Here is a 144,179-nt window from a genome sequence, read left to right as displayed (position 1 = left end):
TAGTAGGTGAAACTACTAATCCATTATTCTTTATGATTTGGACAAAAGTATGTAAATGTTTCCAATGTTGTTCTATTAATTTGGAGAAGATTAAAACATCATTTATGGAAAGGTTAGTAAAAGGTGTGAAAATATTATTCATAACATTTCGAAATTTTCTGAAAACATTTTTTAATTCAAATGACATATCTTTCTGTTCATAATATTTGAAGGATATTGTAAAAGCAAATTTATATCTATCATTTTTACTTATTCTGATTTGCCAAAATTCACTTTTCATATTAAATTTTGAAAATATAAATCTTGAAAGTAAATCTCTTTTATTAAGAATTGGATACCTTATCCATTTTAAAGTTTCTAATTCAACATTTTTCTGAATATAAAAAGCTGAATAATTCCAAGGTAATTTACTTTTCTGGTTTAGACATTTTTGTAATAAATCTTTGATTTCTTTATTACAATAATCTAATAATTTCTGACTTATTTGAATAGGCCTAATTTTTGTTAGTATTATTATCTTATCAAAATTTAATTCATAAGGTAATTGAATAACATTTTTCTTATTATACTCAAAAGCTTTTGAAATATTAGCACAAATTTCTGATTCTATTTTTCTTTGAAAACTTTTAATTCTTTGTTGTAATAAAGAATTATTTAATTGTTCTTTTATTATTTTTTGTTTTAATAACATTATTTGTTTGGAAATATCATTAATATCTTCTTTTATTATTAGTAAAATAAATCTGAACAATAAAATAAATCTGAATAAGATTTTCTTTCTCATAATTTCAGTACTAATTCCTTTTTCTGTTTTTATAAAAGAATCAAATAATGCTAAAAATAGATTCCTTGTTATTTTTCTAGAAGTAATATCTTTCACTAAAATAATGGTAATCCTAAAATATATTTTAACAAATATTTTATTATTACATATATGAGCATTAGGTATTTTATATTCTATATTTAATCTTGTTCCACTAGCTTGATGTAATAATTTATTTGTTTCTCTATAATATTTTGTAGGTATAATTCCTTTTTGAATATAATTCATATCTGCACTTGAATCTAATAATGCTATGGTTGTAATTTGAAATAAAGCATTAATTATTAAAGTAACTTTAACATAACATTTTTGAAAGATTATTCTGTCTATAAGATTAATAAATAATTCTTTAATAAATAATTCTTTATCTACTGAATTTTGTTTGATATTATCATGATCTTTGATTTTATTATCTTGTATATGATTTTTGATTTTATCATCTTGTATTATATTATTTATTTCAAATTTTAAATCTTGACTTGTAGTAGGATATTTTTCTTGTTTAGAATTATTAGAAACATCAATAAGATTATAATTTATATTATTAGCAATAATTTTCTTTCTTTGAATAATTTGATATAAGTATTTTAATTTTGTTACTGGATCTTCAATTTGGTTTATTAATTCCAATATTATTCTTTCTTCTTTTGTTAAAATATTTATATCTTTTTTATACGTATAGAAACATAATCTTATTTCAATATCAGAATATTTAATATTTTGAGATATAGTATTGTTATTATTAATTTGTAATAATTCTTCAGATTCAAATAATATATCTAGGAGTTGGGATTTAGCTTTAAAGTTTTTATTTTTATTTTTTATTTTGCAATTATGACTATTTTGATTATATTTATAATGTATAGGTTGTCTCTTATTATGCTGAAAACTTTTAAAGCTTTTTATCTTATAAGGTTTGTATGATCTTATCTTCTTTTTATGAAACTTATACTTGCTGGATGATACTATTAAAGAAATAAAACAATTTAGAGAACCATTTTGATAAAAAGATCCTAATTCTTTTTTATCATGTTTCTTATCTTTAAAATGATTTGTTAATCTTAAATCATAAATCATACATAAATTTAATTCTATATGTTTTAATGCATTAATAATTCTTCTGCATGTAAGACTCATACAATCATTGTAACAATTATTAAGTTTTTCTTTAACCTTATGGGCAAAATAATTTATAAATCTTTCTTTCCAAAAAGGGATTCTTTTATTCATTCTGATTAATAATTCTAGAAGAAATACATCTTTATACCACTTAAAATCTGTTGAAGAAAGATATTTTGAATGTTTTAAATTTTTATAAATATTTTTCTTATATCTTAAAACATCTTTTATAGATTGATTTGAAATAATATTTGATATTTGATGATTTGATTTATTAGGATATTTATAAATATTTACTATTATATCATGCAAGATATCTAAAATTTCATAATCTGATAAATCATCTATATTCCAATTATGCAAAGCATTAGCTATGTAAACATTTCTTATTTTAGCTTTTATTCCTAATTCTTCAGATTGTATATCAGGAGGTTTAGGATACCAATTATGAATTTTAGAATAATAATCATGAATTATAGAAGTATGTGTTACATATTTTTCCTTATAATTTTTCTTAAGTATTATTCCACTATCATTTCTATCTTCCAAAATCATTCTGTTTAGATCTAGATCTTTAGATCGTAACTTATCAATGACTAATTCTGTTTCAGAATCTTCTTGTGAATTTTCCAAAATTTTACTATGATTAGAAGTATACACATGATTTTTATTCTCTTGATTTGGAATTTTAGGAATTTCTTCTAATAATTCTGTATCATTTATTTTAAAAGAAAATTGTAAATTCGGAGGAGTTTCATATAATAAAAGTCTTTCAGTTTCTTTTTCTTGATTTTTAATTTTTAATGGATTTATATGATTTTCAATTCTGCTTGATTTGTTATTAAAATCTTTTATACAAGTATTTGGAAAATCATTTTGTAATACAATATTATTATCATTACTAGGACTATCTTTAAAAGAAGAAATAATTAATTTAAGAGGAGAAGTAACTAATTGTGAATCTTTATGAGTAAGGCTTAATGATTCATTAGGAGTATATTTTTCATGAATAATTTTATTAGGTAAAGGATTTAGACTAATTTCGTTAGGTGAAGGATTATTATTCATATTTTTATCATCATTAAGACTTATTACTTTAAGAGGAGAAACAATTATTTGTGATTCTAGATGTACAGGAGTTATAGATTCAGAAAGAGGGCATTCATTAATGATTTGACTATTTTTAATAGTACTGTCTTCTTCAATGTTAATATTTTCATAATTATGCTCAAACCAGGGGAAGAAATATATATCTGTTTTTAATTCATTCATATGATTATACCATCTAGTTCTTATATTATTCTGTTCTATTTGTGAAAATTTATTAAAAAACCATTTTCGCTTATCATCATATTCAGGAGACATGAAATCTTTTCTTAATTTATCTTTGTTTATTTCATAATTTCTATTTAACTCATCTCTAATTTTCATCATAATTTCAAAATCTTTCATAACCCTATTCTCTCCATTATTTCTGACGTTCCTTTTATTACTATCAACTAAAGAAGGCCTATGAGACTTAGAGGAAGAGTTCCTAAAGAACGAATCCATCATTTGTTTTAATACTCTAAGTTTTCAATAATCAATACGAACTCTATCGGGACCACTGCCGGGACCACCCTAAACGCTCTCCTGGCTAACCGGGCTGACCAACGGACTCACGCTAAACCAACGGTAGCAGTTCGGACCGACCACCTACGACTCGGAATATTATCGCAAACTCTGAACCCTCTCTCTACTCACCCTTGGCTCTGATACCATAAACTCACCCAGGTGATAGTAATTAGAGAAAGACAGTATAATAATGAAGATAATGAGTATTATGAAGATAATGAAAGTAGATGATGATTAATGAAAATAATTTAACATTGAAGAAGACAGTATATATGATTGATACAATTCGTCCAATGGTATTAGAATTGAGCAGAGTCCGTACATGTTAACTCACTTGTCAAGGACGTCCGTGCAATCAGTTCTTGCATATGGATTGATGATGGGAAATCAAATTGATGCCGGAGTCACTGCAAGATGTTAAAAGTTGTTAGATATTGAATTAATGCCATGGAATATTTTGACAGAGAGGATCATTGCAATAATGATAAAGATAGGTAGAAGCAGTAGGTGTACGTAACTGAAACGTGCTTTAAAAAGATCCAGTATAACTTTTAAGGGAAGTGAATATCGAAATCATGCATAAAATTTCAATTTGAAAAGTTCTTTTCGACGCGCACGATGCGACCACTCAATTACGTACACTTGCTGGATATTATTTTCGGCCTCCAAAATTCGTTGTTTTCTCTTATGAATCAACGTTTTAAGTTTTTTTTTTTTTTCCATTTTAGGAAATATTTTCTGTGAAGGTTTTAGAAGAGTTTTTAGTGTCAATTTTTCTCCAAATTTTTCAAGGATACCTAGTTTGATTAGTAGTTTTTATTTTATGTAAGACTTGTAGTTTTTGATAAAATTATATTTTTTTTTAGCTATTTAAGCTCGTCTTTTGAGCTCAGTTCAACAATTTAAATATGAATAAGATCGATTTCAGTCAAATATATTCTCAGTTTCGATCGTTGGGCTACTATGGTTTGTTCTCAACCCTATTTGATAGTTTTTTCTCTTTTTGAATTACCTTACAACCTTAATTCAATACACATTTCTGTTTACTATCAGAATGATCGTAGTTTTGTTTAGTGTCACAAACCATGTTGACTAAATGTGGAAAATGTATTGCATGCGAAGTTGATGAAGGTCAAATTTAATTACTAGCAGTCCGGTCATAATAAAACGATCATATCTAGTGATTTCAATATCGTATAAATAAAATATTTGTGGTGTTGGAAAGATTATTCAAAGGGCAACATATTTATATTTTATGAAAAAAAAAATCTCAATTTTAATGTTTATTAAGTCAAAACAGGCCATCAATAAAAGTGCAACAATCTAGTTAATTCGAGAAGTTCAGTCAAATCTCGATCGATCGAGATGATCACGTCCTCCCAATACTAATTCCCGAGAGCTCCAATCGATGTTCGATTGACCAATGATGTTTTTCTAAAGTTTTTGTCGTGCGATATCAAAGCTAGATCTACCGAGATGTGAATGGGTACTTTTGTATTTTTTTTTTTTCAAGGTTGCAACCCTAATTCTATTTAAGGGTCATAAGGATGGCTTGGCCACCAATTTATGTTGTTTATATTGAGATAAGAGTTACAAGAACTCAAAAGATAAGGTCACAAGAGTTACAAGCAGCTAAGAGACAACGGTTTCAAGCATTCAAAAGGCAAGAGTTACAAGATGATAAATTAGATTTATTGTATTGTATACGATCAAATTTATAAAAATGAAAGATGTAACAAAAAAAAATGCTTTAACGTGTGGATGTAGGCCACAAGCCGAATCACCTAAACTATTATTAGTTCTTATATGGTATCAGAGCTATAAGTTAACGCCAGTATTCGATCATGTGCCCATTCTTATTTTTTTTTCTTTTTTTTTTTTTTTAAATAAATGCCCTACATGCTGAGGCATTTGTTTACAATAAAGGTATTACACCAAGGGGATATGAAATAAACTTTTACAAGCTAATATTTAAGTCGAAATATAGGATGAATACTTTTTTTATTTTTTAGATAACTACAAGGGGAGGGAGAAAGATAATTCGAACTAGTGACCTCTGCGCGTCAACTCTTAAATGCTTGTAACTATACGTCTCAATAGTTTATATCAATTTTTCAATAAGAAACTCGATCACTAAAGGTGACTTTTCTTCTATTTTCTTGTAATTCTGCGAACCAGTACTACTACACCACAATATCACAAGCACCACAAAGACGAGAAATTAATAGTGTGAACCTCGGGGTTGAATGAATTAAGTAATCACTACAAAAAAAAAGATCATTAGCAGCGACTTTTTGTCGCCGCTAAAAGTCTTTTTGTGGCCGCTATTGATCAATAGCGGCGACATGTGGCCGCTAATGCAGTCGCCGCATATACTCCGCCTCTAAAGATCAATAGCGGCGACATATAGAGTCGCCGCTAATGTTCGCTCAATTGTCGCCGCTAATAATATTTTTTGGCGCCGCAAAAAAATTATAGAATGGAGGTCATTGTCGTCGCTAATGATCTATCATTAGCGGCGACACCAAATGTGGCCGCTAATGTGCTATCATTAGCGGCGACATACGGGTCGCCGCTAATGATATGAAAAAAATTAAAAAAACATTATTAGCGGCGACAAATGGGTCGCCGCTAATGATATGAAAAAAATTAAAAAAAATAAAAAACTTATTAGCGGCGACATACGGGTCGCCGCTAATGATAATAAAAAAAATTAAAAAAAAAAGAAAAAAAAAGAGAGACCCATCAAAAAGACCCAGGACTGCGAATGACTTCATAATAAGCAAAGAAACATGAAAAATTACCAAACAATGTCCTAATTTTTACTTGTTACTATTCTTGTAATCAACATTAACATTCAAATTAACACAGAATCCAACAAAAAAAGCCAAAAAAAAAAAAATGCATTAAGCATGCGAATACAAAAGAAAGGGCCAAAAAAAAAAATGCATTAAGCATGCAAATACAAAAGAAAGACCCAGGACGTTGGTCTCTTGAGAGGACTGCAAATGACTTCATAATAAGTAAAGAAACATGAAAAATTACCAAACAAAGTCCTAATTTTTACTATTATTGTAATCAACATTCACATTCAAATTAACACAGAATCCAACAAAAAAAGCCAAAAAAAAATGCATTAAGCATGCAAATACAAAAAAAAAGGGCAAAAAAAAATGCATTAAGCATTCAAAATACAAAAAAAAAAAGACCCAGAACGTGGGTCTCTTGAGAGACCCACGGCTGGATCTCTCAAGAGACCCACGGCAAGGTCTCTCAAGAGACCCACGGCTGGATCTCTCAAGAGACCCAGGACGTGGGTCTCTTGAGAGACCCAGGACGTGGGTCTCTTGAGACCCACGGCTGGGTCTCTTGAGATGCACAGTGGTGGTTGTCGGGAGAGAGAGAAGAAGAAGGGAGAAGAAGAACAAGAAAGAAGAAAGAAAGAGAGAAAAGAAAATCATGGAGAGCTACGAAGAGATGAGAGACGGATCAGATAGATACTTATGAGTAAAGAAAGAGATATTCTGTCTCTAGAGATTAAGAGAGATGAGAGTTAAGGAGATACTTATGAGTGTGTGAAAAGGAGGAAAAAACAAAAAATTCAAAACTTTGCATTTTGTTTTGGCTGTGCGCGCGGGACGCGAAAATTTCGTGTCCCGCGCACTGTACTCCAAAATTTAGAACCAATTTTTAAGAAAAATAAATTTAAAAATAATCTAAGAATAAAATAAAAAATATATATTTTAAAAAACAAATTAAAGAAAAAAAAATAAAATGAAAAAAACATTTTTGTTTAAAAAAAATTAAAATTCAAAAAATTTGAAATTTTTTTGCTGCAGGACCCCAAAATTTAGAGTTGTTTTCTTCCAAAATGGCTCCAATCACTTATAAATTCGAAAATAATCTATATATATATTAAAAAATAATTAAACAAATTTTTGTTTAAAAAAAACAGAAAATTAAAAAAAAATTAAAACCAGTTTTTATTTATTTATTTATTTATAATTTTTTGTTATTTTCTATTTTTCTTAATTTTAATAATTTTATCAATGGTGTCCTTTTTCATTATGAGAGAACATTGACATTTTTTTATAATTTTAGGAGGAACATTGACATAATTGATAGTTTGTGATCAATCATGGTACTGTACATGTGATCGATCGTGGTACGATTTATGTGGTCGATCGTTGTACGATCTATGTGATGCAACGTGGTACGATCTATGTGATCGATCATGGTACGATACATGTGATCGATAGATTATCCGATCAATCATGATAGATCAATATGATCGATAGATCATCTGATCAATCATAGTAGATCATCTGATTGATCATGATAGATCAATAGGATCGATAGATCATCCAATCGATCATGATAGATCATCCAATCGATCATGATAGATCAATAGGATCAATACGTCATCCGATCAATCAAGGTAGATCATCTGATCGATCATGATAGATCAATGTGATCAATAGATCATCCGATCAATCATGGTAGATCAATGTGATCAATAAATCATCCGATCAATCATGGTAGATCAATGTGATCAATAAATCATCCGATCAATCATGGTAGATCATCTGATCGATCATGATAGATCAATAGGATCGATTGATCATGATAGATCAATAGAATTGATAAATCATCCGATCGATCATGATAGATCAATAGGATCGATAGATCATCTGATCAATCATGGTAGATCAATAGGATTGATAAATCATCTGATCAATCATGATAGAATATCCGATCGATCATGATAGATTAATAGGATCGATAGATCATCCGATCGATCATGATAGATCTACAGGATCGATAAATCATCCAATCGATCATGATAGATCTATAGGATCGATAGATCATCTGATCAGACTAATGCACAAGGTCGAATGGTCTATCGATCCTATTATTAAGGACACATTGACCAGACTATCACTACAAAAGGATCTTATTATTCTATCATTATTATTATTTTTTTGAAAAAAGTACACATAACCCCCTCAAACTACCACTCAATTGTCAATGTACCCCACAAACTACCAATTGTGTTAATGTCCCCCCTTAAACTACTAAAAAATGTCAATGTAACTCCTAAGACCAACAAAAAGACAAAAATGACCTTAATTTTTTTTGAATAAGACAAAAATGTCATCATAAATTCAAAAAATTAAAACTAAAAGACTAAAAAATAAAACAAATGAAGAAAAAGAAAAAGAAAAACAAATTTTTATTAAATTAAAAAACGAAAAAGTACAATTTTTTTCTAAAGAAAAAAACGAAAAAATAACAGAACTTTATTTATTTATTTAAATAATAAAACAAATTAAAAAAAATTTATTAAAATAAAAAGACAAAAAAGTACATTTTTTTTTAAAAGAAAAAAGAACTGAAAATTATTTTTTTTTTAAAAATAAAAAATAAAAAATAGTTTTTAATTTTTTTTTTGAAGAAATTTTTGTTATTTTATATATTTTTTTAATAATTTTATTTTATTTTAATAATTTTATGAATGACACTTTTGTCATTAGGGGGACATTGACATTTTTTGGTAGTTTAGGGGGGGACATTGACACAATTGGTAGTTTGGAAGGTACATTGACAATGAGGTGGTTGTTTGAAGGGGTTATGTGTACTTTTTCCTATTTTTTTTTTTTTTATTGTGTAAGATCAATAGCGGCGACCCAAATTGTCGCCGCTATTGACCAATTATTAGCGGCGACATTTAGATATCGCCGCTATTGATCTAGCATTAGCGGCGACTATAGAAGTCGCCGCTAATGAATATGATTTATTATTTTTTTTCTATTTTTTTTATTGTGTAGGATCAATAGCGGCGACCCCAATTGTCGCCGCTATTGACCAATTATTAGCGGCGACATTTAGATGTCGCCGCTATTGATCTAGCATTAGCGGCGACTATAGAAGTCGCCGCTAATGAATATGATTTATTATTTTTTTTCTATTTTTTTTATTGTGTAGGATCAATAGCGGCGACCCCAATTGTCGCCGCTATTGACCAATTATTAGCGGCGACATCTAAATGTCGCCGCTATTGATCTAGCATCTAATGAATATGATTCATTATTTTTTTTCTATTTTTTTTATTGTGTAGGATCAATAGCGGCGACCCCAATTGTCGCCGCTAATAATTGGTCATTAGCGGCGACTTTAGGAGTCGCCGCTAATGAATATGATTTATTATTATTATTATTTTTTATTTTGTAGGGTCAATAGCGGCGACTCCAATTGTCGCCGCTATTGACCCATTATTAGCAGCGACCAACAAGGGTCGCCGCTAATGATGGGTCAATAGCGGCGACAAATGGTCGCCGCTAAAGATCTAATGTATATTTGCGGCAACTTTTTAGCGGCGACCTCTAAATGTCGCCGCTAATGAGGTGTCTTTAGCGGCGACTATGGTGTCGCTGCTAAAAAGTTGGCCGCTAATGTGCAAATTTCTTGTAGTGAATAAACTATGACCTCATGTATATATGTACAAAAGATACCTGCACCCGCTTGCGGAATTTTTGACACAGAAATTCCTTTTCTTGCTATTAATATATGATCAAACCTGATTAGATAGAGATGTGGCGAATAATTAGATTTGATAAGAATAATATATATTAAGCAAAGGTCATCAGCTATATATATATATATATATATATATATGTCGCCACCTGCTGCGAGTTGCATGCATATGTCAGCTGGTTCGATCTATACTAGTAAAGATCGATTCTGTTTTGGAGAATATTTTTTGCCAGTTGCATATAATAATATTAATTGTCATCCGTGTTTAATTAATTTATAAATCATATTTCATCCTTTTTCGCATCTAGGAAAAGCATAAAAGGCGATGGAAGCATGCAATATAAATTGAAGTGGTCAACCTTCTTCTTTCTTTGTCACCATGGAGAAAAAGGCGAATAATTTTGTACAAACAGTAGTGACTTTAAAACCTTAATTGGGATGCTACGAACCGTGCTTGCATTCTTTATATATATTCTTGTTCCAAACATTTATGCATCCACCAAAATTCACGCACACAAGCATTTGCGTGCGCGTGCACACGCGTGTACGCGCGTATACACACGTGTTAAGCGCACGCATACACACACATATGTATATATATATTTAACGGTCTAAAAATTAATGAAAAAATCACAAAAAGCATACTTATACACTAGTTGTATATATACTAGGGTAGAAATTAGTGGCATCTAAAGTAAGAGTTGATAGGAAAGGGTCTGGACCTTAATTTCTTGCATAATATATAGTATGCTTATAATCTAATTAATTACCGTCCATAGATATTAGATACAGTTTTCGTTGAGAATCACATGCAAGAGGATAAATTAAAGGTAATCATGATATGATATAGTATTATCCAATTGATTAAGACTCGATCATGTAATCAGTCATGTGTTTCTCACGGGGAATATATAATATTTTGGAATCGATAAAGTTGTGGGTCCTTAAGGAATATATCATCGTTCCTTCTTGTACGGTCTCTACGTACATGGATTTTTATGCTATTTGTGGGGGGTATTACCTTTTTAAGCATATTATCTTTCCAAAAAAAAAAATTCCTTTCTTGGCTTTAAATTGGCTTTCGGTTTTCTTGCATGAAACTGACGAATTAAATGGGAATTGAATCTTGTCATCGAGGAAAAGAAAAGTGCTTCCCGTTTGGATAAACCCAACTTCCTTTTGTCACCTCGATGGGCAGATGCTTAAAAAAAGACAGCCAAAGCATGATGTGGAGGGAAAATGATAGAGAAAATCACTGAGGGAAACGACAAAAGCAAAATCTTATGTTGTTGGATCAAACTTCATTTTAGGACCTTCATCCCTAAAAAAATAAATCCGGGGAGGGTGGTGAGGTAGAGTGAGAGAAAGAAGTGGGAAAAATAATAAAACAAGATTGAAAAACATATTTAAATAAGGGTTAAATACAATTTACCCCTAAAGTTGTCACTCCTTTTCAATTTGGCTACCAAAGTTTAAAAACTTGCAATGTGCCCCCACAAACTTTCGCCATTTTTCAATTTAGCTATTCTGTCTGAACACGTGCGTGTCACATGGCTTTTTTTTTTTTTTTTATGCAAATTTGTCTGTTTTACCTTGACTCCAAAACGATGTTGTTTTTCCCTTTATGGGTGAATTTAACTTTCTAAAAACTTTGTTGGGAAAAATTACAAATTTTAAAAATATTTGTTTTTTTTTTATATATAAAATAATAATAAAATAAAATAAAATACTGAAGGGGTGGCTGCCCCAAGCCAATGGGGTGGCTGATGGTGGCGCGCGGGCTAGGGGTGGCCTTCGCTTTGGGGGCTGCCCAACCGGCAACCACACCTTCAGTATTTTCTTTTTCTTTTTTTTAAATAAAAAAAAAATCAAATATTTTTGTTTTAATTATTTATATTTTTAATATATTTTATAATTTTTTATTTTAATGGACATGTGTCGGCTTCTTATTGGGTGTGACGTGGTTGATTAAAGAACAAAACGACGTCATTTTAAAGTGAAGGTAAAACAAATAAATTTTCATAAAAAGATAAGTCATGTGACACGCACGTGTTCAAAATTCCATCTGGTTTGACAGATAAGCCAGACGGAATGGCAAAATTGACAATTTTGAAAACTTGGGGGCACATTGCAAATTTTTAAACTTTGGTAACTGAATTGAAAATGGGTGACAACTTTAGGAGGGTGAATTGTATTTAACTCTTTAAATAAAATACAGAGTGAAATAGATAGTCATACTAAAATTTGTAGTGAAAAATTAGTAACTAAATTAATAAAAAAAAGTTGTATTTTGAGTAGCTAAACTAGCCCCGACTGCGGGAGACGCTCATGCAATTTTTTTTTTCCTTCTATTTTAACTATTAACTTTTCAATCTATTAACTTTTCAATCCAAACTCTGACAGATTATGTACATTCCTTAACTATTGTTTTTCAACATTTTTTTTTTATTATTTCTTTAACACCGCACAATCTTCCTCTTGTCTGTCTCCGGCCGCACCATGTACAGCAGCAAATATATATCCATCTTCCATGTCAAAACAAAACACATCACCCCAATCGGCCATAACTCACAACAACAGGAATCCAATCACAATCTTCTTGAACATTTTATTCCTTCTCAGATCTTATTCTAGTTTTAAAAACAATACACCCGGCCCCCACAGACTAGTACTGCATGCACTGAACTTGCCACTATAAAAAGACCTCCAAGGGAGCTCAAGCTCCTCACAGCAAGCAAGCACCAAACTCATCATCACTCTTACAAAAGATCCTTGACACTAAAACCTCTCGATAGTCGATCTTTCAACTGTTTTGGCAATGGAAACAGTGACAAGCTTGGTGGCTGGAAAGCCTGTGGTGATTTTCAGCAAGAGCGGCTGTGGCATGAGCCACAGCATTAAGACACTCATCCGCGGCTTTGGGGCAAACCCTACTGTGTACGAGCTTGATCAGATCGCAAATGGGCAGCAAATTGAGAGGGAACTGCTTCAGCTAGGATGTCAGCCGACCGTACCAACTGTTTTCATAGGACAGGAGTTCATTGGTGGCGCTAGAAACGTCATGAGCCTCCAAGTCAGGAATGAGCTTGGCCTATTGCTCAAAAACGCTGGAGCTATATGGGTATGAACAAACAACTAGTTTCTGCAGGTAACAGGCTGCGATATAAGCAGGCTCCAATAAAAGGGTTTTACTTTATTTCCCCATATATATATATATGAACGGATGTGGGTAACGTATATGGACTACTATAGAGCTACTTTATAACTTCTTGCACTCTCTATATTTATATCAAGGTCACTTATATATTAGCGTTACTACCATGGCATTGACATGGGTGTACTGTGCTTCTTCTTCTTCTGCTCCTTAATTTTCTCCTGCATACACACACGTCGCACGCAAATTAATTAGGGTATGCATGCGCACACCAACAAAGAAAAATGCAAATTTGGTAATGATAAATCACTATTTACCTTAAAAGTTTAAACTTTGATCACGAGTATAAGCCGGTTCAAACTCCAACATAATAAATAAAGCACCAATGCATTGAATTTTTAATTAAAATGAGAATGAATTATGGAGCAGGCAGGTGTGGAATCAAAAAGGCTGGGGGGCCTCAAAATGTTCCCCATAAATTTATCAAAATAGCCCTATAATTTTTTAAAAATACAATTTTTTACCTCTCTATTTTTTATTATTATTATTTTTTATTTTGTTCCCCTACATCTAAAATCCTAGTTCCGATGCCTTTGAAGTCAGGGTTCGAATTCATGATTTTTGAGTTTTGATACTATGTTAAATCATAATTTATTTTAAAATTTTAAATTGATAAGAATATTGCAGGATAAATTTAATCATTTATTTATATTCTAACCAGCAAAATAAATTGCTTATAATGACAAAGTAATAAACATACATCATGAGAACATAGCAGAGTAAATCAATCATTATTATGCAAGAGAACAGCTAGCTCTCCAGGCCCTGAGAGACCAGGAGATAAAGATTTTGTCATAAAAAATTAATTTAAAAATTTAAAAAAAAAAAATTTTTTTTAAAAAAAAAAAGGCTGTGATTCAAATCATCAGCCATATCTCTCCAATTTTATTTTAACGACCGACGAATTAAGATGCTCATTGGAAGAGGATTTCTATACAAGTCGACAAATTCTTTTGTTTAAAGGAAAAATCAGGGACGCCATTTTCATAAACCAAACCAAAAAATGAAAAAAAGGCTTTTGCCTTGAAGGTCATTGAAGCTTAAAGTCAATACCAATTATTCTCTTGAAATAGATATTCACTCAAAGACTAAGAATATAATGACGATTTCAAGGTTAAGTTATTTCGTTCCATATTCTTCAATTTTCAATAAAAATTATATATTCTTTTCATAATGTAATAGTCGTTTTGCGTAACAAACACAGCCTTAGTGCTTAAAAATGATTTTTTTTTTTTTGATTTTTTTTTTTAAGTAAGAATTATTGGAAAGAAACCATTACAAAAACAAACAAAACCAAGAAAAAGGTCTAATTTTAGGTCGATCGAGAAAGAAGCCAACACAAGCAACAAGTACGCATTCAAGAATGCTATAATTAAGGGCTAACTAGACTAGAATTTTACATAAAAAAAGTCGCAAGACCCAACCAGAACACTATTAGCGTACAGAAGAACTCCGACAATTGGTTAGGCTTTATGTTATTCCAGTACTGGAGTTTAAAAACAGCCATGTTTAAGACTTTATGTTACATCAATCGCTAGTGCTATAGATATATATATTGAGGTTGATGTGTCTAAAGGAATTTATCGAAGATTTTGACCTTCAATCCGAAAATGATTCTTGGACCACTGTCTTTGCATGTGGAAATGACTGGAAGTCATCGGTTTGGTCCTTTTTGTAAGGTTTTCGGACACTCCACAGCTGCTTGTGCTCGAAATTAGCCCGGCCTCAACTTAATTTCGTCCAATATTCCAAGCTTGGTTGCCTTGACATGACAGCAAAAGTTCAGAGCCATGTGACTGTCAACAACATATATATACTTATACGCAATCTAAGCCACAATCATCAAAGCATTAATTGGGTTATGTTTGTGTGCAAATTGAACATAAACCCATTTTTCAATATCGGCTCAAAACTGGGATTGGAGCTGGCAAAGCGATGTGTTGGGGTTGTTGTGGAACGAAACAAAAGAAAACAATCAAGAACTAAGAACAAACAAACATATATATACTCGACCATAAGAATGTACTATACGAAACGTGCTTCACCCAAATTTTGGGTTACGTCCATGGAGTTGTTATAGTTTTCACTATGAAGAGAAAAGAAATTGAGTTTACAATGGTGCTCTTCTTAAGTAGTTTAGTTTGTGATGAATATATAGTGTGTCAGCCGCCTTATTCACCTATTAATTAGTACCCTCTACAAACTTTTATAAACTTGCTCAAGCCATTGTCGCGCGAGAATATTGCACAGAGTTTTTGTTGGCTACTCAGCCGCACTTGCTCAAGCAACGATCAAGCAAGACTCGAGTGAGGTTTCTGTGATCTGCCTCTCGCTTGAGCAACTATCAAGTGATCAGACTTGAGCAAGCACTGCAAAAAAAGGACCAATTCTTGACAGTTTTTTTTTAGACAGTTTCAGAAATCTAGAATTAAATTTTTAATGATGCACTACAAAAATACATGAGAATACTAACCTAAGGTCAATAACGTGCAAATGTGTTTTTTAGGTTACAAGAACCCAATAATGTCCAGTAACATGGTCCCACTAACGCAAAGCTGAGGTTAGTATCCCTTAAGTTGCTAAAATGTGTATTGTAACCTGTAACCCAAAAAATATTTCATGTTACTAGAATCGAGTTACGTGAAACTACACGTTATTGAGTTTCTGTAACGTGCAAAGAATAGGTTACTAAAGTGTTGTAACGCATAATTAATTATCACGTTACTGAACTATTGCAATGGGAATACTTTTATGTTAGTGAATGTTGTTACGCAGAATTTATTATAACATTACTGTAATTTGTAACGTGAATATTGTTAGGTTAGTGTATCTTGTAACCCAAAATTAATCTTCACATTACTGTATGTTCTAACGTGAATATTATTAGGTTAGTGTATGTTGTAACACAAAACTAATCCTCAAGTTACTGTATGTTCTAACGTGTATTTTGTTAGGTTAGTGTATGTTGTAACACATAACTCATCTTCACGTTACAGCAATTTGTAACATGAATATTGTTAGTTTAGTGAATGTTGTAACGCAAAACTCAACCTCAAGTTACTGTGTTTTGTAACGTGAGTATCGTTATGTTAGTTAATGTTGTAATGCACAACTAAATTTTTCGTTACTGTATTTTCTAACGTGATATTTATTACGTTACTTTATATATAGTAACATATATATATATATATATATATATATATATATATATATTCACACGTTACTGTATTTTAAATAGCAAAAAAAAAAAATTACAGATTTTTCTCTCCCAAATATTTTTTTTAGCAGTTGACCACTTACATCTATCCTCCTATAATCACAACAAATTGTACGTTTTCATCAATTCATTCGTTAACAATAACATTTTACATTTAATTTTAAAAAACAAGCACAACAATATACATTGAGAATGAATCGTCAAAAATTACAATCGTTGAAAATAATATAACCAATATTTGTGTTTTCATATATATATGAACAATTATACATAATGAACAATTAATATATAACCCATGTTTGTGTTTTCATATATATATGGACAATTATACATAAAGAATACACGCAAAACACAATGATAAAACAGCTACTAATGGATGCGCATGAGTTGAATTTCTCGCCGTCTATACATGAACAGCTACTAACGGATGCACAACAATATGCTCCATATTACCTATAAATGATAAAACAAACAAACTCAGAAAACAAAAATACGATAATATCATATCAAAACTAATACTTAAGGAGCAACATGTGGAATATAAAGAAATGTCATCAATATTAAAAAAATGGGATAATTACACTTAACCCCCTTGATTTATCCACGGTGTGGCGATTTACCCCCCAATGTACCAAAATTGATACATGACCCCCCCGAACTTGCCAACGTGTGGCAAAATCAACCTTCCGTCCAATCGACGGTTTGTTTGGACGGAAAGTCGGTCACGTGCAAGTCACATGACTTGGGGAGGGTCTCTGTCTCAAACGGTCACGTGACTTGCACGTGACTGATTTTTCGTCCAAACGAACGGTCGATTGGACGGAAGGTTGATTTTGCCACACGTTGGCAAGTTCGGGGGGGTCATGTACCAATTTTGGTACATTGGGGGGTAAATCGTCACACCGTGGATAAATCATGGGGGTTAAGTGTAATTATCCCTAAAAAAAAATAAGGATATAAATACGAAGTAATTAATTATTACTTGAACCGCTGCAAGTAGACGATCTAACATTTAAACAAGGTGTGGAATATCTGTCAAGTGTAGGGTAACCTACGAAATACACAACGCACCCAAATTAATATTATATATTTATACATAATGCACACGAACATGAATTGATTTTAATTGATTGACAACGCAATAACTTTATTGCTTACCTAATGCACATATTAATTATTACCACATGTATAAATGATTCACCAATTCGTTAACAATTGCCAATCAATGTAGAAATAAATAAGAGAAAACCAGTCAAGTTTTATCGAATCACTTACGCTAAGAGTGGATCTAAGTCTGGTCGAGCGTGGTCAAAATCATCACTCGGATCATTGTCATTAATTCTGGTTAATAGGAACGGCTCACAATCGTGGTAGGTATCAGATGCATCCACTACAAGAATTTGCTTCATTAGCGTCCAACTTTTTAGCGGCGACTCAAATGTCGCCGCTAATAGTTGATTATTAGCGGCGACATGTATAAGTCGCCGCTAATAATCTAATATTAGCGGCGACATTTGTGTCGTCACTAATAGTAAACAATAATAATAATAAAAATTAATATTAGCGTCGACTTTTGAGTTGACGCTAATATGTCGCTGCTAATAACTTGGCGGGATTTTTTTAGTCTTCGCAGGCTAGTACTGGAAAATATTAGCGGCGACCTAAAGTCGCCGCTAATAATGTCTCATTAGCGGCGACAACACAAAGTCGCCGCTAATAATATACTATTAGCAGCGACCCAAATGTCGACGCTAATAAAGTCGCTGCTAATAATGTCTCATTAGCGGCGACAACACAAAGTCGCCGCTAATAATATACTATTAGCAGCGACCCAAATGTCGACGCTAATAATTCCACATTAGCAGCCACTATTGATAGTCGCCGCTAATAATCTATTATTAGCGGCGACAAATAATAATCCACTATTAGCGGCGACTTTTTGTCGCCGCTAATAAGTAACGAAAAAACAAATATTAACAATTAAAGTTTTAATTTGAATTTGTGGAAATATATTAACGGCGACCCAAATGTCGCCGCTAATAATGCCACATTAGCGGCCACTTTTGAAAGTCGCCGCTAATAATCTACTATTAGCGGCGACATTTTTGTCGCCGCTAATAATCCACTATTAGCGGCGACTTTTTGTCGCCGCTAATAAGTAACGAAAAAACAAATATTAACAATTAAAGTTTTAATTTGAATTTGTGGAAATATATTACCGGCAACCCAAATGTCGCCGCTAATAATGCCACATTAGCGGCCACTTTTGAAAGTCGCCGCTAATAGTTAACGAAAAAACAAATATCAACAATTAAAGTTTTAATTGGCATTTGTGGAAATATATGCACGTTACTAATTTAGTAACATTCAAAATTGTCCACGTTACTAATTATTAAAAATTATATTATGTTTTTAATAAAAAACTGGTTTTTTTTTTCTTTTTTTTTTTTCGTTTTTCTTTAATTTTTTAATTTGTTTTTAAAAAATAAATTTTTAGTTTCTTTTTTTCGAAAAATTGGTTTTTTCGACCGAAGTAATACACTAGGATCGATTAGATAATTCTATTGATCCTATGATCATGTCATGATCGATCACACGTTTGATCGAACCTATAACTGTGTCAAGTTTGATTGATCGGATGTTCCTGTCACAATAGATCGGACCGATGCACTATGATGAATTAGATATTTGATCAAACATTCACTTGTGTCAAGTTTCATCGATCATTTGATCCTGTCATGATCGATTGGACTAGTACTTATTAGGATCAATCGCACGTTTGATCAAACTTTCACTATGTCAAGTACGATTGATCGAACTCTATCACAATTGATCAGACTAATTAATGCACTATGATCGATCGGATGGTCTATCGATTATGTTGATCGATCACGATCGATCGGATGATCTATCGATCCTATTGATCGATCACGATCGATTGGATGATCTATCGATCATATTGATCGATCACGACCGATCGGATGATCTATCACGATTGATAGGATATGATCGATACTATCACGATCGATTGGATGATCTATCGATCCTATGGATCGATCACGATCGATTGGATGATCTATCGATCCTATTGATCGATCACGATCGATTGGATGATCTATCGATCCTATTGATCGATCAGATGATCTAACGATCCTATTGATCGATCAAATTATCTATCGATCATATTGATCTATCACGGTCGATCGAATAGGATCAATATTATCACGATCGATCGAATGATCTATCGATCCTATTGATCGATCACGATCAATCGGATGATCTAACGATCCTATTGATCGATCCCGATCGATCGGATGATCTAACGATCCTATTGATCGATCACGATCGATCGGATTATCTATCGATCCTATTGATCTATCATGATCGATCGGATGATCTACCATGATTGATTGGAATATCTATCGATCCTATTGATCTATCATGATTGATCGGATAATTTATCATGATCGATCGGATGATCTACCATGATTGATCGGATGATCTACCATGATTGGTCGGATGATCTGTCATGATTGGTCGGATGATCTACCATGATTGGTCGGATGATCTATCATGATTGATCGGATGATTTATCATGAACGGTCGGATGATCTATCATGATTGATCAGATGATTTATCGTGATCGATCGGATGATTTATCATGATCGATCGGATGATCTACCACGATTGATCTGATGATCTATCGATCCTATTGATCTATCATGATCGATCGGATGATCTACCATGATTGATCGGATGATCTATCGATCCTATTGATCTATCACGATCGATTGGATGATCTAACGATCATGTTGATCTATCATTATCGATTGGATGATTTACCATGATTGATTGGATGATCTATCGATCTTATTGATCTATCATGATTGATCGGATGTTTTTTTTTATCTATTATGATCGATCAGATGATGTATTATGATCGATCAGATGATCTACCACTCAATTGTCAATGTACCCTACCCAAACTACTAATTGTGTCAATTGCCCACCTCAAACTACCAAAAAATGTCACTGTCCCCCTAATACCAACAAAAAGACAAAAATAACCTTAAATTTTTTTGAATAAGACAAAAATGTCCTTATAAATTCGAAAAAAGAAAAAACTAAAAAATTATTTTTTAAAAAACAAATTAAATAAAAAACGAAAAAGAAAGTTTTTTTAAAAAAAAATAATAAAAAATAGCTGAAAAATATAAAAAACATTTTTTTTTAAAAAAAAAAAAAAAAACTAAAAAGAAAAAGGAAAAACTAGTTTTTTATTAAATTAAAAAAAAAAAAAACAAAAAAAGAAAGCTTTTTTTTAAAAAAAAAAAAAACGAAAAAAGAAAAAAGAAAAGAAAAACCAGTTTTTAATTTTTAATTTTTTTTTGGTACAAATTTTTGTTATTTTATATTTTTTTTAAATATTTTTTTAGTTTTTTATTTTATTTTAATAATTTTATAAAAGGTATTTTTATCATTAGGGGGACATTGACAGTTTTTTGTAGTTTAGGGGGGGGACATTGATACAATTAGCAGTTTGGGGGGACATTGACAATGAGGTGGTAGTTTGAGAGAGTTATGTATACTTTTCACAAAAAAAAAAAAAAAAAAAAAAAAAACTTAAATTTGATTTTTTTATTTGAGAATTATCTCAGTTGATTAAAATTTTATTCAACTTTTTTTTTTAATCTTTTTTCAAAATAAAAATATGAACTCATTTTAAAAAAAAAAAATTAAATTTAATCATTTTAGAAAATCACTCTTTTTGTAATTTTTTTTAAGAAAATTATTAACAGAATTTTTGTCATATAGGAAAAAAAAATTAGTTTTAATTAGTTTTTATTTAATTTTTATACTCAATTAGAGTCTTTTGACTCTTTTTGGCAAAGAGGCGCGGGACACGAAAATTTTCATGTCCTGCGCGCCACACCCCCCCTCCCCCGTTTTTTTTTTTTTTTGTCAAAATTTTCAAAGTCTTCTCCTTTTTGTTTATCTCTTTCTTTTGCTTTTTTTCCTCATTTTCTTTTTCTTTTTTCTTTGTTCGTTACTTTTTCTTCTTTTTTCTGAGAGGCCTAGACAGGGAGATTGAGTGATGGGGAGAGGAAGAGGGGGATGGGAGGAGGAGAGGGAGATCAGAGAGGGAGAGGGAGAAGTTTATGGTGGGTCGGCCGCCGCTGGGGAGGACGCCGACACCGGCGGGTCACGGCCGACGCCGGCGACGCCAAAGAGGGGTTTTTTCGGCGTTTTCCCGGAGCCCAAACAAGGGGGATCCGATTTTTGGGTAAGGAGCTTCTCAAATTTAAATTTCGGGTTGATGGGTACCAAATTTTTTGGTAGAAAATCTCTGAGAAAAACGTATTGGTATGGGAAAATAATTTGGGTTCTTGAGGGTTTTCGGGTTAAAAAATTTAATGGGGTTGGGTTGGTAGATATTATGAAATTCTCAGATTTTGATTTTTCACTTGATGGATTTGGTTTTCGGTGGAGAAACCGAGTGGGTCTTTGAAAAAATTTGGAGGATTTTTTTCGGTAAACCGAATGGGTTTTGTAAAATATTTTTTGTTTGCTTGTTTTTTCATATTTTTTTTAATGGTGTGTGGTAGGAGCATCTGATATGCCGGTTAAAAGCCCAGCTGCCAAGCCAGCTTAGTTGTCGGCTCCTCAGAGAAGCAACAGAACTATTCCGAAGGTTCCAACTTCTCAACCTGCCTCCATGAGCTCTGACTCGGCAGCTCCCAGAACACCTATAAAGGGTATGACTAGAAGCTTTGGATATAGTTCCACAATGCATGAATTATAAGAATTTTGTTATAATATGCATGGGAGACTATTGATCTTGACATTGACTTGCTGTAGTAGAATAATATAACTAATGATATGCTTTTAATGGTTTCTATGGATCAGCACCTGGAGATGCGTCTACGGCATCCTCCTTCCAATTTGGGTACATAAGTCCTGGTTTCATGAATGGGATGCAAGTATGCTTATGCTCTCACATCCACTAAAAGCAATTTGTTTAGTTTTTTTCTCTACAGAATGGCACTGGACATTTTTCTTAACCTTATTTGATAATTCAAATGATTGCAAGAAGAGCTTCACTTCACTAGTTCTTGGAGAAGAGAAAGGAGGAAAACATGGCTGATGCAGATTGCTGTTATTTTGTTTGAGGGATTAATGTGTGAGGGCTTGTGTTTTTCCTGTTTTGTTTTTTTTTCTAATGCTGTAAGCCCTTTGGGTGGATGGTTTTCTAACTTGCTAGATTATTGTTTGGTTTGTATAATTTTTTTTTCTTCTCATTTTTATTGCTTATATTAGTTCTTGTTTATGGAATCTAATTGCCAAAAATAATGAATTCAAATGTTCAATCATATGAATTCATTTTTTGTGGAATATATTCTTTAAAATTATCTTCTTTTTTGCTGAATATATTTTTTAAAAAATAATATTAAAAAAAAAATCCCAAAAAACTATAATTAGTTTTTTCGGATTTGTTTTTTATTTTATATATATATATATATATATATATATATGTATTTTTTTTTAATTTTTTTAATGTCATTAGCGGCGACCCTTATGTCGCCGCTAATGATAAAGGATTAGCGGCCACTTTGATGTCGCCGCTAATAATAGAGCATTAGCGGCGACTTGTATGTCGCCGCTAATAATGTTTTATTTTATTTACTAATTTTTTTAATATCATTAGCGGCGACCCATATGTCGCCGCTAATAATGGAGCATTAGCGGTGACATACGGGCCAAGTTTTAAAGTTTTTAGCAACCACATAAATATTATTAGCGGCGATAAATGTCACCGCTATTTATATATTATTACCGGCGACTCTTTGATGTCGCCGCTATTGATTATTAGCGTCCGACTTTTAGTAACCACCTCATTAGCGGCCACATGTCGCCGGTATTGATCAATAGCGGCGACAAAGTACTCATTAGCGGCGACAAAATGTCGCCGCTAATGAGCTTATTTTTTGTAGTGATCATGTGACCCGTCACCCTGACCATCGTCGTAGACGTTCCTGGGTTTAGTCTGCACGACACAAGCCTAACCTGGGTTCCTTTCATCTTCGATGTAAAATACTTAGTCAACTTGTGAAGTTAGCACGTACGAGTCATCAGTCTCCTGGTCTCCCCTGTGGACAAAGCGATTGAAGTTGACAAGTACCATGCCATACTTGTCCACCTTGTACCCTCTGTCCCTCGTGGTGTCCATCTAATCATACTTGAACATGACGTACTTAGTCCGGTCGTAGTACTTGACTTTAATTATACCCGTTAACTTTCCGTAGTACGTTAAGCCATCAACGGTCGACACATACACGCCACTGTTCTGACTCCTCTTACTCGCATCATGTGCAACAGTCCGAAAAAATTTGTCGTTAACCACGTACCTGTTGTACCTAACTGATGTCTCCTTTGAGCCCCTACAATGCATAACCAGCTTCTCAGTCATCTCTGTTCTACATTGATCGTCCAATTTATCAGCCTACAAGCAATATTACGTAAAATGGTAAGCCAAAAGTTAAACATGTAATAGCTGAACATGTAATAGCTAAACATCAAATTATTCTTACGTATTCACGGTACCAACTGAAGAACTGCCGATGATGTTGGGCTTCCAACTGATCGTCCGTAGTTCGCCCTCTATCACATGATCGCTTAAGCGTATCCATGTGCATCCTACAATTTATAATTTAAATTCATTATCTATTATTCGTCATTCCAGGCTACAACATTATAAAATATAACACATGCTATAACTTTTTTTAGCTTACGTTCGTAGTTGATTAAACTCGTCAGAGTTGAACGTAACATATCGGTGAATTTGGCTCAACTGAATACGGTTGAGGCTGACTCGTGTTCCCACCCCCTTCGGACCATCAGGTTTTCGTTGGGGTTTGTTGTGGAAGGTTGGTGCGTTCTCCAGATACCTCGAGCAAAATGTCACCAACTCAGTTACTATGTAGCCTTCCGCAATGCAACCCTCAGGAGCCGCTTTATTGCGCACACTAGACTTGAAAACCCCAAAGCTCCTACATTTTAAAATCAGTCAATCACAGCCAATTAGTCATTGTGATATATAATAAACACAAACTAATTAAAATAATGAATATACAAAATCAATATTTTACCACTCCGCATAATACATCCACCTATACTGTACGGGGCCACTAGTCTGCACTCACGAACAAGGTGGATGACCAAATGAACCATGTTGGTAAAAAAACCGGGGGAGAATACTTGTTCTATTTTGCCCAAAGTGACACAAATGTCACCCTCTAATCGGTCCAAGTCCTCTTGTGTTAAATTTATTGAGTCAAAAGTAATAACACTCAAGAAATAAATCTCAACAGAGTGTACCAAGCTCTGATACCAATTGAAAAATGAAATTTGACTTCTAAAAATAAATAGCAAGTGTGTGCACAAAGTGTCAACAAAAATAACTATGCGGAAAATAAATGACACAATGATTTTTGTTAACAAAGTGGAAACTCAATTAAGAAAAAAACCACTCCGGGGCAGCCAAACCCAGGATATCCACTATTCAGAAAACAAAGCTAGATACAAGATAGTAACACTCACATATACTTGATGCAGTGGTCGTACCTTGCTCTTTAACGTGTAACCCAACACGAATGCTTCCCAACCAGGTCTACTACCTGAAGGGGTCTTCAATGAAATCTTTTACCTTAGGGCCAACCCCTAAGATAGACTTCAATTGTAGCGCAGCAACAACACACTTGAAATGGCTTCAGAGGAAACTTAATCAGCTCAACAATCTCTCAAAATAACTTCTCTGAGCACTTGTGGAATTCAATACCGAATTCTTACAGTTCTCAATGCCTAGGGGCCTCTATTTATAGGCTGAGATACAGAATGGGCGGCTGCAGTGATATATGCGGGTGCCGTCCGGACGGACAACTGTGAGACAGATTTTTTCGAAAATTTCGCTGAGAAATCTTTCCTATTTAAGAGCCGCGTCCGGACGGTGAGATACTGTCATCTGGACGGTCGCACGTCCGCTGCAAGTAATTTCCTTATAAGGCTTCGCGAGTCCGGACCATAGGGGATGAGCGTCCAGACGGCTGAACTTCAACACGCAATTTTCATATCTGCTATGCGCGCATCTGGACCATGATAGACAGTCGTCCGGACGGTTGAAGTCGAATCAGCAATTTTCTTAATTGTTGAACACGCGTCCGGACCAAGGCTGACTGTCGTCTGGACGATGATATTTGAATTGCGATTCTTGCCTTATGTAAGAGCGCGTCCAAACAGGAATCCACGTCGTCCGGACGGTTGAAGCAATCTTCCCTTAAATTGAACTTGGAAAGAATCTGAAGCTGATCAATCACTGAGAGGCGTCTGGACGGGCTGCTGAGACGTCCGGACGGATGCAAGATGAAACAGTAGCTTCTCGAAATAGTGAAGGTCCGGACGGAAATATACGTCGTTCGGACGGATGATGCTTGGTCTGTCGGGCGTCCGAACGGTATGGTACGTCGTCCGGATGGATGGAACAGTGGACAGATGGGCGTCCGGGAGGGATGGAACGATCGTCCGGACGGCTGACAAGGAACCGGAGATTTTCTTCTGAAACTCTTCTGAATAGCAGAATCCTTTGTAAAATAGCATCTTTTACATACAAGTGTTTTTTTCCAAATAGAATGAGGCCAATAATACTAACAGCAGCTATTCCTGTTACTCTACCTTTTGATAGTTTTATATTCCAATACTTTATGGTAATATTTTTTTTACTGAAAAAATATTAATATACTTTTTCATTTGAGTATTTCTAATCTCATTATAGGAGTAAAGGATATTATAGTTTAGCTTAAGTCCCTAAAGGTTGAGATTTTTTGAGTAAAGGATATTATAGTTTATCATGTAACACACATAAGGATAAATGGTTAGTAAATGAACTTCTAACCATGTGTGTTCAAGAAGATGAGAGAATCCATAAAGTGTTCACATTATTATTCAGGAAAAGACCAATAAATGCAATCATGTCCATTAGTTAAAGCATGAGAATAAGGTGCCAATAAAGTATTATGGCGATCAAGATACTTATTTTTCCTGCAATAAGGAAAATTAAGGACATATAAAGAAAGATTGCATGAAGTATGAGAAATGACTTAAAATAAAGATAATCTTATATGTCTAGTATGTCGTGAATCTCTTTTAGTGATTCATACAAATATGTTGTGGATTGATTATGGTTTAACAATCCACGTTGTCAACACAAATGCAAAGTCTTCTTAAAATGAATAATATGTGGTTTTTATAGTTGGAGGTTGTTGGGATCTATAGGTTAATTTTAAAATTCAGTTCTATTTTGACCTCAAAATATTTAATATTTCATAATCTTTTAGAAATTTATTTTCTAGTTTAGTTTATTAAAAATTTCAATTTTATTTTAAACTTGAAATTTTTCTTATTTTGGGAGGAATATTGGTTGGGGGTTTATTTAAAGTCTATTTAAAATTGACCTAGGTCCCAACTTTTGAAACAAAATTATTTGTTTATTTCTGCATACTGATGTTGACGTAAAGTAGAGCCTTTGTGAATTTAAAAATGCTCTTGTTATGGCTTTGGAAATTGAAATATATCTCCATACATAAAATAAAAGTCGGTAATTTATTGACTTTGGTACTTGTGTGGACTGCATAAGGAAAAGCATACCAACAAGACCACTAAAGGTGCCAAAGAGAGCCTTTTGAGATTATTGAGATCATGTACATTGAAAGCGTTGACCTTTTCATACTCATTGCCTAAATGGTCAGAGATATTTTTATCTCGTTTAATAATGACCATATAAAGTTTATGTATCTCTATCTTCTAAATAATAAAACTGAGGTATTGAATGCTTCCAATACCTATAAGGAAGAAGATGAGAAACAACATAAAGATTATAAGATCTGATATAGGCAAAGAGTATTATGGTAGGTACACACAAAAGGGAAATGATTAGTAATACTAATCTGCTATTACCCTTATAGAGTAAAGCTTTGGAGACCGTTGTGTATATGTTAAACATGATTCCATTTAAGGTTGTCCTTAAGACACCTTTTTATGAAATGAATGGAAGCCGAGTTTAAATTATTTACACATATGGGGTTGCCTTGCTAAATAGGGGATTTATAATCCTCGCCTAAGGAAATTAGATTCAAGGACAACCAGCGGATCTTTTATAGGCTATCTAGTAAACTTGAAGGGTTTTTGGTTTTATTATCCTTCATATAATCCTAAAGTTGTTGATTGTAAAATTTCTAGAGGATGTTGAACCTAGTGGGAGTGTTTATCCTCAAAGGTTTTACTTAGAAGAAACACGGGAGTTGACTGAAGCTCCTTCATATGAAGGATGTTTGATTGTACTTATGGAAAATCAAATTGATTACCCTGAGCTACAATCAATTTTAGAATTGTCAACTCATGAAGAATAGGTTCAATTTGAATCTGCTTAGACTTTGCAAAATGCAGAGGAAGTAGAATTAAAAAAATCCTATAGAATAAAGAGATCAACAATTCTTAGTGATCATGCATGTTATATACCTCCCAAAGTTTGATGTTGACATTGGACATAAAGATAATCCAAAATTGTTTTCACATGCTATGAGTAGAGAAAACTTCACATTGTGGTTCAATGCCATGAAGTAAGAGATAAATCCATGGCTCAAAAGTCAAGCCAGACTCGTAGCCAATGGTTTTACTCATAAGGAAGGCATTGATTATCATGAAACATTCTCTCCAGTGTCTAAGAATGGTTCATCAAGATAATCATAGCATTAGTAGCTCACTTTTTACCTAGAGCTACATCAAATGTATGTGAGAACAACTTTCCTAAATGGGGATCTCAAGTAAGAGGTTTACATGAAACAATCAAAAGGTTTTATAAATAACAGTCAAAAAGCTTGCAAATTAAAGAATTCTATTTATGGGCTGTGACAGATCTCTCATCGGTGATATGCTTTTTACAAGGTTATTGCTTCATTGTTTATTGAAAACCTTATTAATTAATATATATACCTTAAGGTCAGTGGGAATACAGTAATCTTTCTAGTCCATAAAGTTCATTTCACAAAACTTTGAAATGAAGGATTTGGGTGAAACCTCTTATGTCTTTTGACATAGAGATTCACAGAGACAAAGAATATTAACATTGTCTCGGAAGGCCCACATTGAAAAAGTCTTGGGAAGATTTGCACCTTCAGTAGCAACTAAGATGGACAAATTCAATACAGATTATTGTCCCAAAATGTATTGGAACAAGGGCAGATAAAAGGTTTTTTGTAAGCATCTGCATTATGCAACCTAATGCAAGCATATGCTTGTACTAGACTTAACCATTGGACTGACAGTTAGAGTACTGGGTCAATAAAGTGCTGCAAATAAAGTCTTCCGGTATACGCAAGGAACCAAGAAGTACAACTTAACCTAAAGATACATTTACCACTTGGAGGTGGTTGATTATTCGGTTCTGAATTTGCTGATTCTGTAGATAGTAGAAAGTCTACTTTAGGGTATATATTTTCTTATTGAGGGATATATCCTAGAGATGCAGTAAGCAGACTATAATTGCTACGTCTACCAAGAAAGCTAAAATTCTTACATGCTATGAATTTGGTACACATGCATGATGGATGAGACATTTTGTTGAAAGTCTCAATATTGTCGATTTTATAGTTAGACCATAAAGATACTCTGTTGTAATTCTAGTATAGTTTTCTTTTATAAGAATAAAGAGTAGAAGAAGAAGTAAATCGACATCAAGTATCTCAGTACGAGAGATAACATTAAGAGACATAAAGGGTCTATTGAGCATATAAGTATTGAATTAATGATTGCGGATCCTGGTAGCTATTCCAACCGATGTTTAAAAATAAGAATTTGGTTTTACACTTTATCGGTTTTCACAACTACGTGGATTTTAATATATTTAACCACTCGCAATAGTACGGGACTTTGTAGTATAGTACTAAGGAGGGTATCGTACCACAAGGATTGGGAGGGTTGTTTTAAGTTATGAAATACTTAAGACGTTACCTAATTTAATTAGAAAAAAAGATGAATTGTTTTGTTTTATCACTAAGCTAAACAAGCAAAAATGGAGAGTTTTAAGAACAAGAAAAATATAGGGCATTGATTTCACTCAATCCTCATACACATGGCATACTCTATCCTATCGGATTTCCTTCACAAGTGTAATACGAGCGCTTAATGATTGTCAATTACACGACGACCTCAACATGAATTTACTTTAGTTAAAGATAATGATAATCCATCTATTTATACAAAAGTCATTCAACTAATAACTAGGGTGGAATGATTCATGCTCCCTAGTATGGACTATAAGGCCTATTAATAAGCATACACATCTTATGGAAAAAGCATAAACCATCTTAGTTTAACACATAATCTCCACATAAACTTATACTAGAATGGAAAAAACATTTAAGCAATAATTAAACTAAAAAGAGTGTGGAGTAATATGTGTTTCCTAGCATAAGTTATCAAATTCACATAAATTGTGTCATAAATACCATTACACACCCATCTTAGGCTATGTAATCATTACACTTATATGGAAATCCAAGAACAACATAATCAACCCATGGCACTTAGAAAGAGTTCATCAACACCCTACAATTAAATTAGCTACTCATGGAGTTATGGGATTCTCTTATAGAAGAAGAAGAACCCATTCCTCTAAGAGATATAAAAACTATAACCACTACTAACAAGAGGTACAACAACTAACTTTAATAAAGGAATCTAACTTAACACATAATAATACTCAAAAACAAACTTTAAAGGAAAGAAAATCTAAGAAGAACAATAAAGAACAAGCTATGAGCTTTGGAATCTAAGGATTCCAGAGTTATATTCAACATAAAATAACACAAACAAGAGAAAGAAGAAAGAAAGAAATGCTGGAAAATGTAAAGAATATTTGCATTAACTAACTTTCAAGTTTGCTTTACTAAAAACGAATTTAGAATAGGTTACAACATTAACATACCTTGAAGCTAAGCTCTCTGGAAAATGTGAAGGAAAGGGTGCATCACATGAAGCACAAAAAGGACTAAAAGGAAAGAAAATAACTAAAACTCTCTACACTTTCACTCTCACGTCCATCCTCTATTTATGGAGGATTTGGTACGAAAAACCAAGCTCAAACAATCACTCTCAGCCGCACAAAATGATGGTGACAACTTCTGATTAGAACCGCACAACTTGAGGATGAATTTGAGCCACACAAAAAGCTGCCGACATCTGAAGATCTTTCTGAAATATCCGAAGTCGATCGATCGATTTATTTTGCCTTGGAGATTTCGATCGATCGAATGTAGATCAATCGATTTATTTTCTCAAGGAAATTTCGATCGATCGAATATACTTGATCGATTTTTCTCTTCTAGGCAGGAGCACTTGAACTTCACATGTCTTCATTAGGCTTAACTTGTTGATTTTTTTCTTGTTTTTAATTAAAACCTAAAAAAGAGATGAAACACTAAAATATAATAACACATTATTTAACAACACAGACTAGGGTTTAACATATGTAAATTAAGGGGCTTTGAATGTAAACATTCAACGCTTATCACACCCCCAAACTTACATAATGCTAGTCCCTAGCATTACAATTTAAAGATTAAATTTAAACAACTACTATAAAGCCTCTTTCGTGGGAATCACGATTGCACTTAGCACATGCAATAAGCCTTTTAAACCCCTAGGCTACCCTAGTGGACGAGTGAAGTCTCGTGAAGGTTTAGCAGAAAATGCTATCTACAAACATTTATGTTAACTCCAAGAATAAAGTATCTTCAAAATAATGGACTCCTATTCATGAATAATTTTAAACTAACAAACTCATCTTACACAATTTAGAGAATTCCTTTCTATTTACTCACAAATGGCTGGACAAAATATCATATGTTCAAATCGATGCACTCAGATATTAACATATAGCTATGGGGTTTCAAAGTATTTCCTACATATATGTGCTTCTAATGTCTCAAATTTCTTCAAATTTCTCACAAGATGGAATAACCAAGGCATAGGCAATGTTTTAATTTTATTTACAATATTAATATGGTTGTGCAATGCTTAACTCCATTAAGCGTCTAATTGACCTATGTACAAGTGTTAGGCCAGTGACTCCCAAACCAAACGGCTTTAGGGCACTAGATGTAGAACATCCTAAAGGGCTTAATAACTTAAGTCAAAAGAACTACGAAGTCAAACTAACCATTATATTTATTTACTTACATCTTTTGACGCGAACACTCAATGCTTAATGAGGCAAGAGGTCCGGTTACTCAATGAAGCTCTTTTCTTTTTTTCTTTCTTTCTTTCTTTTTTTTTTTTTTTTTTTTTTTTTTTTTTTTTTTTAACTATGCCATTATAATGCCCAAGTCATCCATCCCACAAGGCATTCAAATTCAATCTAAGACACTCAAAACAACTATGTATGGTTACAACTTAAAATCATACCCCACAAGCAAAATGCCAATGTATTTCGTGATTTTCAAATTTTTCAACACATGCATTCTCATAGCCCAAGGTGAGTGAACAAAATTAGAGTCTCTACTTGTGTTTATGTGTTCGAAAGTTTAAATTTGCCAATGAAACGCAATTCACAATTATAAATCAACAGTATTCTAAGGAGTAATATGTACATGTTAAAACAAAAATTATGGAAAAAATCTGAAAAGTGTCTCCATACCCCAAAACTTAAAGGACACATGGTCCTCAATGTGTATATCAAAGGTAAGCACAAGATCAGGTATAAAAGAAAACCTGATTGGGGAAGGTATGGCTCAAAGCATACCCCCAAACTTAGATGGTGGAAATAGTTTAACCTGAAAAGCAAAACTAGAAACTAGAGTAATATACAAAAGAAAAAGAAACAAGAAAGAAATATTTCACATTTCGAACGGCAATATTAAAACAAAAACGTTATCCGTTACATCAAAATGACATATCAAAAGTACATTGTGCAAAAAATAAAATATCCCAAAAGAAAACACAATGTTTATAAAAAAAAATACATGTCATGATCAAAACAAAACAAAGAAAAATAGGTGCCCAACAGCACTCATGGCGCGGCATCCGAGGGTGGTGGAAGACGTCCTAGAATCTGACGTAACATGTCCTCCATAGCACTCTGTCGAGCCAGGATCTCCGTGCGAGTCTTTCGCATCTCAGTACGCGTGTCACGCATCTCTCCAACTAAAGTGTCCAACTGACTCTGCAGTAATGAAAAATCGGTGACAGAGGACGGAACTGAAGTCTGCCCGGGAGATGACTACTCACCCTCGTGCGTCTCCTCCGTACGTGCATCATCTCCATGTCGGCCTGTGGTTTGCCCAACTGTGGCATGTGGGAAATACTCTGCGTCCACTGAGCTAGACCAAACACTGGAATACTCCTATCTAAGTTGGCTCGCTCCGGAAGACGAATTCCACTAGAAATTATAAGCTTGGTAATGAGGCATGGAAATGGAAGTGGTCTCTGTGCAGCGTTCCGCAGCCGCTTCTCGATCATATCTTCCCAAGACTTATACATTTGCCTCCAAATTATCTCTGGGATGTTCACCCAATATCTCTTCTCAAAAGCATAAAGAGCATATAAAATGTCACCTATCCTCTGTGTCTTATGCCCCAATGGACACACATTCTTCTTTAAGACCGAGTCAACTAGTAATAGGTGAGGTGGCAATTGTGCTCTCTTCGCACAAGTGCGTTTAATATCGCCGTAAGCCCAAACATGTCATGAATAATGAAATGCAAATCACAGTGTGGAGGGTACTCACCAAAGCGGCCTCTCGGGTCGGTAGTGGGGCAATCAAGTGCTCTAACAATATTGTCAACGCTCACGTACACTCGTTGGTCCAAGACGATGGAAGACAAGTAAGCCGGATTGTCCGTGTCATATGTGAGATTCTGGTAGAACACACGGACAAATGGCGGGTAGAAGAAATCACCGACGGGCTTCAAAAGTGGCAACAAGTTGGGCTTCCGAAATTGGCGATACGCCCACTTCACTTCTTCTTTCTCTCGGAAGGCACCGACAATGTCGAAACGAGTTTCGACATTGAACGGTCTACGCTTCCATTTTGGTGTAACGAACTCACCGAGGTGGCCGGGACTGTCGGGGGAGAGAGTAGAGGCTTGTTCCATTAGAAAGGCTCTTTGAGGACTTTTTACGAACACTTGGTGGGCCAAAATAAATTTGCCAAGGAAGGCAAATTTTTGAATTGTTAATTGGTGAGAAATGGAAGAAAAGGGAAGAGGAAGAGATTAAATGGAAAAGAAATGAAGGAAAAAGATGGGAAATTGAGAAAATGAGAGGGTTGGGAAGAGAGTACCGAGAGTAGTGGGGGAGGGCTCTCGGTGGGTTTGAAAAAGAAAGGAAGAAAATGAGGGAATGAGGAGGGCACGGGGGTTTTAAAACCCTGTCACGTGGCTACTGGGCGATGTCGATCGATCGACATCTCGATCGATCTACTTATAAAGAGATCGATCGAAAGTCGATCGATCAACTTGGAATGTGATCGATCGAGTCCCCCTCCCCAATTTTTTTTTTTTTTTTTTTTAAACAGAGAAATAAAAACAAAAAAAAAAAAAAAAAAAAAAAAAAAAAAAAGAAGAAGAAAAGAAAAAGAAAAAAAAAAGAAAAAAAAAAAAGAAGAAGAAGAAGAAGAAAGAAATTATACAAAACAAAATAAATGGCAATGAAATGTATGCACAATAAAACAAAAGTACAACTGAGTATACTTAGGTAAATAATGTACAAGATGAAGCTCTAAGTATCAAAAGTAGATGGGATCCGTTAGATCAACGGTTTCCACATCTTCGTCATGCGCAATGCCCTGAATGTAGGGTTTTAATCTCTGATAGTTAACCTTAAAGAATTGACCAGTTTTGGGATCTTTTAACTCAATCGCTCCGTGAGGGGATACAAATGTGACTATAAAGGCCCATCCCATCTCGAACGGAGTTTACCAGGAAACAGGCTAAGTCTAGAATTGTAAAGCCATACCTTCTGATCTGGAACGAAAGTTTTCGGCCGGATGTGTTTATCATGGAATGCTTTTGTTCTTTCCTTGTACATCCGGGCACTTTCGTAAGCATCATTGCGGAGCTCTTCAAGCTCGCTCAATTGTAACCTTCTTTAGGACCCTGCAGATTTCATATCAAAATTATAGGTCTTGATTGCCCACCAAGCCTTGTGCTCTAACTCTACAGGGAGATGGCATGCCTTGCCATAAACAAGCCGATATGGCGACATGCCAATCGGTGTCTTGAAAGCTGTACGGTAGGCCCATAATGCATCATTGAGGCGCAATGACCAATCCTTGCGATCCGGCCGAACCGTTTTCTCTAAAATTCTCTTTTATCTCCCTATTAGATAATTCCACCTGGCCACTTGTCTGAGAATGGTAGGGTGTGGCAACTTTATGAGTGACAGAGTATTTGACAAGTAATGTTTTTATGAATCGATTACAAAAATGTGTTCCTCCGTCACTGATAATTGCACGAGGCATACCAAATCTACTAAAAATATTTGTCTGAATGAACTTTACAACAACTTTATGATCATTGGTTTTGGTTGCCACAGCCTCTATCCATTTTGATACATAGTCTACCGACACTAAAATATACTCAAATCCAAAAGATGGCGGGAAGGGTCCCATGAAGCCTATCCCCCATACATCAAAAATTTCCACAATTAGGATGAGGTTTAGAGGCATCATGTCCCTCCGAGATATTGTTCCAAGGCGTTGACATCGATCACACGCCTTACAAAACTTGAAAGAATCCTTAAACAAGGATGGCCAGAAGAATCCACTCTGTAAAACCTTCGCCGCAGTCTTTTGCGCACTAAAATGTCCTCCACATGCTAGAGTATGGCAAAACATAAGGATACTATGAATTTCACCTTGCGGTACACAACGGCGAATAATCTGATCAGCACAGTACTTGAAAAGTTCAGGATCCTCCCAAAAATAGGATCGGATCTGCTTGAAGAAATGATCCTTAGCTTGCTTAGACCAATAAGAAGGGACCTTACCTGTAGCAAGATAATTAACTATGTCAGCATACCAAGGTATTCCTTGAGACGTGATCTCTAGCAGTTGCTCATCCGGAAAGGAATCATGTACTGGGATGAGAGAGGACTCAAAAAATATACGAGAAAGATGGTCAGCTAAGACATTTTCAGATCCTTTCTTGTCCCGTATCTCTAGATCAAACTCTTGTAGTAAGAGTATCCATCGAATCAAACGGGGCTTTGTTTCCTTTTTGGCCATTAAATGCCTCAATGCGGCATGATCAGAGTATACAATCACCTTGGACCCTAAAAGATAAGAGTGGAATTTGTCCAAGGCGAAAACAACTGCTAGTAACTCCTTCTCTATGGTGGTATAATTTGCTTGTGCTTCTAACAGAGTCTTACTAGCATAATAAATCGTGTGAGGGAGCTTGTCCTCACGTTGACCTAAAACAGCACCCACTGCATAGTCGGATGCATCACACATGATCTCAAAAGGGAGAGACCAATTGGGAGTCTTCATAATCGGAGCTGAGGATAGAAGAGAGCGAAATGTCTCGAATGCATCTAAACATGCTTCATCAAAGTTGAACGAAGTTTCCTTGGCAAGAAGGTTGCACAAGGGTCGTGAAATTTTGCTAAAATCCTTGATGAAGCGACGATAAAAGCCGACATGTCCGAGAAATGAACGTATTTGCCTAACCGTGGTAGGTGGTGGAAGTTTAGAAATCAACTCCACTTTTGCTTTGTCTACTTCTATACCTCTTTTGGACACTATATGTCCCAGAACAATCCCTTCTAGAACTATAAAATGGCTCTTCTCCCAACTTAATATCAAGTTTGTCTCCTTGCATCATTGAAGAACGAGTGAAAGGTTATGGAGACATTCATCAAATGTAGGTCCAAAGACGAAAAAATCGTCCATGAACACTTCAAGGAATTTTTCTACCATATCCGAAAAGATAGACATCATACACCTTTGGAATGTTGCAGGTGCATTACATAATCCAAAGGGCATGCGTCTAAAAGCAAAGGTATCAAAGGGACAGGTAAAAGTTGTTTTCTCTTAATCCTTAGGATCAATGGCCACTTGGTTATATCCCGAATAACCATCCAGGAAACAATAATAACTTTGGCCCGCAAGACGTTCTAGGATCTGATCAATAAATGGCAATGGAAAATGATCCTTCCTAGTTGTAGAGTTGAGTCTCCTATAATCTATACACACACGCCATCCAGTGGTCATGCGTTGAGGAATTAGGTCACCAAAAGAACTCTCAACCACAGTGATACCAGAATTTTTAGGTACCACTTGTATGGGACTCACCCATGTACTATCCGAGATGGGATAGATGATACCCGCATCTAATAATTTTACCACCTCTTTCATGACTACTTCCTTCATGTTAGGATTCAATCTCCTCTGTGCCTCCCTGGAGGGCTTAACATTATCCTTAAGATGAATACGATGCATGCATATAGAGGGATCAATCCCTTTCAAGTCTCCCACACTCCAACCAATTGCTTCCTTGTGTTCCTTTAGAACATCGAGTAGATTACTCTCTTGGTCATCCTGTAGATTAGATGCAATAATAACTGGGAGAGTATCATTTGTACCTAAGAAAACATACTTAAGGGTCGCAGGAAGCTGCTTAAGCTCAAGCTTTGGTAGGGAGATCAGAGAAGGAATAGGAGGGATGCCTGACGTACTAGGTAACGGCTCCTTTGGTACTCTCCAAGGAGGAAAGTCTATTGCAGCCGCAGTATCAAGTAATGAATTGACTTTGCCAACATAATGCTCAATATCAAAGTCCTCAAAGTCAAAGTGAGATAGACAAGCCTCCAATGGATCTTTAATCAAAAGGTGGGGGAGTGTGTCTTTAACAGTTTCTTCAATCATGTCCAATAAGAAACACTCATTAATATCTGATGGATGCTGAAAAGCCTTGAAAATGTTCAGCTTTACCTTCATGTTCCCAAAGGTTATCTCTATTTCTCCTGTCCTGCAATTTATGCAAGCGTTAGCCGTAGCTAAGAAAGGGCGTCCAAGGATGACTGGGATAAACCTTGCGGGGTCTGGGACAGGTTCTGTATCAAGAACAATGAAATCTACTGGGAAGTAGAACCTGTCCACTCTAATGATTACATCTTCAATTATACCACGAGGTTTCTTTACGGATCTGTCTGCAAGTTGCAAGATAACCGTCATGGGCTTCAACTCTCCGAGTCCTAATTGCTCATAGACCGAGTAAGGTAACAAATTAACACCTGCACCTAAATCAATGAGTGCCTTGTCAATGGTATGGTCTCCAATAATACAAGAAATAGTGGGAGCACCCGGATCCTTAACCTTGGGGGCTACAACATGTTGTATCAAAGAACTTACTTGCTCGGTCAAAATATTTTTTTCTGGACTACGCTTCCTCATCTTACGCTTTTGAGTACACAAATCTTTTAGAAACTTAGCATAAGGTGGGATCTGTCAGATAGCATCAAGAAATGGTATATTAACTTGTACCTTTTTTAAAAACATCCATCATTTCTTGATATCTTTCTCCTTACTTCACAGCACTAGGAGGCTCCTTGAGACATTCAGGGAATGGAGCTCTAGGCTCATAAGGTATCTCAGGAGTGGTTTTCAACTTATCTTTTGGATTCTCAAGGGGTATCTTTGGATTTGATCGGGATTCACCTTCTTCAGTGTCTTTCTGCCTGACCTGATTATCGACTGTCCTTCCACTCCTTAAGGTTGTAACCGCTTGGACTTGCTCATGGGTGGTGCTGCCGGAAGCACTCCTATCGACCATGTATTGTCCCTTAGGGTTGGCTATTAGTTGGGAGGGAAGTTTCCCTTCTTTTCTCTAATTAAACGCATTTGCCAAATGTCCAACTTGACCTTCTAACTTGGCAATCGATTGGGAATGAGAATTCAGCAATTGAGTATTTGCTTCCAAGTTACCAAGTGCAGTTAAAACCTTATCCTCAAAAGTAGAATTTCTTGGAGGAACAGCTGACTGGTACTGATACTGATGGGGCCGATAATTAGGATTATAGGATTGATTAGGAGGCAAAGGGTGTGCCTGATTATGCACTCCTATAGTTGGTCCCTGATTCCTTGGAGCTCGCCAAGAGAAATTAGGATGATTTCTCCATCCTGGGTTATACGAATAAGAATATGGATCATTAACCGGTCTGGAGATGGCTGCATTTACTTGCTCATGAGGAACTTCAGAGAATTGTCCTATGACGGAGCAATCTTTCGCCTGATGCGATGGATTAGAGCAAAATGAGCAAACATCCTGTGGAGGTGGAATGTGAGAAACAGTTGTAGGTGCTAAACCAGCAGCCATAATCTGATCTAATTTTCTTGATAAGGATAAGGCATCTACCTTAGTAGTCACATCTAAGGAATGGCTTACTCCGAAAATTGTCTCACTTCTTTGGTTTTTAGATGCAGGTGCCCTACGACCAGATGATGAATGGTGTAAAGAATTTTTAGCTAAGTTTTCAAACAGGATCCACGCATCATCTTCACTTTTAAGCATAAACGTACCCCCACAGGAGGCATCTATCATTTGTCTATGAGGCTCTGTTAAGCCATCATAGAAACACTGAATAAGTTGCCACTTGGGAACAGCATGATGTGGACACCTCCGTAGAAGGTCCTTCATCCTATCCCAAGTTTCATGAAAAGGTTCCCCCTTATTTGTGAAAAACCGGTTATGGCTTTCCATATTTGGTTTGTTTTCCCTATGGTAAAATACTTCTTAAGGAACTCGTGTTGCATCTAAGCCCAAGAAGTGATGGAGTTAGTCTCTAGGGAATTCAACCAATATTTTGCTTTATCTTTTAAAGAAAATGGAAACAAAAGCATACGCAAAGCATCTTCAGAGATGTTCTGTAATCTCATAGTTAAACAGATTTCAAGGAATTCATCAAGATGCTTATAGGGGTCCTCGTTATCAAGCCCATAAAAAGATGGGAGCATTTGAATAATGCTGGGCTTAATTTCATAATGAGCTGCCGTAATGTCCGGCAGCTAAAGGCTTGAAGAAGGGGTGTATGTAGTGGAAACATAATGATCCCTCAACAACACGGGCTTTTGTTTTTCAGCCATAGGTGTTTTCGAGCGGGCTTTTCGACGTGAGTTCCGTTCGGATCTACGACGTCTAGGAATCCGCTCTAGGTCTAGGTCGTATGGAATAATAGGCAATAATAGCGACCGTCGACCGAACATAAACTAACAAAAATGAAACAATATATACAAAACAAGGATTTAGAAAAAATACTGGTTTCAGCAGAGTTCCAGCTGCTGCAGTAGTTTCTGTTACTCCACTAAAGTCGCTCGATCGATTTAAAAATGGATCAATTGATTTTTCGATCGATCGAATAAAGTATCGCACGATCGAATCTTTTCTGCAAAAGAACAAATTCTACCGAATCCTAAAAGAGTGATATTTGAACAAAAACATGAAATATTGACAAAAATAAAAAAAATAAAAAATAAAAAAAATAAAAAAAAAATTAGTTTCTGCCTTGAAACAGCTGCTGAGATGTCACTGAGATAGGTCGATCGATCTAATAACAATGAGATCGATCGATAAATCGATCGATCGATTTGTGTTCTGCAGAAAACAAAATTTTACAGAAACAGAATCAAAACAGTTTATACACCCAAAAACAGTTTTTAGACAGAACCGAAACCGCTTATGCACAGAATTTACAATATGCACAGAATCAAACTAGAGAAAATCCTAAATACTTCATAAACAACCGTTTACAATCCCCGGCAACGGCGCCAAAAATTGGTAGCTATTCCAACCGATGTTTAAAAATAAGAATTTGGTTTTACACTTTATCGGTTTTCACAACTACGTGGATTTTAATATATTTAACCACTCGCAATAGTATGGGACTTTGTAGTATAGTACTAAGGAGGGTATCGTACCACAAGGATTGGGAGGGTTGTTTTAAGTTATGAAATACTTAAGACGTTGCCTAATTTAATTAGAAAAAAAAAGATGAATTGTTTTGTTTTACCACTAAGCTAAACAAGCAAAAATGGAGAGTTTTAAGAACAAGGAAAATATAGGGCATTGATTTCACTCAATCCTCATACACATGGCATACTCTATCCTCCCGGATTTCCTTCACAAGTGTAATACGAGCGCGTAATGATTGTCAATCACACAACGACCTCAACATGAATTTACTTTAGTTAAAGACAATGATAATCCATCTATTTATACAAAAATCATTCAACTAATAACTAGGGTTGAATGATTCATGCTCCCTAGTATGGACTATAAGGCCTATTAATAAGTATACACATCTTATGGAAAAAGCATAAACTATCTTAGTTTAACACATAATCTCCACATAAACTTATACTAGAATGGAAAAAACATTTAAGCAATAATTAAACTAAAAAGAGTGTGGAGTAATATGTGTTTCCTAGCATGAGTTATCAAATTCACATAAATTGTGTCATAAATACCATTACACACCCATCTTAGGCTATGTAATCATTACACTTGTATGGAAATCCAAGAACAACATAATCAACCCATGGCACTTAGAAAGAGTTCATCAACACCCTACAATTAAATTAGCTACTCATGGAGTTATGGGATTCTCTTATAGAAGAAGAAGAACCCATTCCTCTAAGAGATATAAAAACTATAACCACCACTAACAAGAGGTACAACAACTAACTTTAATAAAGGAATCTAACTTAACACATAACAATACTCAAAAACAAACTTTAAAGGAAAGAAAATCTAAAAAGAACACTAAAGAACAAGCTATGAGCTTTCGAATCTAAGGATTCCAGAGTTATATTCAACATAAAATAACACAAACAAGAGAAAGAAGAAAGAAAGAAATGCTGGAAAATGTAAAGACTATTTGCATTAACTAACTTTCAAGTTTGCTTTACTAAAAACGAATTTAGAATAGGTTACAACATTAACATACCTTGAAGCTAAGCTCTCTGGAAAATGTGAAGGAAAGGGTGCATCACATGAAGCACAAAAAGGACTAAAAGGAAAGAAAATAACTAAAACTCTCTACACTTTCACTCTCACGTCCATCCTCTATTTATGGAGGATTTGGTACGAAAAACCAAGCTCAAACAATCACTCTCAGCCGCACAAAATGATGGTGACAACTTCTGATTAGAACCGCACAACTTGAGGATGAATTTGAGCCACACAAAAAGTTGCCGACATCTGAAGATCTTTCTGAAATATCCGAAGTCGATCGATCGATTTATTTTGCCTTGGAGATTTCGATCGATCGAATGTAGATCAATTGATTTATTTTCTCAAGGAAATTTCGATCGATCGAATATACTTGATCGATTTTTCTCTTCTAGGCAGGAGCACTTGAACTTCACATGTCTTCATTAGGCTTAACTTGTTGATTTTTTTTCTTGTTTTCAATTAAGACCTAAAAAAGAGATGAAACACTAAAACATAATAACACATTATTTAACAACACAAACTAGGGTTTAACATATGTAAATTAAGGGGCTTTGAATGTAAACATTCAATGCTTATCAGATCCCATGACTTAAAGTTTACCGATAAAGAAAGTATAAAGTCATGCGGAGTATATGAGACTCATTAATTTATTTTTTGCTTGGTTTGTCTCTTTTTGGTCTATAGACATAAAGTTATTATAATAAAGATTTTGTGCACATTTGTTATTTTATCCATGAGGATAAATAAAGTTGGACCCGAATGACTTATAGGAAGTTCATTCATAAAGCTTGATTATCCATAAGGTACTCATGTAAGGACTGTTTTACATTGTAATACATGGAATGGACGACTTAATTTTATAATGGTTTTACCGCCATGATTCATGTGAAACATTTCTATCTGAGTGGGAGGATTTCATAAGTGATTGGCCAAATTAAAGAACCTAATACCATAAGGTCATGTGTCATAAAGGTCAAGTGGGAGAATGTAAGATATTGTTTCCATAAATGGCCTATATGCCACATATATGACATTTATTATATTTATTATAAATATAATATACGGTATTATTATTATGGTAATTTCTATTAATTTAGATTACCGTGATGGAATCGTTTAATTGATTTAAAATCAATTAATAATATTGTTTCCTTGATGGGAGAAACAATACGGTATTTACCATATTTGAGGGTCCATGACCTAGCCTATAAATTAATAGTCTGTGTACACCATTAGTACGGCAATACAACCATAGGCATAGGTTAGAAGATCTCTCAAATAGTATTTTTGTTTTCTTCAGATCTTTGTGGAAGCGCTTGAGCAAAGATAACTAGAGGTAAGCCTCGATCCAGGTTTATTTATTTCCATTGCGCATGTTAGTTGAGCATAATATGTTTATATGTTCTAACAAGCACTTCATGGGCTTAAAAAATCTTCCAATGTAAGTATTATAATTTGTAGATGTATATGTTGTTTTAGCTTCTCCCATAAATAAATATTAACTAATGTTCTTTGTGTTTTTGTAGTCGGATGAACCATTTTTTGTGGAGATTGAGTTGCCTTAGTTGCTGGATTGTGAAGTATTTTATTGTTATAGTTAATGAGATAAAATTCTAATTTTTGATTAATTTATTTTTCTATTTTGTATTCTGCCTTGAATAAAACTAACTCATCATTTGCTTTGTTTGGTTATTTTTTAAGCAAATACTTGGTAATTTGGTATGTTTGAAGACTGGAAGTGTTGTATTTGATGTTCAGTTTTTGTTAGCATTTGGCATGCTCATGGTAAGTTGATTGTTAATTATTTCATGGTTATGTATACACTGATTATATACCGTTTGCATGCTTACTTTTTTCTGATTATGATTCTTACTAATTTTTTCATCTTCTCTTGTAAATGTGTAATAAATAGGTGAAAAAGTTAATCTCTACCTCCTTAGGGATTTGCTGTATAGGCTGCAATGTAATTAAACTTAGTTCTTGTTAATTTTGTAAGCTTGGCACTTGGACTTATTTTTTTGAATGCTTGTGTAGTGTAGTTTACTAGTTTAGCTTCTTTTGTATATGTTAATATGTTATATTGTTAGCTTGAAGCTTGGCAAGCTGGTAGCCTTGGCAGTTGGCACTGGCAGGTTATCTTTTGACTAGTTTTTGTTGAAATTCTTGAGATGTGAACTATCCATCCATGGGGATATGCAGCTGGACTTATTTTTTTAGATTGTAGTTCATGTTATTCTATGTGTTATATTGTATAATTTGTATTATTGTTAGCTTGAAGCTTGGATAGTTGGATGTGTTGGAATTCTTGAGAATGTGTTGGAAGTTGGAAGTTGTAATTTGTGATGTGTAATTTGTAAGTTCTAAGTTGTAATCTGTAGTTTGTAGTTGTAATTTGTAATTTGTAGTTTATAGTTTGTAGTTTAATTTGTAATTTGTAAGTTGTAATTTGTAAGTTTTAATTTTACTGTTTTAAGTTGTAAGTTATAAGTTGAATGTAATTTGTAATGTGTAAGTTGTAATTTCTAATTAGTAATTTATAGTTCGTAAGTTTAAAGTTGTAAATCTATTAGTTTTAAGTTTTGTATTTTCAGTTGTAAGTTTTAATTTGTAAGATTTAAGTTAAAAATCCTGGGATTAATCTGAAATTTGAATGCATTTAGAATTTTAAATTGTGTTTCTGTTTCAGTTTCAGTGTTTCTGGATTTGATTATTGAATAGTTGAATTGCTTGTAAAATGCCCCTAAAAAAATACGAGCTCGAGCTCGTTCATTTCAAAAATGTGTAACGAGTTCGAGCCGAGTTCGAACCACTTAAATAGTTAGCGAGCCGAGCTCGAACTAAAATCCTGTAAATTTTAACGAGCTCGAGCTGAGCTCGAACACACTAAAATTTCAACGAGCCGAGTTCGAACATCCTAAGCTCGGCTCGGCTCGGCTCGGCTCGGTTCATATAATCCCTAACCAACACACATGAAAAAAAAAATAATAAATAAATAAATAAAGAAAGAAAAGAAAAAGAAAAAGAAAAGAAAAGAAAAGGAATACTCATAAGTATAGAAGAACCATCAAGTAAACTTGCTGTTAAGAACCATCACGAACCTGCTGTGAAGAAACAATTTGGGGGAAAAAAAAAAAAAAAATCTCTCACAACCAAACTCTTGCTCATCACGTGAAAGCAAATTAATTGAAAAGAGAACATGGAAAAAAAACAAAAACGAATAAGGGTTAGAAAAAAAAATAAAAAATAAAATAAAATTGGAAAGTTAACACCGTTAAAATCTATTAAAACTCACATGTGCCACAAACCAGTTTATAGCTAATTTTTGTCCATGAGAATTCATTCAATAAGGATGGGTTGTAAATCCTTCATTTTACAGCAACCAATTATAAGTGGACAAATCATCAAAAACCCAAAAATGCAATAAAAATAGAATAAACATGAAAACACCCAATCTTTTCCCCACTCATCTCTGTTCTTCTCTTAATCTCCCATGAAGGTCAATATTTTCCCATCGACAACAAATCGCCGGAAGCTGGCCTCCGTCGGACCCTTGCCCAAACAACCAGGAAGGCTGGCCGATCTGGCTTGTAGAGCTTTACCCGTAAGCCACCCCTTTACGTGAAATTTGTTGGGTTTTTTGCAATTGGTAGTAGCTCTTCTATCGCTTTCTTTAGATCCATTCCACCTGTAAATTATGTGGCTTTGGTTTGTAACTATTTATGGGTTTTTGTTGCTGGCATCAGTGAAAAATGGCTTCAGATCCGAAGGTTCACGTTTTTGAAGAAGTGTCAAAGCACAACAAGACCAAAGATTGTTGGCTTGTTATTTCTGGAGGTTGAACTCAACCAAAGATTGCTGGCTTGTTGCGGTGGCTAAGAACATTTCATGTTTGCCAGTCACCCACCATGAATTACGGCTAGACCATAACAAAAAAAGACAAAAGTACCCCAATTTGATGATGGATTTGCTGCTTTCATCCCCATTCTATTTGGTGTGTTTTGCTGATGTGTCAAAGTTTTATTGGAGGCTGTAAAAAGAGTGTTTTACAGATGGTCCGTATAGAAGGGGCTCTTTTTGTCCATATATATATATATATATATGATAATCATGTCGTTGCAGCGGCAATACACAAACTGCTAGGAGATCTACCTAGTGTGCTCAACCTTTTTTCAGCATAGCTCGAACTTAATTCATGAGAGTCAACCTGCTGGTCAGGCATCTATCCTTCAAAAGAAGCATTTTTCGTCAAATAGATAATAGAAATACCGGAGGGGGATGAGATTGAGGAGGCAAACTTGTGGATTGGATCCTTCAAGCATTGAAGTTTTTTAGGGATAGCCTTTTGATTTGACCAGTTTGGTTTTCTCCAATATCTCACCATATTTTTTCTTTTCTGGTTTTGTAAACATCGTACCGTCACATATTGAAATAGATATATTGAAAGATGGGAATCACTTGGAGTCCTTTTGATATCAATTGAGTCACACTATTACAATGAAATTAATACCAAATGAGCATGTTAATATGCTTTTTGATCATAGTTTGTGTGCCTCTCACACAACGAGTATGACCTAGCTTACGAATCGAAGAAACTATTAACGAGTATGCCTGAGTGCCTCTATTTCCCAAATTTCTGGCCAAATGAGAAGTGCTAGCTACGTACACCTACCAAATTTTTGCTCCTAAAAGTTTATTCACAAATTATGTGTCCCATGGGGGCGGTTCGGCCACCCCCAAACCGACCAAGAAGGTGGCTCCTTTTGTTTTTTTGCAATTTCTTTTTAAAGCTTTTTTTTTAAAAAAAATGGCAATGACATGGCGCTGATGTGGCATTTATATGTGGCATCTTGGACAGGTGTCGACTTTTAAAGGGTATTTAGTGGCACTGATGAGGACTACCATTAGTTTTTGGATGGAGATACCATCTCCGTCTTTTGCTAAAACCAAAGTACTATTTGCGATATAAAATGAACCACAAAGGATAAAAAATAAAAGAGTTAAACCATAGGTGACAAAAAGGTGTTTAACCATTTTTTTTAAGCATAAATATGGCAATGTCAATGGAGAACCAGTGCGCAACGCTTCCAACCGGACATAAATTTCTTACAAACTGAATTGTGGAAGTTCCTATAACCTAGCCTCTAGAAAAGTGATATATGTCTCTTACTTTATGAGAAGAATATATCTTTTATTATTATTATTATTATTATTATTAATACAAAGCATGTGAGAAGCATGTGCTTCAAGAAAGAAAATATGTAATTTTTTAGAAGTTGGTTTGTAGGACCCAGTGACTCAATAAGTTAAAGCCAAAGTGAGAAGTCCAAATAAGTTTCTTTTTTTTTTCTTCTTTTTTTTTTAAAAAAAAAAAAAGTGTCGGTTTAAATCCATAATTGATACTCAGGGTTTCACTCTTTATCACCAAGGTACATGAGTTTTAAAAAGTGACAAAATTGATACATTTACATTTTAAGTTTATCAATTTAAAAGTTCCATCCATCTACTATTTAAAAACTTACTGGAATTTTTGCCACGTATACAATGTCACCTTAGCTTGACATCTAATAATTTTGGTTTTTTTTTTTTTTAAAAAAATAATAATAAGAAAAAAACTTAAACTTAAGAAAAAAATGATGGAAGAGAACCCCTTCTTAGTCACCATAAGGTGGAGGTTCCGACCGCCCCTTAAGAAGTTTTCGAGGTGGCATGGGCCACCCCCTAACTTGTGCAACCCAATGGGGGATTTCGTAGAGTGGTTGGGGTCACTCTCGAAAACTTCTTCAGTTGTTAGACCCCCAACCTTAGGTGAGGTGGCGGTCCAACCACCCCCAGGTGGTGGAGATGAGACTTTTCGTCACCTTTGTTTTTTTCTTAATTTTTTTTATATTTTTTTAAAATTTTTTTTATTAGGTGTTTGGTTGAAGAGGCATTTTGTACACCCGTCAACATTTCATTGATCTTAGAGAGGTTTTTGTACACACGACAAAAATTTCATTAAGTTTTTAAACAATAGATGGACGAAGGTATTAGATTCATAAACTTCAAAAGTACGTATTAATTTTGTCACTTTTTAAAATTCATATACCTTTTTTGTAAAGGGAAAAAACCCAAGTATCAATTATGCATTTAACCCTTTCAATTTTAATATAACAATATAATAAAGTGACTATATTAAACTTCAAATCATTTTTCTCATTTTCTAAGATGCAAATTTATTATATAAAATTTTTGCATTCAAGTTGTGTTAGTATATCATTTCATTAGATAATATAGTTAATATATTGAATATCTCTTGAGATATAGTCAACTATAAATATGATTTTATTAATTTTTAATTAAAAATAATAATTCTTTCTACGTAAGTTCACGGATGTTATCAATAATATTCTAAAAGCAATACATATGTTTATAAGAGTACTTTCGGTGACTAACTTCATTTAATAATACAGTGAAAATGACTTTATTTTCTTTGGTAGACGTAGTCACAACATCAAATCATCATCTATGAGAGTAAATTGAACAATGCTATAAGTTTCTCTTGTGTCTTTGTGTCACTTCATAAATAATATTACTTTTAAAATTATTATTTGATTTATGATCAATCAAATAATAATTTTAAACGGCAAATAATTTTTTTGAGAAACACAAAAAAGACGGTTGGAGAACTCGTAGAATATTACTCTTGTGGTACATGCAGTTTTTCCCTTTCCCCTTCCATGTATTAATTGTAAAAAATAAATCGAAAAAATTAAAAATTAAAAATTAAAAAATTGTATAATTTTTCTTTCTCTATCTGTTGATTATTCCGTCATATATTTGCATAGAATCAACAGTTTTTTGTCAAGCTACCGACCAACAAATGTTCGTTATCAGTTATCAGTTATCGCCCAGCAGTACTCCAAGTCATGTAGCGTGGTTCACCACAAATGAACCACAAATAGCACAAGTTTGGAGTGGTCCATTAATGGAACAACTTCATTTGGTGGGTTTTATGGTTTTATCATTCATGGAACCACAAATTTTAAAAGTTATGTTTGTTAAACGTTTTGAAAAGAAGTCGTGCCACTTTTCACATCTATTTATCAAATTTATGTTATACTGACTGACATGATGTGTTTTAAGTGATTTATATTTTTTTTTTTCAAAATGGGTTAACATGCATAGAAAGCCACTTAAAACATGTCAATGATGTCACGTTAGCTAGTGTAATAAATAGGTGTGAAGAGTAACGTTACTCTTTCAAATTTTTTTTCTTTTTTCTTTTTTCTTTTTATCTTCGTGTTTTTATTTAAAATTATTTTTAATGTGATATAAAGTTGAGTATTTGTATTGGTGGGATCCACATTTGACAAAATGTCTGCTGTCCACCGTCCACCTAAGAAATTCTTTTGGTAAACTAGGTTTATGTTTTTTCTTCGAGGAAACAAATACTAAATATGCTGATTTTGAAAAAATCACAAACAATTATAGAGCTAATTTCTTACATATAAAAAAATTAAAAATTCATATATTTCAATAAAGGACATTAATTAATTTCCTATGGGATTTAACTTAAGTGATGTAAAAAATAAATAAAAAAATAAAATCTAAAACAACTACGTTGTAGTTTTTTAAAGGTCTAGATTTAATCACAATTTCTCTATGTTTCTCAAAGAAAATTTTGAAATTCAATTTACACCTACAAAACCTAAGCCTAATCCATTCCTATTAACATTGGACAATCACCTTTGATATAGGGATTTGAAACCTCCACATATCATGAATAGGAGTGTAAACGAGCTGAATTACTCGTGAGCTTACTTGAGATCGGCTCGAATAAACTCGACTTGTGTTCGAATCGATTATTAAAGGAGCTACTCGTAAACACAGAATTAAGCTCGATTATTAAACGATGCAAACTCGTACAAACTCGGCTCAACTCAATTAAAGCTCGTGAACCCGCTCATATAAGGATCGACTCGTGTATATATATATATATATATTAATTTGTTTATATATAACTTATTTTTATAATATAGTATATTAGCAAACAATGTACTATATATAAGCATAAATTAAGTAACAAATAACAATGATCATTGGTCAGTATATATTAATTGGTTATATATAATTTATTGGTTATATGTATATAAAATAGTAAAATGGAATAATATCAATATTTAAGTGTTGGTCATATGATACAATGACAATTCATATACTTAATCATATTATTCATGTAATATAATAAGATTATAGGACTATATGATCATATAATAATATAACATTGTGGCATATGACATGTAATCACTTTATTATATGTTATAAGTATTATCATTAGATATTTAATAATCATTGCATCATTTATTTTTATTTTTTTTGTAAGTTATATAGTTTATTTAACATACAACAAAAATATATATTGTTTATATGTTATATAATGTAATATTAATTTTTAAATGACCTCACCCCTTTTTTTTGTATGTTAAATAAACTATATAACTTATAACAAAATCAGCCGAGAGGAGCTTAATTTTTAACACTCGTCATGAGCTCGAGCTCATTTAGTCAATTTGAGCTTAATTTTTAAAAACTTGTCAGGAGCTCGAACTCGGCTCGGGCTCATGATAAATAAGATCGAGCTCATGATAGATGAGCTCGGCTCGAGATCGGGATATGATAAATTTAAATGAGCTGAGCTTGCACAAACACTACTCGCTCAAGCTCGACTCGTTTACAGTCCTATTCATAAAACAAGAAGAAAATTCTGATATAAATACTGAATTAAAGGAGATGTACTATACATTCTTTTTTTCGTCATTTTCTCATCCTCAAATTTTTCAAATTTATAAGTAATCTGGGGATCCATGTAGTTCTAGCTGTTCATGGGAAGGACTGAAATGGCTCTTGGCTGGGTAGCTTCAACCTAATTATTTGATGTTTGGACCATATTTCTCACATGGTCATTGTTTCCATTACTTGAGCCCGCGTTTCTTATTTCGCAGAGCACAACATTATTAAACTGCAGAAAAAGAACAAAAAGAAACATTAATATATGTTGATATTGGTCTCACATCAGTTTAAGAACAGCAGGATTGAAAGTTTTTAAAGTTATCAATAGGCATATAACTGTTATAATTAATGACAAAGCATTTGAAATATATTAATACAAAATAAAACATGTAAGTTAAGTACAAAAGAAGCTATTCTGCTCTCCTAGTTCAACATAAAGTATTGCTTCATCTCTGCAAGCTAAGTAGATAACTTCAAGCCACATTTTCATAAATTTGACCATCCATCTCAATAGGTTTGCACACAGAATGAAGCAATGGTTGCATTGGTACCAAAACTGCAAAGAACTCCCACCAAAATAGGCAGACAGAACAACAGAAATTTGAAGTAAACTTATCCCATGTCATGATTACATGCAACTCTGGTTCTTTCTAGCAGATATGCCTCGAGTCACAACCTAACTCGCTCACAAAAAGACTCAAAACACACGCAGACAGATACCCAACTTCATTTTTAATAAACAGTAAATGAAGGCAGATAGAATTTGTTAGTAATAGAGGTATATGTATATCCAACATGTTTTTGTTTTCTGTTTTCAAGACAAATACATTAACAAATAACTTAAAACAAAAACATTTTTAAAGATGGACAAATAGATGGACTTGCACTCTGAGTTACAAAACAAGTCAAATGTTTTAAGAAAAACTTAACTTATAACCCTTGATATTTCTTCACTTTCGCAGTCAAATACTCAAACTTTAAAAAATATCAATTTCGGGTATCTATTTTTCAATTTTTTTTCAATTTCAATCATCCGCTAGAATTTTCCGTTAAATCCTATCAAAATTCCCTTATGTGATTTTTTTTAAAAAAATATATATAAATTTTCAAAGATTTTGTCATGATATTTTTGCAAATTCCGTTAAATTCTGACTAACATCTAAATCCTTGCAATTTTTTTTCCCTTTTCTTTTTCTTTTTTTCCTATAAAAAAATATGAGTATTTTTAAAATTTTAATAGAATTTAAAGAAAAATTCTAATGGAGGATTGAAAAAAAATAAAAAAATAAAATTAAAGATAAATACCTGGAATTGACATTTTTTAAAGCTCACTACAAAAATTAAGCTTATTAGTGACGACATTTTGTCACTGCTAATGGAGTCGTTGCTAATAATCCAACGCAAATAATTAATAGCAGCGACATGTTGGGTCCACGCTAATGTTCACTCAATTTGTCGCCGTAAAAATTTTTGTCGACGCTAAAAAACTGTAAAACTGAAATCACTATGTCGCCGCTAATGAACTATCATTAGCGGCAACATAGTGGTCACCTGTAATGATCTATTATTTTCGCAGCGACATAAGGTCGCTGCTAATGATGTGAAAAAAATAAATAAAGCATTATTAGCGTCAACTTTATCGCCACCGCTAATAATGTTTTATTTTTTCTTTAAAAAATAAAAAATAAAATCGCAAAATTAGAAACAAAACCAAATCCAAATTAAAAATTCGGCAACAAATCCATCATAAACTAGGGTCATTACCAAATTTATTTTTTTAAAAAATAAATAAATATATAAACACATGAATATTTTGGAAATTTTGGTAGGATTTAACGAAAAAATCTAACAGAGAGTTAAAATTTTAAAAAAAAAAATTTGAAAAATAGATACTTTAAATTGACACTTTTCAAAGTTTGGGTATTTTTTTTCAAAAATGGTAAAAGATCGAAGGTTATAAATGAAATTTTTCTAAACCATAACGATTATCTGATACATGAAACTTAACAAAAATACCGGAGGGGGACGAGGTTGAGGAGGCAAATTTGTGGACTTGATCCTCCAAGCGTTGAAATGTTCCAGGGATAGCCTTTTGATTTGACCAGCTTGGTTTTCTCCAATATCTCACCATTTTTATCTTTTCTGGTTTTGTAAGCATTATACTATCACATATTGAAATAGACAAAGATGAGAATCACTTAGAGTCCTTTTAATATCAATTGAGTCACACTAGTACAATGAAATACCAAATGAGCATGTTAATATGATTTCTGATCATATTTTGCGTGCCTATCACACAACTATTATGACCTAGCTTATGAATGGAAGAAACTATTAACGTTACAATTACTAAATTTTTTTTTCTAAAAGTTTATTCACAAATTATGTGTCAATCATGGCATGAAATTATGACATATCACGTTGGAGCCAAAAATTTGGGAAGTAGAGGCAATGCAAAAATATGGGTTTTTTTGCCTCCTCCCACGACCTTTTTTCCTTTTTGCTTCTTTTTTTGAATTTTGAATTTTGAATTTTTTATTTGATGCAAGGATATATTGGATATTTTGAGTCAAAAGTGTACCTTACATTACTCATTTTCTGGGGGATTTAATTGAAATTCCTAATGAAGGGAGCCAAGTGAAAGGGCTAAACAGTTTTTTGAGATTAATTACAGCTTTTTAATGTTTCGAAAAACATTGTAAATTATGTGGTAATTTGAGCGGACAACTGTAATTATTATTATTATTATTATTATTATCTATGTTTAAGAGGAATTTGTGCTTCGAGTTCTCCATGTCCTCCCCTCTTTAAGAACACAAGGGAACCCAAAGCACAGTAGTCCTCCACTTCTTTTTATCTCCTACGCGCTTAGACGGGAACACTTGCACATAAAACGTAAAACTTAAAAAAATAAAAATAAAATAAAAAATAAGAAGGAAAATGGTGAGATGGAACAGCACCTTTACTTCCTCAAGTGTAGACGATTCTTTCACCCTTTTGTTCTATAATTTTTTCAAAGGTATAGATTTAGTTTCAAGTTTTTAATGAGAAAGATATAATGAAATTAAATCTTTGCCAATAAGAAAACTATAGCACATATACCGTAGTTTTTTTACAACACGTAAGCCAAATCCAGTATAGCGCATGCCTCTTGCTTTTTACCATGCCTTGAAAAATAAATGTTACATACACTTTCACTTTCATACTTCACAAGTGTACACCCCTTGACGTGGTAGTGAAAATCACCATTTGATCTAAAATCTAATAGTGATCCATCCAAAATCTAATGATGATTTTTATTGTCACGTTTAAGAGTGTGAGAGTTAAAATGTGTGTAGCATTTCTCTATGTTGAAATACTTGGATATAAGCCATTAATTACTGCATGTCTTATAAAGAGAATTGTGCATCTATATAATTGGGGGCTTTCAGAACAAACTTCGAACAAGAGAATGATTAGAATATCTGAAAGGTAGAGATGACTGAAATGTTATTGACACATATAAAAGTTTAAAAAAAAACAGCCCATCCTCAGAGTTTGAATACCATAATCATAATAAATGGGGGGAAAAAAAGGCCTAAATTTTTCTTCTTTTTTTTTTTTTTTTTGGATGAATAACAAACCGTATTCATATTATAACATCTTTCAGTCATCATGGAGGATACAAGAGGTTTTCCTTATTATTCAAAGTAACTAAGCCAAATAAGCATTTCTTCCTTCCTATCTTACGATAAGAAAGGAAAACAAAGAAGAAAATTATTGCACCAGGCATTCATATGAGATGCCAGAGAGAGAGAGAGAGAGAGATAGTATTCCATACTCGAATGAAGCATAGAGAAGAGCTCACATATTCAACTGAATATTAGTTACCCAAGCATCCATGACATAACAAGACGACAAGTATTCCTACACACAGCTTCACTAATGAACATAATCTTTTAAGACTTGGTTTCTCTGCTCTAGCTTTGCATTCCTTTGCCAATTCTCTATTGCTTTACCAACTGTAGCATTCGCCTCACTTATCTCCTCAGCAGAGAACTTGTGCTCTATGATTCCCAAAGGTCCAGGCTGCAGTACCTTTACAACAGTTTCCATCTCTTGCTCCAGCTGCCTGTGCAATATGAAACATCCCATAAAATGAGTCAAAACATGAGATCCCCTTTAACAGTACAGTTTGTACAAATACACAACCAGAAAAACATCTGCCATTAAAAGAGTTGATAGGAATAGTTTCAAACAAGGGCATCCGGTAGAACCTTAAAACCGAACCCTAGCAAGTAAACCCGGGATGGCATCATATTTCTAATTGATCCCACAACAGATTATGGATCCAAAACTTTCAAATGCCAGGGGAGAAACATTGGAACCCTATAAATTCTACCAAACATTTACCCTCTTCAGTTTACAAATGGAGGTCACACTTTTTCTTCAAAGATAGTAAGGGGAAAACATTTCGCTACTTCAAGCCAAAATGTCAAGAGGGCAGCATCATAATGATGAGAGCAGGCTAATTAAGATTGCACTGTAATGAGACGATAAGGTAGTCCTAAATGTTAGAGAAAGGAACTTTTCTGAATATTTTTCACCCACTGAAAGATGACTAACAATACAGCAGTTTTCCTAATATGCACAAAGTTCCCATTCTACATTGGGAGACCAAATTTCAAATATTTATAGCAAGTTAAATAGAGCTCAAACCTTTGAAATTTGAATGCACTCTTCACTCTTTCTTAGCAGAAACATTGGGCTTCTGATGAGGATTAGGACTAAAAATCTCTGGCCAACCCATTAATGGCAATTAGCAAAATCATTCATTTGCGTTCTAATTGTTTTCCCAATCATATACAACATTCCAAATTATATAATATTAATCTATAAACTAAATAAAAATTAGTGAATGAAACAGCTTCAATTACTCATAAAGAAAATCTCAAAATATTTGGCCAAAAAGAGTTGTATTGGGCATAATGGGATTGGAGGGTTCTATCTTATCAGGTACAAAACAATGACAAAGAAATAGAATGAAAAAACAACTTTATATACTAGAAATTTACTTTTTCCCTCATTTTCTCGGCAACCAAACAAAGTTCGTCACAGTACCTGAAGAGCTTAGAAAAGGGCAAGGAGTTTCCGAGCCGAGCAAAGGACAGCGGCATGTCTACCGCAAAACGCACCGGTTCGATTCCTACGAACACACGGCAGACGATAGACAGATCAGGATCGACTAGGGTGCGGTTATCCTGTTATTGAAAACCCGTTATTAACCGGATAGCCGGTTTTCTGGGAAAATTATGAATGGGTGTCGTTTTTTTTTCTTTTTGAGGAATTAATTCCAACTAATATTGGTGCGGATTCAACCTTTCTTATACCATGTAAGTTTCAAACAGTATCGCAGAAAAACAAATGATCTAAAGAAAAACATAAGAGACAATGTTAAAGTAAAATCACATAAAGCCCACTCACAAAATTTTCAAAATACTAATCGAAATCTGCAAATATTTCCTCTCCAAAAATTGCCAACAAATCTACAAACAGACCGAGAGAACCTTTGACGTGGGCACTGGGCGTCTTCGGCGTGGGCGTGGGCGTGGGCGTGGGCGTGGGCACTGGGCGTCGTCGGCGTGGGCACTAGGCGACGGGCGAAAGAGAACGATGATGGGCAATTTTTGGCGAACACAAGAGTTCGAAAACCTTGTATAATGTGAGTGAACAGTGGAGAAGAGTGACCAGTTTCTACCGAGGAAAATAAAAGAAAAAAAACTAAAAAAATTAAAAAACTGAAATTTTATTTTTTAAATTGAGAATAATCTCAGTTGATTAAAATTTTTTTATTTTTTATTTTTTCTCGAAGTAAAAATATGAACTTATTTTAAAAAAAAAAAATAGATTCAATCATTTTAAAAAATCACTCTCTTTTTGTAAGTTGTTTTTCTTTTTTAAGAAAAAAAAAAAAAGAATTATTAACACAACTTTTGTCATATCAGCAAATCAACAAATCATCCTCTAAAACAAATTTTATTTAATAAATATTACATACAGAATTTATTGAGTAATTTTAATAAAATCTTTATCCAAATTTTGCTACTTAAATTATGCTTTCATTTGATTTAATCAATGTTTTTTTATAAAACAGACTACAAGAGTTATTCTTTTATATATGTAAAATGATAGAAAACAAAGACTACATATTATATTTGATATATACATCATATTATGAAAAAAATTATATCAAAAACATGGGGCATTATGTCTTTTGGATTTATTAACCGATAAATTCATACTAATTTATAACCATATTAATCCAACAACCTACAACAAAGAACTGTAAAAAGGTAGACGGCCAAGATCTGTCCAAAATATTAAAAATTAAAAAAATTAAAAAAATAAATAAATAAATAAAATAGGTGTTTGACCACCTCTGCCAGCCATGGACGTCGCAAGCACTAAATTTTTTTAAAAAAATAAAAAATAAAATTTTAGTTTTTTAATTTTTTATTTTCAAATTTATTTTTTATTTTTTAATTAAAAAATCACACGTGATGGGTATTATAGGTATTTTTTTTGTCAAATTGGGCATTTTTAAAACTTTTTGATAGTTTGGGAAGCCAAAGTCCAACTGTTGATAGTTCAGGGAACTATCCGTAAAATGACCAGTAGTTTAGGGAGGCTAAATTATAATTTTTCTTTCTAATAATTAAAAAAAAAAAAAAAAAAATTGGTTACCGATTACTCGGTTATTAATCAATTTTTTAAAATAATATAACCAATAATTGCAATCGAGTATTTGGTTGCAATTATTTTTTAGGGTTAAATACATATTTGCCCCCTGTGCTTTACGACCTTTATTTTTTGCCCCCTCAGTTTCACTTTTTATCAAATTTGGTACCTGTGGTATGTGAAAAGACGGAAATGGTACATCCGTCTGATTTTCCGTCCAAAACTAACGTCCACCTACGACATTTTCTGTCATGTTGTTGTCTGGATGTTGTTGGAAACGATGTGTAAAGAATTAGGTTCTGGGCTTCAAATTTTTAGGTACCCAATGACGTGGGTGGACGTTAGTTTTGGACGAGAAATCAGACGGATGTACCATTTCCGTCTTTTCATATACCACAAGTACCAAATTTAATAAAAAGTGAAACTGAGGGGACAAAAAATAAAGATCATAAAGCATAAGGGACAAATATGTATTTAACCCTATTTTTTATTCCACCAATTAAAGGTTGTTATTTGTTAATAGTTACCGGTTATTTTCGGTTTTGTTTTTCTGGCAATCGCTGTATGATACAGCCAGCGTTTCTTTGTACAATCAAAACGTTCCGTTTTACAGTTTTGGAGGCCCAAAAAGAAACAGTGCGCGACTCCATTGAGTATCGAACCCAGATTCTCTGAATCCGTAGAGAAACACCTAACCTTATCCATTGGGCCATAGAGTTATTAGCCCATTAACTGCTCATAATGTTATTATTAGCCCACTGTAAATGATTTTATTATTATTATTATTTTTATCAGGGTATTCCAGTTTTACCATCTAGTCAAACAGTACCTTAGGCTATCTTACAAGAAGTGGTAATTTACCACCATACTAATCTTATTGTGATAGTGATTTGTTCTTAGTTGAAGATTTTCACTTGCCTAGTTAATCTTACTCGGTACCCTTACAAATAAAAAAAAAAATTGTCCTTCATATTCACATTTCACGGGCATTGGTTTTTAGCTCTCTCGTTTACACATGGTTCAAACCGTTCAACAATATCTTTTGTAATTGAAATGGCGTTGCAGAGAAAACTAATTATTAGATTTTACCAATCTACTAAATAGCATTTACTCGTATATATAAAATGAGCAATGCTACATACTAGGTGCTCTTTTTCTACCCTCATCTCAACCCTTTGAGTTAGTCCAGTCCAGTCCAGTCCAATCAAATAAGGGTGCAAAGGGTATAGTATTTATCATTCCTAAGATTTAGATGACATGAATTAGTGGCCAGCAATTCAAAATCAAATCATGACAGTCACGGTTTTGTCTGCAAGGTCTATAAAGAAATGTGTACTATGATATGCCAAACTTCTTCCTGTTCATGGTTAATTTGGTTGCTCTCTGCTTTCTTTCTTTTTCCCCTTTTTCCATTTTGTCTCATCTTGGGATCGTTCTGTAATTGATCATAATAAGCACTGTTGGCAGTTTGCTCGATCTCACCATCTAGATGTGCTAAAAATGACAACGTTCGGTCTTTATCTGGGCTGTCATATCCAAATTATATGGTCCACACTCCACAGACACAAAAGCCTTATTGGTGGGTGGGATGGAGATTCTTTGTTTGGTACGTAGAATTCGAATAATAAATATGAATTATAAGATTTACTTGTTCGAATGTACTTGGAGCCGTTCGTCTATTTATTTTGACAAACAAATTTCATATGAATTTTTTTATATTTATTTTTTTGGATTAGTAGCTATCTAATAAGAGAGCCCCTTCTGTCTTGTCCGGTCAGGGCAAAAAACATGAGATTTTTGCCCACCAATAATCAGTCAACACGTCAACTAAACACAAAAAAATGAAATGCTACTGATGCACCGAATTCCTCCCACAACTTCCCATTTTTCCCTTCTACAAAAAAGAAAACCCCCAAATCACTATACTGGACATTGAAGAAATCACAATATCTGCACCATCGCCGCCCCCGCAGCCCCACCGTGGCACTTGCCAGGCCAGACGCTACTGCCACTGACTGGACTGGACCACGCCACCTACGCTCAGGCCGAACCCCAACTGTCCGTCTTTCTTCATTTATCGCCCCAGCTTCGTCTCCTTTTCTTAAAACACTCCAACACTCTCCTCCTCCTTCGAACCTTATCTGTTGTGAAAACCGTGTTTACCACAACGTCTTCTCTCGTTCTTCCTTCATTCACCCCCAAAGCCACTTTTCTCTGCAATCCCAAACCCACTTCGGTTTCTCTGTTCTCCCTTTCCCTGTCTTCTCTCAGGCTTCATTGCAAGCCCATTTCAGTTTCTACTTCGTGGGTAATCTTCCTTTCAGTGTGGACAGTCATCAGCTTGCCGGTTTGTTCGAAAGCACTAGAAATGTCGAAAACGGTCGAGATATTGATTCTCGAATTTGGTTTTTTTCCCCACTGTTTGTTTTTTGGGTGCAGGATTTAGTGGTTTGCCCCTTTTTTTTTGGATTAAATTTTTTCTTGAAAAAATTTTTTTTTGGCAGGTGATTTATGACAAGACAATTGGAAGAAGCAGAGGATTTGGATTTGTTACCGTGGAAGAAGCTGGAATAAGCAGAGAATATGAGGAGGTGACCAAGGATTTTTTTTTTTTTTTTTTTTGTAGCAGACGTTGAAGAAATAAGATAATCGGGTGTTTTGATTTTATTTCATTTTTTTGTTCTAAACTAACGTGCCAAACTTTCGATAGAAGGCAAAAAATTGCATAGTTTCTGCCACAACCTTATTGAAGTATACTCTTTGAATAAAATAATTGTTGAAGATTCAAATTCGAAAAGGCTAATTTCCTTGCAAAATTATTTTATATGGAAATTCAAATATTCCTATATATAGTAATGTGAGTGAAAGATAATTATAACGACAGGTTCTTTTACTTGTCACATCATTTGACGTATATGGTTTAATGGCTTTCTAATCATCGTACATGGTTTATTAAGTTATTCAAAAAACAAATTAAGTAATGCAAAAAAGGCTCTATTTTTTCCATCTGTTATTTACACTTTTTCTAAAAAAAAATTAATTACAAAATATTCTAATTTTTTTTCACTTTTTATATCATATAAATTCTTTTTTATTACTGTTCAATTTTTTTTTTTTAAAAAAAGAAATCATATTTATCCCTTAGGTATTTTTTTTCTTATTTTAATTTAGTGTTTGAGTTTCTAATTTTAAGAATATGGTTCTTAAATTTTGCCTAAATTTTAAATAGATTCATTTGTCTCTCAATTGTCACGTCAACGTCAATATCAACACCTAATATCATTTTCTTTGTCATTCTAATCTTTCAAATTTGTAACATTAGAGAGAAAACCGTTAACTTTGATGCTGAAATAGACTTCAACATTGATATTAGGTGTTGACATTGACCCTATTATGTCAAATGAGACACATGTAACAAATGAAAAACCATTAACTATGATGGTAAAGTAATAGGGAACCAATTTGAAGTTTGGGCAAAACCTAAGAACCTTATTTTGAAAATAGAAATTCTAATAACTAAATCCAAATCAGATGATAACTTAAAGGATAAATATGATTTTTCCCAAAAATAATTCACTACAAAAAAAAAAAAAAAAAAATATTCACTTTTTCATACAAATTATTTATACTTTATATCACATCAATCACTTTTTATTATTATTTAAAGACGAAAGTCACCTAAAAAACCTTCACCAAACACACTGGGTGGGTCATGGGTGTACCTTAGGGGGATTAAATTGCACTTACAATTTAATTCATCAACTATCAGTCTTTTTCTTTTAAACCATATGGACCACCATAGTCACCATACTTGATAATAACAGTTAGAACACATTTGGAACTGGATTAAGGAAATCTTAATATGTGAAATCCAAATTAAGTTGGTCTTTAATTAAATCAGGGCTGGTTACCGATCCCTTTGGGTTGGAATTTGATGGTTTCCAAATTTTGACCTCGGGGTGGAGCAAAATTGAAATTTGAATTCCGAGTCGAGCAGAATTGTATGAAATTCCGAGCATAGTCGGATATCTTGGGTCGACTTGGAATTTGGGTTTACCGTCGAATTGGGCGTAGGTGTAGCGTAGGCTTCTTCTCCAAACTTTTAAGATAAGTGGTGATTGGTCTCTATACAAGAGCAACATATATATTCTGCTTGAAAATTCCAATCTCTTCTTCACACATGTAGAACACTCTTTTGTTTGTCATTGCAATAGAATCATTCCAATATTGAACATTAGGAAACTTTCATCCATCTAGCTGAATATTGTGCATATATTTTCAAATATGATGTCAACACTCCATAACAAAAGCTCAACATTTTCGATAAGCATATATGACGTCAAGAGTTCCTATAATGAAACTAAAACCATGAAAATTTTCATATTACAAAAGATTTTTTTTGAATTCTATTTCAATATTCTAAAAATCCTCACACCTCTGGACATACCTCTTGCATACAAATTTTGATTGAGTTCCTGCCTTCAGAGTCCATGGAGAGAAGTCAAGGAATTGATCTCACTGAACACATTAAACCCAGGATCAATACACAAATCACACTAAATATACATATATATAGATATATATTATACTATACACTCATGCATATATATATTCTACACATTTACACAGTTTATGAAACTGAGTGACGCCTTCGCTTCTGAAATGGAAATCGACTCTCTGAGTGAGCCTTACCTCCTATAGGCTTAATGCCATTAATCCGAAACAGGGAATTCAGCTTGCTTAATTTTTTGGTGAATGATTTAAATAGCCTATTGGCAGGGTGTGTCTTTACAAGCTCCTGTTTCATAGAAACATGGTCCTTCTCTAAGTCTGTTAGCCTCATTCTCATTCTTGCAACCTCAAGCTTCAGTTCTCTGTTCTCTCTTCTCACTGATGCATAGTTATCTCTTGGTGAGATTGCTCCACTTCCAGCACCACTGCCTGAACGTTGAGGGAACTGACCGTTGATTGCGCCGAAGAAGAACTGATTGTGATTCCCATTCATGGCATTCCGAAGCCTGATTTGCTCGAAGTATAAGACTTGGACAGCCATCTGAACAGGTAACCTCTCATTTTGTGCTGCATGGCTGCAGGCTTCTTGGGATAGTTTCTGACAGTCAATTGTTTTACATAGCCGGTAGCGTTCAGAGTCCTTAATATTTGGATGAACCTGTAATAAGAACTGTTAGAATATTAATCAAATGATGAAGTCTACTATTTTTAAGATGGTATTAGAATAAAGGTCTTGAGTTCGAACTCTGTCTCCGTAACGGTGATTTAACAAAAACTTTGAAAATGAAAGATCTAAATATAAGTGTGGTATTTTGTTTAATTAGAAGCACAAGTTGGTGCTCTAAACTGTTAGAATATTAATTAAATGGTTAAGTCTAACATTTCTTATTAGCTTAAGCTTTTAAGATAAGTAGTGATTTAACATGGTATCAGAACATACATCTTGAGTTCGAAGGCTTCTAATGGTGATTTAACAAAAAAAAAAAAAAGTGAAAAAGAAAGATCTAAATAAAAATGTAGTATGCTGTTTAATTGCTTAGGGGAGAGAGAGAGAGAGAGTAGCTTACTTTGAGGAAGATATCCACAGCTCTGTACAATCCATCACTTACTATACGAGCATGGTCTGGAAGCAGTTCTGCTAGTGCTATGAACTTTGATGGCAGCAAGTTTGAGTCTAGTGCAACTTCTGCAAGATAATTGTCCAGTAACTTTGATACCTTGAGAATTGAACTTTGTTTAGGAGATCCAGGGCTGTCAAAGTCGTATGCCATGTCACTTTCATCTCTCAAGTGACTATCATCATCATCATCCTCATCCAGGTTCAGAAAAATGGAGAATATCCTCAGGATTGAATCTGTATCATAAAGTGTGCTGTGATTGTTTCCATGTGAATTTGTGGGAATTAGGATGTCTTCAAGAATTGCCTGGTCCAGTTGCAGACCGATTCGCCTCTCCAAATCCGATCTGCAAGAAGTAGATGCTGATGCAGCTATTGCTGTTTTCAACAAACTCGAAAGAAATGCCATTGGAACAGGACTCTTCCTTGATTGTGTTGGTAGTAAGCTAACCATTGCTTCAACAATGACTCTTTGCTTCTTCTGCAATTCCAAATCCAAGAGATTTCCTTTCACCAGGTGGGGGTCCTTGGCAACAAGTCCTTGAAGAGAATTATGAGCATAGTTTACCAAAATTTTGCTTATCAAATCCTGTTTTAGACCCTTGGATTTTACTGCGGACAGAACCCGTTGGAAGAAATCAAGATTAAGCACTGTGAGTGATTTTCCCCACCAATCTGCTGGTGTTTCAGGCTCCATGTTTGGGAGAGATTTTGTAGGGAAGTTATGGTCAAGTTTTAATAAGCCTGAGGTGAGCTGCTCTTTGCATGCATTACTTGCAACTGCATTGATAAGCCTGCTAACCAGGTTGATCTCCTCTGATATGGGCAATAGGCTTTCACAACGGTGAAGAACAGATATTGAGGTGGATATATTGGGGAGCACCATCTCCTTTAGATATGTTTCAGTTCTACTTTCCAGATTTTTCTCTGCAAACTCCTCTGTCATTTCCAGAAAATGAGCTATGCATCGTAGCATAGCTACATTTGAGAGTGTAATCTCAACATTTACTCCATAACAGAACTTTGCAGCTAGTTCAAATGCCTCTGGTCCACCGGGAACAGCGGGGAGATTTATGCGTGAGACTTTTGAATCTTTTGCTTCCAACAACAGTTTCCGAATTCTTCCACTCCTAGAAACTAGAGGGAACTGCAAATGAACCATGACCATATGACTAAAGCTTCCAGTGAAGTTCTCTTACAAGTTTATAATTAATTTTACAAAAGATCTTCTGATTATCTAGAATTTTTTTTGTAGTTTCAATATTACTACTAGTTAAGGATGTCCCTATGGAGATTGTTGTAATGAATCTGCAGCTTGAAGTTATCATCTCAAAAAGGATTCATAAAATGAAGTTTGAGTTTTAATGAAAATGTGCAAACAGGTTAATTTATGACAAGAATTCTCCTTGAACAATTGGCAGCTCAAAGTGTGTAACATCCTTACCTTGTGAAGGGCGAGGCTTGAGGCTCCAACTTCGACAGTAAGATCACTAGAAACATCAGAGATTGGCCTGAAATAGATCAGAGAACTGGATGATTTAGCAGTCCAGAAAGACGAAAGAATTTCAAAGAAAGAAATGCTTGAAAGCATACATGTTTGTTAGAGCCAATACTTTAGATTAGAAAACCGTGCTGGAGCTTCTTCTACCATAAGCATAATGTGCATTATTCCTTGTACTCATGACTGTACACACCTTAAATCTAGGGACAGTGTGATCCTTCTTGATTACATGATTCGACTTGGATGGCCCAGATGGGAAAAATGATGACTCAATCATATTCAGTGAGTGGGACTGGACAAGCAGTGTTGTTCTAGGCAATATGGTTAGATTCGTGAATGGTTAAAAGTTGAACTAAAAAAAAAATCTATCTTTTGGGTAATTTGATAGCTATCTATGGTTGTTGTGTGTTGAAAATTAAGGCAGAAGGTTTGTCATACTCAATGAACTCTTGTACGGCCTGCCAGCCGTACTTGTCTATGGAGTTAAGGATGGTAAAAATGCAGAAATTATTTGGCCGGCAAACATTAATTGCAGTCCAAGATGTTGACAGTGCTTGTTATAGAATATGGACATTTATCAGCAGACCCTCGTGCAGCTGTCATATATATAAGGTTTTAAGGGTCAAGGTCACAGGTTAATCTGTCATATTCATGCTCACCTTTTCTGTGGTGTAGGTAGCAACAAGTGTTGTTTTCTTCCATAAAGTCGGAAGGGCTCTGGCTTTGGCTGATGAGAAATTCAATCCTATCTCATTGTTTTACATGTATATTTACCAAAGGGCTCTGGGGTTTTTTTTTTTTTTTTGCTTATTTGTTCATCCAAATTGGGCTGGCCATTGTTTACACGCCGTCAAACTCGACACGAAGGCAACACGAAATTAACAGGTTAGGATTAAAGAGTTTGACCCGTTTAATGTTAAGATTGACCTATGTAGTTTTATACTCGTGTTTCGACATGACTCAAACTCGACACGTAACGCTAAAACTAACAATTTTTTACACAAACTCCATTCGAAATAGCAGACTAGGGTAATAAAATGCAAACAACCCAATTGCTGCAATGTTTTTAGAAAGTCAGAATGTGGTTGAATGTGATCAGATCTACTATTATTGGTAAGGCAGTAAAAATGATGATTCAACTTATATTTCAACATTAATTGATAAATTTCAAAACATGTCTGGTTTGCTTTCCTTCTAGTCTACAAATCCTTGCACTTTGCATTACTAGTTTGAAACTGTATCATAATATTTACTGCTTTCAAACTTACTGTGGGTTTGCTTGAATTTCCAATCGCCAACTTGCCATGGTATGAGTGGTAGGAAAAGGTTGTATAAAATGAAACCAAACATAGATGAAACTTAAGAACTATATAACTCGTTGAGAGCCTAGAAGGAGAAGATTAACCCCAATGGGTTGGCTCGAATGGAAAGTCAATAGACTCGGATGCCTCATGAACCATCACGTCTATGGTTCGACCCCCTTTTAAGTGTAAACAATTTTTAGGGACATGCTCGCTGGCGAAACCTTGAGCTTTACCCGACCCGTATGAAGGGAACGCTTTACACGGTGTCTCGAGATCTAGTCGGAATACCCGGTCATTAAAAAAAAAAAAAAAAAAAAACAAAACAACAAGGAAGAGAAAATTACCATTCGGTGGCATGCCTTATGCTGGAACTTGGACGAAACGACCTCTTCCCTGATATGCTTGGCTTCAAATCACCAACAGTAACAACACCCATCTCTTCAAAAACCTGGCAGTTTCTTCCCTAAAATTCCTACTAAGAGCTCTGCAACTGCAACCCCACTAACAAAAATGTCGTCACTCTTTGAAGAAAATAACTGTCTTAACAACCTCTCTCATTTCAGTTATTTCATAAGGACACCCCTCCCACCTTCTCTGTGTGGAAAGAAAGCTGCAGTACTGAGATGAAAGTCACAAGAAGCCATGCTGGACTGAGGGGGTGGTGATGACTTTAAAACACACCTTAATGAGTGTTTATAATGTGCTTAATCAAAAGTCAAGACTTTTCGGTGAAAGGTAGGGGGAGTGACCTCCTTTTACATGGCTTTGGCTTAGAGAAATTGCAGGATTCCTGAAGGGTTGCAGTGCTTTTGGGGGCTATAATCATGGCTAGTGAAAGCTACCCACAAAAAAGATTAGCTTAAATTAATTAAGTCTAAATTATGTGTAAAGCTAACTAAAGTGGGAAACTAAGAGGATGAGTTGTATTACATGTTATAATGAGAGCCACTGCACACATGACATGAGTGGAAATATTGTTGCCTGTGTTGCCCTCAGAGCCAAACTTTGTCTCCTTGCTTTGTGAAAGCCATGTTGATTTCACCAGCAGGCAGGCGGCAGCAGCAGCAGACTCCTTGAAATTTGGCTGTTTTAGACATTTCTGTGCCATGGAGGACACCAATCCCAGTGATGCATTTCTGCCATCATAACAGACAACCAAGGAAACATTTCTGGTCAAAAAAAGGTGACTGACAATTAATAAAGACGTGTGACCCACGTAGCCAAGTTGAATTACTCATTACCTTACTTCAATATATATGAACAAATTAATTAGTTCATATATATATATATCAGAGTTAATTAATTAAGTGAATGTAAGCATGTAACTAGGTAGTATGTACGCCTACATGTGACAACTGTTGGATTAATCATGGCCTAAGATTGCATCGATCGGGTGTAATGATGATCCCATCAATCTTCCAACCCTTTTGTATTGCTGAATGACTGTTAGGTTATCAGCAAAAGTTGAGGTTGATCATGTGGCTAAGATCATTCCATTAGATGCCCTTTCTTAATTAACTTTAATTTCCCTCTATTAAAATATTTGCCTTAATTAGTAGTTAGCACCCACACAGCCAAAAAAATATATGGCATGGTTTTATTATATTGGTTTTTTCCTTTCTTTATTAAAAAGTAGGCAAGCGGTTGATTTAATATGAGAATCATTTTCGCAAATATATATATATATATATTAGAGAATCATTTTTGTTACTTTGAATAAAGTTTTTCTCTAAATTTGATTAGAAAAAAATTATCATATGCCAATTTAATAGAATAACTCAATTTAAAGGAAAACTTCATCATTTACAATGGAGTTTTAAGTCGGATGGCGAAAAAATTTGCAAAGAAATTACAACAATAAAGGAAATACAATTAAAGGGTGGGCAACCGAAACAAAAGTCCCTAAATAACCAGAAAATCAATGCGATAAAACCTAAAACTATTGGGAATTGGTCAAATAAATAACCCGGCCCATTGAGAGAACAAATGACCGCTAGGAGAGGCAATGTTTTCGAAACGGAAAATTTGCAATTAAATGCACTTTCTGCTCCACTTTTCTGTTTTTCTTTTTTTTTTTCTACCAATTTTGATTTCTCTTTTTCTTTTTCTTTTTCTTTTTCTTTTTCTTTTTTTCTTTTTTGGGGTGTTCAATTATTCATGCAAACTTTAAAGTGGATAAGTTGCATCAAAATGAGGAGTCATATCCTAAGAATATTTACATGTAATCATGTGCATTATTTTCGAGCAAAGACAAAAGCCTTTTCTTTGCTGGGGTAAAAAAGGGAAAGAAAAAAAAAACACAAGTAAATGAAATGATACTACCTAGAAACAACTTTTTTTTGGTGATAAACTAGGATCGGAATCACCCTTTTTTTTCTTTCAACCTGCCGAAGCAAAACAAGGCAAAAATATCTTGGACTGAATAATCATGTCTAGCTGTCTATTGAAAGCTCTCAAAGATATTTTCAATTTTTTTAAAAAAAAGAAAAATTCATTTTTACGACATATTATTTACAAACTAATACGATAGTAAAAAGAGTGTATAGTTGACAAATCAACTACTAATTAATTAAATTAATTAGCTAAATTGTTTATTTAAGCATTTTTCTAATTATGGACCGTTCCGGCAATTTGTAAAAAAAAACAAAACAAAACAAAATAAATCGCAAAAATGTTGTAAGACCCATTACCACCCCCTCACACCACTCTAAACAAAATTCATGTTCACTATTCACTAAGATAGTTCATATATCCTACATTAATTACCCAGATGACTATATATATAACTTAAGTAAACACACTTTTTATTATTTTATTTAAGGTAAATTAATGTTGTTCTTTGATCTTTCCCCTTTAAACTTGGAGAAGCATGTAAGTATCAGAAGTATCATAATTTTTCGAGACAATGACTGTCGGTTGAAGAATTATTTATGGGATCTGATAGGAATGAAAAGTAAATTATGGAGATAATGTTGAACTTGTGATTTTTGCTTTAATATCATATTAAACTACAAATTATCTCAAAAGCTTAAACTAAAAACAATTTGAATTTATTTATTTAAATTAATATTCCAACTTTATAAATGGAAATTATCTTTTTGTACTTTCAAGTTTCAACTTTTATTTACAAGTATGCACCATATCCAACGGTTCAACTTTTTTTGTGACATCAATTTTTTTTTTTTTTTTTTGAGCCATAATATTGGATCAGAACCAAAAAAAAAAAAATGAGCTGGTTTTTTTTTTTTTTTTCCAATACGGGGAAAGGAAAAATTTACAGAAATATAAAACAAATATAGGATGGGCAACCCTTACAAGAGCCATGAAACAATCAGAAAACAGTGCAATTAAAACTTAGAATTATTGAGAATGGATCAAATAAATTACTCGGCCCATAAAGAGAACAGGAGTAGGAAGAGTTGGCAAAACGGGATACTATGTCGGGTTTTGGTCAACTCAATTGACCCTCCAACCCGAACCCGACACGTTAATAAGGGTCATAAACGGGTTGGATGGTCATAAACGAGTTGACGAGTCATAAATGGATTGACGAGTCATAAACGGGTTGACAGGTCAACCCGTTTAGCCTGAACCCAAACTCTATAATTTTGTGTCGTGTTCATATCGAATTTGCAGATCGTATCAAAAATTGCCAACCCTAAGACTAGCCACACATAGCTGCTTGCAAAGACAATATTCTTGAAAATGAACTACCAACAAAGTAACAACTATGAAAAGCGAAAAAACAGTCCACATTAAGAAAATACTCACCGAAAGAGATTGAATCGGAGCCTTGGGTTGACAGGTCAACCCGTTTATGAACTGAACTCATTTAGCATAAACTCAAATCATATAACTTCGTGTTGTGTTCATATCAGATTCGTGAATTATGTCAAAAATTGACAACCCTAAGAGTAGCCACACAGAGCTAATTGCAAAGACAATATTCTTGAAAATGAACTGCCGACAAAGTAACAACTATGAAAAGCGTTAAAAAAAAAAAGAAAAAAAAAAAAAAGAAAAAAAAAGGTCTACATTAAGAAAAAAAAAAAACACCGATAAAGATTGAATCGGAGCCATCGGATTAAGGCCAAAGGATTTTTTTTTTCTCTCATTTTACAGTAAGCTAGTTAGGTGAAAGGGATGTGAATGATTAGTGCAGCTGAGGAAAGCAGCTGGTGGCCACAAATTACAATTATGGAGTACGGAAAACATATGCGCCGACCCTTTTGAATCTTCTGGAACATGATCGATCATAATATATATATATATATATATATATATATATATATATATGCTACCCTCCACATCGCATGCACAAGGATGATTGCATGGATCATTATGATCCTACGATGATCATTCCCCACACCTCACCAACCTATTTTTTTTTTTTTAATCTAAATTGGATATTATTTATGTTTTGTGACTTTCATCGTGTGACATTATTATATCATAGGTCATATATGATCAATAAAATCAACTTGATTTGCCGGAATATGTTACATCAAACAACAAACATGCTCTTCAAAAAAATTTATAAATAATTTTTTTTTTTTTTTTAAAAAAAACAACAACAACAACAACAAACACGCTCATAAGTTTCTCTTTTAGAATAATCAATAATTTAACATGGTAATAGAGACCTTGTTTATCTTAATTATAATTAAATATTTCGTATATTGAATCTCACAAAGAATTTGAGCCTGCACATAAAGATAAATATTAAAATTAAAATTAAATAATTAAATTCATCAATTTTTATGAACTTTAATTTTTAAAATAATTTAGTTTAACAATTGTTATAAACTTAAGTAATCTTGATAGAGATCGAATGAACCAAGTCTTATCTTTCACTAATTTTTTTTTCCTCAAGAAGTTGTCGTTCTCTATATTCTGACTCACATATTTGGACTTAGGAAATTGGCCTCATCCAGAGAAAAGGTATGGATGGTTGGAAATTGGCAACTTCGAATTGGAATACTAAAATAAATATAGTACCACTATTTAGTAGACTGATATATGACTATCATACAATTAATAAGATGATGAATAGTAATAATTTACAAGTGTTGATCTAATTAATTATGACTGATTTTCACTGTCACATCATTAAATATATATCGGTCATATAATAATCTACTATATAGTCCAAAGATATACATGGGCCTCCACATGATCCACCTTTGTTGAAAGTCTTGGAATGCCCGAACACAATCCCCAACCTTTATAGTTCACATATGGGCCTGTGGCATATTACGGGCCGTAAATGGGTACGGACTTCTTGGGATCCACGTAATCGATCATCAATTTTTTCAGGCATCTTTTTGTACTATTTTTGACGAGGATTATCAATGAAGCCTCTAACTCTTAAGCTGTAAAATGTGACCCGGATAGGTTGGGATGAATGAATGTTTGCTATTTTGTTCAAAGTGTTTACTTTGAACCAAAGCTTTTCCAATGTCAATGATGGCAGTTTTAGAGCTCCATCATTTGTTACAAGCAGAATTCCTTTGAAGTAAGCTTTTCACAAAGATTAAAGTGAAAAACCCATCTACTTTTACCTGCCTTTACGCCAAAATTAAAGCTCTAGTGGAAGCAAGCTTTTGGTTTTGTTTGTCCCCCGCTAAGACCATGTGGTCATGCTCACGTGTGCTCCAACGTACCCACCTGTTTCTATAAATTGTTAGTTTGCACTTTTTAGTAGGGATCGAACCAGGTCAGGTATAAATGAGAGATGTTTATCAGCAATGAACAGCTCATATGAGAGGACACTCAGGTCGTATCTTGTTTTGACAGCAGTTCGAGCACTTATCCGAGCCCAACCTTACTCGGACAGGAGCTTGGGCACTTGCGATTGACAGTTCACGTGAGAGGGGACACTCCGGCCTTATCCTATTTCGGCAAGAGCTCGAGAACCAATCCAGGCCCCACCATGCTCGGGCAGGAGCTCGGACACCTACTTGAACTACCTAGACACCTGCCCGAGTAAGATGAGACTCAGATATCCTCTCACATGAAGTGTCTATTGCACATGCAATGAGCCGCTATTATTGCCCTTAATTGATCCCCATAATCGCAATGGATCTTAGATAATATTCTCCTTATAAGGTTATTGAAATTGAATAATGAGTATGGAGGAACTTGAAGCCGATTTGGAATTCTTTTCCATTGATAATTTAGTGCCTAAGTATTTCTTATAATTAAGATAACGATCAATCAAGTAAAAAATTGTTTTCACATACATATACAAAGAATATTAGTTTTTAATAAAATAATAAAAAAAAAAAACATATTAATCTATCACTTGTATGTTTTTTTTCAAACTTTAGAATGATTCTTTCTAATTTCATATTAATTTTCATGAATTAGGAGTAATAAAAATAAAAAAATAATGATCCTTAGAAAACAAATGTTACACAAAATAAAATAATTCAATTGACTAATATGTTCTAACTAATATATAATCTAATGTATGTATGTATGTATACTTTTCTATCATCCAATTCACTTTGACTTGAAAAGTGTCTAAGGCTCTCTGTTCGTAACATTTTTTTGGGTGTGTTTTTTGTAGGGGCAAAATGGTAGGCGGTTGATAACCTTTTACTAACTGCTAATCACTTTTATAGGCGGTTGACAAATAAAATTACTAATCACCTAGGGCGAGGCAGTTAATGGTTTTAAAAGTAGACGAATACGGTTATTAACCGCTAACTGTTTACCTATATATATACATACAGAACAAAGTCGTTTCATATGGGATTTTAAATGACACCATATATTCGACCAAAAAACAAAAACAAAAACCAAAAACCAAAAAAAATGTCTAATGTAGGCCCAACACCCAAAAATAGGCCCAAAATATCTACATTTTAAAGCGATTATACGGTACAATTATAGCTTTAACTAACAACTAACCATTAACCGCCTGAGGTGGGGCGGTTGCGGTTATTAAAATAAAAAAACCGCATAAAGCGGTTACGGTTAGTGATTAGAGGCAATAATCGCCAACTTATAATTTTCTGTTTGAAAGTTTGGATTGTGTGTGTGTGTGTGTGTGTGTGTGTGTGAGTGTGTGTGTGTGTGTTTTTTTTTTCAACTTTCAACATAGCTCTGCTGACCTATTAACCTAACCTATTAGAACTTTTAATACAGGTGGTTAACTGACCCGCACCGCTAACCTGCCAACTGCCCTTATTAGGTGTGGAATGCCCAAACCGTAACAAAGGCAGGCGATTGGCCTTCCCAACTAACCACCCATTAGGGATGGTTAGAAGTAGTAGAGTAGGTAAAGGCAGTGATTAACCCTTCAGTATATCATATATCAAAACAATGTTGTTTCGGCTAGGGTCCAAACCTTCAGTATAGGGTTTCATAATTTTCTAAGTTTACCTTCATTTCTCATTTTATTCAACAAAGGCAAAGCCCCTCCCTCTCGACGCCGCATCTCTCCTCTGACTCCCTTCCCCATAATACCCATAATACCCTTGTCACGTGTCATTTATTCAATTAAAAAATTTAAATTAAATTTAAAAAAAAAACTATATATATATATATATATATATATATATATATTTGTTCATCTATGCTAACCATCACTCTGTCCACACCACTGTCACCACTTCTTACTACTAAGCCTCCACTCCCTGCTTCCGCCCCCCTTTTGGTATCAAAGCCATAAGTGTTGATGAGTTGAGTCCTGTTATAATCTGAGCATCCGCCCAAGTGGCTGGTTATTGAGCTTGTTCTTATATTGTTTCAAGTTTGTCTGTTACACCACTCTCTGTTAAGATTCTAGGGTGAATAGGAAAAGGACACTGCCGTCAACGTGCCGTCAGCGCAGTCGAGAGCCGAGGGAAGGGCCAGGTAAGTCGGGAGGACACACGGATAGGACACAAGCGTATGACCTAGGACACCTAGTTGGAGAACAGAGATGAAGTGTGGTAGAGAGATGTCTCGCGGTAGAGAGACCGGAACAGTAGAAGTCTAAGCCAGGTAACCCTAAACTTGCAAAGATGAATAGATTGTTCAGATCTAACTCATCAGTAAGCTCTAGATCCACTAGGATCCCTGAGATTCCAGATGTAGTCAACGAAGAACACGTTGAGTACCACGATGAGGATTCCTTCATTGATGTCAATGATTAGAACATACCTAAGGTTCCCAGTAGAGAAATCTACAGGAAGAAGTGGTCCATGGCATCGTTCAAAACTGAACAACATGTCAAGACCGTAGAGCAAGTCTATGCTCTAAATAAGGAACATGAGTTATGCCAGTTTTTTAGCCCAGAAGCCATTAAGCGACATAGAAGAGAAGGCCACAACTTTATCCACATAGGATTAGTTCAGGTCGCCATTAAGACCCTAACACGAAGAGGTCTTAAAGCCTCTGTTATGTTAAGATTGAGAGATGCCCGTTTCACTGACTGGTAGGATAGTCTCCTCGGAGTCATTGAAGCAACCATGCATGATGGACCAGTCTATTTTGACTGTTTCCCTGATTTCACCATAAGTCTAAGTGATCCTCACATCCTTAAGGTTTTAACCCTGAGTATTAGAACCCAAGGATATAAGATTCTAGAAGGTGTCCAGCATCTAGTTTTGATTTGCAGGATCTACTATAAGTGCACTGGAACTAACATGAACTTCCAGGCAATTAAGAGAAGCCCAAGTGGTCAAACCATGTTGATCCAAAGTAGCCAGAGTAACGCGAATATTCACGTTCCTCGAACTATCCATTGGACTGACATTGAGTTACCCAAAGAATAGAGTTTGACCAATGAGAGTTTTAAGCCCGATCTCGTAAGACATAATCTAGGAGATCTAGATTATATCCAGCAGTACTTGGATGGTACTGTTAAGATAAGTTTCGACCGAGGTTCTCAGTCGACCCCTAAGTCAAATCTTCTCATAGAAGAAGTTGCAAGATCTAGTGCAACTAGATCTGAAGTGCCAAGGTCTAGATCATCTAGACAACCTAAGGATAAGACTCCAGCTAGGCATTCGTTTGCTGATTCTACCTCCACGGAAGAACTAAAGCGACGAGATCTAGAATTGGAAAAAGAACTAAGGAAACTTAAGTTAAAGGGAGTTCAGACGACCTCCCAAGTGAGTCATCCATGTTATATAGCTGACACACATCTAGAAGATGAAGAATCCCAGGAAGGAAATGCCTCTCCTACGGAATCTGATTTTATAGTTGAAATAGCTGTAGACCCCCAGTTATGTACCATGAGGAAACCTTTTGAGATAGATCTTGACTGGTTAGGCAAAGATTTCCACTCTATTGCCAATCTTGAGAGGAGAAAAGTTTATAAGGAAAGATTCAATCTTGAGCAAAAGAAAGGAATCTTAAGTCACTTTAAGAAACATATAAGTGAAATAGAGATGCATATCTCTTATTTCGATTTTGATGATGAGTTTTACCCTGTAGAAAACCAGGTCCAAACCATCTCTAAGGAAAAGTGGGTAAAAGAAGATAACACAGTTGTTTCTTCAAGTCACCCTCCAAAAGAAACCATAGTGTTCCAACATAGAACCACTACGGTTAAGGCCTCACCCTTTAAGGTTGCATCTGAGAATTCAGATGTTAAGAAAGTCATTGAGCAAGCCAATTATACCAACCAGTACCTAAACTCCATAGGAAACCAGTTGGATAAGATTGAAGAAAAGCTCGATAATAAGCCTCTCCCAAAAGAGAAACCTAAGCCTTTTAAGCAAGAGAAACCAATAGTCAAGTTTCCAGATCTTAGATCAGGAACTAGTCTAAAGGTCAATAAGGAAAAGCCCTTTATCGATAAGATAGAGGATATGCTTAAGGATTTGGTTAAACCCAAACAAGAACAGCCCAGTAGTTCCAAAACTCTGTCTGTTACTAAGATCCCTGAGTCTTCTGAGAATTCATCTGAAACAGAATCCTCTTCGGAGTCTGGATCTGATGAAAACATCAGAAAAGTTGAAAAAGCCCTTTCAGCCTTAGAACTGAATAGGATCCATAAGCCTAAGTTTTCACCAACAAGTTTCACTAAGAATTGGTATCCCAAGCCTACCCCTCCGGATATCCAGTTTGAGGAAAGAAACTTCCAAAGTCAATTTGCAGTTTCTGCTGATAAACTATACGAGTGGAACATCGATGGTTTAGCAGAGCAGCAAATTCTTGATAAGTTGACCCATATGACCATGGTCTCTAGCAGTTATGTTATGAACCATGATTTAAGCCAACCAGAGGTTGTTGACCTCCTGGTTAAGGGTTTCACAAGAACCCTTCAATCCTGGTGGGAAAAGCATCTCACCGATGAGTCAAGAGCCAGCATTAGAAGTGCTGTCAAAACCAATGAGGAAGGAATCCCCATATTCAATGAGAAAATTGGATTAGGAGATCCTGATGCTGTCAACACTTTGTTCTATACGATTGTAGAGCATTTTATTGGCATGCCAAGTCACCTTGCGTCTAGGGTCCATGACCAGCTGAGTAACCTGAGATGTCCAACCCTAAGCGACTTTAGATGGTATAAGGATGTTTTCCTCTCTAGATTCATGCTAAGAGATGATAGCAACCAACCGTTTTGGAAAGAAAAGTTCATAAACGGTCTGCCTCACCTCTTTGCCCATAAGATCAAAGAAGTCTTAGTCAATGAGAACAACGTGATAGAGTATGATAATCTCACGTACGGGAATATCATAAGTGCTATCCAGAAAGAAGGTCTTAAGATGTGTATCGATATGAAAATATCGAACCAAGCCAATAAGGATAAGAAGAAGGCTAAGTATGAAATGGGTAATTTCTGTGAGCAATATGGTCTGCCTTCGGTAGCACCATCTAAGAAACATAAGAAGTCTCGTAAGCATGAGGAACATAGAAAGCATAAGAAACGGTTTAAAAGATTCAAGAAAAGAAGCTTTGAGCCGGATGATTTCTATAAGAAGGGCAAGAGAAAACCTAAGAAAAGATTTAAGAAATCTAAGAACAACAAAGATGGTTGTTATAAGTGTGGTAAGTCCGATCACTTTGCAAAGGATTGCAAAGCTAAGGAAACCATTAAGTCTCTAAAAGTCTCTAACGAAGATAAGGAAAACTTAATAAGAATGTTAGAGATAAAAGACACTGAACCCAGTGACTATGAGTCTGAACTAAGTACTAGTTCAAGTGATAACAGCTACCGCTCATGCTGTAGCAATGAGTCTGAGTCTGGTCCAAACATAAGTTTCGGTTGTAACGACACTTGTTGCAAGACAATTGGTGTTATGACCAAAGAAGAAGAGCAAGAAGAATTGCTTCTTGATCTTATAAGTAAAATTGAGAATCCTGAGTTAAAAAGACAATATTTAGAAAAGTTAAGAAAACTTCTAACAAAAAGAGAAGTTAATAAGTCTAAAAGTCTTGATATAAGTTTAAGCAATACGCTTAAAAGATTTGATAAACCAAAGGAACAAATCACAATAAAAGATTTGCAACTTGAAGTTAATCAAATTAAGTCTGAGATTAAAATACTTAAGGAAGAAAATCAAGAGTTAAAACAGGATGTTAATCTCTTGAAAATTGAGCACAAGCTTAAGTCAGCCGCTAATAGTTCTTCTAATAGCGAAGCCGAACCTGAGCCTAAGCCTGAAGACACTCCTCCATTTGAAGAGAGTTGTATAAGTCTAATCAACCGAATCCATATTAAAAAGTGGTATTCCAAGGTTAGAATTAAGATTCATGATTTTGAGTTATCTGTAGTTGTATTAATTGATACAGGTGCAGATCTGAACTGTATACAAGAAGAACTTGTTCCTACGAAGTATTACATTAAGTCAAAAGAGAACTTGCGTTCTGCTAATGGCAGCTAGATGCAAATCACTTTTGAGATAAGTAAAGCCCATGTGTGTCAAGACAATGTTTGCTTCAAAACATCATTCATCTTGGTTAAGAATATGACTGACAAAGTCATACTAGGTTTACCTTTCATTACTCTGTTGTATCCTTTTATGACAGACCAGGATGGTTTAATTACCTATCCCATGGATGAAAAGGTTAAGTTTAAGTTTCTGGCCAAACCAGAATTAAGTCAATTGAATGCTTTCAAAAGCAATTCAATTTCTAAGTCTATTAACCTAATCAAATCAAAGACCCAGCAGATAGGGTTCTTGCAAGAGGAGATTAAGGTTAAAAGAATTGAGGAACAATTGAGTCAAAAGACCCTTCAACAAAGAATCCAACTCTTTGAAGATAGGATCAAAAGTGAAGTCTGTTCTGATGTCCCTACTGCCTTTTGGCATAGAAAGAAGCACACTGTAAGCCTTCCTTATATCAAAGATTTTGATGAAGGAAGAATCACCACTAAGGCTAGACCCATCCAAATGAGTCAAGAAGTTACTGAATTCTGCCGAAGAGAAATAGAAGACCTACTTCACAAAGGCATAATTCGTAAGAGTAAGTTACCTTGGTCTTGTTCAGCCTTTTATGTCCAAAAGAACGTTGAACTTGAGAGAGGAGCCCCCAGGTTGGTCATCAACTACAAGCCCCTCAACAAAGTCCTGGAATGGATCAGGTATCCAATTCCAAATAAGAGAGACCTAATCAATAGGTTAAGTGGTTCTGTAATCTTCTCTAAATTTGATATGAAAAGTGGATTTTGGCAGATCCAAATTCATGAGAAGGATAAGTATAAAACAGCTTTTGTCACACCTTTTGGACAATACGAATGGAACGTAATGCCCTTCAGTCTTAAGAATGCCCCTAGTGAGTTCCAGAATATCATGAATGATATTCTTGGTCCCCTGAGTAAGTATTCCATAGTTTATATTGATGATGTCCTCATCTTCTCTAAGTCTATTGAAGAACACTGGAAACATTTGAATTCATTTCTAGAAGTTATCAAATCTAATGGATTGGTTGTTTCTGCTACTAAAATCAGGTTGTTTCAAACCAACATTCGATTTCTTGGATACAATATCCATCAATCGAAAATAAGCCCAATTAGCAGAGTAATCCAATTTGCTGATAAGTTTCCTGATGAAATCCTTGAGAAAACCCAACTCCAGAGGTTCCTAGGATCTCTCAACTATGTTGCTGATTTCTATCAAAACCTCCGCAAGAAATGTAAGCCATTGTTTGATAGACTTCAAAAGAATCCTCCTCCATGGACTACTGAACATACTTCAGTTGTCAAAGATATTAAGTCTTATGTCCAGACATTGCCTTGTCTTGGCATTCCTACAAATGAGTCTTTCAAAATCGTTGAGACTGATGCCTCCGACATCGGGTACGGTGGTATTCTTAAGCAACAAGTTCATTCCAATCAACCTGAACAAATTGTTCGTTTCCATTCAGGTGTTTGGAATTCAGCCCAAAAGAATTATAGTACTATTAAGAAAGAGATTTTATCTATAGTACTATGCATTTCTAAGTTTCAAGATGATCTCTTGAATCAAAAGTTTTTGATAAGAGTTGATTGCATGAGTGCAAAACATGTTTTAGAAAAAGATGTTCAAAACATTGCATCTAAACAGATTTTTGCTAGATGGCAAGCAATTTTAAGCATATTTGATTTTGACATTGAGTACATTAAGGGAAGTCAGAACTCTATCCCTGATTTCTTAACCCGTGAATTTTTGCAGGGAAAAAATGGCTGATAAGAAGAAAGAAAAGGCTTCGGCCTCTAAGCCCATTTTAAGTTCCAATGCTAAGCCTTTCAACCTTGTCACCCCAAGCCAACTAAGTTCCCAAGATCTCATCCTAAGAAATTCACCTACCCAAATGGTGAATCGTTATACTACTTTAGGTAGTACCATAAGTCCAAGGCCGTCTTTTCAGTCTGCCTTAATAAGCCCTCCTCTAAGCCCTTTTGATGGTCTTCCCCCTCAAAAGCCCTTCATAAGATACCATAAGTCTTCTCCCTACCATATCAAAGAACCTCCTCACAACCTGTTCTTGGTTGAGCCTGATTTTAGTCACATAAAATCTCCTAATGAAATTGCCAAAGTCTATTACCCTCCCCGTTGGCATTTCCCGGCCATCCACCCAGATAAGTCCATTGAATTTTACAGGGATATACTCCTTGTCACTAAGTCCATCCAAGTAAGACTTATTCCATGCCAGAGGATCCCTGGGCAAATTGCCTTTCATTCTCTGTTCATAATGAGGTTTGTTGCACAAAAGGATTGGGGAGCACCTCCTTTTGTCTCCAGAAGTCTTTCCAACAGAAAAGTTGGATACAGTTACCATGATTACATTGAGGCTTGGTACAAAGTTCTTTTGTATCAAAATGAAGATTTTTCCCATTCCTGGTTTATAAACTTTGACAGGAATTTTAAGGGTCCTATCCCTGTCTGGTTCCACAGATGGTGGCAAGTTCATGGACCAGTTCACCAGATCCTCCCTGAAGAGGTCAAAGATGCTGTACGGTATTTCTCTACCGTCAAGAAGTTGTCTCCTCAGGAAGAAGAATTGCCTATGACAATCCACTTCTTTGCTCATTTCAGAGTTTCGTGGATTCTTAAGTGGCAATATGTGTTCATCACCCAGAACTGCGTTGCTCGCCAGTTCTCAGTTAAGTGGTGGGATAAGTTCAATTTCTCTCTGGTTCAATCCCGCCTTATGAAGGAGTTCCCTGAAAGACCTCCAACTATTCAAGACTCTGTAACTCATGTTTCAGAGACTCAAATTGAGCCAACTTCTCCTAAGCCAGATTCCTCTACCTCTACAAAGGGTAAGAAATCTTCTAAGATTAAACACGCTTTTAAGCTCATGCAACAGCTTATAGAAGCTGAAGAAGATGATGAAGACGAAGAAGCCTCTACTGCAGAATCTTCTGTCCAGCATCATTACAACTTTGATCCTTTCCAAGATGCCCAAGATCCCTATGATTTTACTGATTTGGACTTGGACTCTTAAGAAGTGTCGTCGACACAAGAAGACAAAAGTGAACAGTACTCGGTCGGCCACCCGACATGATACTATTCATGAATAGTGACTTTTTCACTATTCATCAAAAGTTTTACCCTGCTTTCGGTGCGAGTTACCTAAGGTAAAAGCAGAAAGAATCTGCTTTCGGAGCACGCCTAACAGCACTAAGCACGCTGGCATCCCGTGATTCCAGCCCTAAGCCCTTCTAAAGCCTTTATAAGCAGCAGAAGACTGAAGTTCAAGGCAGAGCTTATTTTGAGAAAGAGAGCTAATCTACCCTGAACCTCTCATAAGCCAAACACTTGTTAATATATATTTCTAGTGTTTCTGAGTATAAGCTTGTAATCGCCAGTTGCATTATGGCCTGAGTTTATTTGTAAGTTTTTACATTCAAGTTATTTTGAATCTAAGCATTACTTTGAGTTTAATTTCATGATCATTGTTGAATACTCTCTTATTTTGTATTCAGATTTTGATATTGAAATTACTATGTATATTACTATGTTTTCTTATGCTAACCATCACTCTGTCCACACCACTGTCACCACTTCTTACTACTAAGCCCCCACTCCCTGCTTCCGCCCCCCTTTTGGTATCAGAGCCATAAGTGTTGTTGAGTTGAGTCCTGTTATAATCTGAGCATCTGCCCAAGTGGCTGGTTATTGAGCTTGTTCTTATATTGTTTCAAGTTTGTCTGTTACACCACTCTCTGTTAAGATTCTAGGGTGAATAGGAAAAGGACACTGCCGTCAACGTGCCGTCAGCGCAGTCGAGAGCCGAGGGAAGGGCCAGGTAAGTCGGGAGGACACACGAATAGGACACAGGCGTATGACCTAGGACACCTAGTTGGAGAACAGAGATGAAGTGTGGTAGAGAGATGTCTCGCGGTAGAGAGACCGGAACAGTAGAACTCTAAGCCAGGTAACCCTAAACTTGCAAAGATGAATAGATTGTTCAGATCTAACTCATCAGTAAGCTCTAGATCCACTAAGATCCCTGAGATTCCAGATGTAGTCAACGAAGAACACGTTGAGTACCACGATGAGGATTCCTTCATTGATGTCAATGATTGGAATATACCTAAGGTTCCCAGTAGAGAAATCTACAGGAAGAAGTGGTCCGTGGCATCATTCAAAACTGAACAGCATGTCAAGACCGTAGAGCAAGTCTATGCTCTAAATAAGGAACATGAGTTATGCCAGCTTTTTAACCCAGAAGCCATTAATCGACATAGAAGAGAAGGCCACAACTTTATCCACCTAGGATTAGTTCAGGTCGCCATTAAGCCCCTAACACGAAGAGGTCTTAAAGCCTCTGTTATGTTAGGATTGAGAGATGCCCGTTTCACTGACTGGCAGGATAGTCTCCTCGGAGTCATTGAAGCAACCATGCATGATGGACCAGTCTATTTTGACTGTTTCCCTGATTTCACCGTAAGTCTAAGTGATCCTCACATCCTTAAGGTTTTAACCCTGAGTATTAGAACCCAAGGATATAAGATTCTAGAAGGTGTTCAGCCTCTAGCTTTGATTTACAGTATCTACTATAAGTGCACTGGAACTAACATGAACTTCCAGGCAATTAAGAGAAGCCCAAGTGGTCAAACCATGTTGATCCAAAGTAGCCAGAGTAACGCGAATATTCACGTTCCTCGAACTATCCATTGGACTGACATTGAGTTACCCAAAGAATGGAGTTTGACCAATGAGAGTTTTAAGCCCGATCTCGTAAGACATAATCTAGGAGATCTAGATTATATCCAGCAGTACTTGGATGGTACTATTAAGATAAGTTTCGACCGAGGTTCTCAGACGACCCCTAAGTCAAATCTTCTCATAGAAGAAGTTGCAAGATCTAGTGCAACTAGATCTGAAGTGCCAAGGTCTAGATCATCTAGACAACCTAAGGATAAGACTCCAGCTAGGCATTCGTTTGTTGATTCTACCTCCACGGAAGAACTAAAGCGACGAGATCTAGAATTGGAAAAAGAACTAAGGAAACTTAAGTTAAAGGGAGTTCAGACGACCTCCTAAGTGAGTCATCCATGTTATATAGCTGACACACATCTAGAAGATGAAGAATCCCAGGAAGGAAATGCCTCTCCTACGGAATCTGATTTTATAGTTGAAACAGCTGTAGACCCCCAGTTATGTACCATGAGGAAACCTTTTGAGATAGATCTTGACTGGTTAGGCAAAGATTTCCACTCTATTGCCAATCTTGAGAGGAGAAAAGTTTATAAGGAAAGATTCAATCTTGAGCAAAAGAAAGGAATCTTAAGTCACTTTAAGAAACACATAAGTGAAATAGAGATGCATATCTCTTATTTCGATTTTGTTGATGAGTTTTACCCTGTAGAAAACCAGGTCCAAACTATCTCTAAGGAAAAGTGGGTAAAAGAAGATAACACAGTTGTTTCTTCAAGTCACCTTCCACAAGAAACCATAGTGTTCCAACATAGAACCACTACGGTTAAGGCCTCACCCTTTAAGGTTGCATCTGAGAATTCAGATGTTAAGAAAGTCATTGAGCAAGCCAATTATACCAACCAGTACCTAAACTCCATAGGAAACCAGTTGGATAAGATTGAAGAAAAGCTCGATAATAAGCCTCTCTCAAAAGAGAAACCTAAGCCTTTTAAGCAAGAGAAACCAATAGTCAAGTTTCCAGATCTTAGATCAGGAACTAGTCTAAAGGAAAGCCCTTTATCAATAAGATAGAGGATATGCTTAAGGATTTGGTTAAACCTAAACAAGAACAGCCCAGTAGTTCCAAAACTCTGTCCGTTACTAAGATCCCTGAGTCTTCTGAGAATTCATCTGAAATAGAATCCTCTTCGGAGTCTGGATCTGATGAAAACATCAGAAAAGTTGAAAAAGCCCTTTCAGCCTTAGAACTGAATAGGATCCATAAGCCTAAGTTTTCACCAACAAGTTTCACTAAGAATTTGTATCCCAAGCCTACCCCTCTGGATATCCAATTTGAGGAAAGAAACTTCCAAAGTCAATTTGCAGTTTCTGCTGATAAACTATACGAGTGGAACATCGATGGTTTAGCAGAGCAGCAAATTCTTGATAAGTTGACCCATATGACCATGGTCTCTAGCAGTTATGTTATGAACCATGATTTAAGCCAACCAGAGGTTGTTGACCTCTTGGTTAAGGGTTTCACAGGAACCCTTCAATCCTGGTGGGAAAAGCATCTCACCGATGAGTCAAGAGCCAGCATTAGAAGTGCTGTCAAAACCAATGAGGAAGGAATCCCCATATTCAATGAGAAAATTGGATTAGGAGATTCTGATGCTGTCAACACTTTGTTCTATACGATTGTAGAGCATTTGATTGGCACGCCAAGTCACCTTGCGTCTAGGGTCCATGACCAGCTGAGTAACCTAAGATGTCCAACCCTAAGCGACTTTAGATGGTATAAGGATGTTTTCCTTTCTAGAGTCATGCTAAGAGATGATAGCAACCAACCGTTTTGGAAAGAAAAGTTCATAAACGGTCTGCCTCACCTCTTTGCCCATAAGATCAAAGAAGTCTTAGTCAATGAGAACAACGTGATAGAGTATGATAATCTCACATACGGGAATATCATAAGTGCTATCCAGAAAGAAGGTCTTAAGATGTGTATCGATATGAAAATATCGAACCAAGCCAATAAGGATAAAAAGAAGGCTAAGTATGAAATGGGTAATTTCTGTGAGCAATATGGTCTGCCTTCGGTAGCACCATCTAAGAAACATAAGAAGTCTCGTAAGCATGAGGAACATAGAAAGCATAAGAAACGGTTTAAAAGATTCAAGAAAAGAAGCTTTGAGCCAGATGATTTCTATAAGAGGGACAAAAGAAAACCTAAGAAAAGATTTAAGAAATCTAAGAACAACAAAGATGGTTGTTATAAGTGTGGTAAGTCCGGTCACTTTGCAAAGGATTGCAAAGCTAAGGAAACCATTAAGTCTCTAAAAGTCTCTAACGAAGATAAGGAAAACTTAATAAGAATGTTAGAGATAAAAGACACTGAACCCAGTGACTATGAGTCTGAACTAAGTACTAGTTCAAGTGATAACAGCTACCGCTCATGCAGTAGAAATGAGTCCGGTCCAAACATAAGTTTCGGTTGTAACGACACTTGTTGCAGGACAATTGGTGTTATGACCAAAGAAGAAGAGCAAGAAGAATTGCTTCTTGATATTATAAGTAAAATTGAGAATCCTGAGTTAAAAAGACAATATTTAGAAAAGTTAAGAAAACTTCTAACAAAAAGAGAAGTTAATAAGTCTAAAAGTCTTGATATAAGTTTAAGCAACACGCTTAAAAGATTTGATAAACCAAAGGAACAAATCACAATAAAAGATTTGCAACTTGAAGTTAATCAAATTAAGTCTGAGATTAAAATACTTAAGGAAGAAAATCAAGAGTTAAAACAGGATGTTAATCTCTTGAAAATTGAGCACAAGCTTCAGTCAGCCGCTAATAGTTCTTCTAATAGCGAAGCCGAACCTGAGCCTAAGCCTGAAGACACTCCTCCATTTGAAGAGAGTTGTATAAGTCTAATCAACCGAATCCATATTAAAAAATGGTATTCCAAGGTTAGAATTAAGATTCATAATTTTGAGTTATCTGTAGTTGTATTAATTGATACAGGTGCAGATCTGAACTGTATACAAGAAGGACTTGTTCCTACGAAGTATTACAGTAAGTCAAAAGAGAATTTGCGTTCTGCTAATGGCAGCAAGATGCAAATTACCTTTGAGATAAGCAAAGCTCATGTGTGTCAAGACAATGTTTGCTTCAAAACATCATTCGTCTTGGTTAAGAATATGACTGACAAAGTCATACTAGGTTTACCTTTCATTACTCTGTTGTATCCTTTTACGACAGACCAGGATGGTTTAATTACCTATCCCATGGATGAAAAGGTTAAGTTTAAGTTTCTGGCCAAACCAGAATTAAGTCAATTGAATACTTTCAAAAGCAATTCAATTTCTAAGTCTGTTAACCTAATCAAGTCAAAGAACCAGCAAATAGGGTTCTTGCAGGAGGAGATTAAGGTTAAAAGAATTGAGGAACAACCCTTCAACAAAGAATCCAACTCTTTGAAGATAGGGTCAAAAGTGAAGTCTGTTCTGAGGTCCCTACTGCCTTTTGGCATAGGAAGAAGCACACCGTAAGCCTTCCTTATATCAAAGATTTTGATGAAGGAAGAATAACCACTAAGGCTAGACCCATCCAAATGAGTCAAGAAGTTACTGAATTCTGCCAAAGAGAAATAAAAGACCTACTTCACTATGGCATAATTCGTAAGAGTAAGTCACCTTGGTCTTGTTCAGCCTTTTATGTCCAAAAGAACGCTGAACTTGAGAGAGGAGCCCCCAGGCTGGTCATCAACTACAAGCCCCTCAACAAAGTCCTGGAATGGATCAGGTATCCAATTCCAAATAAGAGAGACCTAATCAATAGGTTAAGTGGTTCTGTAATCTTCTCTAAGTTTGATATGAAAAGTGAATTTTGGCAAACCCACATTAGTAAGCATAAAATGGTTTTTGTCATACACTTTGATCTGAGTAATAACTCTTTAAGTTCTTTAAGTAAATACCCTATATTATGGACATGCTTAAACTCATTATTCGATCTTCTGCAAGATATATCTAAGTATTTTTCAAAAATTATTTTTAAGCATAATGTCATTTCTGAATTATGGATTGATTCTAACATCTTCATTTTTCAGGATAAAATGACCCCTCCTAAACCTCTTTCTTCCACAAAAGAAAGAAAAAATAAATCTAAGATACTTAAGATGTGGAATTTCCCACCGGAAATTCAAAATCCTGAGCACCTAACCCTAACAGGGAAAGGGAAAGCTAAGGTAGACTATGTAGATGGACCAGCGGAAAATCTGCAGAAAGTCTCCCAACAGATTGAGTTTTTCAATCTGGAAAATCCTAAGTACCTGACTCCAGCGGAGGAAGGAATAACTAAGGTGGTTGAATATGCAGAAAGACCAGCGGAACGTCTGCAGAGAAAACCTCAACAGATTGATTCTTTCAATCTGGTAAATCCTAAGCGCCTGACTCCAGTGGAGAAGGGGAAAGCTAAGGTGAATGAGTACGGAGAATCTCCAACAAAGATTCAACAGAAAGTTCCTCAACAGATTGAGTTCTTCAATCTGGATAAGACTAATAGTATTGTCCTGGAAGAAGTCCTTCAGACTTCAACCAAATATTTAAAGGGTGATCTCATCAATTACCCTCCTCATATTCAAATACTATTAGATAATCTGACTCAAGCTTTCTTAAAAAGTCATAAGAATCTTCATGACAAATCCATGAAAGCCACTGAGTATTTTTTAAGCTACAGCAAGATTTTGCTGCAATCTGTTGTACCCATAAGTTCCAAACGGATTCGATCTCCCACTGAGATCTACCAGCTCCAAAGGATCAGTCCTAAGGAAATGGGAAAAGTCCGTCAAAGGGTTCTTGACCTTCCTGGCGAGATCCAAAACCTAATTTTCAAAAGTCCAGCATATACTGAATACTTTGACAGGTGGATTCAAAGAATGATGCTGATTACCAATGGAAAGATTTTTGAGTACAAGAAAGTCTTTGGAATAAAGACTCTTCGAGTTTTTGAGCCTCATTGTGAGTTCCCAGGGTTAATCTATGTCCCTGACAAAGAATATGGCCTTTCAAGGCAACTATGGAATGGTGACTGGGATCACTTCGAGATTGGATGTCCCGAATTAGGAGCTCAGCTCTTTGAAGAAGGATTTTTGTCTTACTACCCAGTCAAGCACCTGGAAGAATTACGAGACTTCCCTAACATAGTCCGTAATACTGTCAAAATCATCCAGGATGAGCATCTAAGAACAAGGACGAAAATCAACAGTCCTATTATCTTAAGAATCTGGAGCACAGTTCTAGAATTTAATCCAAATAATTTCATGAATGTTAAGCCTGCTAAGCATTGTATTCTCATTAATCCTTCAGTTAGTGATTATGCTGCAGAATTAAGAATGGGAAGAATCCCTTTAAAGTTTGAAGATCCCCTGAGCATTATGAATCTCTGGAGAATTGTCAAAAAGGGATTTATGATGAACGCGGTCCAAGAGATAAGAAATAGACCCGTCTTGGCAAAGAATAATAGAATAATTATTTTTGGCGAAGACATGTCTGTTCTGGGCATTTGGGCCAAACGCCTCAAAGTAAGCAATTACCGCTACAGCAATGGGCAATGGTGGAGCAAAACAGATAAAGATCCAAAAGACCTGATTGATCACAACCAGTTTTCAGGTTCTGACGGAACGTGGCATCTGGACTACTGCACCACCTGTGAGGAATGGGGTCACAATGACTGTGACTTTGTTGAAGATGATGAATGGGGTTCTCCTACCCATTATGATCCTTTTGATGATGAGTATGCCAATGATGATTAAATACAGTGCATTTTCCATCATAGGTACCAGAAGCAAACAGTGTCGCCGACACAAGAAGACAAAAGTGAATAGTACTCGGTCGGCCACCCGACATGATACTATTCATGAATAGTGACTTTATATATATATATATATAACACCCCATAAAATATCTATTAATTAAAATGTTTTAAGAATAATATTATTGTTATTTTGGTATTATTAAAAGAGATTAAGTTTCTATAAATAAATAAGTAAATATATATATATATATATATATATATATATATATATATATATATATATATATATATATATATATATATATATATATATATATATATATATATTTATGGTATTATTAAAAGAGATTAAGTTCTATAAATAAATAAGTAAATATATATCTATATATATATATAAGGTGTTATTAAGAAAAGAAAAAAAAAATCAGACAAAAACCACTTTTCATATCTGCAGAAACTTGCGCTTTTAATTCCTCGGAACTTCACGTTTGATTTTTATCAATTTATTTTACTCAGCATGTTGTCCTTCTATTTCTTCCTTCTACTTTTGTTCTATACGCTTTTCTATGTTTGAGAGAAGTCATGAGTTTGGGGCTGGGGGAAGACCCAGCCGGTGGGCTAGCCACCGGATTGGGCGGTTGGTAACGTCAGGCCAACAGACCACGGCCCCGCGCCGGCGAAGCCACCGGAGAACAGATTTTCTGTGGTCTTTTCTTTCTGGGTTCACAAACATGAAGAAAATTATCCCTTTTGATAAGTAAAAAAAATTGTGGGATGTTGATTTCTTAGTTTAAGTTGAATTGTTAGTTCTGGAAGATAAAATCAATGAGTTATTTTTTTAAGTATAATGGAATGGTTGTGAATTAGTTTGATTTTTAGTTAGGGGTATTACACACAGATTAGAGAAAGTTTATGTGGACTCTAAGTTTAGTTACTAAGAACCTGATATTTGGAGATGTAAAACTTTTATGTGATTAGATACTGTTAGACTTAATATCTGAATTTATTTTGATAACTATTTTCATACTTATGTTATACCCTTTTAATTATTTAAAGTGATTCTGTAATAGGATTATGTGAGGCCACTACTTTAAATTCTGTTTTTTAAGGGTTTATTAGACTACTTAATTTTAGTATTTTGCTACTGACTTGAGCTAAAAAAAAAAAAAAAAAAAAAAAAAAAAAAAAAAAAAGAGAGAGAGAGAGAGAGAGAGAGAGAGGACTTTTAATTGTGTCATAAATGAAAGTTTATAGGTACTGACCTTAATAAGCCTAGTTCGTTCATTTCCTCTTTCAAATATTTGTAGTTAAACGGCAATACCTAAATTTAGAATTAAAAATATAGCATATCTTAGATTGTTCCTAGTTATACCTGTAACTACCTTTGGATTGTTATGTTTAATAAAAAAAAAATGGTTCATGTACTGCTCATGCATGAAATTACTAAATTTTAAGATTTATAGTTATATAGGATATATTGTATATATGTGGAGTACTTTATTTAAAATTATCTTTTGATGTTAGTAGAATAAATTTTAATTATCTTTTGAATGTTCTCTAAAAATAATTTTTATGGTATAATATAGGTAAAGATATTTAAGAGTCTGCTCAGAAACTCCAGGTAAGGGAACACAACTTTAAAACCCCGACGAATTTTTTTCAACAAAATATTTTTTTTGAAAGAAAAACGTCGGGAACTTTCAAAAGACTCTCTTCACCTAAATATTATTTGCTCTATTATATCAATATGAAATAATGAATATGTGAATCACATGGATGAATGAAGCTGATGATTATTTGTTTCACGTGCACTATATGAATGAAGGGATGATGATGAGTTTATGATTCTCAAAATAAATATGTACACTATATGAACAAGATGATGAAACTATGTTGAAAATATATATGTTTTATGTGCATCACACAAAGTTTTGTCCCACGGCACCATAATGTTGTGATCCGGATCTTATGATAATGATGATGGGTAGCGGGGCAACCACACCAAAAGTGTGGAGCTATCGGCAGGGGGGTTCTCACCTAGGGAGCTTCCTAACCCGGCAGCTCTCCCCTGTGACGATAGAATGAGCCTATGGGTCCTTCGAGATCGGTCCTATGGACGAGCCCAACGTGCACCGCTCATGGTAAAAATGTGGAAGTGGGCCAGTGGTTGACAAAACTGACACTATGAATGATGATTGCATATACACATTTCTTATTGATGCTGATATTTCCATATGTGGACGCGGAAAATTCTAAATTTCTAAATTAAACTATTTATATTGCCTTGTGATGCGTTGTGTTACTTACTGAGTTATCAAACTCACCCATTTCCCCTTAACATTTTTTCAGATGGCCGTTTTTATTATTGTGCTGAGAGGAGGAGTGCCGGTAGGCCTATTGGTGGTCAAGGACCCCCAAATCTGGCCTCTTAAGTGGGACACTTGGACTTATTGTATTATAGAGTAGCTGGAGTAGCTGTTTGTTCATAATACCAGTTAGCAGCATGGGGATTCTGTCATTACCTTGGACCGTAGAGCGACTAGTTTCGATGTAGTACAACATTTTGCTTGTAGTTGTACATCTTACAGTCCTATGTGTTTAGGGGGATTATTAGCAACTTGTTTGTTGATTTTTGTCTATACCTCCACACTTTTGTTTGTAAATTTGTAATGAACAATATTCCCCAGTAGTATATATTTTGATGTTGTTAATGATACTATGAAAATACTCATTTCATGTGAGCTTTGTTTCTTTTAATCTTTAGTTATTGTCGTATGTATTTAATTAGTTCGCGTTCCCCTCATATCCCAAAACGGGGGCGTGCCAATATATATAGAGGGTGGTGGCTAGGGTATTATGGAAATATTTCGACAAATTTGGTCTTTTTGGCACTTTTTGGTAGCTTGGGGAGTCAGAATCCAAGAGTTAGTAGTTCGGGGGGTTACTTCCAAAATGGCTGGTAGTTTGGGGGGCTTAAATGTAATTTTTTTCAAAGAAAAATCATCCACAATAAATAGAATGAAGACAAACCCATTAAAAAAAAAACAAAAAAAAGAAGATGTGAAATCAGTTCTAAGAACTCTACCACTTCTAAGAGAACGATGAAAAACACAATTCGAAACAAACCCTATATAGAAAGCCTTTTCAAGAAATTATCATTTATCATTTACTAGTTAAAGCTTTTAGAAACCACGTCTTTTTTTATTGTTATTATTTGATTGTGTACAAGGCTTTATTTATAGAATTTTACAAGTGATTTAAATTATTTCAAATGTAACCAAATCTCTTAAATTAGGGTAAACAAATCACTCAATTTAGGGTAAACAAATTATCATTTATCAGAAAAGATTTTTATCATTATTAAAATTATGCCCCCTTAAGACGAACAGTCTGTTAGCAAGCGTTGATCTTGGACATCGAATGACTACTATGGTCTGAATTGGAACATTGAATACTATGGCCAAAACTTAGACATCAGTAACTTTGGCCAACACCTACTACTATTGGTGGGACTTAGAAATCGACGACTCTGGCCGGCATTAATTACCATGGTCAGGACTGGGCCAAACTAGTTATGCAGGTCATATTGGGTCAGTAAACCCATGAAACACTTTACCATTTTTTTTAAGCAACCAATCATTTAGAACATAAACAAGGGTGATTGATCTGGTAGGTTGCGGGCTTCAACAAACAACAAATGGGTCAGACCTAGCCCAAAAGGAAACTAAAATTGTAATGTATTTCTTGTTTTTATAATATTGAATACTGAATATAGAAGAAAGATAGAGAAAGATTAACAAGAAACACAATCCTAGACACTTCGAGAGATCCATAATCTCCAAGGCTTTATTCGAGAAAAGCTTAAACTCCAAGGAAACAATTACACATTTGATAAATTCGATACTGAATCACTCATGGGCCTGGGTTATAGACAAGCTTCCAACTGGAACTAACCACTAACTACTAACAAACCAGCCCACTAGCCGTACAACTAACTTCTAACAGCTCAATGCTTTATTACAATTGAACTACTTGTTATACAATCAAAACAACTTTACTTTGAAAACTAACGATACAATTCCCAACTAATTCACTTAGTTGACACACTGCCAGCTCAGACCATCAGTTGTCTCGTCCACATCACCTCGAGCCTTGTAATCCGACAGGCGACATCGACTTGTGTTTTCCTTCTTTACTTTTGAAATTCACTTCTAGGATCTTCTCTTCTAGTCTAGTATTTCTTCTTCCTTTAAGTCATCCGAAAGTCCCATGAAAATCTCCCCTCCTTCCACCTTGCCCAAAAGGTGAGGGTATAACTCTTAGAGCTTCCAGTAGTTCTCCCATGTGTTTTCTTTCGACTTTCCTTCTTTCTATTTGATCAAAACTTCGATAAGGGATCTTTGATTTTTCCTGATCATTCTTCGCTCTACAATTTTCTCTGGTTCTGGTTTGATCTCGCCATTAACATCAACTAGAGGTAGTGTTGACAGAGGAGTGATTTGCTGACCCAATTTTTCCTTCAAGCAGGAGACATGAAATACCCGGTGGATTCGAGCTTCTAGAGGCAAATCCAGCTGATAGGCAACAGATCCAATTTTCTGAAGGATTTTAAACGGACCAAAAAAACATGGAGAGAGTTCATGTTCTTCCTTATGGCCACTGTTTTCTGACGGTAGGGCTGGAGCCGAAGGTAAACTCAGCCGTCTACCTGAAATCCCCTTTCTGTTCTCAACTTATATGCCTGATGTTTCATTATATTCTGAGCCAAATGTAAATTATCTCGCAACATATTTATCAGTTGATTTCTATCTAGCAAATGCATATCTACTGTAGAGTTAGTAGCAAGACCTGGAACATAAGAAATCAAAGTAGGAGGGGTAATCCCATATAAACCCTCAAAAGGTGTCATCCTAGTAGAGGCATGAAGGTTGGTGTTATAACACCATTCTGCTAAAGGAAGCCAAAAACTCCATTCCTTCGGTTTCCCCCCGGTATAGGACCTAAGATGGCATTCAAGGCATTTATTCAAAGCCTCAGTTTGCCCATTTTATTGAGGATGATATGCAGAACTATAGGCTAAATTAATGCCATGTAGATGAAAGAGTTCTTGCCAGAAAGAACTAGTGAAAATTGGGTCCCTATCTAATATAATAGACTTAGGCAACCCATGTAACTTAAGAACATGAGCAAAGAAAAGATGTGCTACAATTGATGTTGTATAAGGATGTGATAAGGCAATGAAATGACCGTATTTGGTGAGTCTATCAACTACCACCATAATCACATTAAAACCTTTAGATGTAGGAAGACCCTCAATAAAATCCATTGAGATATCTGTCCAAACTTGCAATGAAATAGGCAATTGTTGCAGTAAGCCTGGAGGGTGAATATGCTCACTCTTATTCTCCTGACACACTGTGCACTCCCGGACCAACTTCTTTATATCCTTCCGCATTCCTTTTCCATGTCTTTGCTCTCTGGACAGTTTTAAGATAACCCGAATGGCCTGAGCTAGGATGAGAATGAATATACTATAAAACTTGAAGCTTGAAATCAGAGTCTTTCACAATGTATAATTGGCCTTTATAAAGGACTAACCTTTGCTGGAGAGTGTTCCCTTTTGGAAACCCTTGGTCCTATTGGAGTTGAGCTAAAAGCTCCTTAGTAAGAGAATTAACCAAATAACTGGATTTTAACTCATCGACCCAAGTAAGAGTAGGGAATGAGATTAAGGATAAACTGAGATAAACATCCTCAAGTAAATCATCAAATCGCCTCCAAAGTGCATCAGCCACTTTAGTGTCTTTCTCTTTTTTATACTCAATGCTGAAATTGTATCCTAGCAGCTTTGTAATCCATTTTTGTTGAGAAATCGTGTCAACTTTCTGCTCTAAGGGAAACTTTAGGGACTGATGAACTGATGATCAATCCGCACTTTAAAAGCTTGCTCTAAAAATAAGGCCTCCACCTTTGCACTGCTGACGCCAAGGATAATAGTTCATTTTCTTATGTTGAATAAAAAAGAGCTCCTCCCTTTAAAGCCTGGCTAAAGAAAGCTATCTGCTAACCCTCTTGCATCAAAACTACTCCTAACCCCGTACCACTTGCATCACACTCAATGACAAATGGTATATTAAAATTCCGTAGCCTCAAGACCTGTGGACTAGTCACAACTTGTTTGAGCTTATGAAAAGCCTCAGTTGCTTGATCAGTCCACTGAATAGAGTTCTTCTTCAGTAACTCCATCAAAGGGGTTGCAATCATTCCATAACTGCGAATGAACTTGTGATAATACATTGTCAACCCAAGGAACCCCCTCAATGACTTAATGGTTGAAGGTATTGACCATTTAAGCATTGATTCCATCTTCTTAGGATCAGCCTTCACCCCCTTTTGTGAGATTAAATGGCCCAAGTAATCAATTTCAGCAACTCTAAATCTGCACTTGGATGCTTAGCAAACAACTGGTGCTATTTGAGAGTATCCAAAACTTCCCTTAAATGCAGCTTGTGCTCATCCATATCTTGGTTATATACCAAAATATCATCAAAGAAGACTAAAACAAATTTTCTTAAAAATGACTTAAAAACCGAATTCATCAAACCTTGAAATGTTGATGGAGCGTTGGTGAGGCCAAACGGCATCACAAGGAATTCATAATGACCCTCGTCAATCCGAAACGTTGTTTTGGGAATATCTTCAGTCTTGACCAGAATTTGATGGTAACCAAACCTTAAGTCCAGTTTTGACAACACCTTAGCACCATACAATTCGTCCAGTAACTCATCAATGACTAGTATTGAAAACTTGTCCTTGATGGTTTCTTGGTTTAAGGACCTATATTCCATACACATACGCCAGCTACCGTCGGCTTTTTTGACCAATAACATAGGTGATGAAAATGGACTCCGGCTGTGCTTTTATAACTCCTGATTGCAGCAAATCCTTCATTATTTTCTCAATCTAAGTCTTTTGATAATAAGGATAGCGGTAAGGTCTTACATAAATAGGCTTATTACCCTCCTTGAGCAGGATTTGATGGTCATGGGACTGCTGAGGTGGTAACCATTTTGGCTCTTCAAAGACCACTTCAAATTTTGCAAATAAGGCTTGCAAAGCCTCGTGGATAGGATAAGGAGAATTATGTTGCACCTGGGGCAGCACCTGCAACAATAACCCCTTATGACTCACTTGAGAAGCCTTAAAAAAATTAGAACCCTCTTCCATAGTTGATCCTACTCTATTCAAACCCTTCAAAATAATTGTTTTCCCCAAAAAACTTAACTTCACTGTTAATTGCAAGAAATCCCAAATAATTGGACCCAACGTCCTTAACCAATGCACTCCTAACACCATATCACGACCACCTAACGTAAGAATATAAAATTCTATAGTTAGAATAACACCTTGCACTTTCAGAGATACATCACTACACTGCCTTTCACTATGAATTGTGGCCCCATTTGCTACTTTAACTTATATGCAGTTACATGACAGGATTGGCAGCTAAGTTTTCTTGACCACCAAAGGATCCAAGAAATTATGGGTGCTGCCCGAATCACTAAGGATCACAACCTACTGTGTTCGAATGAAGCCAACCAAGGAAACAAGAAACACTCTTGTGCCATCCGCCATTTGCGCAAGATCGGTGACCTCTGATACCACTTGTAATGTATTTCTTGTTTTTGTAATATTGAATATTGAATATAGACAAAGATTAACAAGAAACACAAGCCTGGACACTTCAAGAGGTCCAGAATCTCCAAGGCTTTATTCGAGAAAAGCTTAAACTCCAAGGAAACAATTACACGTTTAATAAATTCGATATTGAATTACTCGTGGGCCTGGGTTATATACAAGCTTCCAACTGAAACTAACCACTAACTATTAACAACCCAGCCTACTAGCTGTACAACTAACTTCTAACAGCTCAACGCCTTATTACAATTGAACTACTCGTTATACAATCAAAACAACTACACTTTGAAAACTAAAGATACAATTCTCAACTAATTCACTTAGCTGACATACTGCCAGCTCCATTCATCACTTGTCTCGTCCACATCACCTCGAGCCTTGTAATCCGACAGGCGACATTGACTTGTGTTTTCCTTCTTCACTTTTGAAATTCACTTCTAGGATCTTCTCTTCTAGTCAGGTCTTTCTTCTTCCTTTAAGTAATCCGAAAGTCCCATGATAAAAATCAAGGAGGGTGAAACTCTTCGTCTTTCTTGCATTGACAGAGAGTTCAATTGATCCAACTACGGCAATGGATAATTGTGTCCAAACTCGAGTATGTATATAAATTCATTATCCGCGCAAACACACATATATTTATACATACACACAAATATACTCTCGAACAAACAATCACATAATTTGCCTCATAAGTTGACTTGATTGTTCTAATAATAAAAATGAATTTATACGAGCTTATACGAATCGAGCTTATATGAGATAGCTTATTTAATAATCGAATCTAATTTTGTGTTCAGGGTTAACTAATTTATTAAATAAATCGAATTCGAGTAAAATTTTATATGAAAGTTGTCGAAATATACTTGTTCATTTACAACAAACATCACTTGTTCATTTACAACAAACATCAATGGCAAGTAAAAGTAAAAGCAAGAAAACATTAGGAAAAAGAATTATGACACCTAAAAGTAAAAGCGAGAAAACGTTAAAAAAAACGCAGGTGCTTTTGTTTTCTGATTTTGAAACCAGAAAGGTCCTTTATAAATTATACATATTTGCAAACTGTTGATGTTCAAACTAAAGCATCTAAGGATTTTGTATACGTTTTTCAGTCTCTGCTCAACACGAAAAAGAAAGAAAGAAAGAGTAGCTTTTTTTCTTTTCTTTTTTTATCGTTTTTCCATGCTATTATTGTTTATTCTTCATCTGATTCCTGTCGATGATCATTTTCAATACAATTTCCTTCTGTCTTTGTACCCCAAAAGAAAAAGAGAGAACAAAACCATGTTGATTGACATAAAATCGATGATGTGACCATATATAAAAGGATTTCTGGAACTTGAAGACTTGTACACTCAACGTGTCTTCTTTTTTTTCTTTTTTTCTATTTAACGTATCTTTTTGGTTGTTTGTGCAATATGGTTTTAATAAACAATTGTTTGAGATATGACCAGAATAATCCTAGTCCAAGTTAAATTGGAGTAGTAGTCTCAATTCATACCAAATAAAAAGTTTTTAAAAAATTTGGTCAACAATCTAACTCACAGTTAAATGGGAATAGGACTAACCAAATCAAACTCTAGGCACTCCTAATTTAAGTGAGAATAAAAAACCTAATTCAGGTTTGACTCAACCTCTTTGCCTATAAATAAACTCATACCCCAGGTATAAACGACAAACTGATTATTTTATATATTAAGCATACTTATTTTTCATAAGCTAATTTAGACATCAAAGTGAAACCCCATAATAGATCTCACGTACGAGAGATTGGTCGAAAAAAACAAAAAAAACCCATAAAACATAGTTTACTGTTAGAGATGATGCCTCATATTTTGAATTAGGAATTAATATTGTTCTCTAGTATAAATGGTCTTATGGGCAGAGTGAGTGAAGCTGAGCATGACCATTGAAGCTTAATTTTTGTTTGTTATGCAAGAAACAAATAATAGGTTGGAAGTGTGAGGTGTGAGGGGCAAATATAGTGAGAATTATAATGTACCAGATTAAAGTTTTAATTGAAGACAATATATACAAGTTGTAACCCTTTTTTTATTATTGAAATTAGCTGTTATGGACATATACATTGTTGAACCATGTAAAATTATGTGTTTTATTTTCTTTTTTATCTTTACTTTTTACTAAATTACATAGTTCTCAACTATTGGGTTTATGGGCTGGCAAGCCTACATGACCGAAACACCAAACCCGCCCACTATATAACCCGAGTTTACCGAATACACAAAGCATGGGGATCTACTCATCGCATTACATGGCCATGTAATTGCCAGATGGGCCATAAATTATAGTCAAATCGTGTGCTCCAAATCTCAAGGAAAAAGACACGTTTTAATGAAAATTGATGTGGGATGAATTATCCAAGAAAGAAGGATAGTGCAGGAAATGACAGGAAGTAGTTGAAGGCAAGTCACTATAAAAGGTAACTCATAGCCAGTTAGAAGGGACTTTTGGCCTCTTTCCAAAACTCTACTTTATTTAAAAATAATCACATTCTCCGTCAAACAAATTGCTGACTTAAATATCAAAGTTATTCACTACATGTACCCTCGACAAGCTACATTGCTTTCTTCTTTTCTCTTTTGCAGGTGCAAATTGATTAGTGTTCAACACAAACAAATTGTTCTAACATCGTCAATTCTAACATTTATTCTTGAAGTCATGGATTTCTATGCGATTGTAGTTCTTTTGATGACAATGTCTGATGATGTAAGAGTATTCACAGCAGACACTTCATAAGGGTTCTTTTCCTTAAATTTAGGAAAAATTTTAAGAAAGTCATAAAAAATCACTCACATTAGATTCTCTAAATTTTTCCTAAAGCTTAGAAATGCTACAGTGCAACCCAATGCATCCATTATAACATTCCCAAGGCTTATTATAAATCATAATCATAAAAAAATACTCTATCTCTTCTCACCCCCCTGCAACACTCATCCTCTGCAACCACCAAAGAAACACAAACCTTATCAACACCTTAAATTTCTTTCTACCAGCCAACCATCAATCCAAAACCACCAAAGAATTTTGCAACTTTAATTGCCAATCAGAATATCCTCTCAATTTATGAACCCCTATGGACAAAATAAAACCCTGCATCTCGCCCCCATTCTCGGCCAAACCAAGAAGATGAATCACCCCGTGGACATATTTGCCTCTTCAACCGTGACCCACCCCATGGACACTGGTCACCACACCATGGCCGCGCTAGATTTGCACAACCCTGAGCCCCTCTCTTTCCTGCCTGTCCTCTCTCTCTCAACTCGATCCCTCTCTCACGCTCTCATCCGCTTTTTCATCTCTCTCTCTCTCTCGATCATGCCGGATGAAGGAATGAAACAAAAGGAATCAAGAAAACATTAGGATTTACTGCATCTTGCTTGACATGATGTTCAAAGGGAGAAAATGGGACTTGGGTTTTTTTTGCATCTTGAGAGAGAGAAGAGAGATAAATGAAATGAATCAAAATAATAATAATAATAATATTTTAATGTTATAGGAAAAAATATAGAAAAGCTATTGTTGAGTATAGTTATTTAAGGGAACAAAAAGTAATTTAGTTCCCTAAATTTGGAAGAAAAAAAAAACACACTGGGTGAATGCTGGGAATGCTCTAAATTGAGTTCAAATTCAAAAACCAGCTTTGAACAAATTGAGGTAAAGGGAAAATTTTCTTATATAAACATTAGGCCGTCTATTTTGAATTCTGGACAAGCATTATTGAAACATCCAGCTTTCTGAATTAAAAATATTTCCGAAAGGATAAATGGATGCTATCTTGATGTTACCACGTGGCCCATGTTTTTTTTTTTGCTTGCATCAATTTTCTGTAATTTTGCTGTTCGAATTGCTAATAATTCGAACAATAAATGCCATAAAGATCCTATAAAATTCACATGTCCAAGCAGGCCTTGAGCAGCCTACCTACTTGTTGAGACATGTAGATCTTATTAGAAACTCTCACATTTACCGCAATCTGGGCAATAAATTGTTGAGAAACTGGATCATAATTGAGTTGTGTCTATGAGGCTTGCATGGAAAGCCTCAAGGTTCATAGACAATCCCTACCCAGTCATAGACCTTTCTGAATTCACAACGTACAAACAAGTGTAAAACTCCTTTAGATACTTCCTCACTTTCATAAAAATGTATAAATACATATATATTCATGACTATACAGAGGATATGAGAAGGAGATGAGTCCAAGTGTGAGCTAAACCAAATTGGTTGATATAATTGACTACTAAAGATTAACTGATATCTATAAATAGAAAGGATAATGACACTGCTGAAACCATATTCAGAAGACAATGAAGAATGGCTATTAGGTTTTGCATTAGGTTGAACGACGAACCTCACCACTTTGTCTTGTGCTTCTGCCACTGCTTAAAGGGGAAGAAATCTGACTTGAAAGTTGCACTTCAGGGAGTGAAGCTGACCCAGTTTGAGAAAAAATTAAACCAACTGTACTACTGGTATTCCCAGAAGGGGGCATTCTGGTTGAATAAGATTCCCTTTGGGACCCGGAAATCAGTTCAGGCCGAAGCTCTGAAGAAGAGGATGAAGGAGCCAGGGTAGCTGGGAAAGACCCAACTGGGTATGGAGCAACTGGCATATCAATGAGTGATGATGCAGATGGACTGTATCTCATTGTCCCCATCGGATGATCAAATTTACACGTTGACCCAAATTTGCAATGCCCATTTTGCAAGTAAAAAGCACAAGGCTGTGCCCCCTGTTTTTGGAAAAATATGAAACAATTGAAAATGAGGCTCTTTAAAAAAAAAAAAAAAAAAAAAAAAAAAACCACATTGATTTGTAAAGTCTCCGCATCTCAGCATTATGAAAATATGGTTGGGAGCAAGTGATACACTAGCTGTTCAAGATATCAACATCAAAAAGGGGAAATAGTGCAGAAACAAATTGTTGCAGAAAATGTAAGGCAACATCATTTATAATGCTCACAACATTTGAAATATCTATTGACAGCAAATTTGAGGTGTAACACATTATAGGAAGGCAGACGTGATGTACATAAGAGACATTGCACTTGATAGAGTTCAATTTGTATTTACTATGCAACAGAAGAATGGGGATAGATACATGGTAGCAACAAAGCATACTTATGACAAGGTCGATAACCAAACTCTTCTATAAAGAGTTGGCTGTTGAAAGACCCACCAGTTCCAAGGTACTTTTTTTGATAAGTCCAGTTCCAAGGTACTTAAAGCACGACTTGATATTTACTACTTCACAAGGCATCATAAGAACAAAATGCAAAGAACTATGATCTACCAAAAAAAAAGAAAAGCAAGGAATCTCATAACCCCAAAGAAAAAAAGAGAACCAAAAAAAGAGAAGAATTTCATGAATCATAGACCAAATATTTGGTGAAAAGAAGCAAAGTCTCAAGCCTAATTCAGGGAAATCAATATAGCAATTGCACTGATACTATGAAGGTCATCCAGGTACAAATTGAACCAAGACACATTGCACAGCAAGATCACATGCTTCAAAAAAGCATTTATTCAGGACTTTGATACAACCGTGACTGTCAAACATTTTTCTGAATATATTGATATTCTCCCTCATATTTGAATTCTCCCATAATAAAGTACTCATTTTTCAAATCAGAGTAGAAAAAATCTTAAGAATGTATAATCTGCTATATTAATCATGTTCCCAAATACAAAGACCACCAAAACCTAGTTCTTCATATCATGACACCAATAACTTTGTAGCAAAGACCCTCTATGACAGGATTATTTTCATTAGCAGACCAAAGTAAATCATAAAACTTCTCTAAGAAAAAACTACTTTCATGACCAATAATACATGATTGCAAAACTAAACTCACTAAAAAGGAAGAAAACCTAATTACTCGCATCAATATGGTTGGAACAAAAGAAGTGAAGAACCAAATAACTAACTAACACCTACTACTCATGATACCTAACATCTAACACAGAACCTTGGTTCAACAAAATAATAAGATGAATTAAATTAAATTAAAAGGAAAAAGTGCTTGGTCTATAAGACAAGAACTATTTCATACCGGACGCAAGGGGAGACCAATGGGACTAAGGAAAGTCCTGGGAACAACCCGGTCCCGAGGATGATGATATCGACAAGACGATCTGAATTTACAGACCCCTGTTCTCATATAGTACTGGCATTCAGTCTCGCCAGGTCTCTCAGGAAATGATTGTTCGTTCTGGCTAGCGCTTGAAGGGTCGGCAGAAGAGGGTAATGAAGGATAAGGTCGCCCAAGTGCAGGTGATGATGATGATAGTGGTGTTACTCCATACAGAGAAGTTGCTCCGACTGCAGGCTGAGCACCAGGAGATAGTACAGGGCTTACAGGCGTCTGCACCAAGTAAGCCAAAAACATTAAAATAAATGAGCATAATTCTGGCATATCTCAATCGCATCTAGTGCAGTTTGTAGCATACCGAATAAGGACTCCAACCCGGCATAGGAACAAGCCCTGGGGAAAGCAGCACAGGACCATAAGTCCCTTGCACATAAGAACCAGGTAATAGCGGAGGCCTAGGCACCCTCAAGCTGGTGGATGCACTGCCATAATGGTCAGGTGTAGGATGCGAAGGGGACTGCACCGGCGGATAAAACTGAGGTGCAGAAGCTGGCATTGAGGTACCAGCTATTTGAGGATGATGGAATTTACAAGTTAAACCAAATTTGCACTGCCCCGTTTTCAAATAATAGGAGCATTCTTTCTCACCCTGTGAAACAAACGCTTGTGATTCAATTGTAGTATATACTCAAGATGCCATGACACATTGATATTAGATTGTGTGTAAGCATGCATGGGAATGAAAAGAAAGGGAAGTCAAACCGGTCGTAATGGGTATCCATAAATATTTAGTGGAGCTTGGCTCAAAGATCCACCTCCGTGTTTTGGATGGTGAAATTTGCAGGACGCACCAAATTTACACGTCCCAGTTTTCAAATAATACTGCACATCAGGAAACATACATAAGAAATATAAAAGGAACACAAATCGTTTCACAATATACAAGCCAGATAATAACAATTATAAGCAGATCTCCCAGGAATCCACATTGACAAGTTATCAACCATCACAAGCTCACTTAAGGTGCTACAATCAATCATTACACAATTGTATACCTGACATGCAGGTTCCCCAACTCGCTCTGGGTACTCCCCTGTAGCTTTTACAGCTTCCGCAACCTAAGCAGCATAATCACAATTAACATTTAGAAACCACGCTTTCTAATCCTGGTCACAAGTAAATCCGAAGGAACAAAAACGATTAATCTCTGAATCACAAACTGTAGCTGTTTGGCACTGAATAAAACAAAAAAACACCACTCTGCCGACACAATTACACAAAAATAGCGCCCAGGCCCAGCCCAAGTGAATTTTCCTTCCTTATCCTCAGATTTTTTAAGCAAATAAACAAAAACCAAGTTCCCAACAAAAGCTCCTAAAAGAATTAGCGCACAACCCTGCCAAAATACTCCAATTGCGCATAATTAAACTAAATTACATAACCCACTGCATTAATAACAGCTACTAATTCAAATTCAGTTCATAAAACACACACAACATCCAAAATCCACATCCAAACAACACCAAGAAACACAACAAACAAATTCAAATGCGCATAATTTACGACGATAAGAGTAGTTTACCGCGACGCGATCACGAGGATGATTGTACCGGCACCTGCTACCATATCCACAGAACCCGGTTCGCATGTAGTACACGCAATTGGGCACGCCGGGTCGCTCCGGGTACGATTCGCTGGTCCTCAGCCCCATTTGCCACATGGACTCTACAATTCACCCCAGGAAGAAGAAGAAGAAAAAAAAACTCGTGTCACCATCACCACAAAACCCTAACCAAACCCCCCACATTGCAAAAACCCTAGAAAAATCCCCCAAATTCAAATACCAAAAACGAAATAATTAAACGCAAACGAAACCGAAAATTTCGAATGCGAAAAGCGAAATGGGAAGAGGTACCATGGAGCCCAGTCTCGCCGCCGGAGGGGACCCACTCCTGTTGGTTTTGGCCCGATTGGGAGCCATTTCTCGCCGGGTTGCGACCGTACAATTCCATCGAAACGGGTTTCGTTTCTTTTATTTCTGTTTTTCGGGGTTCTGTACAGGTTACGGAAACTATACAGGAACGAAACGGAAACTTTTCTACAAGAACTCTACACTGCTCCTAGAATGTTCTCCAAGGATCGGAGAGCTCGATCCGCCGAGACTCGCCGCGAGGAAGCAGAGCGAGAGATAAGGGGAGTTTGGGTTTCACTGTAATAATGGAAGCTCTTTCTAAGACTGTACGGTCTGGTTTTGTGCTTTTCCGTTTTGTGTGTTGTGTGTTGTGCGCGCGCGTGTGCGTGTGTCCGAGTCTTTTTTTTATATTTTTATTTTCTTTTTGTGTGTGCTTGTTTTCGTACCCGCCAGAGGGAGCACCTGCCCTGGGAAACTGCGATTTAACTGGGTTTTTGGTCCTATTTGAGTGAAATCGGGTAACCGACACTTGGTCCTCGTGGCAAAATGACTTAAATGTCCTTGGGTTTCCAACTTGTATGGTGATAAAATTTTTGACAACAATTACTTAAGGGTCTACGAGCTATTACGGTTAACAGTTATTAACAAAAATCGCTAATCGCAATTGTTCAAGGCAATTATTGAATTTTAACTGTAACAACCTCCGCCTGGGTGGTTAGTGATTATTATGTTTGTACCTGACGGTTTGAAAATCGCTTATTAATTTGGCCTTCGGGCCGATTTTTTGGCAAGTTTAAATTTTTTTGAAAAAAAAAAACAAAAAAAATGAATGATTTTTGGACCTTTTGGTACAAAATTAACAAATCTAAATACAAATTCAAAATATCTATTCAAAACAAATACAAATTCAAAACACTAGAAATCCAAACAAATCCAAAACCAAAACATACAAATCCAAATAACCAAAATACAAACAAAACCAAAACATTACAAATCCAAATAACCAAAATACAAACAAATCCAAAAACAAAACATTACAAATCCAAAATAAAAATTACAAATCCAAATAACCAAATACAAACAAATTTTTAATATATATATATATAAGGGTAGGGAGTTAGCGGTTACTAACCGCTTCCGCCTAGGCAGTTAATGGTTATTTATAACTACTTTTGAAAGCGGTTATGCGGCTAACTGTTATAAGCGATTAGTGGTTGCAGAGCGATTATAACCGCTACGTTTGTATAGGCCTACGATTACCTATCCAAATCTCTAATGAGAAATTCTATATAAAATTCACTTATTTGGGTATGTGGCTAGAAATTAAGATCCTGTCAAATTATTTATTCGAATTTGAGAGAATTCGAACATGTAATTATGATAGACTACTTATGAGATCTATCTGACCAGATAAATGGTTTGACAACCTAACTTTTATTTGGTCAAGTAGGTTTCATAGTAGTATCTCACAATTACCAATTTGAATTATTTCAAATTCGAATAAATAATTTGAAAATATTCTAATCCGATGACTAGACATCCAAAATTTATTTAGACAAGCAGATCTCGTAGAATGTCTCTTACATTATTTGTCCAGCAATTCGAGAAGATAATAAATCTCAATCTTGGAATGGGTCTTGTGGTTGAGGGCAAAAATGAGTCATTTGGGGAGGGTAGGGCAAAGTGCCTTGTCATTGGGTCGGTATATATTGATGAGGGGCTTGGAAGTAGTCAAGTGGGTATTTATTTATTTTAAAAAACTTCAAGTGGGTATTTATGGGGGGATATGGGAGTTGCCTCGGCCGGTTATAGTACAAGGGTAGCTTTACTAGCTTTAGGGCTATTCCCTCATGGTTTTTTTGAGGGGGCCAGAAATTTGTGCACTGTATTTGGAGGGTAAAGTGCTTGTGTTTGTCCAATGTGACTGGGGTCTTTTGCAAGTGGGTTGAGAGTGATAGCTTGAGTGCCAAGGGTTCGAAGATATGCATTCAATTCAATTCACAAATGATATGGTTCCATGAACATGGATTATAATTTGTATGGTGCCTTAAACTTTTCAAACTTTATTTTAGTATGCTAACCTTTTTGCTTTTTGGCATTGTGCCTATGTTTTGGGGAGTACTTTCTTCCTCTCGATTTAAAAAAATAAAAAAATAAAAGTAAAACACATATTTATCGTATTCATTTTACACCGACCGACATTGAGTGTTTTAAATGATTTTTTATGTTAACCACTTAAAATGCGTCACGTCAACTACTATGAAATGAATTTAATAAATAAGTTAAAAAGTAGCATTATTCTTTAAAAAAATATTATTATATAACATAAATGGAAAAACTTTTTTTTTTAAAAAAAAAGGCTTAAATCTTCATTCACCGGCCACAATTCTATCATTGTTGAACGACATTGGGGCCGGGTGAGAGTAGAAGAGTACAAGAGAATAATAGTGATGGTGCTTTTCATACCAATATTAGATGATGCAGCGGTTGGAGTTTAGATTCCCTAGCTATGCGTTTAGTGGTCCTTCCACTTGGTGTTTTTTTTTCCCTGTTTGTTGGGGTTGCTTTTTTTCTTTTTTATGCCCAAAAAATTTTAAAAATATATTTAATAAAATAATATTAATGCACACTGCTTCTAGTGAATATGGCGTCATATTTTTTTTCAAAAAAGAAAGGACAGTAAATAAATGACGGACAAAGTTTTCACTTTTCACCTAAATTGAGTTGGAATAAATTTTTTTAATTTAGTTTATTAAATTGACATTTATTTTTAGAGCATATGAACTTACTTATTATTAAAAATACATGCAAATATCGCATGTTCTAAAGACATATGTCAACTTAATAAACTCGTAAAATTCTTATTTTCTGTCTTTGATTTCATCTTCTTCTTAAAATAAAAACGTTAAAAAACAATTCAAACACAAAATATTCTTAAAACACACAAAAAATAGTTTTTACACGAAAAAAAATAAAATAAAATAAAATTACAAACCCATCCAATAATATTCTTTTTTATATTTTGACAAAAGCTAAAAAAATAAAAAAAAATCATGTATGCAGTCATGGGTATCAAAGACTTTTACACTTTTCTTCTTTTCTTCTTTTCTTGTTCTTTTTCATTTTCATTTTTGTCCAAAGTAATAAAAGGCTTTCTTGGCGATGGCCAATAGGAAGATGCCATGTATGCTAATGATAAGTCAGCTGGGCCCGGCTTACGTCAGCTGGCGGCTTTGGGGAGAGCAGATGGCTGTACACGGCGCATAGCACTTTCAATCGCTTTCTTTTAGTGCGACTTCGTTTAGCAACATAGACGGCTCCAAATGTAAGACCATAGCGTAAATGACTAACATATGCTCTCATGGGTATATTAAAAGAATATCAATTCTATCATTGCATTAAACCAACATACCATTGGCAAGCCACCCAATATCCCAAGCACCAGCCAAATAAGATTAGTGAAGATATTATTCACTAATCTTTCTTTCTTTCTTTCTTACTTGACCATGTATTCTTCACAAACATGCTCTCGTATATTCTGGTCCTAAAAACTTCTCAGTCACATTTTCATGCTAAGGAGAAGGAAGAACCCGTTTTTTCCTCCTCTCCTACATGATATCTTCATCACCAGCTTTTTCAGACCGGTTTGTCTTTTACTGCTTTTATCTTTGGTGTTCTTTGCTCGAGGTTTTAGAGGTCAAATCTACATTCATCCATCCACGCGCCTCCTCTTCACCTACATCGATCTACTAGCTTCTTCTTCTTCACCTACATCGATCTGCTAGCTTCTTCTTCCCTATGGCTATGGTCCCGATAGATGTAATACACGCACCACTGCTACCAATGATATTTTCCAACAAATCCATGGTCCTAAGCTATTTTCTAAAGATAATTTTTTGTCCTTCAGATTTTTCAGATCCGAATTTAAGTTCAAACAACTTCTAATCTGGTCGGGCTTCAGAGTTACCATCCTAAAAGGAGATCCTTCAATTGTTGTATATATACCTCTTAGCCGCTCCAATTCCCTTGAAAGTTGATTATGAGCTATTTTTTTTGAGTTCTCTTCTTAGCATTCCCGGCCAGTCAAAGGCCGCCCCCCATCTTCGTTACCCGCATTCCTACTCGACTTTCTCTTTCAAGGCCACATACGACGATCATAGCTAAGGTCGATTCCTACAAAAGTCAGCACACCTCAAAAGCTTAAGACCTCCAATAGGCCTCACATGTAGTAATCTAGGCTTGAGTAGGGATCCACCTCACCCTCTTCGACTATATTTGTAAAATTCAATAATTTTACAAGTGGAAGATGTAAGTCCACGATTTAGCAAGTAAAAGATGATTATATTTTTTTTTTTTGTGTGACGTAGGTCATTTTTTCCTTAAACTACCCCTCAAAACCATTTGGGGGCGGCCGAAACCATCATTTTTGTTTTGTTTTGTTTTTGTTTAGTTAGTTTTTAATATTTTTTGCTTTTTAACAATTATTTTTTAATAACTTTTAAGTTTTAATAAATTTTTTATTATTAAGAGGGCATGCTTCCACTACAGCATGCATGTGGTGATTTTCGCATGCAAGCCAAATTCAATATATAAAATACATACCCACTTAATCGCTAGGCTATTAATCGTATTGTCCCACTTGATTATCGGGTTTGTTAAGCGGATTTCTCCCGCTTAACATCTCCCTCATAACCTTTGCTTAATCTCGAGTTACACTCTTCTAGTTTGAAACCGTGCTTCCTTTGTAATCACTCCTTACAAGTTATACCATTTAAAAACTTTTAAATTACAAATCTGACCCGTAAAAATTCCATTATTACAAAACAAAAAAATATATATAAATTAAATAAACTTCCCCCATTTACTTCGTAATTGAAGAACATGAAAGCTTTAACAGTTTAACCATCTCAATTCTCAAACAGCAAAAAAGGACTGTCACGAGGTGCCTTATCCGACCGACGGGTTAGATAAAACCTAAGCTCAACTGGTACTCATCTTAATTCCTTAACGGGGATTATAGTAATCCACTACCCAAACAGGCCCCAATATCAAACTTTATCTCTTCGACTGGAACAAAAAAACTCTCTCAGTCTCTGTGCTCCTCACAAAACCTGCTAGAACCCCAAGAATGAATAGCTTAACAGCGAGCTCGACAGGGCGAGTTCTAACAACGTTGAATCAGTTCCCAGCAGGACGTCGTTTTCGGGATCAATGGAGAAGAGGTTGTCTCGTCCTTCGACCTTCTCATACACACAGAGCTCGAAGAATCGTTTGCATGGCGGTACGTACAAATCCTGATAAAGAAAGATAACTCTTAGTAAAAGATTTTGATTTTTTATTTTGTTCACTTTGGAATTTATTTTCTGGGGGAGACAAACGGGGCCGAGGAGTTTTGTGAATGTTGTGCTCATTGTTGTGTTGTTGTTTGATGAAATGCAGGAGCCGTATTTGATAACGAAGCTGGAATCTGCAGAGAAGACGTGGAAAGAGCTATCGGTATGTATTGATGAATGGCGTAATAGCTTTGAATAAATTGTTTTCTGAGGTAAATTATACTTGCTGAGTTAATTTGTTGTCATTGTTGTTGTAAGGCATGAGAATCTTTTGAAGTGCATTGCCAAATCCGAGTATTTAGATAATTGATTGGGAAGTGGGGTCTGATAGATTAGCGTCTTTCAGAGTATTGAGGAATTTGATGAAACTAGAGTTTTACAGGCTCGCTGATACAGCCTCTGGAATAGTTTGCAATTATTTGGGATGGGGACTTATGAAATTGGATTGAAATTTAGCAAAATTTAAGTATTAGAAGAAGGTGGGGAGACAGTTGTGATAATTTTAGCTCAGAAGATGGTGGGGTTGACTAATTGTTCTGTATAAAGAATTGTATGTATTATTTCCCAATGGAGGGAACACATTCTATGCATCTTCTACGGTTGATTCAAGTGATGGTTCACAAACTAATGCTTGGTTGTTTGGTAAAGTGATTCTGGGATTTTGTCCTTTTGGGAATGAGAGAAATAAGTGGTCAATAAATATACACATGGGAAGGACTAGAATTCCCATGGTTTAGAGTGTACTTATCAAAAATAAATTCCCATGGTTTAGAGTGACAATGACTATGGAAGAGCAATGAGAGCTCCCACTGTGGAGATCAGATTACATTTCTCATAAGGTTAGAACATGTGCTTGAATGAATTTTCAAATCCAATTCAAGACAATTTAGTTCTGATGTGATTGTAGGCTGACCCATTATAGTTAACCTAGTTGTTGTATCCTTTCCTCGCATAGTCCCTTTAAGCTCTTGCAGCAACTGTTATGCACGGACCATAGGTATATTGAGGAATCTGAAGACAAACATGAAATGAGTGTAACAAATTTTGCATGGCAGAATGGTACATTTACTATCTTAGCTAAAGTCTGTTTCCCTCTTTAGAGGAACTTAATTTGAGGCTTTCAGTGATTAACCTATGAAAATCTAGCTCTTATGCTCAATTTGAATCTACCCAATTGATATTTTAGGTCAAGCTGGCTGATCCAGATGTCGTTTCAAATCCCAGTGAATACCAAAAGCTGGCACAATCTATGGCTGAGCTTGATGAGGTGCTGCATTTAATTTTGCTCTTTCTCATGCTGGGTCTAACTTGGAACTATCTGTTGCAGTTAGTTTCACTTTTAACTGAAATAATTTTCCTTTGTCCTGGACACAGGTTGTATCAGCCTTTAGGAGATTCAAGGACTGTGAGAAGCAGTTAGAAGAGACGAAAGGTTTACTCCCTCCTGTTCACTTTCACAAAAAACTTTCAGAAAATTGAACATTTGTCTTGACAGTCATATATCTTCCTCCCATATTTATCATGTCAGCTTTAGCAAAAGAGGATGGCAGTGATGAAGATATGGCAGAGATGATAGCTTATGAAATTGACTCTTTATCCGATCAACTCAAGGAGGTTGAGGAGAAACTTAAGGTTTTCCACTTTGTATCAGTACATTGGATTTTTCATATACATATTCCTTTTCATTTATTATGTTTTGTAACTATTTGCTCCTTCACATGCTTGATCTGTTGTTTAAGATATTCTTCTTTTCCTTTTTTCTCTTCAAATTTTATTCATCTAAGCAATATCATTTTACTAGATTTATTGTTTTACTTATTCGAATCCAAGCAGCTCCATTTAAATGGCAAACTTGACCTGTGATGAGATCTCTTATTAATTGTTAATTTGGCAAGAATCTCAATTTGAGCTCCAGAGGAAACTCTTATGTTTTTTTGCATCATTTTATTGTGATAGTATTCTTTCACTTATCTGACTTCGGGGTGTCCTGTTGTTTTTCCTTGTCTCTTTTATTTAGTTTATTTACCTTTTCCGAGGAATCTTAAAAGGTGCAATGTTATTTTACATTGGTAGGTGCTACTGCTACCCAGTGATCCTCTTGATGCAAGAAATATAATGATTGAAGGTAAACATCCTCTTCCGCCAGTGAATGAATTGTACTATCTGATTGATTTTTAACCAAATATAATTTATAAAGAGGTTATGGGTATGGTAAAAACTGGAACCTTATATGTGGAAGACAGGACTAAATGATCAACTTTGATCAATGGTGTTGTTCCTTTTGATTTTTTTTTCTCGTAAGTGGTGTTCCAACTTCTACAATATACAGAGAGAAAGCCAGATTTTGGCCATTATGCTGCTCCTTTTGTAGTACTTCCCACAGAACGAGCGTTTTACAATTAACATAATGAAATTAATTAGCTGCTGATCTTGATTATGATAACAAGCCACAGCATGGATGATGTAATCCATCCGCCAAGCATTTGTCTAATTAATACCAAATGCCTTAGAGGATATGAATGCCTACAAGTTGCTTTCCCCTCTTTGAAATAATTGTTTGGTTGCTTTAAAAATCTGGAAATGTTTTTTTTAATGCTTTAGATGTTACCTAGCTCTACTGACGAGAATAAAAGGAAAGTATTGTGCACCTTTTGTGATGCTTAACTAAGGTTCTTCTGTTCCGCAATTTCTTATGTTTCATTCTGACTCTAAAAAGTTGTGCTTTTCTTCTTTTGCAGTAAGGGCAGGTACCGGTGGTGATGAGGCTGGACTATGGGCTGGTGATCTTGTAGGTACATGCTTCTTTTTTTCCTTCAGAATATATGCCATGGATTCATATTGAGTTGTATACAACATTGCAAAACAAAACAAATACTTACTATTTTTGTATACAGAAAACTTGCTGACCTTGAAATTAAAGGTTTTACCATTGACACCAGATTAACGGGTTTAGTTTACGGCATACGTGGAATATACTGGGTTATGTTTGCTAAACATTCCAAATACAAAAACACATTTTTCAGAAAGTAGTTACCAAATTAAATGCTTTTCAAAAAACAAAAAACAAAGCACTATTCAAAAAATAAAACACACTTTTTAGAAAACTTCCTACACCTTCTTATAGGAATATTCTGAGAAAACTGTTTATTTTTTTCAAGTGTGGATGTTGACTTATTAAAAGAGAGAGGTGGCTACATGACCACCCTAAGGGAGGAGAGGGATGGCCGCACGGCCACCCTTGAATTTTTTTTTTCCTATTCAGACTACCCCTGATTTTTTGCTTATCCAGAAACACTAAAATACACTTTCAAAAAGTTTACCAAACAATTTTCTTCTATGAACCTCATAAACAACACTTTTCAAATGTGGACTTCTCAACTTTCTATCACATCAAAAACTCTTTTCAAATCAAAACACAAAAAACCTTTTCAAAACACTTATCAAACATACTCCTGGTTTCTTGATATAGTTCCTGGGATCATATTTGAGTTAGTTACATGCTTCTGCATTATTTTCACCCTTCATGTTTGCTTTCTCAAATGAATGGCCTAGGATGTTCAAAAATTGTAATAAATAGTTATTCTACTGAAGTGCTTCTTCATATAACCTAATGCTCCTTCCTTTTCTTTTCTTTTTCTCAAGGTCCGTATGTATCAGAAGTACAGCGAGCGAAACTCTTTGAAGTACACCCCCTTATCAAGCTCTGAAGTATGTCTCACTAACTTTCCATTAGAATTATGCGTAAACTATTGTTTTGATGTGATTCACAGTCTTTTTTTTTTTTTTTTTAATTATATTCATTTTATTTACTTTTAAGGCTGAAAAAGGAGGATTTAAAACATATGTGATGGAGATCAAGGGGAATCGTGTTTACAGCAAATTAAAATATGAGTCTGGTGTTCATCGGGTTCAACGTGTTCCTCAGACAGAAACACAAGGCCGTGTGCATACTTCTACTGCTACAGTAGCCATTATGCCAGAGGTAGAGTGAATTTTAACATAAATACCACATTCCAACAGAAAGGATATTCATGTCAAAACATTTTCAGCTTTAACTAGAATCTCGTGTTAGGAAGCAAGAGTTAATCAAGTTTCACAAGGTTTTTGCAGTCTAGTCTGGGGAGGCAGCCATTTTTACTTGAAAAGTTGTCTTGGAAATTGATTTTACATGCAATTGCTTCTTTCCTAAACTGACTGACGAGTTTCAACAATGTTGATATCTGGATCCATATTTGTTGAAAATGCCCTAGGCTGTGAAAGAGTCTGGATATGCTTGTTCTTGTAGATGTTATGTTGTTAATGTGGTTTTTCTCATCTTTTATTTTCTATCATTAATGGCATTATATATATTTCTTTGCGCTTATGCTATATCTGGCTTTAGGTAGATGAAGTTGAGGTGGTAATCGACCCAAAAGATATTGAACTAACAACGGCAAGGTCTGGGGGTGCAGGAGGTACCATCCTGCAAAAATTGTGAATATTAGTTTTCATTAAGTGATTTTGCTTTTCCATGCTTCATTTTCTGGAGGAAAAATGAAAAATAAAAATAAAAAGAATGGAATATCTTCATTAGGTCATTTATTGTGGATGAACATCTTGCAGGCCAGAATGTCAACAAGGTGGAGACAGCTGTTGATCTTGTCCACAAACCAACAGGAATCCGCATCTTTTGCACAGAAGAAAGGACTCAACTCCGGAACAAGGATCGTGCTTTTCAGTTGTTGAGAGCAAAACTGTGAGCATCAATTTCACCATGCGTTAATGCTCATTCTATTGTGCTCATATATAAACAGACACACACATTCGTTTGAGTTGTACAATGTTTTCATTTTTCAAGAGCATTCCTATATAAGAGAAGTTTGAATCTTTTGTGAGGTGTGTTTATTTTGAGGGACAAAAGTTAATCAAAAGCAGTGTTTTCATTTCAATCTTATTTTTCTTTTTATTTTTTGTTCCTTTTAGCAGCTATGATCCTCATACAGTATCTTCTTATTTATTAGTTATATTCTTAATGGCGTGGTCTGTTATGCGCAATTAATAATTTATAGGGAAAACTAAACTTACCCCCTTAAACTTATATCCAAATTGCAATATCCCCCAAACTTTTAAAAGTTATAATTGACCCTCAAACTACGTAGCCCTTTCATTTAACCCCCCTCCATTAGAATTTTCTATTAAATCCAATGGAAAACAGGTAAAATGTCCATATTACCCTTATAATTTCTGTGAAAATACAATTAGGCCCTTATATTGAAAAAAAAAAAGAAGAGAAAATTCCCTAGCCATGGATATCCACATCCTGGCAATGAGTCTCTTTCTACGGTTTTTCTTTTGTGATGCAGGGGTATTATTTTCAATTTTTTAAATTTTTCGTTGAATTTAACAGAAAATTTTAACGGAGAGGGGCTAAGTGAAAGAATTAGGTAGATTGGGGGGTTAATTGCAACTTTTTAAAATTTGGGGGACATTCCAATTTGGGTATAAGTTTGAGGGGTAAGTGTAGTTTTCCCTAATTTATAATTTCATGACTTTAAAACTGCACGTTTTTCCTCCTTTTTACCCCCTTATCTAGGTGCATTTAGGATGACCCTTGTACTCACTACAGGTATGAGATAAAAGTAAGAGAGCAACATGAGAGGCTAAGCAATCAACGAAAATTACAGGTATATCTTAGCTTTAGAGGATATTTGAGATACATATGAGATTGCAATATTATTTTAATGAACAATACTTCCTTGGCATGTTTCACATTGCAAATTGATTTCTTTTGGTGGAAACTTGAGTATACTATTAATGTAATGTTCATTGACGACTCTTTGAAGTTAAGCAAAGATATAACATATGTTTCAATCTTAAGTTTTCAAATTTGAAGACATTATTATTATTTTTCTTCAATGTGAACTTGACATTACATGCAGAATGGTTATCCTATATGCTGACCACTGGAAGAAACATTTAAGTAATTAGAGATCTAATAGGGTAACTTTGATATGTTCTACATATGTTTGCATACCTACGTGCTCACTTATGAGTCATTGATGCTATGTTTTTTTTTAAAGGTGGTTGTCCTGCCTCTTTTGTGATGATACCTGTCTAGAATACCTCCAAATGCACCAAAAACTACATAATGTTGTGCAAATGAACTTTTTAAGATTTAGTTCGACTCCTCCTAGAGAAGATGAGTCTCGATCTGTATGCATCTAGTGTTTACCATGGACACTAGGAATTTTATATCTTTATGTTATCAATTCTAATTAGAAAATTTATTTATACAAATACCGAATGATAGCTAGAGGATTGGCAATTTGGCAGTATTATTGCTAATACCTGTCCAGTTGCCATTACGTACATACTCTCTGACTTATGATGTCTGGCCATGGATTGATCAGTGGAAATTGTTTGCCTGGATACTATTGATGGTGTCTTTGCATAATTCCAATTTTTCTGGATAACTTTGTTTACATGTCATAAGGTTTGGTTTTTAGGCATTGGATTAAAGTATGTCTCATGATTGTTATCAAAATGCAGGTTGGCACAGGTGCTCGTTCAGAAAAGATTCGGACATACAATTATAAGGTATTTAACATTGCAAATTACTTATAAAAAGAAAAAAGGTATTTAATATTGCATTTACCATTCTTTCGTTGAGCTTGATATTAGGGCCTGTGCTTTCTTAATATTTTGGAGACCACTTTATACCCTTAATAAAAGGTTATTCAGAATTATTTGAGTTTATTGACAGTAAGTGGAAAAAGGCAAGAAATGGCCGGATAGGGAAAAGAACTTTTTAATCAGTGTGTTAGTGAGTAAATAAGAGATTGTATTGGGAGTCGCTTAGTGCAGATAATCAGAAGCCAATTGTTCAGCAAATTGTTAGTTTTTGTCTGGCTTTCTTGAGGAAGGGTAATTTTGTGATTGAGATAAGTAGTCATAAACGTTCATCTTGGTGCTGATAAGCTTTGAAGGTTTTGAGGGAGTTCATAACACTTCATTCATTCATTCAATTAGGACAATCGGGTTACGGATCACCGGTTGAAGATGAACTTTGAGCTCACCTCTTTCCTTGAAGGTGATATCGACACTGCAGTCCAGGTACTGTTTTTCTCAGACATAGTATTTCTCTTGTTATTGATGCATGATTTCTTTTGTTTCTTCTAGATTTTATTTTAATCATAAATTGTGCTCACAATTATAATAAAAATATTAATATTTAAAGTAATAAAACACAGCGTAATGATTTCCATGCCACTGAAAATATTTGTTTCTTGCAGGCTTGTGCTGCTATGGAGCAGAAGGAACTGCTAGAGGAACTCGCGGAGTCCGTCGTCGCTCCAACTGGCTGATTTCCTAGCATTTTATGGCAATGTGGTTAGAAAATTCAAGTTATTGGACAAGATATACGAAGGAAACAATATCTGCCACAAGAAGCTGATGTCTTCATGTAGAACATTCTCATTTAGTTGGCTGATATGGTCTGAATATGAGTTATCTTTTAAATGTATGTACAGATGAAATGAGAAGGTAAATGGTTTTTCGGATGCCTCGTACCATTTAAATTGTAAAATTGGTATTCCATTGTATAAAGGAAACAAAAATTAGTTACAAACCAGTACGGTAAAGTGACATGTGTTCATAAAACATATGAGAAGAATATGCTTTTTTATTAATGCTATTATAAAAACACGTGATTCTCATATAGATATGATATGTTTACGATCTTTCCACAACTCTTATTCAACCCAACAAATTTTTTTTTTTTTTTTTTTTTTTTTTTTTTTTTTTTTTATAAAAAAGAATAAAAATAAAAAATAAAAATCAATATTGAATATGTAAGACCTACGGTATGAAAACAATTTAATGGTTAATTTGTAAAAAAGTTGTATGAGAGTTGTACAAAAATTCTAAATATATCATATATCTTTATCATATGTTATGGACACATGTCACTTTATCGGACTTATTTGTAGGAAATTAGGAATTGGCTACAAAAAGATTACGTGTCACCTTATTGTAGGGACAAAAATTAGCTGCTACAAACTGGTTTTGTAGCTAATATCTATCCGTATAAAGGTGTTATGTAATCTTTGTATTCATTTCCGACCAAAAAAAAAACTTCATTTATGGTTTCATGAGTCATTGACTTCAGCTACCACAGATGAACCTAGCTTCCTCGTCTGACAAGTATTTCCTAGCTAGAACCTTGTATGTCTGTGTTCCCTTGTATCACAATCATGGTGAAATGGTTTCGTGAATTGATAACCTATTGTGTCATGAGCATTGGGTTTGGGTCTTGTTGTGATGGGGTATAACTCAAACCCTTTAATTAAATAAGTTAAGACTTTTCAATTATAACTTGTAAATTTTGTGTTAGATTCTCAAGTCGTATAAAAAATTGTCAATCTTTATGTCATGTATCGGTTCGAGTTGTCTCAAGACATAAGTATAAAACTATATAAAAGTCAACTTTAACTTGATTCACTTAATTAAATAGGTTATACCCTTCAACTCTAATTCGATAATTTAGTGTTGGGTTCGCAGATCATGTTAAAAATTATCAATACTGTAAGGGTATTATGCGCGAAAAAAAAAATACTAGGTCTACAACTCTTTCATAATTTGTTAACAAGCATCAGCTTAAGATTGGAGGGTTTTTTTTTTTTTTTTTATAAAAAAAAAAAAAAAAAAAAAAAAAATAGTTGTTGGCTTGGCTCTAATTTCAGACTAATTCGAGTCAACAACTTGTACAAGAGTAATCGGTTATAAACATAGTTATGGGCAAGATTTTCTCCCCAGATTGCAAAAGGATTACTTGATGGGCCCTACTGAAATAGGGCCTTGATGGGCCAGGCCCAGCAGGTGAGAGTATGGAAACCACTATGAGATGGGTCTATTCATGTAAATAATCTAAACCTAAGTTCCATATACTGAAATGATATGGAATTTATTCATTAAATAGTATTAAAATAATTAATTAAAAAAAATTATGTATATCAACAAATAAGTTCCATTAAATTTTAGTATTCATATCTTGAAATAAAAATAATAATAAATAAATAAAAAATCTCCAAACTCGAAAAGAGTTAAGATAAGTGACAGACTGACACAGACCCGAGCGTAGGCCACTTGTCTACAAGGAAGCCACTCCAAGAGTCGAGCAAAACCGGTTCCACATGGCGCTTCTGAAACTGATCCGCCGTTGCCATTTGACATACATATATATGGCAAAATGGCAATTCCTCCTGGACCAACAACCTCCTCCTCCATACAAAAACCTTGTCTTTCTTTTTCTTTGCTTCTCCACAATTCTATGCTCAAAAGACTACTCCCTCCCACTCTCCACCGCTTTTTCTCTCACCCAACTAAATTGCTATCCTTCCCTGGAAGACACCCTTGTGCCTTCCCTCACTTTCCCTCACTTTCTTGGCCTTTCTCAACCATTTTCCCTCGACCCATTCACTCCCTCAAGGTCCTGGCCATGGCTGAACGACCCTCAACACCTGCACCGCAATCTCACAATAACACCAATCGTTTAGCTGCTGAGCATAGTCCCTATCTTCTTCAGCATGCTCATAACCCAGTAAGTGTCTTGATCATTTTTGTTAATTTATATTCTCGACTTTGTGATCAAAGGGTAGGAAAAGACAAGGAATTATGGATAGTTAAAAAAAATGGTGTTTTTTTGGCTTACTTGAGGTGGGTTTTCCATAATTTTGAATCTCAGTCAGCGTTTGAGATAAGATACTTGTTTTTCTCCTCTTTTCCTTGGTATTCTCAAAAACCCAAACAGGGATGATTGGGTTGAATTGTGTTGAATTTCCTAGAAACTACTTCTTTGTTTCTTTTTCTAATTTGTAACACTGTCGGAATATGATGTGAAGGTTGATTGGTATCCATGGGGTGAGGAAGCCTTCGCGGAAGCGCGTAGGAGAGACGTGCCCATCTTCTTGTCAAGTAAATTCTCTCCTCCATTAGTAATAACCATGTGTTATTCTCTTACGATATCACATAGATTGGACTGACGTGTGATTAATTTTTATTAATTGCTCATTGGTGATGAATGGTGCTATTTCATTTGAAGTTGGATACAGCACCTGCCATTGGTTAGATTCTTTGCCCATTTTTTGGAGATTTATGTACCTTCTACCTATTATTGTTGATGACTGTTAGGACTTATTTATTGTTGTGAACTATCCAAAAGGTGTCATGTTATGGAGGTGGAATCGTTCGAGGATGAAGGGGTTGCCAAATTGTTGAATGATTGGTTTGTCAGTATCAAGGTCGGTTCTAATTTATTGTCACCCTAAGGATTTCATTTCTAAATTGGTCAATTCCCTAAATTAGAGAACTTTAGGGGGAAAAAGAAAATTGTGTCATATTTTTGTTCTTGCGAGTCTAACATGTCAGTTCCACAGGTGGATCGGGAAGAGCGCCCTGATGTTGATAAGGTAAATGGGTGGTTTTAGCAGTATATTTCTGTGAAGATATCTTGATCATTGTCCAATAGTCATTCTATACTCTAAAGGAATTTGTGAACTTTCTTTGTTCTTTATTTGATACTCTTTTCTTGTTGAATCCTTTTTTGTTTTTTTAGTCTGGTTGGCCTTTTTTTTTTCTTTTTTTTCGAATTCCATATTAATTTCAGCATGATAGGCAATTGTAATTGTGTGAAGGTCTGGTATTTTAGTATCATTCTTCCAACTAATCATATACTTATGGTAAAGCCGCATTTCGTTTTGTTAATCACATGGATCCAAGAGGAAGGGTAGTTTTGGGGTTGGAATTACATTCAAATCTTTTATATATAAAAATAAAAGAGGCTGAATTTACATTCTATATGCAGTTTTTACATTCTCTGGTGCTGTCGAGTTTAGTAATTTGGGAATTTTCGTTCACCAATTATGATCACTTTGGGCTGAAGGAATTGTTTCATCTTTCCAGGTATACATGACTTATGTGCAGGCATTGTACGGTGGTGGAGGTTGGCCACTTAGTGTCTTTCTTTCACCTGACTTGAAACCTTTAATGGGTGGAACATACTTTCCGCCAGATGACAAATATGGGAGACCAGGGTTCAAAACTATACTTAGGTGAGCAAATGTCGGCCCCTGAAGAGCTACCATTTTCCCTCTCTCCATCCCGCTCGTAGTGCTGGTGGCTGATATTTGTCATTATGTGTTACATTCTTAATTGCAACAAAAGAAATTGTTGGAAGTCTGAGCCCGTGACTTAAAAAGAATTATATTTGTGTTCTTTTGTGCTTCCCTTTATTATTTTACTGCTCGTGTTGTTTCAGAAAGGTGAAGGATGCCTGGGATAGTAAGAGGGATATTCTTGTTAAGAGTGGAGCCTTTGCTATTGAGCAGCTCACAGAGGCATTATCCGCGAGTGCAAGTTCTAGTAAAGTGCCAGATGAGGTTTCACAAAATGCCATGCGTCTATGTGCGGAGCAGGTAAGGTTTTATCACAACGAGTTCTGTTTTTTCTTTGTTCTTTTTTTTTTAAAAGGGATAAATGCATTTTTTGTACCTGTGGTTTAAGGTTTTGACAAATAGCTCACTAAGTTTTAAAAAGTGATTAATCACTTCCTAGGGTAAGGAAAAAAGATAAAAGATAAAATTGGTCCTTACTGTTAGAAAAGTTGACAGGATTCGATAATGTGCTACATCAATGCTAATCATAGTGTGACACGTGTCACTTTCTATAAAAATTTAAATAAAAATTAAAGAACAAAAAAAATTAAATATAAAATATATATTTGCCATGTTCTACAACATTTTGAGATGAAGGGGGATGATCTGCAAGTTCTTTTTCAGTGTGAGGCAAATCCAATATACTTTAAGAGTTGCAGTGTCCATCTTGTAACAACAAATCAAACGCATAGACTTCTGCATCGGGTAAAGGCTCCTCGAGTTCGCTAACTCAAGCTTTCATGGCTCTCGTGGGGTTAGTATTGGGGTTGGATAGGTGTTAGGTTCAAAATTTTCCGACAAAGGAGGAGAAAAGAACGAAAAGGAATAAAAGCCGAACATCCGAGGAATCCAGCTGATCTGATGATTTAAAGATTCAAAAGCGACCCAAAACAGAGGAGATTATAAAAGATCTTTGTTCGAGTATCTACTCCTCTAGGCTTTGTTGTTCTCTTACGTGGTTTTATGTTGAAATCCAATAATCTGTTTTGTTTCGAATGCGGTTACACCATTATTTTAACTAATCTAGTGAGCAATTGATTTTACTAATCTATTTTATTATATATATATATTATTGTAAGTGACATGTGTCACACTATGATTTGTGTTGATGTAGTACATTAACGGACTCTGTCAACTTTTCTAACGGTAGGGATCAATGTGTTTTTTTTCCTTACCCTAAGGAGTGATTAATCACTTTTTAAAACTCAATGAGCTATTTGTTAAAACTTCAAGCGACAAGGACCAAAAATGCATTTATCCCTTTTATTATTATTATTTTATGAGTAAGGTGTTAATTGCACAGGCGGGGTTTACATTTTATTACTTTGAGTTTGTGACATGTCTTAAGGTGTTGATTACATGAGCAGGCTTATCTTTTATTATGAGTTTGTGGAATTGGAAAATGTCTCCTGCATTCAATCATCCTGCTCCTGCTTTAAAAACATTACTCAAACTGTAAAATATTTGTTAAACAACTTGGTGATATTTTTCCTTTCTTTTCAGGCTATATGATCTTTGCATTTGCATTACTTCTAAGTTTTTTTTCTTTGATTTTTAATGCTTTGTTAAAATATATCTGTTGTTTCAATGTTTACTATAGCTTTCTGCTAGCTATGATTCAAAGTTTGGTGGCTTTGGATCTGCCCCAAAGTTTCCTAGACCAGTCGAAATTCAGCTGATGCTTTACTGGTCCAAAAACATGGAGGAAACTGGAAAGTTACGTGAAGCAAATGAAGCTTTGAAAAAGGTTTTCTTTAGCTTGCAATGCATGGCAAGAGGAGGCATCCATGATCATGTTGGAGGTGGCTTTCATAGATATAGCGTGGACGAGTGCTGGCATGGTCAGTTTTTCTTAGGAGAACATCCATTTCTACAAGAACCTATGACTAACTCCTATTGATATGTCAGTAATGGCGAGCCCACTAAGATTGTGCTTTGTCCTTTTCTTTCTTTTTGATACTTAGATAATGGCTCATTTTCTTGTTGGATAATTTAACTTTTGCTGTAAAGCCAAACCCTTGCCCTCTCTCCTTCTTTTGGATTGTTGTGATGGAGTTGTTGAGACAGGAGTGTTTTCTTGCAGTTCCCCACTTCGAGAAAATGTTGTATGATCAAGGTCAGCTTGCTAATGTCTATTTAGATGCTTTTTCTATCACCAAAGACGCCTTCTATTCATGCGTATCTCGGGATATTCTTGATTATTTGGGGAGAGACATGATCGGACAAGAAGGTGAGATCTTTTCAGCAGAGGACGCTGACAGTGCCGAACATGAAGGTGCCACGAGGAAAAAGGAAGGAGCCTTCTATGTATGGACCAGCAAAGAGGTTCGTTTTTCATCATCACTTCCCTAGTATAATGCATGTTTTGACTTCATCGTGAATGCTGAGAGATATTTGATATATCTTTATGCATGACCTATATCTGCAGTGTCTTCTTTCCAGCACTGCCTTTTAGACGGGTATCATTTCATTGATTACATCTACTAATGTGTTGTGTGTGAATATTGGCTCCATCCAGTTTATCTTTCTGTTTGTCCTTTGTTGTCGTACTTAAAGCTGAAATTGAAATAGATACCCTCCAAAAATTAGCATTTGGGTGCATTATTGTTCATTGTTGTTTGCGTTCTTCATTGATTACTTTTATTGTTTATCCCTTTTTTTTGGGTATCAAAATCAACGTAAAAAATAATAATACATGTCATAAACTTGCATTTCTAGTATTCTGGTGACTACTTTGTCCACTTTCCAGTCTCTATAAGTATCATGTTCAGTATAAATGCTAAATGGATGAATTTTTGAATAAAAAATACTTGCTTTCTAGAATATTTGACCATTAGTGGTATTCTAGAAAAGAATGTTGAACTATATGTGAACTTTTCGCTGAATGTTGCCTGCAAAATTTCTCAATCTCAAGGTGATACATCTTCTGTGAATCTCAATTTTTATTTTTATTTTTCCCCTTTTTGGTCTGAGATTAGTGGTTATTCAGTTAGCTCTGATTCCATTTTTACCTGGTTTGGCTGTTTTTAGATTGATGACATAATTGGAGAGCATGCAACTCTTTTCAAGGACCATTACTATGTAAAGCCTTTGGGTAATTGTGACCTTTCTAGAATGAGTGATCCTCACCATGAATTCAAGGAAAAGAATGTGCTGATTGAGAGACGAAATCCAGCTGAAATGGCATCAAAACTTGGCATGCCTGTTGAAAAATATCTTGATATTGTGGGTGAATGTAGGCAAAAGCTTTTTGAAGTAAGATCAAAGCGACCAAAACCACATTTGGATGATAAGGTATCTGTTAAATCAATGAACTTTTTATGTTAAAGAACCCATCAACTACTTATTTTATCCTTTAAAAAAAAATTGGCGCACACTTTAACGGATCAGGTGCTTGCTAGGTAATTGTATCATGGAATGGACTCGCACTATCAGCCTTTGCAAGGGCTTCTAAAATTCTGAAGGATCAAGATGAGGGGACCAAATTCAACTTTCCTGTTGTTGGCTGTGATGTAAGATTTTACCGTCTTTGGCATGATTGTGTGGAAACTTTCTTATAAAATGCTCCATTTATTTAAGTGTGGTCATCTTATCTGTTGATGGATCATGCTTGTTAAGTTGAACAGTTTCCACTTCATATCTGGTGCTTTCAGAGTTTTGGGTGTTTAAATTAAATAGTCTGTCACTGAGTTGTCAATTAGTGAAATAATGTGGTTTTTAGCATAATATTGTGTAAGCAAATCCAATTACTCTTCTGATCAATGGGAAAGTATATGAAGAAGTGTCAAAGGTGCAATCTTGGCTGTGAATTAAGAGTTTCTGTTATCTGCTGAACATTGAACTCAAGGTAGCAACCAGCGAGACTCTCAGACTCGTATGATAAAAGCCAGTTCTCTGGCACTGTATGGTACTAACCATTTGTTATCTAGCAGCCATATTAAATGCTCGATATATTGTTCTTGTTTGTGATCTTTAGACTTGCTTGAGATAAGTACTTGTTATGCCTTGCTTTGCTCATCAAAACTATTAAATTCCTTTCATGGGTAGGCTCAGGCCTTGTCTCCAGTGGGTGACATCATAATATGTGGTATACATATATTTTTTTATGAATAAATATTGTCTTGCATTATCCTATTTTCTTTACTTTTTTTCCTTATCATTTTTATTAATTGTGTTATTCATAACTTCATATTTTCTTGATTGCCTTACTCATTTCTTATTGATTTGTTTCTTTGGTGTCCAGCCTCAGGAGTACATGCAAGTTGCCGAGAAGGCGGCATCTTTTATCAGGAGACAGCTCTATAACGAGCAAACACACAGGCTACAACACAGCTTTAGGAATGGCCCATCTAAAGCGCCCGGGTTTTTAGATGATTATGCTTTTCTGATTTCGGGTTTGCTGGATCTTTTTGAGTTTGGTGGTGGAATTAAGTGGCTACTTTGGGCAACTGAACTGCAAGAAACCCAGGCAAGAACCAATGTCCAACTCAGTTCTTTTCAAGTTATAATAGCCTTCCCATTTTCCCACCTTGTTTTCTTGAATTTAGTTGAGAATTTTCTCTACAGGATGAATTATTTCTTGATAGAGAGGGAGGCGGCTATTTCAATACCCCAGGGGAAGACCCATCAATTCTCCTTCGTGTGAAGGAAGACCATGACGGGGCAGAGCCCTCTGGAAACTCGGTTTCTGCAATTAATCTTGCAAGATTGATCTCCTTGGTTGCGGGCGGTAGGTCTGATTGTTACAGGCAGAATGCAGAGCGTCTTCTGGTAAGCTGCTTTGCTTCACTAAGGTCCATTGTCAAATCAAGTTTAGGCATACAAGTATTCCTGACTTTGCCTATTGTTTGTTTCTCCTATACAGGCAGTTTTTGAGACAAGACTAAAAGATATGGCCATGGCAGTGCCTCTGATGTGTTGTGCCGCAGACATGGTCACTGTTCCCCATCGGAAGCAAGTTGTCTTAGTTGGCCATAAGCCTTCTATAGAGTTTGAAAACATGCTTGTTGCAGCTCATGCATCATATGATCCCAATAAAACAGTGAGTTAAACAAATATCTGCTCCATTTGACTACACTTCCTTCTTCTCTCCTGTCCGTTCTCTCTTTTTAAAACAAAAACATTAACGAACAACTCAAAACTACTTTTCACTTTTTTATATCACATCAACATTGTCGTTATTATCTTGAGTGTAGAAATATCTGCTCGAGTCTTAACAATGTCTCTTCTAATGGTGAAACTATTGACAGGTTATTCACGTAGACCCTTCCAGTGAAGAAGAGATGGAATTTTGGGAGGAATATAATAGCAATGTTGCCCTCATGGCGAAGAACAATTTTGCTACAGATAAAGTGGTAGCTCTCGTATGCCAAAACTTTACTTGCGGTGCCCCCATTACAGACTCTGGATCTCTCAAGGCTCTGCTCTCCCAGAAAGCCTCCTCTTCTTCATAACTTGCCAGCGGCTAATAATTACAATGTTTATAAAGCTTGTTAGTAATGTTTATGAATTTAAGCAGAATGAGTAAATTGCCTTGTCAACGGAAAATCTCAAAAAAATTATATAAAATACATAAAAAGTGAATAACCAGTGGAATAACTTGATTGTAAAGCTATATATTGCATGGTATTGTTGTGATCATCTCCAATTTTTTCTCCTTATTTTTTGATGTATAAAATAAGTTTCAATTTTTATGTAGATCTTTAAAGTTATGGAAATCTTAAAAAAAATAAAATTTTTCAAAGTTGAACATTACATACTCAAATTGGGTTGCAGGAATTTTTCCTAAGCTAGTTTATTAAATTGATGTGTTTAAAATGTATATAATTTTTATGTGCATTCTGAAGCGTATACTTTATTAAAAATTTATGTGAAAATTATATGCATTTTTTAATATATATTAATTTAATATACTGAATTAAAAAAATCAGTTTGGAAGAAAATTTAGTAGACCGAAAAGACATGTCATTCAGATCGGGTTGGATCACTCATGGTCATGTTCAGAGGTCGACGGTTGCATCCTATTTAATTAAACAGAATATGTTCGAGTTGATCCTAACATATTGACGGTTGATCCGAACCCGACCCATCAACCCGTCCTACAGTCTATAATGCTAAAATAGCAGATTTTGACATTTTTGTGGACAACAAGAGTTAAGACACGGCTAAAAATTGTTTTTCCTCTTCTAGTTTTTTTTAAATTCGGATAAACCTACTGGTGTAAATTATTTGACAATAAAGAAACCATTTTGCTGAAGAAGAAAACCCAATTGGGTCCTCCCGTGTCTGAGCAGTAGTAGCTGTCTTGAACAGAGAAAACCAAACATAACTATGCGCCTTTATATTTACTTCTTCAGAGAAAAGAAAACCCTGGAAAGAGGCCCTCTGTCTCTCCCGCTCTGGTCAGTGTCGTAAGGCGTGGTCAACCAGCAATATTTTTAGCTTTGTTTCGAATTCAAGCCGTTCTCCATCAATATTTGAAATAGGGGTGTTCACAGTTAAAGATCACTCAGCCAAACCCGGTGAGTCCAGTTATGTTTGCTATCTTTTGCAAAAGACTACAAATTTCAGTAACTAATGGGAGTATTGCTGTCTCAGAGTCAATTTCCCATCTGGGTTTTCCTCAAAAGCCCTTATTTGTCAGTTATTTCTCTTCATCTTCATCATTTGCAGCTATTGTAGATGAACAAAAACGCAACTTCACGGTGTCATACCTTGTAAAATCATGTGGGTTGTCCCTAGAAAGGGCTACTTTTGCATCCAAAAAGGTCCATTTTGAAACCCCTGAGAGACCAGACTTGGTTGTTAATCTTCTCAAGAACCATGGATTCACCAATGCCCAGATCTCTAAATTTGTCATGGGAGCGCCACGGTTGCTTTTGTCAGATCCTGAGAAGACCCTTTTGCCCAAACTTCAGTTTTTCGGTTCTAAGGGGCTTTCAGACACGGAATGTGCTCAGATAATCTCTTCTTGCCCATCCGTCTTGGTAAGAAGCCTCAATCGTCTTATGCCCATTTTTGATTTCCTCAAGAGTACACTTGTTATGGATGAAAAAGTTGCTGCAGCTTTGAAGCGATGGCCTCGACTTCTTTGTCAGGATGTAGATAAGAATTTAGCTCCCAATTTGGGGCTTCTGAGAGAAATTGGAGTGCCTCAGCCTTTCATCTCTCGCTTTTTGACTACTTGGCCCGGCTCAGCATTCCTTAAGCATTCTAAATTTGGTGACGTTGTCAAGGAGGTTAAGGATATGGGGTTTGATCCTTTCAAATCAAAGTTTGTCCTCGCAATTCGTGTGCTTATTGGAATAAAGAAAGTTAACTGGGAGAATAAATTTGAAGTTTATGGGAGGTGGGGTTGGTCTAAGGATGAGACGCTCCTAGCATTCAAAATGTGCCCTTTGATTATGATAATATCCGAAAACAAAATCACGAAAGTAATGGACTTTCTTATTAACAAAATGGGTTGGCCATCAACTGATATTGCTAGATATCCTTTGGTACTATGTTTCAGCTTGGAGAAGAGGACTATTCCTAGGTGTTCAGTTGTTCAAATTTTGCTGTTGAAGGGTTTAATCAAGAAGGATTTATCCGTATATAGTTTTGTAGGACTTGTAGAGAAGCACTTCTTGGAGAGATATGTGACCAAATTTCAAAAAAGCTGTCCCCAACTGCTGAGTGTCTACCAAAGGAATGGTGGATCGTTAGGACTAACTACTGAGGAATTAGATCTGAAAATATGTGTGGAGGAAACCATTGAAGCACCATGATATTTAACATCAATACCCTTTTTCACCATATGAGGTTAGGATTCAGCATCTTCAGAGTTATTATGATTGATTTATCTATCCCAACGACGCGTTTTATCTCTCGCGCTCAGATGTAACTTTCTTGCTTTCTTAGTGGTGATCAATCTAGGCAGTGATGGAGAGAATTGTTGTCGCTTGTTTGTAATGTATTTTTCACTTCGAACAGTTTGAAATTATAACATGTTCGACCCTCTTATTGCTGCTGAACCTCTATTAGCATGGAGTGTTCTCAGGTGTGCAGTCAGCGGCAGTTATGTTAAGGCCAATTGAAGTGGCTATTTTGCACTTGCTGGATTCTTCAGGGGATGAGGACATTTTTTTTATGAAATAGCTGTGGATGGTGATATGGTAGTTGTCCTCAAAGAGGGAAGAGCAGAAGCCTTTAAAAACATGTTGATCTCATGAGAGAGGTGGATCTTGCTTTGCTAGAGTCCTGGAATACTGCTGCTCTGGACTTGTTGATTAGGGAAAAACTCACCTATGAGAGTTGGCATGAAAGAGTTAATGGTACTGAGGTAATCATGTTCAATTAAGTTTATCACCAAATGTTATAGTGTGATCAAGTGAGAGACGATTATGTAGGAATGATCACACTATAACAAGTGTGGTCATCCACACCCCAAATCATCTTCATAAAAAGTGATAACTTTTATCGAAGTTATAAAATGAGAAACAATGCAACTGTGGATATTCTATGAATGGAGAGTGGGGTTAGAATGTTTTCACACAATTTTCTCTTATAAAATTTGTTTTTCTTAGTCCTTATGAATTTCCACCGCAACGAAAAAAATCATTTCATCTCTTTTGCATTCATTCTTTCTCAAATTCTAACATTGTTTGATGCTCATTCATACCAATAGAGGTTTTATATGAGAAATCAAGAAACTTAGCAAGGGAGATGGGTATACCAATAAATGTTCAATAAGTTCTACAATCACTCAATCAGGCAACATTTCCGGCATATATTTTCGACGCTCGAACTTTATCATCTTAAAAATTGTAAATATATACATATAGTAATGCTATATGCAAGACTACTATTTTTAAAAGGAGATGTAATTTTTAAAATTACCATTGAATTTTAGATTGATCAACCATATCACATTTGAAGGATAAGAAGGGAATAAGAGTCTAACATAGAACATTACTATATATATAAACAAAACAAATAAAGGAAAAAGTGTCAATTTAAATAAACAATCACCCATAAACTTTAAAAAGTGTCAATTTAATGTATATTTTTTTCAATTTTACCCATCCGTTAAAATTTTCCGTTAGAATCTTAACAGATGAGTGTCAAAAATTCTTAAAATACTCTATTTTTTAGGGGGGGAAAAAAATGCAATGATTTAAACCCAAGTAAAAGCCTCCCTACAAATTTAACATCATTTATGATAAGGTTTGGGCGCCGTTCTATTTGGCCCAATCCGAAGCTATCTATTTAAGTTGGAATTATTAACTCCAATTTCTTTTATTGTGTTTAACATTTTCTTGATTGATATCTTTTCTTCTAATGCAATGCTGTTGTAGTGTAATTATCTCCATACATTCTTTATTTGTTGAGGACTGGAGGTTATAAGCACAAAGCAATGAGGCTTCCGTTTTAAGAACAGCAGCAAATGATCCAATCTCAACTACACTTTACTTTGAATCCCTTTGGCTTTGTTTGTTAGTGTATTTTGGAGTGTTTTTGTTTTTGATTCGAAAAAAATGTTATTGTATGATATAAAGATGAATTTATCACACTTATTTTATACTGGTTGAACTTGAAATGACGTGTTTTAAGAAACATTGCAAAGAAAATAACATTATTCAAAACAATTTTAAGTGTTTCATGAGTGTTTTGAGTTTTTTTTTTTTTCTTTTAAAAAAAAAAAAAAAAAAAATTAACAAACAAATCAAACTCTGTTTTATGCACATAACATTAAATATTATATCTGGGAAATCAAGCTTAGGGATGTTTGGATGCATATTCTACTCTACTTTTTTTCAAAAGCTAATATCACCCAAACATCGTTCATTTTTCAATTTTGATTTTTATTCTTTAACCCATTAAACATAATTTCAATACTTTTTTTTTTGGGATAATTTCGATGCTCGAACTTTGTCTTCTTAGTATAATATTTGTAAATAATAATATATAATGATGAAGAAGAATAAACAAAAACAAAAACAAAATAACAAAAGGTGGAAGTCGAATTGAAGCGGGCCAATGTTGGGCCTGCGGGGTACCAGCTCGATAGGCCCATCGGAAGTAGTTCACGGCACAATCTACGCTGCTCTGATAAGCCAGCGATGCACCCAGGGAGCGTTCATGTGGGGTATAAATAAACCACCCGAGCCGATATAGAACACTTCTATACCCACGCTTGCTTCCGATGGCGAGCCGGTAAGGGCCCACACAAAGCCCCGCAGAACCCTATGGCCCACTCAATTCTCCAATCCAACTTATTGCCCCCATACTGGGTCACAAGCCCGCGCTACCGGACTCGGCATGCTTTGGTTTTGGTCGCGACTATATGAAGAAAGGATTTTTCCGTTAGTTATCCGATGTGGGAGCATAAAGACTGCTTACGCTCAAACGCTTAGATTATCGCGTCAACACCAACTTCCAAAACAAAAGCTTCATCGATTTGCTCAATTCTCTCTCTCTCTCTCTCTCTCTCTCTCTCTCTTTACAGTGAAAGTGGTAGTTCAGGGAGAGCTAGGGTTTTAGCTTCCAATGGTGGAGAGGAGAAACCCTTTGGTGCTCTCTTCTACCAAGCTCCTTGTCGGCTCCGTATTGAGTTCGTCGCCACTTGGAGAAGTAGACCGAGTCCGAGTCGCGCTGGAAACGAGCTGCTTGGCAATGATGTGTCCGGGGACTTACAGCTACGGGCGGGAACTCTCCAGTTCTCGACGGACAGAGACGTCATTTCGAACCCCAAATTGGATTCTCTCGAGTAGACCGAGTCCGAGTCGTCGCCGGAAACAAGCTGCTTGGCGATGATGTGTCCGGGGACTTACAGCTACGGGCGGGAATTCTCCGGCTCTCGACGGACAGAGACGTCATTTCGAACCCCAAATTGGATTCTCTCGACAACGCTGCTTTGGTCGGGCTCTCTACCTCTGCTCTCAAACGGCTGTCCATAACTTCGGGCTCAAAGTGGTATGCTGGATTGGCTACCATGGATGATGGATCCAGCGGTAGAATCATGAGCACTTGGTTTTTGTTCATCTTATCATTAACTGATCCAATAACAAGAAACCAAATCTGTTTGATGAATTTTCTGAGCATACATAACAAATCATTACATTTTTTTGTGGCAATCCAAATCTGTTATAAATTGCAGGGTTGTTGAAGGAGACTTTGATTTGAGGCCTGTTTTATTTTTTGGATGAATGAAAATTTTGATAACACCAACCAAAGATCTACACATTCCAGCAACCAAGCTGGACTCAAAGCCAACAGGCTACAAACCAAAAATCAACTACATGAAAAGCAAACATAGGAGCACCAACTATACAATACAAATAAACTTTACAAACACAAAGGAAATCAGCAACAGCAGACTACCAATAACTCCAACAAACCAGAGACAAGAAGTAGCAACAGCAGAACTACCACTTCCAGAAATCCAGCAAGCAACAGCCCCAGCACAGCTCCACATTCCAAATACACAACAAACAGAGGAGCAAAAACAGCCCCCACCAAGAAACCCTCCAAAAACTGGGAACCAAAAACTCACCACCAACCCCAAAGCACACACTCAACACAAAACTTTTGGTGAAATGCCCCAGTTAGAACATAGAGTAATATTGGCAGGGCTAGCTTTAAATTGCCCTATACTCGCAATCCGGTTCCAATAAGAATTGTGCTACTCGTTAGGAACTATACATGGATGCTCCTTGAAAGAATCGTTGTTTATCTTGGCGTCTTATGTCACAAGGCAATGGTCCTCTTGCTAAGCTTGGAGTGGTGTACGCTGGCTCTGGTTTACAAATTGTTGCAGTTGAAGGTAAACTTACACAGAAGTAACTTCACAGATACCAGGATAATGTTGTAACAGCATTCACAATTAGCTCTTTTAAATTTTTTTAAATTTAACTCGAAAAATTGTTGATTTACCTCGTCGTTGGTGCCCCACTGTCGGTGTCTCCTCCTCCCACGGACCCATACTTCTCGTGCAAACCCAAACTCAAACTCAAACATCCCCTCACGTCTTCTCCCCATTGCAATCAAATCATTAGTTAAATCCCAATCTAAACAAGAGAGAGAGATGGGTCATGACGCCTCTTGGATGCTGCATGGGATGCACATGTCCAAGGCCTTGCAACTCTCATACCTCCCATGTCCAAGACTAGGGGTGTAAACGAGCTGAGCTACTCGTGAACTTACTTGAGATTGGCTTGAATAAACTCGACCCGTGCTCAAATTGATTATTAAATGAGCTACTCATAAACATGGAATTAGGCTTAATTATTAAACGATGCAAACTCGTATAAACTCAGCTCGACTCGATTAAAGCTCGTGAACTCGCTCGTATAAGGATCAACTCGTGTGTGTGTGTCTATATATATATATATATATATATTTGTTAATATATAACTTATTTTTATAATATAGTATATTAACAAACAATATACTATATGTAATCATAAATTAAGTAACAAATAACAATAGTAATTGGTCAATATATATTAATTTGTTATAATTTATTGGCTCTCTCTCTCTCTCTCTCTCTATATATATATATATATATATATATATATATATATATATATATATATATATATATATATATATATAATAGTAAAAGGGAATAATATCACTACTTAATTGTTAGTCATATGATATAATGACAATCCAGATACTTAATCATATTATTTATGTAATATAATAGGATTATAGGACTATATGATCATATGATCATATAATAATATAACACTGTGGCATATGACATTTAATCACTTTATTATATGTTATTAGTATTATCATTAGATATTTAATAATCATTACATCATTTATTTATTTTTATTTTTTTGTAAGTTATATAGTTTATTTAACATGCAATATAAATATAACAATAATCCCATCGCGTGTTGGACTGAACCTTGACATTGCCTTTTGGATGAGTCCTAGCTTTGAACTGAACCTTTGGTTTGAACTTGTAGATGAATCTTCCAACTTGGGGACTAGACCATTTGCCATTGGTGGTATGGAAAGGCACTCCACGCAAAAAAGAAAAGAAAGTGGGCAAGACACCAAGCAAAGACCTTGACGCCTGTGCTTGAGTGAAAAGTTCGGTAGAATTCCTTCTTCTCATCTGGTAGCGTGAACGACCACAATCCCTATGATCATACCTCCTCTTGAGTTTAGTTTTGCTCCGGGAGGGGGAGATATAAGAAAAATTACCAACTTGACCCTTAGCCTAAGTGTTATATTTGGTTATTTATTAAAATCTCCCTTTGGAGGAGAGGGATGGATTGTTAGTGTGGACAATTTAGAAGATATAATTGGAGGGCATGTATGGTTAGGTTCCATTTGTATACTTGGTGGAATCTGGCATATCTTAACCAAACATTTTGCATGGGCGCACCGTGCACTTGTATGGTCTGGAGAGGCCTACTTGTCTTATAGTTTATGTGATTTATCTATTTTTGGTTTTATTGTACCAAGCATCATAAGGACTCCTACATCTCTAGTGAGAATCAAATTTCTGACATATTCACTAAGAGACTTAGCACAGCCCTTCTTTGATAAGCAAGCTGGGAATGATCAATCTCCATTCGCTTGGAGGAGTGTTGGCATATGTGTGTCACTTACGTCTCATGTACTTGGTACTAATTGTAAAAGAGTTGTATCTTTGATTTGTTCATTAGTCACGTCCAATCGTACTGGCAAGGTTGGGTATTAGATTTATATGTTATATAATGTAATATTAATTTTTAAATAAGTTCATCCCTCCTTTTTGTATGTTAAATAAACTATATAATTTACAACAAAATCGGCCGAACTGAGCTTAATTTTTAAAACTCGTCCTGAGATCGAGCTCTGCTCAAGTTCATCTAGCTGACTTGAGCTTAATTTTTGAAACTCGTCCTGAGCTCGAACTCAGCTCGAGCTTGTGATAGATTTAAATGAGGCGAGCTTGCACATACACTTCTCGCTCAAGTTTGACTCTCTGTCCAAGACCCTTTTAAGGCATCCTCCTCCTCCTTCTCTTACCTCATCTCCTCCTCTATCCATTCCATTTCTCTGTTCTCCCTTGTACCCACCAAAACAGGCACAAAACCTTTTGTACCCACTTCTCTCTTGAAAATTTCAACTTCACCACCCCCGTGCTCTTTTCAAGCATTAAAACTTTGACAAGCCCGCTGAAGTTTAGTCTTTTGGTTTAAATTGAGATGCCAATTTCATTTTATTTGTGATGATTCTCTGGTAAAAAAAAAATGCACCCAAATATCGTTTTTTAATTTTAATTTTAATTTTAATTTTTTAAAACCTTTCAAACATAATTTCACAACTTTTTTTTTACTTTCATATTCGTAATTTTGAGAAAAATAATACAAAAAAATACACCCAAACGTCAGGGCAACATATCCAGCATAATTTCGATGCTCGAACTTTTGTCTTCTTAGTGTAATATTTGTAAATAATACAATATAAAAATAAAAAAGAGAATAAACAAAAGGTGGAAGTCGAATTGAAAGCGGACCAATTATTGGGCCTGTGGGGTGCCAGCTCGATAGAGCCAACCGAGGAAGGCAGTTAATAGCATAATCGACGCTGCTCTGATACTTGACAGCGCGTTGCTCAGGACATAGAATATTTCTATACCCTCCCCCAACACTTCTTTTACCGAAGTGCGCTGGATATATATAGAATTTTTCTATCCCGCAGCAACTGGCATTTCTGATGGCGAGGCTAGCAAGGAGGGGGGGCCCACAAAGCCCTACAGATGCTCCATGGCCCGCCCAATTCTCCTAAAGCCAACTTATTGCCCCCATATTGGGTCACAGGCCCGCGCTACCGAACGCGGCATGCGTAAACGTTTCGTTGCGAGTATATAAAGAAAATATCTTTCTCTTAGTTATCCGATGTGGGAGCATAAAGACTGCTTACGCTGAAACGGTTAGATTATCGCGTCAACACCAACTTCCAAAACAAAAGCTTCATCGGTTTGCTCAACTCTCTCTCTCTCTCTCTCTCTCTCTCTCTCTTTACGGTGAAAGTGGTAGTTCAGGGAGAGCTAGGGTTTTAGCTACCAATGGTGGAGAGGAGAAAGCCTTTGGTGCTCTCTTCTACCAAGCTCCTTGTCGGCTCCGTATTGAGTTCGTCGCGACTCGGTGAAGTAGACCGAATCCGAGTCGTCGCCGGAAACGAGCTGCTTGGCGATGACGTGTCCGGGGACATACAGCTACGGGCGGGAATTCTCCGATTCTCGAGGGACAGAAACGTCATTTCGGACCCCAAATTGGATTCTCTCGACGACGCTTCTTTGGTCGGGCTCTCTACCTCTGCTCTCAAACGGCTGTCCTTAACTTCGGGCTCACTGGTAAACAAATTTGATTTCAGAAGCTTTGTTTGGTTGCCGAGAAAACGAAAAGAATCGGAAGATTGAATTTTTCAACTTGTTACTTATCAGTGCCGGAGGAAACTATAATCTAGTTAGCTTAATTGAAGTATTTGGTTCGCTGTAGATGTCACTTTTCGCGACAAAAAGAAACACAATAATTTAAAATTTTGAACTTATTTATTTATTTGTTTAGTAATGTGTCTCTGTATGCGAATCACAAAAAGAAATTGAGATCAATCCGCATTAGAAGCTCAATGGAACTGCAAACAAACATGAGGTATAATTTGTAGATTGCAAATGCAATAGTAAATAATCCTTTTTGAGTAATTGAAGCTCGACTATATATGATTCTGAGGTTTCTAATGCTGAAAAGTATTTTATCGTTTTTGTTTGATTTAGTATAATTTTGGAATTTCTTATGAATATGAAATTGACAGGACTATGATTTGTTAAGATTATTATTGTTTTGGTTTTGAATACACAAGGTGCTTATCAAGAATGTCGAGACAAATGCGAAAAGAGTTGCTCAGGCTGTTGTTTTAGACCCTCCTGGCACGCACGAAAAGTCACCTGTCTTTAAATCATCCACTTACCATACAATGCTTATGTTTCCTTCGGTTACTTTCTCTCAAAATGACTGTCTGCAGCTGGTTGGGGAAGTTGCCTATCTATCTCCTCTTTTGGCATTCAACCTTGACTTGCACATATCATGCTTGAAATCTGTCGTCCACAGAGGTCAAGAGACTTTAGCATCTTATTTTCATGGTAAAGTGGATGACGAGACATCTGGGGAAGCAATTCAGGGTTCTGTGATTAGTGTAGCGTTGGAACCCTTCCCTCAATTGCCAAGATATGCTTCACACTTGAGGGCTTCTTTCGTGAAGATACCAGAATGTGGCACCCTTGAATCTCTCAAAGGAAGTTCGTCTATTGAAGCTGAAGATCGTCAAAATATGATTGATTTGGCATTGCAGAATTACTTTGAAGCAGATAGATATCTTTCACGAGGAGATATTTTCAGCATTTGCTTAAATTGGAAATGCAATTCAATTGTTTGCATTCCTTGCAACCAAAACTCACAAAATAGAAGTGATAACATTATCTACTTCAAGGTAAGTTTCCCTATATCTATTCATGGTCGCACATATGCTCAAGGAATATCATAATGCATCAGGTTCTTATCGTGATGTAATGTTTGTTCTCAGGTTGTAGCTATAGAACCATCAGATGAGCTAGTTCTTCGAGTCAATAACACCAAAACTGCCCTTGTGCTTGGGGGAAGTGTTCCTTCTGCTGTTCCCCCAGATTTGTTGATTGCCAGACCAAAAAAATTTGCACCTTTGCATGGGGACACGGTGAAAATTTTTGCCTCCATTCTTACACCACCTCTTTGTCCATCGGCTCTTTCTTCTAAATTCAGAGTTTCCGTTCTATTACATGGATTTGCAGGTGTGTCTTATGTTTCCTGATCTGTTGTTTTAGTTTGCTGTACAAATACAATCTTTCAGTTGACTTGCATTTTAGCTTTAATTATATCATTTTAAAAAATAAATAAATAAATAAAATCTTTCTAATGAGGTCATTAATTGGCTACAGAATATGATATCCCCAAGAGCTACCATCTGTACGAAAAAAAGAAAAGAAAAGTAACGTTGGTTCTGTTTACGTGCTTAATTGTGCTTGTGGTTCTGATCCAATACCCGTTGCAGGATGCGGGAAGAGGACTGTGGTCAAATATGTTGCTCGTCGATTGGGCCTGCACGTAGTGGAATATAGCTGTCATAATCTAATGGCATCCTCTGAAAGAAAAATATCTGTTGCACTAGCCCAAGCTTTCAACACCGCTCAAAGGTGAAGTAGTTGAGCACACCATGTATGATATATGCAAGTTGTTACAGAACTTATGTTTTGTGCTCTACTGTTACTTGCTTTGCAACTGTATACCCTTACATGGTTTAAAAAGCAGATACACATGGTTACAATCCTAATGAAATGTTATTCAATGGCTTTCTTTTTTTATTTTTAATAAATATTGCTATATTAGTACGGGTAACATAACATCTATAAGTTCTTATTCTACTTATCAAAAGCTCAGTTCAGGAACCAGTCCATAATACTCTTGATGTGTGGCCCCCTTGGAAGTCCTCATGTTGCATCCCCTTTTTGTACTTCTTATACCACTTGGCATCTGACCTTTTCTTTGAGTAATGGGTATCTCTGCTATATCTGGCCATGAGGATATTGCACTCGTGCTTTGGTTTTCTGATATTGTTCCATGATACAAAAGAAAAACTAAAAACAGGAAAAGAATATTGAAGTTCCCACGTCTTGCTCCTCATCTATTGGCTTTGGTAACAGATACTTGCCAACCATTCTTCTTCTCCGCCATTTTGATGTTTTCCGAAATTTGGGCTCTCGGGAAAGTTCACCAAATGAGCAAGTAGGCGTAGCTTCAGAAGTTGCATCAGTTATTCGAAAATTCACCGAGCCAGTCAATGAAGATGAAGACATTAATTCTAAAGGAGAACCCGGTGATGATTTTGTAAGATGCAACTATTTGTTGTGCCATTTTCTTGTTCTTATACGATCTTTATCATACTTTTATATAATCTGAAATTGTAATTTCTTGTGAATGATTGCATGCTTAATGATAAAAAGTTTTCCTTTCTATCTTTTTCTTTCTTCCGTTAGATGCTACGCCGTCCCAAAATAGATGGGGTAATATTCTTTTTGGGCGTCCTAACATATATGAGAGTTAAAAAAAAAAATGAATGTATTTCTGTTTAACTTTTCATATTACCCTTAGATTTGAACCAATCTTTCTTGGCTCACCTAAGGACATTCTAGGAAGAGTATTACATTTATGTTGTTTCATTAAATGTCATTTGCAAAATCCCTTCTATTTCAGGATGGGGGAGACTTTTTTCTGATTAAATTAAAGGAAAGAACAAAAATTGGGGGAGGGTCAGAAAAATGGTCTTTGTGTGGGGTGGGGGAGAATGTGGACTGAAGGTAGAAAAGAAAAGTAAAGGAACAGACACAAAAGATTTCATAATTTAGGAAGGTAGGAATCTCAGGCCCCAGGAATTCTAAAGAGTTGAGCATCCCCTGGCAATAAAATCTGTTTTCAGATTTGCTTCCGTGGAGCCCAGTTAGCTTGGAAATAAATGGGATATGAACGCCTTTTTTGAAGAGACTAAAGTACTTCCAAGGACCTCACAAATTCTGTGGTAACCCATTTGGTGCTATTAGATTGCTTTCACTACTATTTATGGGACCTCATATGTCAGTTCATTTTTACTCTAGAGGGAAGAGCATTAATCCGGTTGCTTATGGCATTTCTTTTTTGGGATAAAGTGAGTAGGGAGGGGAGGGGGAGAAAAGAGTCGAGCCACTAAGGCACTAACCTCCTCTTCATGAGGCATGGTTATAGTACTCTTTTAGGATATTTCTTCGAAAAGGCCTGCAACACAAGACATATTTGTGATATTAGGCCTTTTTAGATGCCACTATTGACTGGTTTAGGAGTTCCAAAGATGCCCAGGTACTGGAGACAGTCTGACAGGACCTTGGGGGGCATCCAAGTGTTTCTTTCCCCTCTTGTGTGTCAGAGGAGGAATGTGGGTTGAGAAATGAAATAATTATTTATGGTAATGTTTCGCTATTTATTCTGAAGAACAAGGCTTACTCTGCATTATGTTTTGTCAAGGATATTTACTCTGATATTGTGCTGATGCAGCATGGGAAGGATGGTGGAAGGATAAGTAGGCATCAGGTTTTTTTAGTTGCAGCTGCTGACAGTTCTGAAGGTCTACCACCGGCTATAAGGCGCTGCTTCAGCCATGAAATAAGTATGGGTCCTTTGACTGAGGAACAAAGGGTTGATATGCTGTCCCAGTCGCTGCAAAGTGTTTCTGAGCTCCTGCCTAATGTAAGTGACCACTTTTTTCTTTTATGTGGTTTATGGTTAATAGCTTTTGTAGAATAATGATGCATTTAATGCTCAACCTGAGTTGTTAAAAGATGGAAAATATGTGTCTTGGCTGGACCCAGCATGTAGGGTACAATGATATCACTAAAATGTAAGGTGTGTCTCATTATCTGCATCATCCATCCACTTTATGTCTTTGGGTATTCTCATACATTGTTATGGGATGAAATTTTTTTTCTAATTGAATCAGTTTTTGGAAGATACATATGGAGCATAAGAATCAACAGATTTTATCCCTTCATGTGTGGATGGCATTTGGTGTCTCATTAATTGAGGCTGTTAAGGGCCACTCAAACTGCTCATGCACCTCTTTTCAGGAATATCTTACACGGTGGCCATGGTTTATTTTCTTTTGATCATGACTGTTAACTTTGATGGGTCAGAATCTTGCCTGTTGCAGGCTGGTTCAGAGGATTTTATAAAGGAGATTGCTGGTCAGACATCTGGTTTTATGCCCAGGGATATGCGTGCTTTGATTGCTGATGCTGGTGCAAACTTAATTCCCAAGGGCAATGTTCCACATCAAAAGGTTGAGCCCAAGGAAGTAGACAGTAAGTCATATGAAGCTGCGCCACAGGTTCTGGGGAGAGAAGACTTGACTAAAGCATTGGAACGATCAAAGAAAAGGAATGCATCAGCATTGGGCACTCCAAAGGTAAATTAAGGTATCTAAGTTAATCTCATATGCTGATCTTATGTCATTGTTCATAATCAGTAGTTTGTGTTGCAGGGTATTGTTCATGCTTTTTTCTTTTCTTGAAAGGTCTATTGAGTGGAAAGTATTACTCTTAGAGAAATTTACTTCTGATTGTAGATTTTTATTTCTGATTCTGAATTTTTTTGGCCTTAGGTTCCCAATGTGAAATGGGAAGATGTTGGTGGGCTTGAGGATGTGAAGAAATCAATATTGGATACCGTTCAGGCATGCTCATTTATCTCTACTACCTTCTTGTTTCTTATCACCCATAAAGACTGCTTTGTTTTATTGGGTTCCAAGCATATTAGATTTCTTATCATAATTTGAAAACCCCTTCCCGGCCCCCCAACCCCCACCCTCTCTAAAAAAGAAAAAAGACAGGAAAAATACTGAATATGCAAGTATCAAATGTTTCTGGCTGGACAATGTAGGAGCTTCTGGTTTTATTTGCCGCAATTCATGAATCAGAGTATACTTTTTCTTGCTGTACATTAACTGATAGAGTCAAACCCTTTACAACATATTTTAATCTGGTATATTGCATTTTGTTAGTCTCTGGGAACTTTACCCATCCAGAGTTCAGAACTCTTGGAGTTTGAACACTTTTTTGGCCTCCTTTTTTATGGTGGTCCTTTTTCTCATTGCCCTGAAAAGGGATGTATCTATGGGCTTGCAAATTGTCAGGGTCAATGTACTTACATGGACTGATCAAACTTAGTGGTTCTTCAACAACATTATGAAACATGGAGAGGTTATCACAACAATGCACTTGCTCCCTCCATTAGGTCACTCATTGTTTATACTTGAGTTAAAAAGGCCACTACCTTCATCAAGGTGGAGGTCTTTGGTTAAAGGCAGAACAGTATTGCAGATAATCGAATGTCTCATTGCTCAGAAATCTCATTAGATATATTATGAAAGATGTTGAGAATTTCAGGAGGTTTGGAGATTCATATTCTGTTAATGTGTCAGTATGGACCTGTATTTCACATACTCAAATGCATTTTTTAAAGTTTATGGTAGTTTTCATTAGAGAAATGACTAGATAATGGCTTCTAGAGCATCTATCCGCATGATGTAAAAGAACAATAGATGTAATTTTTTTATTAAAAAAAAAACTCTAATTGAAGGCATTGAAAGTATTTTGGGCCATTGTGCGATTTCTAATTTAGTTTCTGCAGACATCTTGTCCGTATCATTACTTATATTATAGAATTTGGGAAGTAGGCTTCAAAGCCCACTTCTAGCTTGCCCTCTTAATTGACTTGAATTATTATAATCATTCCTATTCATCATATATACAGTTACCTCTTCTGCATAAGGATTTGTTTTCTTCTGGGTTGCGTAAGCGCTCTGGTGTTCTTCTATATGGTCCTCCTGGAACAGGGAAAGTATGTCCTGGCTTGTTCAATGGTTAACAATGATTTCTCAACTTACTATCTTTCTTCTTATCAAAAACCAGCTTCATAACTTTTGTTTGTTAACTTTGTTTCAAACCTCAGACTTTATTGGCAAAAGCTGTTGCAACTGAGTGCTCCCTAAACTTTCTCAGTGTAAAAGGGCCTGAGTTGATCAACATGTACATAGGAGAATCTGAGAAAAATGTTCGAGACATTTTCGAGAAGGTAAAACATCCCTCTTGTTTTGTCAATATTTCTTGTGTTCTTTTTTTATTAATATGGCTTAGGTTTCAATACATTTTCTTTAGCTCACAAGTTATGATACTGCACATTGCTTTGCAGGCCAGATCAGCACGCCCATGTGTTATCTTCTTTGATGAACTTGATTCTCTTGCTCCAGCTCGAGGGGCCTCTGGTGATTCTGGCGGCGTTATGGACAGAGTGGTTTCGCAGGTGAAGATATTTTTTTCCATAAAACCTGGCATATTATTTGCTCTTATTCCTTCAATGAATACTTAACGTGGAAACTTTCCGTTGTCACTAGATGCTTGCGGAGATTGATGGCCTAAATGATTCAACACAGGTAATTTATATTACTTGACACTTACATTCAAATGTACACTATTATTTTGTTTACTTCTTTTGCTTTAGCCTAAAAAAACTTCCCATCTTTTTCAATCTTTCTGGCTTTTAGGACTTGTTTATAATAGGGGCAAGCAACAGACCAGATCTAATTGACCCAGCACTTCTACGGCCTGGCAGATTTGATAAGCTCCTATATGTTGGAGTCAATTCCGATGCATCTTATCGGGAGCGGTTAGTTTCTCCTTATTCTTTTATTCTTTAATTATGTAAAATTGTTGATGCCAATGAGTCTTAGTTTAATTAAATGGTAGCCAGATGCATGTGTAACTTATCAATCGAAACAAAAGATTATGTAAGATTGTAAATGTGATTGGCTGTTGTTGGCATCCTAATTTTTTCTCTCCAGGGTCCTCAAAGCACTTACACGAAAGTTTAAATTGCATCAAGATGTATCGCTTTACTCAATAGCAAAGAAATGCCCCCCAAACTTCACCGGAGCAGACATGTATGCTTTGTGTGCGGATGCTTGGTTTCATGCTGCAAAACGCAAGGTGAGTCTAGTTGAGCATTATATTCAGATTTATTCTATTGGTCATGAGTCAGCACTATACAATCAAATCTTGATCCTAAGTTATTATGTCTTAAATAATTAGACATATTAGAAGTGCTGACTGTTTTTTTTTTTTTTTTAAATACCTTATGCCTGGATTAGTCGGTGCAAACATTTGCACAATTGCACACTTAATTGTTGCTGTGATGAATCATGATTTATACAGTGATTAGACAAGGTGCTTAGAATGGTTTACTTTCTTGTAGGTTTTGAGTGTAGATTCAGATTCTTCTCGCACTGATGATCAAGCAGACTCTGTCGTTGTTGAATATTATGATTTTGTTAAGGTATGACACAGATCTCTTGGCGAAGTGATTCTTGAGGGGAATCATACATATTTTGTTCATTTTTAGTTGGCAGTAATAGAAAAGAGCGGCACTTTATCAAATCTATTCTTCCCATTCTGCTGAAATATTTGGTAGTTCAATATCCTGGACTGATCTACAAATTATAACTAAAGTACACAAACAAAAGCAAGTGCCTTTGCATGTGAGAGACGTTTCAAGACTTTAAATTAGTCATCATTTGCATCTACATCAACATGTTACTCTACAATATTGTTAGTCTTCATTGCTCTGCATTCAATCTAAACTAAAAACCCAAGGTGTAGAACCAATTTCTGGGATTGACTGTCTGAATGCCTTGTCCTAACTAATCAGGTCTTAGAAGAGCTGTCTCCTTCCCTCTCCATGGCTGAGCTTAAGAGATACGATTCGCTACGAGATCAGTTTGAAGGAGTCTTGAAATAAATTTCAGGTAAAGCAATTTAAGGTGTCTGTGTTGCGTATACGATCACACGGTGCAAGGGCTCTCTCGATCATCTCCTCTTCATATGTTTATGATCTGCAATAGTTTGAACTTGTGTTTATTCTTAAATGAAGGGGAAAGGCATTGAATGTAATCGACTATTGTACTTGGTCACAGTAAATAATCGTTGCCTCAACATTTGGCAAACAACAGTAATGGGTCCAACCATTGATCTTAAAGCTCTAAGACTATTGAATACCAATATCTAGGACTGTTGGATATTGATTTGGTTAAACCCTTAACTCTTAAGATTGCAACAAAATTCTAAGACCCGGGTCAAAATCATGCCACAAGAAGTTGACTTTGATGCTTAGTGATAGGCTTAAGATCATGTTTTGTGCACAATGTGTGTGTGTGTTTATCTGATTTACAGCTTAAGATAAAGTGTTGAAAATTGATGTCAATTATCAGACTGAAGGGGACAACTCCGAGCATATTCTCTTATTTAGGTAGGAGTATATTCCACAAACCCATTTCTAACAACTGGGCATGAGAATCTGAGATAAGCATCTGGTAGGGTAGGACCTGTCCTGTAATGGGCTCCACTCACTACGTTTTCATTGCCGAATACTAATCAGTGAATATTATTAATAATTATGAATTTAAAGGATACAAAATCTGTGAAACTAGAAAATGTTTAATCCTTTCCGGCAGTAGTTTGTA

General features: G+C 35.4%; 8 protein-coding genes across 10 annotated transcripts; 5 read left to right on the top strand and 3 right to left on the bottom strand.

Moving 5' to 3' along the window:
* Positions 1–12,837: 12,837 nt before the first annotated feature.
* LOC133883035 (monothiol glutaredoxin-S6) lies at positions 12,838–13,232 on the top strand. The gene has a single exon (XM_062322214.1). It carries the CDS (start codon positions 12,909–12,911, stop codon positions 13,215–13,217), a length of 309 nt encoding a protein of 102 aa, XP_062178198.1. The 5' UTR covers positions 12,838–12,908; the 3' UTR covers positions 13,218–13,232.
* Positions 13,233–54,155: 40,923 nt separating this feature from the next.
* LOC133852500 (uncharacterized) lies at positions 54,156–57,770 on the bottom strand. Its single transcript, XM_062289268.1, has 4 exons — positions 57,637–57,770; positions 55,895–56,081; positions 55,449–55,588; positions 54,156–54,459 (listed from the first exon to the last, which is right to left on the bottom strand). Exons 1-4 carry the CDS (start codon positions 57,768–57,770, stop codon positions 54,270–54,272), a joined length of 651 nt encoding a protein of 216 aa, XP_062145252.1. The 3' UTR covers positions 54,156–54,269.
* A 3,522-nt stretch (positions 57,771–61,292) lies between these two features.
* LOC133852030 (BTB/POZ domain-containing protein At1g03010) lies at positions 61,293–66,630 on the bottom strand. Of its 3 annotated transcripts, none has more exons than XM_062288696.1 (5): positions 65,844–66,630; positions 64,139–64,205; positions 62,645–63,841; positions 61,758–62,247; positions 61,293–61,583 (listed from the first exon to the last, which is right to left on the bottom strand). In XM_062288696.1, exons 1-5 carry the CDS (start codon positions 65,933–65,935, stop codon positions 61,567–61,569), a joined length of 1,863 nt encoding a protein of 620 aa, XP_062144680.1. In that variant the 5' UTR covers positions 65,936–66,630; the 3' UTR covers positions 61,293–61,566. The 3 variants fall into 3 exon arrangements, with proteins under 3 accessions (XP_062144680.1, XP_062144678.1, XP_062144679.1); XM_062288694.1 differs by lacking the exon at positions 61,293–61,583 and having other exon boundaries at positions 61,590–62,247; positions 65,844–66,337; positions 66,430–66,630; XM_062288695.1 differs by lacking the exon at positions 61,293–61,583 and having other exon boundaries at positions 61,590–62,235; positions 65,844–66,627.
* Positions 66,631–99,640: 33,010 nt separating this feature from the next.
* Positions 99,641–103,904, bottom strand: LOC133852209 (zinc finger CCCH domain-containing protein 32). The gene is made up of 7 exons (XM_062288911.1): positions 103,544–103,904; positions 103,211–103,353; positions 102,684–102,746; positions 102,391–102,510; positions 101,987–102,277; positions 101,590–101,901; positions 99,641–100,269 (listed from the first exon to the last, which is right to left on the bottom strand). Exons 1-7 carry the CDS (start codon positions 103,638–103,640, stop codon positions 99,871–99,873), a joined length of 1,425 nt encoding a protein of 474 aa, XP_062144895.1. The 5' UTR covers positions 103,641–103,904; the 3' UTR covers positions 99,641–99,870.
* Positions 103,905–108,545: 4,641 nt separating this feature from the next.
* On the top strand, positions 108,546–116,492 carry LOC133883043 (peptide chain release factor APG3, chloroplastic). The gene is made up of 15 exons (XM_062322223.1): positions 108,546–108,821; positions 108,980–109,036; positions 110,060–110,140; positions 110,248–110,305; positions 110,402–110,505; positions 110,947–110,998; positions 111,612–111,661; positions 112,516–112,581; positions 112,691–112,855; positions 113,255–113,327; positions 113,476–113,608; positions 114,479–114,536; positions 115,402–115,449; positions 115,882–115,965; positions 116,145–116,492. The coding sequence occupies exons 1-15, from the start codon at positions 108,669–108,671 to the stop codon at positions 116,214–116,216; spliced, it is 1,254 nt and encodes a 417-aa protein (XP_062178207.1). The 5' UTR covers positions 108,546–108,668; the 3' UTR covers positions 116,217–116,492.
* Positions 116,493–119,066: 2,574 nt separating this feature from the next.
* On the top strand, positions 119,067–125,520 carry LOC133883051 (uncharacterized). The gene is made up of 12 exons (XM_062322236.1): positions 119,067–119,150; positions 119,286–119,318; positions 119,812–119,960; positions 120,167–120,323; positions 121,663–121,903; positions 122,146–122,387; positions 123,093–123,356; positions 123,464–123,574; positions 124,306–124,530; positions 124,629–124,832; positions 124,927–125,103; positions 125,312–125,520. Exons 1-12 carry the CDS (start codon positions 119,082–119,084, stop codon positions 125,513–125,515), a joined length of 2,076 nt encoding a protein of 691 aa, XP_062178220.1. The 5' UTR covers positions 119,067–119,081; the 3' UTR covers positions 125,516–125,520.
* A 1,053-nt stretch (positions 125,521–126,573) lies between these two features.
* On the top strand, positions 126,574–128,572 carry LOC133852388 (uncharacterized). The gene has a single exon (XM_062289136.1). The coding sequence runs from the start codon at positions 126,596–126,598 to the stop codon at positions 127,826–127,828; it is 1,233 nt and encodes a 410-aa protein (XP_062145120.1). The 5' UTR covers positions 126,574–126,595; the 3' UTR covers positions 127,829–128,572.
* Positions 128,573–134,948: 6,376 nt separating this feature from the next.
* On the top strand, positions 134,949–143,737 carry LOC133851696 (peroxisomal ATPase PEX6). The gene is made up of 16 exons (XM_062288239.1): positions 134,949–135,405; positions 135,912–136,538; positions 136,632–136,875; positions 137,136–137,277; positions 137,785–137,968; positions 139,166–139,357; positions 139,818–140,072; positions 140,268–140,339; positions 141,419–141,505; positions 141,617–141,739; positions 141,857–141,967; positions 142,059–142,097; positions 142,209–142,330; positions 142,506–142,650; positions 142,916–142,996; positions 143,369–143,737. Exons 1-16 carry the CDS (start codon positions 135,118–135,120, stop codon positions 143,456–143,458), a joined length of 2,802 nt encoding a protein of 933 aa, XP_062144223.1. The 5' UTR covers positions 134,949–135,117; the 3' UTR covers positions 143,459–143,737.
* The last annotated feature ends 442 nt before the right edge of the window (positions 143,738–144,179 follow it).

This window comes from Alnus glutinosa, chromosome 12 (genome assembly GCF_958979055.1).
Source record: "Alnus glutinosa chromosome 12, dhAlnGlut1.1, whole genome shotgun sequence".
In the NCBI taxonomy this organism is placed as follows: Eukaryota; Viridiplantae; Streptophyta; class Magnoliopsida; order Fagales; family Betulaceae; genus Alnus; species Alnus glutinosa.
The sequence above is the reverse complement of the archived record's forward strand: the minus strand, read 5'-3'. Positions and strand labels throughout refer to the sequence as shown.

What these genes read in the sequence shown, in the direction of transcription:
- LOC133852500 (XM_062289268.1), bottom strand. Translation starts at nt 57,770, where the DNA reads ATGGATAAGGTTAGGTGTTTCTCTACGGATTCAGAGAATCTGGGTTCG. An exon ending in TGTACAAAGAAACGCTGGCT is followed by an intron (nt 56,082 to 57,636) that starts GTATCATACAGC and finishes TTTCCTCGGTAG; the next exon opens with AAACTGGTCACTCTTCTCCA. An exon ending in GCCCAGTGCCCACGTCAAAG is followed by an intron (nt 55,589 to 55,894) that starts GTTCTCTCGGTC and finishes TTTCAATAACAG; the next exon opens with GATAACCGCACCCTAGTCGA.
- LOC133851696 (XM_062288239.1), top strand. Translation starts at nt 135,118, where the DNA reads ATGGTGGAGAGGAGAAAGCCTTTGGTGCTCTCTTCTACCAAGCTCCTT. An exon ending in CAATATTGGATACCGTTCAG is followed by an intron (nt 140,340 to 141,418) that starts GCATGCTCATTT and finishes TCATATATACAG; the next exon opens with TTACCTCTTCTGCATAAGGA. An exon ending in TTCGAGACATTTTCGAGAAG is followed by an intron (nt 141,740 to 141,856) that starts GTAAAACATCCC and finishes ATTGCTTTGCAG; the next exon opens with GCCAGATCAGCACGCCCATG.
- LOC133852209 (XM_062288911.1), bottom strand. Translation starts at nt 103,640, where the DNA reads ATGGAATTGTACGGTCGCAACCCGGCGAGAAATGGCTCCCAATCGGGC. An exon ending in CGGCGAGACTGGGCTCCATG is followed by an intron (nt 103,354 to 103,543) that starts GTACCTCTTCCC and finishes GGTGAATTGTAG; the next exon opens with AGTCCATGTGGCAAATGGGG. An exon ending in TTGGTCTCCCCTTGCGTCCG is followed by an intron (nt 100,270 to 101,589) that starts GTATGAAATAGT and finishes TTCCAAAAACAG; the next exon opens with GGGGCACAGCCTTGTGCTTT.
- LOC133852030 (XM_062288694.1), bottom strand. Translation starts at nt 65,935, where the DNA reads ATGGGTGTTGTTACTGTTGGTGATTTGAAGCCAAGCATATCAGGGAAG. An exon ending in CAAGCCTCGCCCTTCACAAG is followed by an intron (nt 63,842 to 64,138) that starts GTAAGGATGTTA and finishes GTTCATTTGCAG; the next exon opens with TTCCCTCTAGTTTCTAGGAG. An exon ending in CTGTGGATATCTTCCTCAAA is followed by an intron (nt 62,248 to 62,644) that starts GTAAGCTACTCT and finishes ATATTCTAACAG; the next exon opens with TTCTTATTACAGGTTCATCC.
- LOC133883043 (XM_062322223.1), top strand. Translation starts at nt 108,669, where the DNA reads ATGAATAGCTTAACAGCGAGCTCGACAGGGCGAGTTCTAACAACGTTG. An exon ending in GCAGTTAGAAGAGACGAAAG is followed by an intron (nt 110,306 to 110,401) that starts GTTTACTCCCTC and finishes TTATCATGTCAG; the next exon opens with CTTTAGCAAAAGAGGATGGC. An exon ending in GACTATGGGCTGGTGATCTT is followed by an intron (nt 111,662 to 112,515) that starts GTAGGTACATGC and finishes CTTTTTCTCAAG; the next exon opens with GTCCGTATGTATCAGAAGTA.
- LOC133852388 (XM_062289136.1), top strand. Translation starts at nt 126,596, where the DNA reads ATGTTTGCTATCTTTTGCAAAAGACTACAAATTTCAGTAACTAATGGG.
- LOC133883035 (XM_062322214.1), top strand. Translation starts at nt 12,909, where the DNA reads ATGGAAACAGTGACAAGCTTGGTGGCTGGAAAGCCTGTGGTGATTTTC.
- LOC133883051 (XM_062322236.1), top strand. Translation starts at nt 119,082, where the DNA reads ATGGAGGTGGAATCGTTCGAGGATGAAGGGGTTGCCAAATTGTTGAAT. An exon ending in TTCCTGTTGTTGGCTGTGAT is followed by an intron (nt 123,575 to 124,305) that starts GTAAGATTTTAC and finishes TTTGGTGTCCAG; the next exon opens with CCTCAGGAGTACATGCAAGT. An exon ending in CATATGATCCCAATAAAACA is followed by an intron (nt 125,104 to 125,311) that starts GTGAGTTAAACA and finishes AACTATTGACAG; the next exon opens with GTTATTCACGTAGACCCTTC.